The sequence below is a fragment of the Aulostomus chinensis genome, chromosome 20, assembly GCF_037954235.1.
Source record: "Aulostomus chinensis isolate RoL2024-O1b breed Wild chromosome 20, RoL_Achi_v1.0, whole genome shotgun sequence".
Taxonomy (NCBI): Eukaryota; Metazoa; Chordata; class Actinopteri; order Syngnathiformes; family Aulostomidae; genus Aulostomus; species Aulostomus chinensis.
This window is the reverse complement of record NC_141339.1, coordinates 25263891-25403366: the sequence shown is the minus strand read 5'-3', so window position 1 is coordinate 25403366 and position 139476 is coordinate 25263891. Positions and strand designations below refer to the sequence as shown.

Genomic DNA, 139476 nt, shown 5'->3' with positions numbered 1-139476 from the left:
AGGGAATAATTTACCGCTCATCATCTTCGGACGATAACGTCACGTGTTGTGTTAATGATTTTTTAATCTTCAAACCAATCAAACGCTTCAAATGATGGAGGCAAACATTAGCTAAACTCCTCCCAGTCAGAGGAGTCATCAGTGAGATCACAACTGTTTACACAGCCAACAGCAGTAGCTACCCTACAGGCTAACACAGGCTAAGCTCCTTATGTCAAGAGAACAACAGAATACAAATGAGAGGTTGGCGTGACATGTGTTTGTGCGACTTGGTAACCATGGTTACCATGTTAATGCATGGTAATGTACTTTGTGGCAAATCAGACACCATGACTGAGAACTGGAACCATGCAATTAGTGACATCACACAGAAATCGCTCACTCTCCTACACAAAAGAAATAATTCTGCCATTCATGTTGGATCAATTGATGATATCATAGCTGTTCCTAACACTGTGACCATGGACTGTAAGTGATGATGATGCTGTAACCCCAAAGTGTCCTTTCAGTGACCTTGTGTAACATATGTGGCGTCATGCAGAACTACTTCCAATTCCAGGATTAGTACCTGCATGCTGCTCCTCGTCCAGGGACGATGTGACACGCCCCCCCCCCTGGGCAGTAGTCGGGCTGCAGGACACACACGCTCTGACACGGCAGGCCATCCACTGAGAGGAAGCCCGGTTCACATTGACACTGAGCCTCCCTTGTCTGCCTGTCGACCTCGCAGCGAGAGAAGGCATCACATGCCAGGAACTTGCAGGGGTCGGCCTGATCAGCTGGATAGGAGACAAGATGGTCGACATTAGTCCTCATGAGCCTTTAATGAGATGGCATGGACAGTTTTCCTCCTGACAACGCCACTGGAGGGCTGGTGGATGGGGGTCTGCACATCATGCCAATGTGCAAGTGTGTGTGTGTGTGTGTGTGTGTGTGTGTGTGTGTGTGTGTGTGTGTGTGTGTGCGTGTGTATGTGCGCGCGCGCGCGTGTGTGTGTGTGTGTGCACGCGGTGTGTGTGTGAGTGACCTTACTGGCTTGTCATGTGTGATCATAACATGCAATTATCAGCTTTGCTTCTGGTCAGCTGACAGGCGCACATCGGAGTCACACCTAGGACCTCTTGACCTCCTAAAACCTATCATAACCAATGTGACGTCATATGTTACTGTATCTGGTGCTAGAACGTTAAAGTGATGTCTCTACTTTGGGGTTTTTCATTAAAAAAAAATTTTTGTTGTTTATTTAGTGATGGAGGACTTTGCATAGACAGAATCGGCTGCCTGACTGATTGTGGGGAAAAACAACATCCCAGTACATTGTTAAAAGGCCCCTTGTGAATAAATTAATGATGAATTAAGTTGTTATAATCTATGCATTACAGAGTACCGTTATGCTAATGCTGCATGCTAACTAGCTGCTAGCCACTGTGCAGCTCTACCAAAAAGTCAACTCAAATATTTAACAACAGAAATTTTATTGACACTGAGAGATGATCATTTGACACATCAGCTACTGCCACATGCTAGCCAGCTACTGCTGGAAACTAGCCAGTCACTGCTGCATGCTAGCCAGCTACTGCTGGAAACTCGCCAGTCACTACCGCATGCTAGCCAGCTACTGCTGTGTGCGAGACATCAAACTTTAAATATGGTAACCATAAAACAAACTCGTCTGTGAACCGAGTCAGTTGCCACTTCTAACAGGTTTAACTGCATTTGCAAACCTGCATGTGTTTTGCATGATGAACTTTTTAACTTGATTTTTTTGTTTCAATTCAACTAAATTGCAGCTTTTTGGCTCACATGGAGCTCAAGAGATTCTTCGTTTGGATTTCTGTTTTATAAAAATGATACTATCTCTTTTTTCATGTTTAGAACATCATTTCATGTCAATAAACTGTAAACAGGAAGAACAATAACAGGGAAAAAAATCCTGAGTTCATTAGTAAAGTATCATCTCCAGCAGCAACAACGATCTTACTGATCTCCACATGTTCCGCTATTCTAATGAATGACAGCAAACTCTGGAGAGACTCCAGTATAACATAAATCGGAATGTCTCAGGTAATCTTACCAAATATTTTCTATCATGTATCTGTGACACGCCCTTTGTGATGTCATCAGACAAGCAGTCATGTTTTGTACATCTGTAAACTGGAGGAGGACTGTGTTCACACCTGGTTCGATGTCCAGTGAGTGCATGTCAATCTGGATGTGCAGGTGCTCTGCGGCGGTGGAGCAAAACTCTTCCAGGACGCAGTGGACGGCCTCTGTGAGGTTGTACGGTACAGACCTGACAAACTTCATCTTGCTGTTGACTACCACACTGCCCCTCCTGAAATTGAGGATCTCCAGCTTCTTGAAGCCCGTCAGGTTGGCCTGAAGGTGCGGCAGCAGCTACGGAGACCAGAGTGCCCAGGTGAGTTATGCTAACAGTGCATGCTAAGTAGTTGCTTGCCACCAAGCAGCACAGACATTAAATAACAAAATACAGCAGGTGGCTGCAGCATCCCATCTAGAAATGAAGCATGTGATATATCTAAAAGTGGTAAACTGGGTTGGAATCATGTTATTTTACTATAAAGAATAAAGAACATGAGACATGATGCATTATCACTGTCTCTGATGTCTGCCTCACAGGACTGTTAGCAACACAGCTACAGCTAGGTGACCAAAGACGTCAATTTTGTATCAGTGACAACCAATGGTTTGTCCTCAGTAGTCAGAAACATCACAAAGTGCCAACTTATTCACAAATTAGTTTGTAAGTTTCTCAGAAAGAGGAAAGCTGCCGGTGACACAACTGTTGTCAGACAGAAGAAGAAATGATCCTGAATTATCCTTCATCTCCTCACTGAAATGTTGTCATGAAGCCTCAAAATGATGATGCAGTCAGACGAGATGCGATCAGAATGCAACAGTTTCCTAATATGTGTTTTACATTTATACATGTTACAGACTTGGGTGACTTCCTCGTGTTTTTTTTCTCACCAACAGGTAATTGAAGGTCAAACCCTGCTGGATCATCTTTAGGTCAGCATGGTGGCATAAATATTTCTGAAGAAACTAAGTGACAAAGTTTGTTCATGGCAAGGTTTCTTAGCTCTTTTTTAATCATATTTGAAATCAACTTCACCATTTGACAGTGACACCGATTGCTAGCTAGCCAGCTTTGGTTTGTGAAAACAAGTCTGATTACCATCCAGAAAGTTGTGTACTGCCTCCCAGTGTTCCAGAGGTGGACAACCTAGGATTGGTATAATAATTTGTCCTCGTTTGTTTACAACAACTACAGCAGTCGAATAAAATGTACAAATGGAGTAGTAACCATAGCAGCGACAGTAGCCTCAGCAGTTATCAGCATTGCAACTTTCCAAGTCTTCATGGTGTCTGCTTGACGAAATCTCAGGTAATTGCAACCTCAGGCGTGTCAATATTAAACCAGGAAGACTCACGGATCGATCTCACAAACCGGATCAATACATTTGTGATTGATTTTCAGTCTGAAACAGCTCGTCATTATTTGTTTTTAACATCTAGCAAGCACCAGGGTTGAGATTCATTAGGATTTTAAAGATTCCAAATCCTTACCAATTCCTTCCAAACAGTCTGAATCCTTACCAAATCCTCTTACCGAATCCTACGTTATATTCATTATACTTGCTATACTTAAACAAGTATATAATAAGCACAAATGCAATCATACCGATACAAAAACTTGATTCAAACTGTTGCACAGTACAACTGGATGAAAATACACATTTGTGTAAAGGATTGCGATTCGAACCTTAAGATGTTTGTTAACCTTCATCCAGGAAGTGGGTCATCATCATCATCACCACACAGGAGCAACAAAGGAATCAAAGGTCAGCTAACATCAAAAACCCATCTCACTCTGTTGACTTGGTGCATTATGGGTATCTCTCAAAGGAAAATGCCATTAAAGGCCAGCCTGGTGGAGCAGTGGTCCTCACTGTGGCCCCCCAGCAAGAAGGTTGTGGGTGGAGCCCCGGCTGGAGCACGGGGTCTTTCTGGGTGAGTCTCCATGTTCTCCCTGTTCCTGCTGGGTTCTCTCTGGTACTCCAGCTTCCTCCACAGTCCAAAGACATCAAGAGGGACCAGGTTAATCCAGACTCTAAATTGACCGTAGGCGTGGCTGGGAGAGCCAATGGTTGTCTACCAATTTTTTTTTTTTAAGTGCCACCGCTCTCACCATCACACCCGCAGGCTGTGCAGGATGAAGCCGCTTCAGGAGAGCCCACAGCCAGGGCCCCTCCATGCTACTGCTAACATTACAAACTCACTGGCAGGTTTGCCTGCGATGGGGAGAGTGGACCTATTCTCCCCCCACCACCTAGCAGGGTTAGGGTTAACCATAAGCTAACCCTAACCCATTTTTTTTATCAGTTATGGTAACAGTAACATAATTTTAGACAGGCAAGGAAACCTAGCGCTTTTCAAAAAGTAGTGTTGTGAACATTAGCACTTATTTTGTTTCAATTTCTCAAAGTACAACCAGGCTTTGGATGACTTCTGTCGCAAGTCGTCTTCTCTCTCTCTCTAACTTGAGGGATGCTACTCTCGAGATTAGTGGGCGGGTCCACTCGGCCCACCCATGGAGATGCACGTAAGTGACGTGATGTTACCACAGTCTTTTTTTTCACTTTTTTTTTTTTTTTTACAATGTAGGAACCGTTTGGAGGAACAGTTGCTCTAAATGTGACGGAACCGGTTCCGGAACTGGAAATTTGGACCCACTTCCAAAAAAGAAACGGATTCGGAACCCAACCCTATCCAGCACACAGTCCAAGTCAGTCATCTGTCTGTTATGTGCCCTGACGTTCTGTATATATTTGAACATGGAACCATGCCTCTCTGCCACAGTCTCAGAGCTGTTGTTTTGGTCCCAATCAGTGCCATGACAGGTTTCACAAGGATTTGTTTGTATTAGACTGAATACCAGGTTGTTCCAGAGTCATGAGAGCAGCCCTTCAAGTCAGGGTGATGACATGTAGCTGTAAACAGCATCCCGCCAGGTAAATACCTCTGTGGCCTGAGCAGGAAAATGCAAAACATACCTCCTCTCTAACACAAAGCGTCTCAACAAACATTTGTAGGTGAGCTCTGACGTGGGGTATTGCAGGAGTTCTATACTTCTGCACTGACAGGAGACAGGTCAGGGTGGCTGGTTCGTGCAAACTCCAGATGTTGCATCGAGAGGATGGGTGTTTGATTCCTATTTGTAATAATGAGTCGACACTGTGATGGTTAACAGTTTCTCTCATGTAAAAATTACTTTAACATACTAAACAAAGTATTAATGTTCTTGTTCAGGTCTGGCTGAGTTTAGTCCCAAAGGATCAAACCTAAACTGAACAGATCAGGTGACATGTAGAACAGGAACTAATTGATGGGAAGTTGCTCACCACATCCAGGAAGGTGTTCTCCAGGGATCGGTACTCAGACGATGTCCTGTTGAAGAGGTCCTCTGAGAAGTTCATGTTGGTGACGCGCAAGCTAAAGAACACCACCAGCTCCTTGCCGTGGCTTGCCATTGTCATAGCGGGTGTAGTCAGGTACATCATGGGTGGTGGAGTCGGGACATCGCCCAAAGAGTGTTCCCTGCCAGCCTGCATGTCTGTTTGGTCCAGGTCTTTGATGGTCTTGTTGGTGACATCGTCACTAGTAGTCAGAGGGTTGGTGTGGCTTGCTGCACTCTCCAATGCCTCTTCTGAAGCCTCACTGATGATGACAGCAATGGCAGGATCTGTTAGCTCGGCCGCTATGATTGGATCCTCAGAAGCAGCAGAAGCAATAGCAGAGGGCGCTGCCACCTCAAATAGTCCCAAGTCTGTTGTCAGCCAGGCTGAGGGTGGTTCAGACATGGTGACAGAGGACACCTGAGGTGTAGGCAAGGTGTCTGAGCCTGGTTCTGCTGTCATACTGATGTCACCTCCTAGGGATAAATCTGCTTCCTCTGTTTCCACCAATGATTCATCTTTGCCATCAACCATCTCTGTTGTGTCTGGGTGGTCTGAAGAAGTTGTCTCTTTCAAATGTCAAAAAAGATTCAGTTTAGTCTGGAGCTGTTACAATCATTAATAAAACAACTATCAATGTGGGTTTTTGTGCCCCCCAGAGGGCCTTCAGGGTCTTCTGGGGGTCCTCAGGAAAATCAGGGATAGTTAACAACATTCAGACATATTTCATCAGCATTCAAACACAGAAGAGCGACCAAGCATCACTCATCAGACCTTTGTTTACAACATTTCAACTAGAAACCAAAGCTTCCAGTGGAAAGTTGAGTGGGCCCGTGTCACACAGCATGCTTCCCATAGCATGCATCCCGCAGGGTGTGTCCCACAGGGCGCATCCCACAGGGCGCATCCCACAGGGTGCATCCCAGAGCCCATGTCCTGTCATGCACAGCCTGAAGGGTGTGTCCCGCTGGTGCAGCCTAGTTACAGACACTGGCTGTTACAAACATTGCCGAAGGCTACAAAGGTTTATTAAAACCAACGTCTGACATCAGTGAACAAGCTCGTAAAAATCATGCCAGATCGAGGTGGCTGTGTGTCTGTTAGCATATTTATCATGAAGGGGGTTCATATCCATAAATCCTGACAGTAATACAATGACGACAGCAGTAAGCATCAGCTGGTGTTTGCTCCATTTCAGAAGGTCAAACACAATTTAGAAGGTCAAGCATGTTTTTTGAGGATGGAGCACATTTCAGCCAAAAAACAGGATGTTGATTTAGTGTCCAGTGTCTGAGCTCAATTCTATGAGCATCTCTCTACCATCTCTCTCACCTGTGACACCAGATGGGGAGTCATTCTCGACTGCTTCTGGTGGAGGGATGTCACCAGGATCCACCTGGCTGTCTTCAACCCCTTGTGCGTTAAACTTGTCTGTGCCTGGATATTTGAGGACTGGTTCCTGGTAGTCAGATGGTATTACAGGTAAATTATCTTCCTCGTTAGCCCAGTGATCCGTTCTTACAACTTGAAGGAGCTCCAGGTCATCTATAATACTGGTGGTTTCTCCAAGGTGGAGATCCTTCTCACTGCCAGAGGGGCGGAGTTGATTTATGGATTCTGCTGGTGGCTCACTTACATCTTGAACTGTTTCCTGTTCTGAGTTTGGTTCTAGCACTATCTCCCCAATTGGTACAATTTCAACTGGCTCTGGTTCTGTGGGTATTTCGTCTACTGCTGTTAAAGTTGGGCCTTCCTCTGGCACTAATGGTTCTGATTCTGATGCTTTCTTTGGTTCTGATGATTCTTCTGATTCTGATGGTTCTGGATTTTCATCTACCTCAACAAAACCTGTCTCAGCCTCAGATTCAGGAGGAGATTGTGGCATTTCAGGTACTTCTGGTTCTGGTGTCAGCCCTGGGACCTCAACCATTACTTCATTAGGTTCTGAAACCCTTTCAGGGTTTTCCTCTGCTTCTTCAGCCTCAACTATCCCATCTCCAGATTCTGCCCCCTTTGTTATATGGTCCCAATCTTTTTCAGGTTCTGGTTCAAATTCTGGATCTAGTAGGTTAGCTACAGCTTCACTTGGTGCAGGTGATTCTATAATCTCAACTTCAGAAACCTCCAGTACTTCCTCCGATTCTACAGCTACATCCTTTGGTGCTGTTACCACAGTAACATCTGTATCGGGTTCCTCCTCAACCACGACAGACTCTGTTTCTGAAACATAAGGGACTGTTTTCCTCGAAACCTCAGGTACTGTTTCCTCAGAGTCTTCAGGTAACATTTCTTTTGAAGTGTCAGGTACCATTTCATCTGAAAGTTCAGGCACTGTTTGTTCTGAAACAACAGGTACTGTTCCTTCTAATACATCAGGGACAGTTTCCTTGGAAACTTCAGGTACTCTTTCTTCTAAAACATCATTGTCTGAAACAACTGATACCATTTCTCGAGAAGCATCAGTTAACGTTTCATCTGAAAATTCAGGTTCTGTATCTTCTGACACATACGGTAATGTTTCTTCTAAAACAGCAGACACTTTTTCCTGTGAAACATCCTGTACTGTTTCATCTGAAACATCAAGTTCTGTTTCCTCAGAAATATCAGTTACCATTTCCTCAAAAACAAGAGGTACTGTTTCTTCTAAAGCACTGGGAACTGTTTCATCCGAAACATCAGGAATTGTTTCCTCTGAAGCATCAGGTACCGATACTTGTGACACTTTAGGTTCTGTTTCCTCTGAGGCATCAGGTACCATTACCTCTGAAGCATCAGGTACCATTTCCTCTGAAGCATCACGTATATTTTCTTCTGTAACTTCAGATACCATTTCCTCTGAAGCATCAGGTACCATTTCCTCTGAAACGTCAGGTACAGTTTCTTCTGTAACTTCAGGTACAGTTTCCTCCAAAGCATGAGGTACCATTTCTTCCCAAGCATCAGGTACCGTTTCCTCTGAAGCATCAGCAACTTTTTTTTCTAAAACATCAGGTACCGATACTTGTGACACTTCAGGTACCATTTCCTCTGAGGCATCAGGTACCGTTTCCCCTGAAGCATCAGGCACTGTTTTTCCTAATACATCAGGTACTGGTACTTCTGAAACTTCAGGTACAGTTTCCTCTGAAATTTCAGACACCATTTCCTCTAAAGCCACTGGTATAGTTTCTTCTGAAACTTCAGGTACAGTTTTCTTGATAGCATCAGGTACTGTTTCCTCTGAAAATTCAGGTACTATTTCCTCTGGAGTATCTGGTACTGTTCCCTCTGAACCTACCGGTACTATTTCCTCTGGGGTATCTGGTACCATTTCCTCTGAAACTTCAGGTACTATTTCCTCTGGAGTATCTGGTACCGTTTCCTCTGAAACCTCAGGTACTATTTCCTCTGGAGTATCTGGTACCATTTCTTCTGTAACTTCAGGTACTATTTCCTCTGGAGTATCTGGTACCGTTTCTTCTGTAACTTCAGGTACCATTTCCCCTGAAGCATCAGGCACTGTTTTTTCTAATACATCAGGTACTGGTACTTCTGAAACTTCAGGTACAGTTTCCTCTGAAATTTCAGACATCATTTCCTCTAAAGCCACTGGTATAGTTTCTTCTGGAGTATTTGGTACCGTTTCCTCTGAAACTTCAGGTACCGTTTTCTTGATAGCATCAGGTACTGCTTCCTCTGAAACTTCATGTACTATTTCCTCTGGAGTATCTGGTACTGTTTCCTCTGAAACTTCAGGTACTGTTTTCTTGATAGCATCAAGTACTGTTTCTTCTGTAACTTCAGGTACTATTTCCTCTGGAGTATCTAGTACCGTTTCTTCTGTAACTGCAGGTGCTATTTCCTCTGGAGTATCTGGTACCGTTTCTTCTGTAACCTCAGATACCATTTCCTCTGGAGTATCTGGTACCGTTTCTTCTGTAACTTCAGGTACTATTTCCTCTGGAGTATCTGGTACCGTTTCTTCTGTAACTTCAGGTACTATTTCCTCAGGAGTATCTGGTACTGTTTCTTCTTTAACCTCAGGTACCATTTCCTCTGGAGTATCTGGTACCGTTTCTTCTGTAACTTCAGGTACCTTTTCCTCTGAAACTTCTAGTACTGTTTCCTCTGAAGAATCAGGTATGGTTTCTTCTGAAACATCCAGTTCTACCTTTTTAGATCCAGCAGTGATGACCTTCTCATCTTCCTCAGCCTGAGCCACATCTTGGTCTGGTTCTGATTCTGGATGTGGAACTTTAATAAAAACTTCTTCTGGTTTTTCTTCCTGTTTTTTGTCATCCAAAACCGCAACAACATCATCATCTGGTTCAAGCTCTAATCCAAATTCCTCTGACGCTGAAGGTTCCTCAGCCACAGTTCCTTCTGGTTCTGTAATGATGAACCCCTCCTCTGGCTCACGAGCTACAGTTGCTTTCATCTCTGTCTCTGGATCTTCAGGGTCAGGAACATCTGTTTGTTCAGGCATGAGTTCCAGAACCTCAAGTGTATCTACTTCACGTTCTACTCCGAACTCTCTATGACGTTCCAGCAGTTCATCATCGGTTTCTGTGTCTGAAGCTCCCAGCTCATCTGTGTCTGTCTGATCCTGAAGGTCTCGGAGGTCAGGAAGGTCACGGTCATCCAGGAGCACATTCAGGTCTTCATATATTGGTTGAGTGGGCAGCTGGCCTGTGATGGCGGTCAGAGTTGTGATCAGGAAGTGGGTCGGCTCCTCTCCAGGAGAGGGTGTCGTCAGTAGAATCTGGGAGGTAGTGCTTAGATGGACACCATCCACACTGGGATCCTCCGTGTCCTTGTCCACAGAAGAGAAGTCATCCTCAGGGATCAGGTTGGGAGACATATGAACGAGTGGCATGTCGGTTTCCAGCTCCAGAGTGATGGTGGGCGTGGGGATGTAGGCTCTCACCAGCTCACCAGTGTCTCGGTGATGAATGGTTTCAATCTCGTGTGAGATGATCAGCAGCTCTCCATCTGAAGGCTTCGGCTTGTTCTCATAAGCTGCCTCCCACTCGGAGGCCAGTGGCTGATCACTGCTGTCTGATGTCGCTGCCATTGCTGCCATCTCGTCATCAGGAACGGCAGCGGGATCCATCAGGGTCACCAGGGCATTCTCCTTCTCCAGTGGGGTGAGGGGGACCACCAGGCGGGGTTTGTCTACCGGGGGACTGTCTGTGGAGATGTCCAGCTCGTTGTGTGAGTCAGGTTCACTGGACTGGGGAGAGTTCAACATGTCAGAGAGGTGTGGAGGTTCACAGCATACAGCTCATCATTAATATGCCAATAAGCTCAGCTCATTCACCTCAAAATATTAAAAACTAGAAGTTACAGAATTATTTCCAGTAATTTAATCATTTTTACAAAATTATTGTCACAGTCAGAGATTTCAGTATTATCTGTCCGTTCAAAACGTTCACTGATCCAAGTCAATGTAATAAACAAGTCAAAATTTTGAAATGACAACGTCATGGTGCCGATTTGGAAAGAATATGATTTGTCAGATATGCTGCCATGATTTTCTGAAGTGAGTTCTGATGGACTGCATGAGCATCACCTGATGAAGAATTTGGATTTCCGTTTTTTTGTGTAACCTTGTTGACACAGAATTCCTGATCCGATCCCAACTTGAGGCACCGGTTGCATCCTCTCTATGGGCTCGTACATTGGTGCGTCTCTGATATAATTTAGCACAAACCATGTTGAAGTATTCTTGGGGATGTCTAAGTCACATCTTGTACCTCGTTGATGACTTCTACTGAAGAGGTTGACGTCAGCCCCGGCAGGAGGAAGGAATCTGTCACAAAACAAGCTGTTACTCATGTTTTCATCAGTCCACTAGAACCGATGATGCTTCTATTTGATTAAACTACCTGGTTCGAAGTTAAGAGAGTCCAGATCAACCGGTAGAGACGCCTCCTCTTGCAAAGCCATGATTACCATCTCCCTGAGCTTGGTGTCCGGGGAGGATGGAGGCTTGCTGGTGGCTGCCTCTACATGCGCTGAGTTGATTTTAGGAGAGTTGATCTCAAAGATGAGGGAGTAGTGGACGGAGATTCCTCCAGCCCTGACAAGATATTCAGAGTTTAAGGACCTGGTTCTCCATTGTCACTGTACTAATCATGTAAGATAGCGTCAAGACAACCTCAAGGCTGCTTGTCCTTCTAGCATGTACAAATTTTGCTGTGTGTTGCGTGAACAACTGTTGTTCCTCAAACTGTATTTGTCTCGATGTCCTGCCGATGTAGGAAGGTGACTTCGGTGTCTACATCAACAAGTCCTGGCACAAGGATGCTGCTGTCACTGTCAGCACTTGTGGAGTTCTTATTTCCTGATACATAAAAGATTGCAACCATTCCAACCTAGAAACTCTTTTGCCTGAGGTTTTACCGACAAACAAACTTTGCTACCAGGGGAAAGAACACACCAACTCAAAGCAAAGAACGATTTGTCTGAGGAGTTGAGGGACGAAACAGCAGCACCCCAGAAGGTCAATGACAACTTCACTAACAGCAGGGATGCAAGCCCTCTGTGGCGGGAAAGTCAGGCTATCGTGGAAGACAAAGCCCTCCCACAGGTCTGTGACAGTGACCCCCTGAATAACCGCACGATTCAAGACCAAATACAACCCACCTGCCCTGGAAGCCCTGCGACGACACAGTGAACAGGCTCTCCTGACCCAGATTAGCCCTGCAAGGCTGGATGGGTATTCAAGGACTGTTTGGAGCAGCCAATCATTTTTCCACAGCACCTCACATCTGCCATCATCATGCCTAAACAACTACCACCCCATAACACTGAGTCTCATAATATTTAAGTGTTTCCAGGGGCTGATCTTGCAGCCCTTAAGAGTTGATTGGTTGGTTGGTGATCCATTTGTCCGTCTCAGTGTGTCTTTGATCGAGTCGTGTCAGATTTGGCTGCTCATCAACCACAGCGGCTGATAACCTGCTGCACTCCAGCTGACAGGCGACATGTTTCATGGGACATGTGACATCAGAAATGAGCAGGAAACAAACATTTTCCTTCTTGGACACATGGGATGATGCTGATGACCACATCCTCAAGTCATAGATGACTACTCTCAATGTCTTATGAATGTGTTTTATTTTGGGGGGCCTGTCATCAATGTGTGAATCCCTCATCAGATTAGAGGATGAGCCCCCAACAAAGCCTTCCCAGAAACTAACAAGGGCCGGTTGGGGCGGAGGGATCAGAGGAGACAGTTATTTTGTTATAATGAGAGAAAAGACTGAATGTTCAACAAATAAGAACCAGATCGAGAACTGTCTCGGCAGGTCAGTTTTCATTTCTGGAAGAATCGCCTGTTGAGTTCAGGAGGTGCGGGCCACCACAGGAGCATCTGAGCACACATGAACCCAGCTAGGGAAGAATGTGACTGTGAAACTACTTGACATGTTTACAGAAGAAGGGACGACTGAAATCCCATCAGGAGTGCATCTGCAATTCATACTGGACCTTTAACAGGAACAAAACGTGTGGCACACTCACCCGTCAGTGTCCTGGGTCTCGCTGTTGTTGGGAGAAAGAGAGGAAGATATCAAGTAAAAAAATTACAAGATCACAATTAATCATCAACTTGAACGAAAAATCCTTTTTTACAAAACTGGCAGAAGTAAAATATGTGAAAAAGAGGAAGGCTCATTATGCATCATGCCGCTAGCATCGCATTTCCAGCTGCCATGTTTTTCTCAACCACAGGCAAACGGTAAAATGACGCTGTGAGGTTCCAGCTGTCTGCACTGGTGATGTCATCATCTCGCCCTTGCTGGATCAGAGCCCATCAGCTTGATGGTCAGTTCTGCTTGAAACCTGGGTGGCGGCCATGTTTTATTCACAATTTTACTGATATCATTACGTGTAGTTTTCTATTTCAGGCGGGTCTCCCATAAATCAGATGTCATCATCATCTCTGGTGCTTGAGTCGTCCTCATGTCTGTCTTTGATACAGGCTGAGGTGTTTCACATCTCAGCCTTTGATTTCAAGACAGTCTCAACTTGACTTGTGGAAATAAACAGGAAGTCAATTTCAGTTTAGTTCCTGGAGCCGTCAAACTTATCTCCACCGACGGCCTTCCTCGCCAACCAGATGGTCATTTGAAATTCAATAACATGATGGAGGCTCCCTGCATCTTGGAATCACCATGGAGATGGTTTAGATGCGCAGCTCCTCTGCTCACTCAAATGCTGTTTACATTGAGATGAACATTTCACGCTCCGGACTTACCTGATACGCAGCACATGCAGCTCTTTGAACCCTGGGAGTTTATCAAAGACGTGCTCCATCTGAGGAGACAAAACGCCATCAGCATGGTGGCACTGCAGAGGCTGATGTCATCATCTGGGAGGCTGGCTAATAAACTGTTGGAGTAAAGGACGCCATGAATGGCGAGGCCTCATTGATGTCTATCTTTGGGCCCTGGACTCTTACGACATAATCGCATTTACAGGCTCAATCAGGAAACAATCCTGTCTGTCGCGTGCGGTGCTGAACGAACCTGCTGGCTTCTGAGAGGAAGCGACAGTTGAAGTGTCCACACGATGACTCTTACTGGTAGAGAGAGAGAGGGAAAGACGCCTCTCCCTTCTGACCTTGCGACCCCATAAGCTTCTTTACTATGAAGCTGAGTGAAGACATGATGCCATAAAGGATACCCGGGTGGGCGGAGTCAGCAGAGGGACTAAGACGACTCAAGATTTGGACAGACGTAAAACTGTCCAGCACAGACCAACAACAGAAACACACAACTTGGACCATATTCACGTGTATGAGATGAAGATCACGGGGGGGAAGTTATGACAACACGCATGAAAAGTTTCTTTCAACTTCAAGGGACTCAAAGTAAAAACATCCCCAAACAGGTGGGAGCTTCATTTGTGAACTCTAGTTGTTGTGTAGAAATTGTTCTGCTCTACTCTTCACTCATAGGAAGACGTGAACAGTCACGTTCCTGCTGCTGAGTTCTTCATTCTATGGAACATCTTGAACCGGCAAAGTAAACTGTGTCTAGGAAGTAGGACATCACCTGGTCCTGCAGGTGGTGCGCCAAGTCGATGTACTGAGGGGAGTCAGGGTCATCCAGCAGCTCCCGGTAACCCGGGTCCACCAGATTGATACTGAAGTCCACAATCTGCTCTGCCGGACTCTCAGGAACGAGGTTCGGAAGCTCTGAGTCCTTTAGGACGACAAACAAGAGCTAAGATGAAGGAAGTACGGTGGGAGGGAAGGAGGGAAGGAAGCAGGGAGGGAAGGAAGGAACGAGGGAAGGAAGAAAGGAAGGAAGGAAAGAATTTGGAGGGAAGGAAGGAAGGAATCCATCATCCATCCATCCATTATTCATCCATCGTCCATCCATCATCATCATCCATCCATCCATTTTTCATTCATCCATCATCATCCATCCATCATCCATCCATCCATCCATCCATCATCCATCCATCATCATCATCCATCCATCCATCCATCCATCATCCATCCATCCATTTTTCATTCATCCATCATCTTCCATCCATCATCCATCCATCATGTTTGCAGAGAACTGTTTGTCTTTACTGAACTAAATATGACAAAATTCCCTGAAACACAGTTGAGGAGTGAAAGTGTGAGTACTGCTGCTCGTCCTCACACTTTCACTCCTCTGATGTGTAATTGAAGTAGAGCTGAAGTACTCGTCCTGCAGTGTGACCTCTTCTACTGTGTTGCTGTGGAGATGAATGTATATCGAATATGCGATAGTTGTTTTTAGTTGCTTTAGTTGTTTAGTTGTTTTAGTTTTTAGTTGCTCAGCCGATGGGTCACAGTCAGGGTGAAGCTTGGAGTTGCACTCACCAGGCTGAGAGGGACGGTGGTGCTTGTGATGACAGCTGGCGCCGCTGGTGAGGTGGCAGTCCAGATCTCTGGGGCTGAGAGAATAGAGAGACGTCAAACACAACAGACACAGTCAGTGGAGGATCAGGACAACAGAGGGGAAGATGCTCATTTTTCACTCCAATAATAATAATCAGAATAATTAATCAATTTTCTACCTGCAGTCTCAGGGAGCCTCTTCATTGGCGCTGCAGGCTCCGCCCCTCTAAACATGTAAAAAAAACCACATGTCGATCATCACAGAAGATCTCTCACAGTGTAGGGGGTTAAATTAGAAATAAAAGTTCACAAATAAAAAATGTTACAGATTGTTACATCGAGATTAGTGACACTACTTCCTGGTTCCTTCACTGACATCCATCCATTTTCTACCGCTTATCCTGTTGAGGGTGGTGGGGGTGGAGCCTATCCCAGCAGCCTTCCCCCTGGACAGGTCACCAGTCCATGGCAGGGCCAACACATAGAGACAGACAACCATTGGCTCTCCCAGCCACGCCTACGGTCAATTTAGAGTCTGGATTAACCTGGTCCCTCTTGATGTCTTTGGACTGTGGAGGAAGCTGGAGTACCAGAGAGAACCCAGCAGGAACAGGGAGAACATGGAGACTCACCCAGAAAGACCCCGTGCTGCAGCCGGGGCTCCACCCACAACCTTCTTGCTGGGGGGCCACGGTGAGGACCACTGCTCCACCGGGCCGCCCCTATGCTGACATAATTACATCAATAATTTGTTTCTTTGTTGGAAGGTAGTTAATGAACATTGATCCTGGACATGAATGCCACCTGACCCTCATGTCTTTGCTTTCACTGATCCTGAACTAAATGTTGATTGCTCTTAAAACGTCATCACCATGGAGCGATTCTGTCTGTGTGAAGCTTGATGTGTACGGCACAAAGTTAGCATCGTCTGGCTAATCGTTCGCTGGCTTCCTGGCGGTGGTTGGTGAATCATACCGTGATGGTGGCTTCTGCTCTCTCAGCCGGCTCATCCGCTGAAAACAATCAAAACACAACACAACTGTCACTCAACTTCTGCCACACATCAACATGACACTCTCGGTAGTGATGAAGATGATGATGTCATGGCAGTGTTTATTCTGAACTGCTGATTCATGTTGTTTATTTCCGCTTCCTGTAAATTCTTTGTCACCTTCTGACCATCAAACCATTAAAACTACATAAGCACTTGATTGACAGATGTTACTGAGAGAAACAGTGAAAAAATAAGTAATTTTACGAATAACGCATTCCGTGTGCAGATTGTAATCTGACAGTGTTTCTGACTGCCATCATGTGGCGTTGCTGCGGATGAATCTCAAAGCCCCGAGGGAGGTTTCCTGGATACATAATAGAGTTTATTGCAATTTCTTTTCACAAAATGAAACCAAGACCCACATAAACTGAATTAACGGTTCTTCCGGCCGCGGTAAACGAACGCGCTAATCCTAATCTGTGGAGGCTGGCGCTTTCTTGATTCCGCACAATGATTCATCTGTTTGCACTGACACATGACTTCCTTCTGGTGGTTTGATCCAGAATGGAACTGGAGTCCAAGTCATGTGACTGCAGTCAAATAGCTCTGTGAGTCACATTTCTTACCCTTTGAATCATGGTCACATGCTCCTCAGAGCTGCTGAAGTTCTTGGCGATGTCCGAGATGCAGAGCGACTCTTGCTGACATGCGTGAACCCACCTCTGGTACTCAGTGGTCCCAGGAATCCTGTCCAGGAAGATCCGGAATGCCTCCCACACTGCCTCCTGACACACTGAGCACAGAGACAGAAACCAGCTACAGTTGCAACCCAATCTACAGATGTTCGAAATGTCTCATGTGAAAAGCTGTTGGAAGTTCTGAGATCATGGACTCTGGGCTGGAGTGTTCCAGACCTGTTTGGACTCATCTCCAGTTCATGTTCAAGCTCCTTCTTCCGATATCAAAGCCCTAAAAAAACCCTGCACCTTCATCCCTGACAGAGCTCCTAATTCCCTACAATCCAGCTAGAACCCTTCACCTGCAGGATGCTGCTGGGCTCCTGTTGGTTCCTGGAGGCGCCAAAAATACAATGGGAGGCGGAGCCTTAAGTTATCAGACCCCTGTGGAACCGTCTCCCAGTTTCAGTCCAGGACCCAGACCCCCTCTCTAGGGTTAAGAGCAGACTTAAGACCTCCTTGTTGATCAGGCTTATAGTCAGGACTGCTTAGGCTGGCCCTTAGATCTGCTGCTATAGGCTCAGACTGCTGGGATCTCCCATGATGCACTGGGCTTCTGTCTCTTCCTCCTGTCCTCAGACGTGTTACTAACTCCTCTTCTTCTCCCCTCATCCCAGATCCTGGTGCTGCTGGAGGAGGCTCCAGACCTGAAGAGGCTCCTGCTGCCACCCGTAGCATCAGTATAAGTATCAGTGTTAGTAGTATTTATATCATACATTCTCTAAACTGCACTAGAATTAGCATCAGTATTCTGTTTGCTGGCACATAATTGCTCATATTATGCTGGAATTGAAGGCGGCCCGGTGGAGCAGTGGTCCTCCCTGTGGCCCCCCATCAAGAAGGTTGTGGGTGGAGCAGTGGTCCTCACGGTGGCCCCCCATTAAGAAGGTTGAGGGTGGAGCCCCGGCTGCAGCACGGGGTCTTTCTGGGTGAGTCTCCATGTTCTCCCTGTTCCTGCTGGGTTCTCTCTGGTACTCCAGCTTCCTCCACAGTCCAAAGACATCAAGAGGGACCAGGTTAATCCAGACTCTAAATTGACCGTAGGCGTGGCTGGGAGAGCCAATGGTTGTCTGTCTCTATGTGTTGGCCCTGCCATGGACTGGTGACCTGTCCAGGGGGAAGGCTGCTGGGATAGGCTCCACCCCCACCACCCTGAACAGGAGAAGAGGGAGAACATGGAGAGATGGATGATGGATGGATGATGGATGGATGGATGATGGAATCGATGCTTGAGTAACCTGGAGATGTGATTATTGGTAGCTAGTCGTTGTTTGCTGTCTTCCTCCTTCCTGCCTGCTCGCGTCCTGTCTGTCCATCATTCCCTCCCTCCTTTCTCTTTCCTTCTCGATATCCATCCTTGTCTCTGTTCCTGTCCTCCGTCTTTCTCTCCCTCCAGCAGGTCTAAGCAGACGTCCGTCCCCACTGATCCTGGATCTGCTTCAACTTCTTGCTGGTAAAGGAAGGTTTTCATCTCTGCTGTCTCAGACGTGCTGGTTCATAGAAGGAGGGAGGTTCTACACCTGCTTTACTAGTAGGGAGGTTCGACACCTGCTCTGCTAGGAGGGAGGTTCTCCACCCGCTCCTCTAGGAGGGAGGTTCTCCACCCGCTCTACTAGGAGGGAGGTTCTACACCTGCTCTACTTGGAGGGAGGTTCGACACCTGCTCTATTAGGAGGGAGGTTCTACTCCTGCTGTACTAGGAGGGAGGTTTGACACCCGCTCCGCGAAGAGGGAGGTTCTACACCTGCTCTACGAGGAGGGAGGTTCTACTCCTGCTCCACTAATAGGGAGGTTCTACTCCTGCTCTACTGGAGGGAGGTTCTACTCCTGCTCCACTGGGAGGGAGGTTCTACTCCTGCTTTACTGGAGGGAAGTTCTACTCCTGCTCTACTAGAGGGAGGTTCTACTCCTGCTCTACTAGTGGGAGGTTCTACACCCCCTCTACTAGGAGGGAGGTTCTACTCCTGCTCTACTGGGGGGAGGTTCTACACCTGCTCTACTAGGAGGGAGGTTCGACACCCGCTCCTCTAGGAGGGAGGTTCTACTCCTGCTCTACTAGAGGGAGGTTCTACTCCTGCTGTACTGGAAGGAGGTTCTTCTCCTGCTGTACTTGAGGGAGGTTCTACTCCTGCTCTACTAGAGGGAGGTTCTACTCCTAATCTACTAATGGGAGGTTACACACCCGCTCTACTAGGAGGGAGGTTCTACTCCTGCTCTACTGGGGGGAGGTTCTACACCTGCTCTACTAGGAGGGAGGTTCTACACCCGGTCTACTAGGAGGGAGGTTCTACACCTGCTCTACTTGTAGGGAGGTTCGACACCCGCTCCGCTAGGAGGGAGGTTCTACTCCTGCTCTACTAGGAGGGAGGTTTGACACCCGCTCCGCGAAGAGGGAGGTTCTACACCTGCTGTACTAGGAGGGAAGTTCTACTCCTGCTCCACTGGAGGGAGGTTCTACTGCTGCTCTACTAGTGGGAGGTTCTACTCCTGCTCTACTAGTGGGAGGTTCTACACCCACACTACTTGGAGGGAGGTTCTACTCCCACTCTCCTAGAGGGAGGTTCTACACCTGCTCTACTAGGAGGGAGGTTCTACTCCTGCTCCGCTAGGAGGGAGGTTCTACTCCTGCTCTACCGGACGGAGGTTCTATTCCTGCTCTACTTGGAGGGAGGTTCTACTCCTGCTCTACTGGGGGGAGGTACTACACCTGCTCTACTAGGAGGGTGGTTCGACACCCACTCCGCTAGGAGGGAGGTTCGACACCTGCTCTACTAGGAGGGAGGTTCTACTCCTGCTGTACTAGGAGGGAGGTTCTACACCTGCTCTACTAGGAGGGAGGTTCTACTCCTGCTCTACTAGGAGGGAGGTTCTATTCCTGCTCTACTAGGAGGGAGGTACTACACCTGCTCTACTAGGAGGGTGGTTCGACACCCACTCCGCTAGGAGGGAGGTTCGACACCTGCTCTACTAGGAGGGAGGTTCTACTCCTGCTCTACTAGGAGGGAGGTTCTACACCTGCTCTACTAGGAGGGAGGTTCTACTCCTGCTCTACTAGGAGGGAGGTTCTATTCCTGCTCTACTAGGAGGGAGGTTTGACACCCGCTCCGCTAGGAGGGAGGTTCTACACCTGCTCTACTAGGAGGGAGGTTCTACTCCTGCTCCACTGGGAGGGAGGTTCTACTCCTGCTCTACTAGTGGGAGGTTCTACACCCGCTCTACTTGGAGGGAAGTTCTACTCCTGCTCTCCTAGGAGGGAGGTTCTACACCTGCTCTACTAGGAGGGAGGTTCTGCTCCTGCTCTACTAGAGGGAGGTTCTACTCCTGCTCTACTAGAGGGAGGTTCTACACCTGCTCTACTAGGAGGGAGGTTCTACACCTGCTCTACTAGGAGGGAGGTTCTACTCCTGCTCTACTAGAGGGAGGTTCTACACCTGCTCTACTAGGAGGGAGGTTCTACACCTGCTCTACTAGGAGGGAGGTTCTACTCCTGCTCTACTAGGAGGGAGGTTTGACACCCGCTCCGCTAGGAGGGAGGTTCTACACCTGCTCTACTAGGAGGGAGGTTCTACTCCTGCTCCACTGGGAGGGAGGTTCTACTCCTGCTTTACTGGGAGGGAGGTTCTACTCCTGCTCTACTAGGAGGGAGGTTTGACACCCGCTCCGCTAGGAGGGAGGTTCTACACCCGCTCTACTTGGAGGGAAGTTCTACTCCTGCTCTCCTAGGAGGGAGGTTCTACACCTGCTCTACTAGGAGGGAGGTTCTGCTCCTGCTCTACTAGAGGGAGGTTCTACTCCTGCTCTACTAGGAGGGAGGTTCTACACCCGCTCTACTAGGAGGGAGGTTCTACACCCGCTCTACAAGGAGGGAGGTTCTACTCCTGCTCTGCTGGAGGGAGGTTCTTTTCCTGCTCCACTTGGAGGGAGGTTCTACTCCTGCTCTACTAGAGGGAAGTTCTACTCTTGCTCTACTAGTGGGAGGTTCTACACCTGCTCCTCTAGGAGGGAGGTTCTACACCCACTCTACTAGGAGGGAGGTTTGATTTAGTTTTTGTTGTGTACTTGGTTCTGTTTTATTTTAGTTTTGTGATATCCTTCCATATTTGTCAGATCAGGTTTTTGGATCACAGGTTTCTTAGCTCCACCCCCTTCCACATCAACCATTAACAGGCCTGTCAGATTCCGCCCTGTTTTTGAGAGACTTGGGAGGGACCACTTATTTGACGGATCCCGCTGAATGTGGATTTCAGTATTTTTGTCTCTATTGATCATTGTATCCCAAAAATCATGAAAAATGTGGGAAATCTGCTTTCAAACTTGGCATCTCCGACAAAACAAAGGCAGCAGACGACGACCTCGCTGCAAGGTTGAGTCACATGTTTCTGACAGTGAATTGAAGGCGGAACAAAACATTGTTTAGGTGTTTGTTCTGTGCAGTGGTGACTTACCTCGAAGCTGGTAGTATGCCTGGTGGCTGGCCAGAACCTCGCTGATGCTCTCCTGAGGACAGATCCTCACTCCTGAGTGCAAAAACACAGACCTGCGGGGTCTATGCCTGGTGAGTCCAAACGCTGAACCTCTGTCCAGTGGGAGTGTCTTCAGAAGCTCTGCCAAATGCCCAGAACTGATTCCTGCCTCCGTACTGAACTCTGAATTCAGCCGGGCGCTGCCCTCTGGAAGGGAAAAATGGAGAGGAGAGGAGGTTCATGTTAACCAAACAAGATTCATAATCAGACAGGTCACTGGCTTCAGCTCCAACTAACCTTAACCCAACCCTTCCTGCTCCAACTCGTGGGAGAAGTTTCATGTAGAACGAGCCTGGACCTCCTCGCTCCTCACACAGGTACAGGACAACCACAGTGTGGAGGGCCCAGGCTGAGGCTGGGCACTGTCTGCCTCCACTTACCTGGCTGTCATAAAACTGAGGAAAGGCCAGGCATTGGAGTGGTTCCCCTGAGACACTTGGGTTGCTCGGATACAGAATATTTGCAGAAGTAAACATATCTTGAGTTCTGGTGCTCTTCATGAGTACCAGAACTCCTCCATTGTTGTTCGTGAGCTCTGGTATGTGAAGTACATGAAGGTTAATTACTGTGGTATTTTTTCCATTCTGGTGGGACAGTTGGGTAGAACGTGGCAATGATATGTAGTATGTAGTGATATGTAGGCAGTGTTTGAGCCAAAGTTGATAACGAGCCCATGGGCCCATCTTCAATGTGGATGTGTATGGAACTACTGACGTTTCTCTACCCCCAGGATTGCCAGTCATACCTGAGCCAAATGTTGGTCATGTGACATCAAATGTGACCAACCAGGCTTTTGGGTTCCAAGGTTTGAGTTCTATCCATGTATTTAAATCCATGATCCATCAATAGAATCGTAAAACCCAAGAGATGTAATTAAGAACCGTCTCTGTGGAAACTGGGATTATCAACTCATTTTATTGAGTCAACAGTATGAGTCCTCTGCCTCTCGTCGTGATATTCATGTCCGAGTGCCATCAGTCCGGGTCCACTGTCCCATCTCAGCCCACTCCAAGGGAATATACAACCTTGGCAGAGAGAACGAGACCTCACCTCTGCCTCTAGGACAAGGATTGTCTATGTGGTACCTAGAGGAATTGCAGAAATATTTTTTTTTAAAAAAAAGAAACAGGTTAAAAAAAACCTCTTGAAACAAAGAAAGCTATTAAAACAGTGTTGAATTAATTAACTTAATGGAATCTTGATTCATGATAAGTTTTTTTCTATCTTGGACGCTACGTGATTGCATTTACTCATGTCGCACATAGTGGGAACACAAAGCACCTGCTGTTGCTAATGTTAGCAACTGTTAGCTGCTAGTGTTGGCTGCTAGTGTTAGCAACAAACGCTTCCAGAAGGGGAGGAGCTGTGACTCCAGTATCTCTAGTCTTGACTCAGGTGGACTGAGGAGGAACCGAGGCCCCGGTGTGTTAATGTGGTGAAGTTCTCAGTAGTGGATCATGGAACCAGAACCTCTGACAGAACCTTTGACCCAAACACCCAGAAGTGAGACACCAGCTGACCCACTGCAGCAGTCCAGGTCCACCAGTCCACCATGAGCTCCACCAGCAGCTCACTCGCAGGTGATCTGGCAAGAGGGAATTGTAGATCCCAACACTGGTGGTGGAAGAGAAGAAGATTCTGGTGGTGATCAGCCTGAATCCCTCTGGAAGAGATGGTGATGGAACTCCCCCCCTCCTGATTGTTCTTAGGACCAACACATGCTTCTTTTTCCCTGCTCACCTCCACGGCAGAACCAGAGCCAGTTCTTCATCTGATTGGTCAGATACATTCTGATGTGCCTGATTCTACAGCTTCCTGCTGCATCTCTGTTGCATAGCAACCGTGTGTGTTTCAGCAGTGCTCAGCGCCGTGGTGTCCTGCCTGAGCTGGACCACTGTGTCTGTGTAGGAGCCAGTACTAAGTGAGTACTGAGCAGGTACTGAGCGTGTACTGAGTGTTTACAAAGTGTGTACTGAGTCAGTACTGAGTAAGTACTGAGTAGGTACTCAGCGTATACTGAGTGTGTACTGAATGTTAACTGAGTGTGTACTGAGTCAGTACTGAACATGTACTGAGCGAGTACAGAGTGACTAATGACTGTGTACAACTTCTAATGGTACTCTAACAGAGGTTCCAGCTGTCTGCTAATGTCACAGATTCCTGCATCAGCTGGATGAGAGCACTGAGATCAGAGGCTCCACCCACTTACCTATTTTCATATATTTATAAGATAATTCAGTGTGTCTGATCAGTGATCACTACATCAACATACAGATCTGTAATTGGTACCAAGTGGATCTTTTCATTGTGACCTCAGAGTTCACCAGGCTGACTCATAGAACTTAATCAGTTCAGATTCATCAACATATTCCATCAGGTGTGTTTCATGCCTCCTTCTGATTGGCTGGAGTGTGGCCCCTCCCTCACTGACTATCCAGCCAGTGGGGCCCCCTGAGGAACCATGTTTGGCCCCTGCTGTAGCTGAGAAAAGTCATTGCACTGCTCCAGTTTAACATGTCACCATGTAGGTTCTTGGTTATGATCGTTCTAGAACTACTGGTGTAGAACAAACTCCCCCTCCTCATTCTTTGATTTCAGATCAGATGGTTCAGGTTCTGATCATATGGTTCCATAAATGCCCCTGAATGATCGAGCAGCTTTCGATAAAGCAGCATGTTCGTGTCTGCAGACATTTGTGGTCCCTCATGAGAGACATTCCGGATCTGGTCAACTCCACCAAGTCGTTGTGAATCACCAGAGTAAATCGGCGTACAACACCTCCTCGACTCCAGGTCTTATGCAATCTAAGAGGCTTTCCTCTGTGTGGGGACCAGCTTTAGTTCTGGAGTCATAGCACTCCTTAAGTCCTGAACCAAAATGATTTTATCTCTTGAGTCTGTTTCTAAAAGAATAGAAGCCTAAAAGCACGACTTCTATTTGAGACTAAAGGTTCTGTGAATAAACCCAGACTCACCTTTGATTCCTGTAGCTTGTGGAGCAATGACAAACAGCAGAAGCCCCAGTTCCCAAAGCATTGTGGGACAGGACTTCTGGAAATCTGGAAGATAGATGGTCCAGCAGGTGGGAGCAGGTGGGAGCAGGAGAGAGAGGGTCAAATTGTTGTGAGGAGACGGCGGCTCAGATGGCGTTTACAGCTGCCGTCAGTCAGGTCGTAGGGTTTCTGGGTCCGTGGTATGCAGCTGTGGGACTCTGAGATCTGGGTTCCAGTGAAACAGTCCTTGCAGACCCCGGGAGGATGGAGGAAGTGGCGCTGCTGGTCTGTTCTGGGAATTATGGGACGGAGCTGCTGGTGTGGCGATGAGTGACGAGGTTAAAAAAGAAGACACTGTTTCAGGAATAATCTGTTTATCTACTGCTCAGACTTAATCCGTCTTTACCCCGCGGCCCTGCAGTGCCGGCGTCATCCTGTTAGTGGCTTTCTGCTGGGGGCATCTGTCAACTGGCAACCAGTCCTTCCAGTATGGCCCCCCAACCTCCACCAGGACACCTTCTCTTCATAACAGGAGGGCCAGACTCACCTGTCTGACACAAACTGGTCTTGATGGAGTCCAGTTCACCAGTTAATCTGGAATTATCAAGTAATCTGCCCACTGTTTTGCACATGAGAGATGGCCCATTTGACCCATAAAATCGTCGTGGTACCACACTGGGCTGAGCCACACCGGCTTCAGACGCTCAACATTCACTTCTGTATCACTGACCCACATTCTCTTAGTGGCATCATCCCAAGGATTTGGTGGCGCGGGCCATGGACTAATGCCATCAGGGGCTGCCTCACCAGCATGGCCACCAGCTTCAGGATGAGGATGCAACATTCCCACCCACACGTGAGCTCTCTGAATCAAGGATATGGGGGAAAGTTGAAAGTATTAAGTTTCTGTGGGTCATCTGAGGCTCAAACTCTGTGAAATTGATCATAATTGGAGAGCCGAACAGATTAGAAATGCCAGTAAATCTCTAATCTTCGTCATCAACTGTGTTGTTGGTCCAGAGCAGCTGCAGCTCAACCCAAAACCTCTCTCAGTGGGAGGCGGCGAGTGTGGGACCCAAACTGAGGCTTCAGCTGCAACGGGGAACAAACGACATGTGAAGGAAAACAGATGATCAGCACACATGCTGTCACTTGTCATGGGTCAGGGTTTACCCAAGAACGACCTAGCGAGGTTCTTCACCCCTGGTGATGTCACAGTTCCAGTTTGGTCAGATGACCCATGTATTTGGTTCTGAAAAGCGAGACCACAATGCTCTTGTGGTGGTCATGTGATGTTGTTGTGAGGCAAAAATAGCAGGACAACAATTTTGACCAGCAGACGAGTGGCGAGCTGAAACACAGAAGGCAATGTACATAAAGCAGCCACATGGAATGATCCACTTCCTGTCAAACTTCATGTGTCATGCCAGTGTCCACCATGATGGGGACAGTCAGCTGGTGATGGACGGGTTATGATGAGGAGCTCAAATGGCCGAAACACCCCGGTGACGCCTCGCGGTGACGCCTCGCTTTGACGACTCCTTGAGTTGCCCCCCGGTGGCGCCTCAGATGTCTCTGGGGCCGTTTCCCCTCCTGTTCCATCAGTTTGATTCTAAAACTGTGTGAGTGCAGCAGGTTCTCTCACATCAGGGTGACATTCAGATGCCTCCAGAGCTCCCATGGCACCCCCTCCTTCATATAGAGACACGATTTGTTTCCCCTCATACAAAGTTACCCCTGGCTGTGGGCAGCGTGCTGAAGGGCGGCGTGCTGAAGGGCGGCATGCTGAAGGGCGGCGTGCTGAAGCTGCTTTTACTAGGAAACACTCATTCTCAACTTTATTGTGTGTGTCTTCATGTTTTGTTCGTGTTGCTGCCTGACAGAGGAGGAGAACACTCCAGTCCAGGCACATGCTGGGAATTCTTTCACCAGAGAAACAACAGATTAGCACTCGTTAGCATGGTAAAAAACTTGAGACTTTACTTGAGACTCAAGGTCCAAGACCTGTGAGCAATTCTGACGGTCCTGAGTAACGTAGACCAGGCCGAGCTGGGTCAGAAGGCAAAGCTCTGGATCCAGATGTCAGTTTTCATTCCTACCAAGAACATGATCGCAAACACAAGCAGCTGAAATGTGTTTCCTCAGGAGGGAGCCTGGTGAGTCCCTCAGGGACTCCAGCAGATTTGCCGCTACTTGGACAGGATTCAGTTGAGTCAGGATGCCACCGGGGTGTCTTCCTAGGGGTTGTTCCAGGTGCTCCAGTAGGCAGCAGGGCAGATCCAGGTGGAGGGATATAAATTACTGTAGTCCCAATGGGTCTGCCACGATCGCTGGGGGTCAGAGGTTATATATTACAGTGACATCGTCAATCAGTTTTTGATTCAAATCAATGATCAGGTGAGTAAGGTGAATTCTAACCTTCAAGAACCCTGAAGCATGTTCATGTCCTCATGAAGGAGGAGTTACAGCAAGATTGTAGGATGACATGAGTTAGTTCTGTGTGTGCGTGTATGCTTGCATGGAGACAGAAACGTGTCCTTCCTCTGTCTCATCCAGAACTCAGCATAAAAATCTGCTGACTTCTATCATCTGGACTTTTTTCTGATGGCAGCAGTGGCGGCTGTAGGATGTGACTTGGGTTCCAAGTGACTTCACCACACGGTGCTTCAGAATGTAGATGAGGAGATGAGACGCCTGCAGACCACTGATGAAAAGATGCTTCAGGTGGATGTTCAAGCTGCTAGGAAGTCGAGTCACAGACGTTGTGCGTGTGTACATATGCGGTCCGTCCCCTAGGCAACGGCTGCTGCGGAGAGCAACGTGTTGCATGACAATGACGCTGCTGTAACCAGCGTCGCTCCACAGCTCTGCCCACCTTAATCCAACTCTCCTCAGGCCGGTTCAAGGTCATGATGAGTCCTGGGACTGGAGACCATCTCTTGGACTATACATTTCTACAGCTCCATCTGTGCTGGCAGAGATGCTGGCCAGGTGACTGGGACCAGAGCAAAGCGCCCAGTGTTCTCATGAAGCGAATGTTCGAGTCTTTGAATCACACACATGCACACGTCTGTCTCAAAGTCATCAATTTATGTCGTTTACATTCAGGCCACGCGACGCCAGCCTGTGATGCAAACACTGGCGTGACAGACGGGAATTTGAATCAGTGCTGCTGGTTGGTTCCCTGAGGCCTTGAAGTGCTATCAAGAGGAGAAGAGGACAGACACTTTTTCTGCTTCTGAATGGATCAATGTGCAGCAAGGTTTCTCAACCTGGAGTCCGGGGACCTCCAGTGGTCTTCAGTATAGTTTTGCTTTGACTTAAATGGCAGTGTAGGGAACTGCAGAACATGGTTTTGTCTGTTAGTCATCATCCTCATCCTCATCATGCAGCTGGCAATGAAGTATGTCAGGACTGGACTGGCTGCTTCTAGAACCCAGAGTTAACTTAAGTTTAAATGTAGAGTCAAGCTGATCCAGATCCTGGTGACCTGTTGCTGATGTAATTTTCTGTGCAAGTCCAGCTCGATCGAGGGAATGACAGACGAGGTCGCACTCTGTGTAGGCTGTAAAGACCTCAAGGCTCATCATAAGTTTTGATTTGTTTTTCTTTTTTTAAATAAAACCTTATTGATCAGGACATCAGTCGGATAAATGTTCTTTGATCAATTCTGTGGCTTTCCTCCTGTTCACATTTCCACGTGCCAGGGCGACTCAGCTGCATCTTTGTGTGATGATGTCTCCTCTGGCGGTCCAGTGTCACGGTTCCTGACATCAGTGAAACATTTTCATGCTGGCTTGTGACTCATTCCATCAACATAAATCTTCATTTCATGGCTGATCAGAGGATGACGGCGCATGGCGAACAAAAGCCCGAGATGAGATTAGGAGGTAAATCCATATCAAAGCTCTGTTATAAATGAACATTCACAAACCTGAAGTCTGATTCAAACTGACTTTGATGGGAGGAAGAAGCTGCTGGTTCCACTCCTGCAGTCAGCTGTTGGTGTTCACTTCAGTGATTTGTGCTCAAATCTCAGTGCAGCAAATCAGTGAAACTGAACTGGTGCTGGACATTTGTCATTTGAACCCTCCTCTTACCTGTGCTTGTCCAGGTGTCAGTCATAGGTGTCAGAGTCAGATGTCCTGTTGGATGATCTTATAGAACTGAGTCCTTTGACGTGGTTGGCAGGTTCAGACAACTGCAGATGTGCATAAAGGAGATTCCAGTGATGAGTCACATTGAAACTACTGGGTTTAAAAAAAAAATCTGCATTCGACAAATAAATGGCTGAACCTTGTTTGTTGATTGGACTTTCAACCTCCAGTCCTCCTGAGAATTGTTCGTATAACTGGTAGGGTGATAAAAATGCATGAAACATCAGTGTGAATCAGGAAATCTTCAGCTGGAAGTTCTCACAAGATACTTAAACTCCTTCACTCTGGGTCAGGACTCGTGCCCTACCTTGAGTGGACAGTCCACCAGTTCCCTGCTGGGAACCATGGCCTCAAATTTAGAGGAGCTGATGCTCAACCCAGCAGCTTCACACTTGGCCATGAACCGCTCCAGTGAGAGCTGAAGGTCCCAGACCAATGATGTCGACAGGACCGCATCATCTACAACCCCCCATCACTTTGACTACGCCTAATTGCCAAGACCTTGACAATACCTCCTGCTTTGGGCGTACAGATATTGGATGGCCCTGAGAACGTCCCCCGCACCCCATACTGCCGCAGCACCTCCCACAATGTCCTTGGAGAAACCCGGTCATAAGCTTTCTCCAAATCCAAAAACCGATTGTGGACCAGATGAGCAAACTCCCAGAACCCCGCCAGGATCCTTCATAACTGAAAAGCTGGCCACTTGATCCAGGGCCAGGATGGAATCCGCATCGTTCCTCTTCAGTGAGAGGTTTGGAAATTGGCCGAATCCTCCCCCCTGCACCTTAGAGTGGATTTTCCAAGGAAGGCTGAGCAATGTGATGCCCATGTAACTGGCACAGACTTCCTGGTCCCTGCTTTTTTGGGAGGGGAACCACCAACCCGGCTTGCCACTCCTGTGTAGATCCCGGACAGCCCCTCACTGCCCAGAGCTTCAGCTTTTCAGGACGGTCATAGATTTGTCATATCTGTGTTGGCAGCATCGTCCTGGTATATTTTTGTAGAATATTTTGAGTTAGCAATGTTATTGTCATCAGGTACAAGTTTGATTTCATCCTCCTTTAAACTTGTAACAACAGAATTAACTTTTTGTTTCTTCAGCTTGTAGACTAAAATTTTTGACTGCTGATAGCTCCGATGAACCCGACGCCTTCAGCAGAACAGCCATTGGGGGCAGATGAGTCTGAAAGACGTGGACCCCTGGGGACCCTGAACACCTCAGGTGTGTTCAACAATATAATTAATTACAGGGTTATCACATTAATTAGAGCTGGATGAGGAAATATTCACCATGGGTGCTTCCTGCTGGACCTGAAGGTGCCGTGTCACCGTGTCTTTATCAGCCTTCATTTATTCCGACTTATCAAACAGCTGCTCTGTCTTTATTTGCTTTTAATCAAATTCACTCTGGGCAAACCTGCAACGATGTGAAGTCCCTGCCGCAGTGCGTGGTGTGCAGGGCAAGAACCAAACCATTGACATGGCTTTGACCTAAACAACAGTTCCTTCCTGTCATGGAAGATAGAGTGCAGATAGCAGTGTTAGACCAGGAAATAAGAGTTGAGACTTCAGCCTCCCAACGTGATTTTGAATGTTTAACATGGAGGAAATAAGCATGATCAGCGATGGTAACATCAGAAAAGAGAAGTAATGCAAAGCACAAGCACTTGAACTGGACAACTGAGAATACTGGCCAACAGATCCCAGGGGTCAATTTGTGTAGGGACAAAAACACACACTGTGTAGGGTGTGACACAAAGGAAGGTGCTTATCATAGCTTCTTGGCTGCTCCGTCCTCAGGCCATCAAAGAGGACACCGATGGGCTACATGCTGGAGGATCAGGATGTGCTGATGGTGGAAGAAGATGGATATATGAACAGGAATTATATATATAATTATAAGGAATATATATATATATATATTCTGCTGGCCGTCCCTGGAGCAGTGACAGCTCGCGGGCCCTCTCCTTCCAGGTGAAAACACCTACAGCTGTTTTTTGGTGTGGACACTAACTTAGAGGAACGTGACAACAGTGTTTTTATCTTCAGGTAACAATTCTGTCATCATCCGCCAGACTTGAGATCTTCAGACCAACACATGATGGGACAGCGACATTAACAAGTGAACATGTTTGGGGTTCTGCAGAGGAGGCTGTATTGTGGAGGAACAGGGTTGTTCTCAGAGCGCCATCTTTGTGGCCATCACTACAGGTGACACAATAATCTCTCCTGCGAGAAAAATATCCATCAGCTGTTTTTGAAAACAAATTTGTAGTCCAACAGGAAGTGGTCATTTCCTGGTTCTGCCACCAACAGGAAGTGGTCATCTCCTGGTTCTGCCACCAACAGGAAGTAGTCATCTCCTGGTTCCTTCACCAACAGGAAGTGGTCATCTCCTGGTTCCTCCCCCAGCAGCCAATAGGATCGCTCCATGTGATTGTGGTGATTGAACCAGTAAATCAGCTGTGGTGAACAAAAGTTGATGATCTTCCAGGTTCAGTTCATCAAGATCATCTTCACTAATGAACCCTCTGATGATGCTGGAAGCCTGGATGCTACGTTAGCAGTGCTAAGCTAACGGTAGCCTATGAAGGAGCTACTCCAGGGTCACATGACTTCAAGGTCACCACCACTGAGCTTCAGACTTCTTGTGTTTCCCTTATGACCTTTAATGACCTCCATGACCTCTGTAGGCTCCTCCAGACTCTTGTTAGCAACCCAGGTTTTTAAGACTCCACCACTCCACCATCCACCAGTCTGGTGTTACTGGTGGATCTGATGTAGAACTGAACCTCCACCAGTCTGGTGTTTACTGGTGGATCTGATGTAGAACTGAACCTCCACCATCCACCAGTCTGGTGTTTACTGGTGGATCTGATGTAGAACTGAACCTCCGACATCCACCGGTCTGGTGTTTACTGGCGGATCTGATGTAGAACTGAACCTCCACCATCCACCGGTCTGGTGTTTACTGGTGGATCTGATGTAGAACTGAACCTCCACCATCAACCGGTCTGGTGTTTACTGGTGGATCTGATGTAGAACTGAACCTCCGCCATCCACCAGTCTGGTGTTTACTGGTGGATCTGATGTAGAACTGAACCTCCAACATCCACCAGTCCGGTGTTTACTGGTGGATCTGATGTAGAACTGAACCTCCAACATCCACCAGTCCGGTGTTTACTGGTGGATCTGATGTAGAACTGAACCTCCACCATCCACCGGTCTGGTGTTTACTGGTGGATCTGATGTAGAACTGAACCTCCACCATCCACCGGTCTGGTGTTTACTGGTGGATCTGATGTAGAACTGAACCTCCAACATCCACCAGTCCGGTGTTTACTGGTGGATCTGATGTAGACCTGAACCTGCTGACATCTCCAGCTGCTGGGAACCACACACCTGATCTCAGGTGTCTTACCTGGAGACAATGCTCTGTTTATAGTAATATCCAGGGAGAGTGATATTTTCCTCATATTTACAGTTTTAACATGAAGATAAATGACGTTATCGGATCTCATCTGCAAGGCGTTTAGTCGTCACAACCTGACAATCAGCCGACTCTGTTTCTCTGAATCACATGACAACCGTAAACAAGAACATGTGATCAAACTGTCATAGGCCTTGTGATGTCATCAACCTTTTTATTGATACTTTCATGTTTAACAAGAGCAGCAGTGATTCCCAGCTGCAGGTGATGTCACCGTGGCACCATGAGAGCAGAAGCATTGTACAACAGGAGCAGACCTGGAGACGAAGAGCTGACGATGACTGTACACCAGGAGGCCGAGGGGACTCAGCTCAAGATGGCTTCCGAAAGAAACTCTCACAGCACGCCACCATGGCAGCCATCTTTAATTCAGTGATAGAATCGACCAGTGGGTTTTCACTCTCAGACTCATTCTGCACCAGCGGCCTGCACAAAAATGATTACATTGAGGGAACAAGTTATATCTCATGGCCACAAAATAATTAAACTGAGGGAACATGTGGTATTGTTTGTCCCCAGTGTGTGTATGTATATATTTATATTTTCTCTTCCCTCCAGTCCTCCAGGGACCCCACACGCACTTGCTAAATATGACTCTTAATGAGCTTAGCATCAGTCTGGCGGCAGACTGCAATGCTGCTGCATTGCATTGTGGGATTTACACAATTTACACTGAAATCATTCCTTCTCTCACACTCAGAGTAGCAGTTATAAAAAAGCTCATGTCCTTTGTTCGTGTATGTAATTCCATTGTTGGTGTTTCAGATGCAGCGCTGTCAGCAAACACGTGACAGGAAGCTTTGCCTAAAAAGGATTTGCATAGCAGTGAAAGCTGCGTTGGTGCAGTGGCTGAACCAGTTAGTGCTGGAGTCTCACTGGTAGGAAATGTTCAGATTCAAGATTCTGGATTTTACATGTCGGTCACCATCATTTAAAGGTGTTGGCAGGTGCTTTTTGGATTCTGCTGTCCATACGATGCTAAACGAAGCGAACCTGTCCCCGCTGCAGCCCAGTCAAACTCCCACTACACTAAACTGAGGACGATCGTTGTTACCAGGCGTTTCCTGCTCCGTCATCACGTGGGCGGCTCCTCCATCTGACGACCACAGAGGTGCGACTTGTGGAAATAGCAGTTTGTCTCATTTTCTTGAGAAAGATGCTTTTGTTAAATCTCATTTTCCAGAAATTTACGTTTTAAAATAATGACAAGTAAACTTCTCCGGGCCACCAGATCATTCACTGACCCGCAGAAGGAGCGTGAAAGTCTGACTGGCGACCAGCAGACGTCTGACTCAACTTTGACGATCTTCCACAACTCCCTCAGTATGAGACAGAGACCAGGAACTTGTTAGTTGTCCCGAACCTGCGAGCCTGAGACGTCGCATCAGAACTGAGCGTCCAAGGGTTTGAGCTCGTCACTGGCTGGCGGCATCAGACGTCACAGGAACACGAGGGAAAGGTCACATGGCGCAAATGACCAAAAGAAGAAGAAGAAGAAGCAGCAGCAGCAGCAGCAAGGGGGGCAGGTAATTGAGACGCAATGACAGAGGTCATGACTGTCCATCAGTCTGCGGCCCTGCAACAGCGGAAGCGCAGCAGCCTGTGGAATGCGCGCTGGAAGTCGTCATTGGCCATGGTGTAGATGACCGGGTTGACCAGCGAGTTCACGTAGCCCAGCCACGTGAAGGCGTCGAAGAGCTCCGGGCGCAGGCAGGCGGGGCAGGCGGGCACCAGCAGCGTGTAGATGAAGAAGGGCAGCCAGCACACGATGTAGGCGCCCAGGATGACGCCCAGCGTCTTGGTGGCCTTCTTCTCCCGCGCCGCCGAGATGCGCTTCTTCTCCAGCAGCGCGTCCGACACGGCGACCTGCACGTGGCTGGAAGAGGAGGCGTCGGTGGCGCCGTAGCTGAGGGAGGTGTTAGACGCCACGGAGCCGGGGGAACCGGAGATCAGGTGCGCCGACGTCAGCCTCTTCCCGGGTTTGCCGTGCGCCTGCTTCAGGATGCGTTTGCGCGCTTCCGCGTAGATGCGGCCGTAGAGCGCGAGCAGCAGCAGCGTGGGGATGTAGAAGGCGCCGAAGGTGGAGTAGACGGTGTAGAACACGTGGTCCGTGTTGACGTTGCAGCTGGTCACCTCCTCTGCCTTCACCTGGCGCCAGAAGAACGGCGGCAGCGAGATACAGACGGCGATGATCCAGGCGGAGGCCACCATCCCGGCGGCGCGCGCCGGCGTGCGCTTCCTGGAGTACTCCACGGCGTCCGTGACGGCCCAGTAGCGGTCCAGCGCGATGACACACAGGTGCAGGATGGAGGCGGTGCAGCAGGTGATGTCCGAGGACAGCCAGATGTCGCAGATCACCTGTCCGAGCGTCCAGGTCTGGCTGACGGTGTAGAGCGCGCTCACCGGCATCACCAGCACCGACACCAGCAGGTCCGTCACCGCCAGCGACGCGATCAGGAAGTTGGCGGGCGTGTGCAGCTTGCGAGACCGGTAGATGGTGGCGATGACAAAGGCGTTGGAGAGCGCGGTGGCGAGGGTGATGAGCGCGAGGGTGACGGCCAGAGCCGCGCGCAGGGCCGCGCTGCCGCCCCGTGGGTCCGCCGCCGGTTCTGTCACGTTGACATGGGAGTCGTTGGTGCTGTTTAGCAGCTCTCCGTAGATCAGCGGTCTGAGCTGCCCGCCAGGCTCCATCCCGCCACCGGCCCCGTCACAGCCCGCGGACATGGAGCTCGAGGGAGCGGACCCCCCTGACAGCGTCCTTGAGACGCACCTCCCGCCTCCCGCCAGCCCCGAGGGTCGACTCCACGCCCGGCAGACACCCGATCGCCCGCCCGCGACCGCTTCCTCTCACCATCTCCGCCGCTTCATCGAGTCACAGTGAGCAGCAACAGCGGGAGGAGGTGCGTGTCATCCGGCTGCTGCGCGCCAGCGCTCCAACATGATCCGCGACCGCGAGTTCGAGTCCCGGCAGAAGGTGCCTCTCTTCCCCCTCACCGCTGGTTTTATACCACCTCTCTCTCTCTCGCTCTCTCTCTCTCTCTCTCTCTCTCTCTCTCTCTCTCTCTCTCTCTCGACTGAAGATCAAAACTCACTAGAGCGCTCATGGTTCTGACCCGTCATGAACAGAACAAAGTCTGTGAGCTGGACCTCCTTGGGGAACACTTAAAAGGCCAACAAGGGTTAGCATTCAGATTCAGAAAACTTTATTTATCCTCATGGGGGGCTACATGGAGGAAGAAGAGTCTACAGGACTACAAGACAATAGGTATGCAGGTGTACGGGACTACAGGATTTCAGGTGTACAGGTTTACGGTAAATGGACTCAGTTTATAGAGCGCTTTTCTACCTCAGCGGCACTCCAAGCTCTTTACAGGTCGTCTCATTCACCCGTTCACTCACTCACTGATGGTGGAGCTGCCATGCAAGGCACCAACCTGCTCATCAGGAGCAATTATGGGTTCAGTATCTTGCTCAAGGACACTTGGACATGGTCACCGGAGTCGGGGATTGAACCAGCGACCTTTTGGTTGCCAGACAGCCACTCTACCCCTGAGCCACGCCAGCCATACAGGTATGCAGGTCAGGTGTACAGGACTACAGGTCTGCATTACTACAGGATTACAGGACTACAGGTATGCAGGTGTACTGGACTACAGTTCTGCATGACTACAGGATTACAGGACTACAGGTATATAGGACTAAAGGTCTACAGGACTACAGGTATATAGGACTAAAGGTCTACAGGACTACAGGTATATGACTAAAGGTCTACAGGACTACAGGTATATAGGACTAAAGGTCTACAGGACTACAGGTATATAGGACTAAAGGTCTACAGGACTACAGGTATATGACTAAAGGTCTACAGGACTACAGGTATATAGGACTAAAGGTCTACAGGACTACAGGTATATGACTAAAGGTCTACAGGACTACAGGTATATAGGACTAAAGGTCTACAGGACTACAGGTATATGACTAAAGGTCTACAGGACTACAGGTATATAGGACTAAAGGTCTACAGGACTACAGGTATGCAGGACTTTGCTCTGTTGTATTCATGTCATTATTTTGTCTAAATATGTCACTTCTTTTTTCCTCCGCGTTCCCACCAGGTCCAAAACCATGAAACATCTTTGTTTATTGTGGCGAAACGCCATCGCAGTTTAATGGTTACGACCAATCACTGAGTGGGCGTCGTTGTGTCCTGTGTGGAGGAGCAGCAGCTGGCAAAGGTCTGTATGTGGACTCACGGAGCAACGAATGTGAGTTCAAAACCAGATGTGTTTATTCTGTCACAAATGCCCTCATAGTCAGGTAAGAGTGCAGTGATGTCATCAGCCAAACTCAAGACTGATGAATAAACATCTGCACTCAGCTCGGCTTATGGGGATGCCGGAAGCGTCTCCTGAATACTGATGGTATTCCAGCACGATATTTTGACATGTATCCTCCGTCACGCTCTGCCTGGCGTGCAGCTGCAGCAGTGCTTGTATCGACTATGAAGGCGAACACAGCTGAGACATCAAACCAAATGAGTGTCTGCTGATGCTCACCTGGACACCTGCAGCCCTCGGCTGGAAAGGAGACAAACCTCTAATCATTTTAATGTTTTAATCCTTGTTCCAGTCATTGATATTCATCTGCTGTGATGTGATCCTGAGCTCAGCTCGCAGGAAACACTCCCACTTCAGCGAACGTCCCCGACATGGTCTGATGGACTTTCAGGAGCCGCTCGCTTTCAGGGAGTAACAAGTTGGCCGTCGTCCTCAAAGACAGACAGGAAGATAGAGGCCCTTCTCTCCTCAGATCAATGCTAGCTAACTTAGTAAGTAAGTAAAACTTCACTTGAATAGCACCTGTCATACAAGGGTTGGAGCTCAAAGTGCTCCAAACATGAACATTTACAGGATGAGCAAAGAATAGCAAGAGCAAAGGAGTCAATCATGTCAGAACCTAATGTTCCAACAGGCGTCTGACATTTCTATGACCTCATGACAAAATCACAAAATAAAACAACTAAAATGGCAGCATGGGAATTGAAGTTCAAAACGGAGTCCACTACAACACCAAGATTAAATCCAGGGGTTTCATCCCCTTAGATTATTAATCAGTATTTCTCTTTTTGTTTTAGGGCCAATAATAAGATCTCAGTTTTATCCTCATTTAGTTTTGAGAAATTACGGCTCCTCCATCAGTTTATTGCCCTCAGGCAGCTGGTGGTGGACGTTACGGCTACAGCGCCGTTTGGTTCTGCAGATACGTACAGGTGTGCGCTCTCTGATGATGTCACTAAACTAATGGCACCGAGTGGCAGCAGGTATAGTGAGAATAGTCATGGACCTCTAGGGGTGGCGTGGCTCAGAGATAGAGAGGCTGTCTAGCAACCGAAGGGTCGCTGATTCGATCCCCACTTCCCCCTGTGACCATGTCCAAATGTCCTTGAGCAAGACACTGAACCCGAATTGCTCCTGATGGCCCCGTGATGGCCTGGTGACCCGTCCAGGGTAAACCCCGCCTCACACCCTATGTCAGCTGGGATAGGCTCCACCCCCCCACCCACAACCCTTAACAGATAAGCAGTACAAAAACAAATGGATGGATGGATGGACTGAGGCTCCCTTGTGCAGCACCATAGCAATTGTCATGCTTCTCTGACACATGGTCTGCAAGACTGACACAGAACCCCTCCCTCTGACCTATGTTTTGAATCAATGTAGTATGTAGTCAGAGAAACCAACAATGCCACGGTCAGTCGTAGCAAACACTGCACCAAGGTCAAGAAGGATGAGCGCTGTCATGACCCTCTCTGATTCACTCACATCATTAGAGCTTAGCACAATGTGTGGCAGAGCCTGGGAAGCGGCAGAGCCTGGGAAGCGGCAGAGCCTGGGAAGCGGCAGAGCCTGGGAAGTGGCAGAGCCTGGCAGAGCCTGGGAAGTGGCAGAGCCTGGGAAGTGGCAGAGCCTGGCAGAGCCTGGGAAGTGGCAGAGCCTGGGAAGTGGCAGAGCCTGGGAAGTGGCAGAGCCTGGGAAGTGGCAGAGCCTGGCAGAGCCTGGGAAGTGGCAGAGCCTGGGAAGCGGCAGAGCCTGGGAAGTGGCAGAGCCTGGCAGAGCCTGGGAAGCGGCAGAGCCTGGGAAGTGGCAGAGCCTGGGAAGCGGCAGAGCCTAGCAGAGCCTAGCAGAGCCTAGCAGAGCCTGGGAAGCGGCAGAGCCTGGAAAGCGGCAGAGCCTGGCAGAGCCTGGGAAGTGGCAGAGCCTGGGAAGCGGCAGAGCCTAGCAGAGCCTAGCAGAGCCTAGCAGAGCCTGGGAAGCGGCAGAGCCTGTGAAGCGGCAGAGCCTGGCAGAGCCTGGCAGAGCCTGGCAGAGCCTGGCAGAGCCTGGCAGAGCCTGGCAGAGCCTGGCAGAGCCTGGCAGAGCCTGGCAGAGCCTGGCAGAGCCTGGCAGAGCCTCCAAGTTAAGACGTTAGAAGTTCCTCGTTTCTTAGATTTGAAGTGGACACTCACACCTGCTGGTTTGCAGTATGACATGAAGTGCTGCCTCAACATGTGTTACTGCTAGCAAGCTACCAAGTTGATTGTGAATTGTTCCCTTTCCTTTCATTAAAAACTACAGCACTGTATTAATCTTTATCTTCTTAAACTCTTCACACTTTACATTATTATTTATTATTATTATTATAATTATTATTATTTATATCTTTTTTAATATTTTTTGACCCTTCACCTCTGCACTTATATTAAATCCAATTTTGTGTGTGTTGTGTCAATATGTGAGGGGGAAAAAAGACGGTTGTGCTCAGGAGTTGGATTTAAAATAGAAAATCATAATCCTACATAAGAAATATAGACTAACTTCATAAACGTGGAAGACAAACAACAACCAAATAAATAAGCTATGTCTTAACCTTTCCATCGTCATCCTTTGTGGCAGCAGTTGAGAGTATTGTGATGCAAAACTTGCGAATGTAAAATCTACATGCAACTGCATCAGTCGGTTCCATTGTTTTGTAAATGATATACATGATACTTATGGAATAGAGTTCTTCTCACGTAGAAGAAAAAAGACTTTACATCATGTTTTGAGTGAGGTCTGTAATTTTTATTTCTTTACAGTAGTGAAAGCCTGATGCACTGAAAATGGTCAACCCAAACAATGTTCTCCCGGAACTCCATCGGAAAAAGATGGAAAAGGAGCCGATTCTTTGTTTTCTCGTTTACGTCTTCATGTATTCAGAGTTTTCTGGGTTCACACTGAAGAACGAGGGAATGTGACACTTTCGGCTGGAGACATTGGCTGAATTAAGCGTTTGGTTTTCTGATTAACAAGTTTAGAGTTGAAACCGTCGATGTCTGTGTAGGTTCTCGTTCATCCAGGTCATCGTAGATCGAAGCGAAGTAAAATCTGGTCAACTGGACGTAAGTTCAAGACTTAGGTCCAGTTGACCAGATTTTACTTCGCTTCGATCAGTTGAAACCGTCCTAAGGGGAGTTGGGCAGACGAGTTTAGCGGGAAATCCCTCCAAAACTGCGGTTGTCGAAGTGGAACCACTGCGCTGTCTACGAATCGTCATTTCACGTCTTTACTATCAAAGAGGGAAGGACCGGTGTGTCAGGCAGACACCGGCGGTGAGCTAGCACCTGTAGCTCCTGTCGCTAGCTACCTGTCGCTAGTACCTTTGGTTAGCTACCCATCGCTAGCACCTTTGGCTAGCACCTGTCGCTAGCATCGGATCAACAGGTCATGGCGGGCGAGGGGAGTCGACCAGGAGGTAACATACATGTCAGCGATGTCGAAGAATCAGTGGTCATGATCAATCAAGTATCAATGTTAATGATCAATCATTTTTTGGTCCATGAATGAAATGTAAACAGAAGCTTTAATGTTGCTCTTTGACGCTGTTAGCCAACGCTTTGTCGGTTACGTCACAAACGTTTGCCAGCAGGTGTGCTTCAGGCGGTCGGATCAGATTTTTCCAAAGAAAAATAACACAAACTTATAAAATGATAATTGAGCTTCTTTTCCTATGTTTGAACAAGCTGCGATGAAAGCTCTTCAGTTACTTCAGATGATGGAAAATGATCATCTGCAGGTGTTGGATTCATGGATCTTTCTGTGACAATACTTTGACGTCAGACATCAGCCTGGGATGAGATTTGACAACGTTAGATTTAAAGCCGTGAGTGTCCATACTGGCCCAGCTCAGCCTATCCGGGATGGATGGGCAGACTTGGTAGCAGGTGGGAACAGGCTTTTGACTGGCGCTGTGAGCGTGATGATGTGACACCTCCCAAGGGTAGGGGCCTGGTGACCCGTAACCAGGACCCCCCCCCCCCCCCTTCCTCTCCTTTGTGTCAGGAGCAGAGCCAGCCCAGTGGTTCGTCCTGAGATGCAAAGTTGCACTGGTCGTGGCGATCAGTAAGACCACACCCCCAGGAATGAGCGTTAGGGAGCATGCTGAGGCTCTGGCTGGCCGGCTGAAGGCGTGGAACGAAGGCTGGAGGACACGAGCGCAAGAGCTGCAGAGGGAGGTGCTGAGCCTGCGGCAGGAGGTGCTGGCTGCCAGGGCGACATCAGACAGGAATCATGCAGCAGGTAGGCCCCCCATCAGGTAATCAGGTAGCCCCCCCAGGAGGTGGCTCTCCCCAACCCACCGATCAGTCATTTAGTCTTATTGGATGTTCCAGTTCTGTGTTCTGCTGCCAGATGGTACTGAGGATCAGTTGTTGGCCAGAAACCTGCTGCGAGCTGCTCAGCTGTCTGTGTTTGGCTGTCAGGACTTGATTGACTCGCTCTCATCCTCAGTGAAGGGTGCTGTACCTCCGCATGCAGCATTAGTAGTCCTGCAGGAAGTGGTCATCCCCATGAGTCGGCCTCGAACACAAAGTGGTCATCTCCTGGTTCTGCCACCAACAGGAAGTGGTCATTTTCTTGTTCCTCCCCCAGCAGCCAATAGGATCGCTCCATGTGATTGTGGTGATTGAACCAGTAAATCAGCTGTGGTGAACAAAAGTTGATGATCTTCCAGGTTGAGTTCATCAAGATCATCTTCACTAATGAACCCTCTGATGATGCTGGAAGGCAACATGGTGTCTCTCTGACACACATCTTCACCAGGAGGTTCCAGGCAGCCAGAGACGACCTTGCTCAGCCAGACTGTGAAAAATATTCAGTTAGTTTTACTGCAGTGATGAGTGTTGTTTTGGCTGCTGCAATCTGGGCTCTGACAGCCGTGTGTGTGTGTGTGTTTGTAATAAAACAGTCATTGCTGGCCCATGAGCCATGTTCAGTGGTGGGGTATTTACTGATGGAAAGGATGTTGTAGCACCTTCGAACTTCCCGGCTAGAGTCCACCACAGACCTGATTTCGGCCACTGACTCAACCAACAATTAGAACTTGTTCCTGTACCTCTGTGTAGTTGTAAAGCTGTAAACTTTCAGAAGCTTCGGGACCTGTGATGGCCATCGTCATGTCTCTGCCTCAGGCTGCAGAGTGACATAGACAATGGCCCCATTCAGCCCGACCCGGCCCTTTCTTTGTAAACCCTTCTGTCTTGTGCATCAACATCCAGATGACGGCTACTTGGTGGACACTACTGTGCCGGGCTCATGTGGTCCAGGAAGTGATTCAGAAACTCCTGAGCTTCTGCGACCAGATGTGCAGCTGGATATGGCCCCCTGTCAGCCAGTGCTCCCCTCCTGTAACCATTGTGATCCTGTGGAGCACGTCACCCATCTTCAGATGCACTTCCTGCAGTTGCTGACTTCTCTACAGAGAGTGTCAGGAAGTGACGGACACCGAGAGTCGCTGCGGCTTGGTCTAGATGGTAGTGGCGTCTCAATGGTTGTGGAGTCAGTGTGCCATCTGCTTGACTCAGTTGTGACGGCGTGCAGGGACCCTCCTCCACCAGGACGCTGTGATGTCGTCTTGAAGGCGTGCCAGGTGGCGGCACAGGCCATAAACCTGCTCTGCTGTCAGTCGTTGCCATCGGCCGAATTAAGGAGGCATGTGGAGGAATCGCTGATGGAGCTGACGGCGATGCTGCTGCACAGCAACCAGCAAGCTGGCAGGGTTAGTCACGTGATCACAGGAGTACACAAGCAGCGAGTATTACTGCATGTGATAAATGGTGCCCACGCCAGCTGTAGTTAAAGACCAGTGCAGTATCAGTTACAGATTAGCAATTTGTAATTGTGTGACTTTAGGGTCCATTTGACAGGAAGTAGCGTTACTGAGTAGTATATGAATTTTTCTACAATTTTTCAACAGAAACATTGAGCTATGTGGACCGTATTAAGTTGTTTTTTTAGTTGAACACATCTTTTATGACCATTAGTTCATGAGACATGGAAGACCTGCCGGTTATCATGGCGTCTTCTCCTCTTCCTGCTCAGCTCCAGGCAGCAGAGACGCTGGCTCAGTGCCTGACCAGTCTGGGCAGCAGCAGCATGTCCACGTCCTTCCTGCTTTACCACATCCTCACTCAGATCAGTGTCGTGGCCGATCAGCTATGGCGGGCTTTCCAGGTAAACACAGCAGCTGCCTTGCCGCCCTCCTCTTCTCTCTCTTTTTCCTGTTTCCCATCAGGCATTTTTTTTGTTCATTAAGTAGACGCCATTTTTGAGCAGTTTACCATATCAAATTCTACCCATCATAACCGACTTGGCTTTCTTCCCGACCCTCTCTGTAACCCTGACGGCCACCCGATTTCCTCCACCCGTCTGGTTGGGAAACCAGAGTGGAGTGTGGAGCTGCGGGGGGCGGGCAAAAGGGGATTTTCCCTGCCTCCTATTGAACTGCCTGCCCCTTTTCCTGCTTTGACCTCTGAGCAGCCTCCTGAGCTGAGAAATGTCAAAGTTCAATTAAAAAAAAGTGTAATGGGGTTAAACAGTTTGATACAAGTGATGGACCACCATCTCCAGGCAACTCTAGATGTTTAGTGGCAGCAAGAAGTGGCATGTTGAGACGCCGTCTTCTCCTCATTGTACTGGCCGTTGGCCGGTTGCTCTTTTACAGTGTGCGACCTCTGACTTCAGCTGTAAGTTCCTGAAACAGAAGAACATTTGACCTCTTACCCTCACATTGTTTAGCTGTACGATGCTTGAGGGGCTCTGACTCACACTCACACACCATCTCCCACATTTCTTTTGTATCACTGGCGTGGTAGTGAAAGTGACCTCAGCAGGCCGTGGTGTGGGCGTGGAAACACTGGTCTGTTGTTGCCAGGCAGATTATAAACTCTACATCTTCCAAAAACTTTTCACGGGTTGCTGGCATTTCATAGACCAAATAAAGGATGGTCTCAAGGAAATGAGCATGCCTTCGTTACTGTCCCTGAAGCCCTCTGAGGACCCGAGCTGTCAGCACTCGTCAGCTCATTGTGCCTGCACTATTCCAAGGTCAGGCCTTTGAGAGTACCAGGGTGTGCGAGTATCAGGAGGATCTGCAGCCAATGTTTCTGCCTCCCAAACATCCGCAGAGATGCTGTACTCTGGAGCCACTGTCCTTGGAGCACCGCTGCATACAGATTAGCTGGGCCATCTGGGCACTTTGTCGCCCTGTCAGAGGGCGAGACAGTCAGTGGCGTGCACCAAGCAGCCCATCAGGACGAAGCCACTGTGACGTCCTGCAGTAACATTAAACCACTGGGCTGCATAAATGCCACTCCGCTGCCATTACTATGCAGCCTCAGTCACTGCCGCTGTAGTGTCTGCATTTACACAACCTGTAAGGGGGTCGCTGGCCTGCTGGCACTCCCACACTCCGCTGATGGCAAGCAGCTACAAGGACGCTGGAACAGGGATGCTTCTGTACAAGACTGGTGGCCCACTGTTTGACTTGCATCTAGAATTTTTGATCAGTCATTCTGCTCAAAGCCAAACAGCCACCATGCTGTGACAGGAAGCTCCTGGCTACATGATGAAAACAAGAGAATAAATGGCCAAGTGCCATTTGTATGAGCTCGTTCCTCATCAGTCACCACAAATGCCACCACGTTGGCTGACGTCCAATCCTCTCTGGGCTCTCTGACACATGCCTAGCCTGTTCATCAGGTGTTCTGCGTTCTCCACAGAACACGTCTCCTGGGAGGTTAGAACTTTCCAACTTGCTCATGAAGGCACCATTGCATGACACATAACCTCCATTGTCATACTATATTATGCTGGTCCTCGTCCTAGCTAATAAGATAAATGAGTATTAGCCTGTTAGCCCAGTGACTCTAAAAATAACAGACAGTACTTCCTGTCTGTAAGAGTACACCCAATATTTTCTATTACTATATTTGGGTGCTGATTCTATGAGTACTGTGACTTGTTTTCTTTTGAACAAAGCAATGCTGTGAGATAGCTGAGCTTAGATGAGTTTATCTTAGTCTAGTTTAACTAAGCTTAAGGTTTGATAAGATAAGATGAACTTTCATTCGTCCCTCAGTGGGGAAATTGTCCCGTTACAGCAGCAGAAAAAGAGAAGTAGCAGCAGAAAAATTACAAGCAATAAATAGAATAAACGACAATAAACTACAACAAAACTATAATACACATTAATAAACTACAATCAACTACAATAAATACTAGCTGCATAAGTGTTGGCTACTGCACAGTGCAGTGTTAAATATTGCACACTCATTGTGTCGTCTGACCAGTCCAGTTTGTTGTTCAGGTGAACACCCAGGTACCTATAAGATGTCACCATCTCCGTCTCCTTTTTCCTGGATCTTCACCGGCGTTGGGTGGGTCTGCGCCTGCCTGTGGAAGTCCACCTTGAGCTCCTTGGTTTTCCCCGCGTTGATCTGGAGGTGGTTCCTCAGGCACCAGTCTACAAAGTCCTGGGTCAGTTCTCCGTTCTCTCTGTGGTCCTCATTTGTGATGAGGCCGACAACTGCAGAGTTGTCAGAGAACTTCTGCAGGTGACAGGTGGGTGTGGTGGGAGAAGTCTGCAGGGTGAAGAGGAACGGAGCCAGGACCGCTCCCTGCGGGGCCCCTGTGCTGCAGATGACCGTGTCTGAAACACAGTTCCTGGACCTCACATACTGACGGCGGTTTGTGAGGTAGTCCAGTATCCAGGATGTGAGGTGGTGGTCCAGTCCTGTATGCTCCAGCTTGTCCCTCAGGAGCCCCGGCTGAATGGTACTGAAAGCACTGGAGAAGTCAAAAACCTGATTCTCACAGTGCTCCCGGGCTTCTCCAGGTGAGAGAGGGCTGAAACCCCAATGCCACGCTGGTAGGCGAACTGCAGTGGGTCCATGGATGAGCCCACCAGGGGGCGGAGATGTCCAAGGACCGGCCTCTCCAGGGTCTTCATTAGGTGGGGTGTAAGCGTCACTGGTCTGTAGCTGCTGTGGTCCTTGGGGTGCGGTGTCTTGGGCACAGGGACCATGCAGGATGTTTTCCACAGCTGTGGCACTCTCCCCAGCTTCAGGCTCAGGTTGAACATGGGTTCAGTTATCCCACAGCTGGTCTGCACAGGACATCAGGAGCCTGGAGCTGATTCCGTCAGGACCCTGTGCCTTCCTGCGCTGGGTCCTCCTGAGCTGGTTTCTCACCTGAAGTGTTGTAAGGGACAGGTTGGAGCAGGGGGGCTCTGTGGTCAGGAGTGGTGATGGTGAGTGGATGAAGAGAGCAGTGGGGGGTGGCTGGGAGCTGAGGGCTGTAGGCAGAGGTATGAAGGTGGGTGGGGGGATGAGGGTGTGAATCGATCCAAGATGGTGCCGCGTGAGTGACTGCCTGTTGCAGTAGCTCCTGCTTTTTGGTCTTTATTTAGCTTACATTAGCTAAACCATTAGCATAAGACAGACAATAGTTGGCATCATAACTTCAAGGATATGTGCGTTTTTGAATCTTAGTACTGTTATAAATTCTTTGGTTTTTATTAGCCATTTTAGCAGTTGACTCCTGATCAATAAGCAGTGAGGCTGATAACCTGCTTCACTTTTCCTTGTCTCATTGCTCCTCTGTCCAGTCAGGAAAGTAGTTCCGGCTACGTGTCTGATTCTACCACTACAACGTCTCCTCATGTTAAACTGGTATTCATCACCAAGGTGACACAACCCTCCTGATATTAATGCAGGCAGAGACGGAGCTACGCTAACACTTCCCTCCCACTACCAGTCACTGTGCTAAGCTTACACTTCCCACCCACTACCAGTCATTGTGCTAAGCTAACACTTCCCACCCACTACCAGTCATTGTGCTAAGCTAACATTTCCCACCCACTACCAGTCATTGTGCTAAGCTAACTAGCCTGGGTCTCAGCTCTCTAGAGGAGGGGCTCTACTTCTCATCTGGCTCTGGGGACAATGCTCAAGAGGGGGCTTGAAGTGGGCGTGTCCTGATTGCCAGCCTCTCATCACTTTTAAAATCCTCCACTGAGGTGCTGTTATGGTTGCTGGGTCTCGTACATACACGTCGACTTCACATCTGCAGAGAACCGCGGTGGCTTTAATAGACAGAAGCAGCTGCTGTCTTCGCTTTGACTCTCAACATGAATATGAATGAGTGCTTCCCTTGCGGACCGCTAATGTGAGTAATGGCTGTCAGCCTTTTACAGTCTCAGTCATCACATTGCTGGCATTTTGGGGTGAGATGGCATCTGAGTGGCCTACAAATGCGCTGTAGAGTTGAGTTGTGTTCCATTGCCCTCAGGTGTGAGGAGCCTCATGGTCACTGGCCGTCGCTGCAGCAGATACATGAATATTAAACTAATCATGGATTAATTGAGCTAATTTAGATCAATTGGAGCTGATGCCAGGAGCATTTACCCGGTGGAAATCAGGCCCAGAACACAATCTTTCCTGTGCACTGCAACCCAGAGACAGGCAATATATTCAGGGTAATTAACCACCTTAAATACATGCCAGACAGTAGATGACATAAATCAATCAATAAAAAATCCTGAAGGTCAGGACATGATGAATATCCCAGCAGCACCGAGCTGCATGTTGATCTTCACTGAGAATCATCACTCTCTCATTCAGACAAGAAAACTCACCAACAAGGTTCTCTCAGTATTCATTTCAGTTGCAAGCAATCAGAGGCTGTTAAATCGCATATTTGTAATTAGTCCTTTTTAGACACGTCAGTGGTATTTAATCTTGAGGAATAAATCCGTCACAATAATTGCAGTTATACAGACTGAAGTCGAGAGGCGCTTCTTTCCTTTAATGAAAGACCTTATGAGGTAAAACATGGTGGCCGTGTCCACGTTCTTCTTTCCTGCTGGTATGGCGAGTGGCGCTCTGTGCTGAGTGTTGGACGGAGTGGAAGGTTGACCGGATTAAGAGTGAAGGCAGACAAAGCTGTCCTCCCTTCTCAAAGAGCGGCGTTCTCATTAGCTGTCAAAGTGGCGAGCTGATCAGAGTCATCTTAGGGAAAAATGAACACAAGCGCTGACACACATGTTCGCACATGTGGGTGCTGTTCATATATGAACCAACACCAGCAGACCAGTAGAACCTCAACCTTCTATGTCTCTGTGAGAGAAAGTGGTCACCGTGATGTCAGAGAGCTGGTTGCAGAGGCTGTGATGTCATCACTGTCATATTTCCCCAGTTTCATAATTTCAGGTGTACTGAAATAATCTTACATAATCTTACTGTTTCTTCCTATAAATATCCAGCTGATGAGGAATGTCCACATTGCTAGCAGTTTATGCTGATAAAGATGCTAAGCTAACAGTGAAAAGAGCTCAGTTTTCTCCACTGGACACTTCAGCTAGTTGACGATACATCTGGAGCTGTTCGTGACGTTGTAAGCCCCTTGTGGACAGTTTCATCCACGGCGGAGCATACCTGTTGGTGGCAGATACAAGTGTGTGGCTAGCCCTAGCCGCATTAGCCAACCTTTTCCTCTGTTTTTTGTGGCATGTTATGACAAGTTTTGAAAAGTTCAAACACTGTGTCACGAAGAGCCCTTCGTTATGATAGTAATGTGTAAAGGTTGTTTTTAACAGTATTTCACAGTTAGCACAGCACTTTAATAATGGCACTTTATTGAAGTTTGCACAGGAAGCACAGATACCACAATTAGGTAGACGGCACTCCACTCTTCACTCATTCTCTATTATTAAGCACATGAACGCACCTTTAGTCATCAACAACGACTATAAATGTTGGTGTTCATCAGAATGGGAGACTGTTGGTGGCGCTAACTTGGCTTGAGGGTCCACAAGTTTTTAGGGGACGAAGAAGAAGTCCGCGGTGCATTGTGGGCCATAGGTTGATCCGTCGGATGCACCTGAACCGACCTCCAATGTGGGCGTGTTTAGGCTGGAATGTAGGTTGTGAAGTAGGTCGCTACTCACGCCAGTTGTGGTTTGGGACAGCCTCCGACCTGCTCTGAGACCTACCATCAGACCTGCTTGGCGATTCAGATGTAGCCCCAGTGTTTGGTAGTGCCACTCACCTGTCTCTTGTGTCCTCCGGGTGTCCGGGTCCAAAAGAATCTGGGCGGGTACCGTCAACGGATAAACGTTCCGGGAGAGACCACGGTCAGAATTGAGAGGGGGTTGTTGTTGCTCGAATGAACTATGCAAATTTATTATATTAGGGGTTTGGCCAATTTTTAATGAACTGTAGTAATAAATCATGGGTGAATTTTAGACTGTTGATTTCTGGGGGTTGTTGTTGTGGTGTTGGGAGCTAAGAGTTTTCTGTGGATCGAGGGAGATCCCTGCTCTTGGTAGGAGCTGGGGGGAATACCATCAAGCAGGTATATAAGGCACCAGTTTCCATCTGCCCGGGTTGATGGGTGGACCTCTGTCACGTCTTGTCTTGTCTTGTTTTACACCTGATTGCCTAGAATAAAAAGTCTTCTTGGGAAGAATTGCTGGACTGGCCTCTCTCTGTTTATTCCATGCCACCTCCACCGCAAAGAGATTCAACTGTTCACACACTGTTGAGGCTGATTTAGCTGGCCATCATCCTGACTGTCAGAGTGAAGTCACATTGTCTTGCTCTCTTTACTCTCGCCTATACTCTCAGGTACTGACATCAGCAGGAATTGTTTCCTCCGTGAAAACACGTGGATATGCTCAGTGGCAGGTAGTTGGAGGAGAGCTGTGGGAAAAGAACTTTCTGCTGGGAAATGAATTTCTTTTGTGGTGCTTGCAGTGTTGTGCTTTTGTCTCGACTTTGGTGTTGTGTCGTCTGTCTCCGGTGGACAGACGTTGCAGAAATGAACTGCAGTGTCCTCCTGAGACCATTTAAGAAGACAGCAAAATTCTGCTTTGCTGATGTGGATAAAGCTAGCAGAGGTTATAGTTATGCTGGGAGTGTGTGAAGAAGACAGGCCTTCCTCCTCCTCCTCCTCAGTGGCTAGTTAAGATGTGGAGATACAAGCTGAGGGGAAGTTGACATGGATGAGATGGAATTGATTTTCCTGTCAACTGAATCAGTGGACTGTTCTGAAAAAGCTGCTTGGGAGAAAATAAAACATCATAGGCAGATATGTGGACAAGACGAGGCGGAAAAAAAGATGGGATTAGTTGGGAGCATGGGGCTCTGATGGAAGAGGCAGTGTGGTCCTGGAGTGCGGCTGGAGACACACCACGCCCTGGCCAGGATGGCTGGTGGGCCAGTCATGCCATTATTTAACTCAATTACGTGCCTTTAGTGACCCTTAAATGCCGGCTTAGTTTAAACTTTGTTAAGTGCAGGAAAAGGCTGGATCAGTGCTGGAGGAGTGTTGCTGAATCTGATTGGAGGGATCAAGACTCACCCACCTGAGCATGGTGGACCAGCATCCCCATGGAATCATGGAATACACAACCTGATGCACCATGGTTCATGCTCTCCTGTAACCTTATCATGGGGATCTATCTCCTGTTCACCTCCACGCCACTGCTCATCTCTCCTTCTCTTCATGTCTCAAAATAGCTGTGCAGACACAGCAGCACCTTGTGCAAAGCTGGTGACATCACCGCCATCACCTTGGCCAGCTGACAGAAGAGTCATGGAAAGCTAACGAGTAGCATTTCTCAGCTATTAAAACATTCCAGCAACTGAAGACTGATATGACAGTTTTCACAGCAATGTGTGGAACTCCTGCAGCTTCAGAATTCAACTGTTGTGGAAAAACCAAACACCTGTAACTGTTTACCTGTAACTTAGTTTGACCAAAAGTGTTTGGCTGCTGCAGGTGTGTCCTGAAAACCTGGAGGTCTTCAGCTCTGGAAACACCAGAATGTTTCCCTGGTTTCACACACTGCTAAGCTAGCTAAGTTAAGCTAACTTGTGGCTCTAGCGGCAGCCATGTTGACCAGAGAACAACTTCAGTACTCGACCAGCGAGAAGATAAAGCTGCTTTTTAATTGAGCTTGTTGTTGTAGCCAATAGATTTGAAGAAACATCAATCATGAACAACTGCAGTCCCCTCAAATGATGTTGGCCAGAAATGATAAGTGATGCTTACGCAGTTGATTGGCTGATGTGAGCTGACCAAGTTGTGTCTATTCAAGTTAATTTACGAGATGCATCAGTGGTGAAGACAAGCTGCTCGTGTCTGAGGCGGTGGATCCTGGAACCTATGATTCATCATCAGTTATCAGTTGATTGATCTTGAGTTGTATTCAAGGGTTTTTAGTGACGGTACAGTTGTCAGGTTTCTCTCTGCTTCTGCTGATAGAACAGTAACAAGTTCTAATCAAACGAATCCTGTTTTCATCTCGGGGCAGCTGATTTTATCTCGGAGGCTCGCAGCTGCGTACAGACCCAGGAGCTGTCTCCTTCTGCCACTGGCCTCCTCCTCTTCCTCCTCACTTCTGTCCTTCTCCTCCTCTTCCTCCTCCTCACTTTTCTCCTCTTCCTCGTCACTGCCGTCCTCCTCCTCTTCCTCCTCCTCCTCGTTACAAACTCATGAATATGATATGGAAATGTTGCCTGCCAATGGAATACTCACAGATTTGACATGACATTGCATTTTCCAACTTCTTCGTTGGTGGACTTTGGGTACACAGGAAATGTTTAGATAGTAACTTGTACAGACTTCCTGGGGTTCAGGTCTTTACTGTCAGTGTAGTTGCAGCTCTATGAAGATCTCACACCTCATGATTCAAGGCTGATTTGAGATCTCAGATGTTCTGGTTTTTGTAAATGAAAACAACTTAATGCACAAAAACTACTGTACTTCAGATTATTTAAAAGGTTTTCATCCTGGCTTGAAGTAGTTTTTCTCTTTTTTGTAAAAGAATATATGAAACATGTAATTTAAATCAACTCTGACCGAGTTAATCTTTAAATCACGTGACTGACCCGCTGTTTCCGCCGCCATCGTCTTCCCGGTTATTGTTCAACTTTGTCTTTGTTTCCAGAGAAGCAGCATCATGTCCAGTACCAGCTGGCAACAGAGGACTACTAAAACTAGAACAATTGACATTCCCCCAGACGTCCCTCCATTTCACATCAGTGAACGTTTTCTTCATCTACGCTGCATGTTAAAGCAATGTAATGTTACCTGTACCTATAGCGCCATCCTCTGGTGGAAATATACACTATATGGCCTGGTTTATTCACTTCAAACTACTAGATGGAAACAGCTGAGGTTCACATTTCCTTTCTTGCTGCATTTCTAAAACTGGCTTTGAGGGAAACACAGCTAGAGACTTGCTGACGTGCTGTGGATCCTCAGATATCGAGTGGGATACAAATCTGGATCTACTGGTGTTGAGCCTTAGTTTGAGAACCAATGACAGTGAGACACAGCACGACGGGAAACCTGCTGGAGGGGTCAACTGTAATAGGAAGGGACATTTATGCATGTTTCTGCTGTGCAGCAATGTTGCGCCAACAGTGGACAGGAGTAGTGAACCCTCCAAACAAAACAATGAAAATGTCACAAATGGTCACTCACCATTTCCTCATCTTCGGAGGGCGAGTTTAAACCCTCAAATCAGGTCGTCTGTTTTCACGTGATCCGCAGTGTCCGAGAAGTTTTCATGATGTTTTTATGGTCCTGAGGTCTGGCGGACCCTTCTGCTCCTGGTCAATGATCTTTTCATGTAGAACTGATACCCCTGGCCACAAGAAAGCTGGACAGGTACCTCCCTTGGATTAGCCCTGAACTCGTCAGTCTGTTTCGACAAAGGGATGATGCATGATGGCAACTCCTCCAGACCAGGGATGGCGCTGATGGCAAGTTCTATCGTAATGAGAACCATAAGCAAGAGTAAAACTCAGAACACAAAAGCTAAGCTTTAGATCTAACCACTCCACGTCTATTGCACAACTTAAATTCACATGTGGTCTGTTTCCTGTGGATAAGAGTAAACTTATAGTGGTAATTTCCATCAATTTAACTCAAGCTTTTGATTTAGTTGATTGTTATCTGTTCTCAGACAAGAACTTAATGGTATTGGCTTTTTTAACAACGGAGACCTGCGGGTCAGTGCATATCTCCATCAAAGAAAAAGGAGTGTTATTTTGCAGTAGAACAACTCTGCCTTTGTGATTCAACAATGAGGTGTACCTCAAGGTTCTTCATTAGGTCCCCTTCTCCCCGCCATCGATGTCAACAGTCTTCTGTTGATTTTCAGTGGTTATGTTCAGCTTTATACAGACCGCACTGTCACATTCACATCAGAAACTGATCAACATTGAGTTCATGCTTCACTACAATTTGATTTCAGGGTTCTTATAGACTTATGGGTGGATTTTTGTCTGTTGTGTACCATCGAAATCTCATATGATTCACTTGAATGTGTCACTTCACAGTCGATTTGTTCTGGGCTGTGCTTTGCTCACTCATCATTGTGTAATTAACGACGCACTGAAATGGCTGTTTGTCAATGTAAGAAGAAACATTCACCGGCTTCAATGTTTCTAGAAATGTCTTCGTTCAGTTGCTGCCTCAGGTCATGACAGCAGTGGGTCAAAAACCTTTAATGTTTACGGCACCTTTGGATTGGAAGGGTTCCCCTGCTGATGTCATTTGCAAGCGTGTCGTGTCCTCTGCTGCTGCGACCAGTGGAGCTGTCATTGTTCCCATCGTAGCTTTATGATCTATATCTGAGGGAACTTTGAATGTATTTGTTTCAGCTTGCTCTCTTGCTCTGAGTTGCTGTCCAGTGGATTTGTCTGTCTTAGTCCATCATGGTTTGTGGTTTATTGATTGATTTACTGATTGTCTATACTTTTCTATAGTGCTTTCTGTACTTGTATTTCCCAGGAGTAGGAGGAGTCCAGGAGGTGCAGCAGGACAAAACTCTAACCTTGGCATTTTTCTCCAGGCGCCGGATGGTCTGGGGCTGGACGTGTTTCCTGTGGACCAATACCAGAACTGCTGCCACCTGTTCTGGATTGTGGAAGAGCTTTTGAGGAGGTTGAAGGTGGTGCACAGGGTGGAGGCGGGGTCAGAGCAAATGGACTTTCTGGGTCACCTGGAACGTGTCTTCCTGCTGTCAGACGAGTTCCCCCTGTTCTCCATCTACATGTGGAGGATTGGCGTCCTCCTCACGTCCTCCGTTACGTGAGACACCGCCAGCATTCTCACTCGCCTGTTTGGTGCCAGGCCAACGTTCTGTTGTTGCCTGGCAATGCACAACTCAACAAAACCATGAACCAAAGTGATGTGAGCAGATATATTCTTCCTCTGAGCCACACACACTCACACAGATATGTACACATGCTTGAACTTGTTCAAGGGTTTAATCCTAAAATGAAATGATATCTTTGTTGTGTTCAGCCCTGACAATCATATCAAAGGTTTACTTCATGAAATATTCAACCTCTTAAACAGAATGTCATCAAAGTCTGTAATAAAACACTGTTCATGTTATCGTGAAAACTGCCCTCGTTTATCTGAGCATCAGCTGGAACCATTCCCGCCACCGCCGCCATAAGCTCTACTTTGTCATCTATTTTAAAAGAATGTGTGGCTGCAGGTCGTCAGGCTGTCAGAATGGTGGGCCTTGATGGTAGCTTCCAGTCTCACTCACATCGATAGATGCTGGGTCGAGGATAGGAACGATTGTACCACCATGTGTGATAGTGTATACGTGCATTGAACGGAGCAGAATGGTGTCCTGCTGCATGGGCCTGCTGACAGGTGTTGCAGTCCCAGGCTCCACCTCCTGACTGAGTGGCAGTTCCTGTCATCACGTGTTCTGTTGATTCCTCCCTCCGAGTCCGACTAGGCTCTGCTTCCCAGGTCAGTGGCATTGGTGAGGCAAGTTCTTCATGAACAGGAATCATTTTTTCCTGAGATGTCGTGAATTAGCACAAGCTCAGAGGCGGCAGTGATGCTGGTAACGTCGCTCCAGCTTCACGAGCATCAAGCCAGGTACAAATCAAGTTCCTGTCTGCTTCCTGACCTTTGGAAGGTCACGTGGTGAACATGGAACGTCATAAAGCAAGCCTGAGAATTGAATTGCTGTCACTTCAGCTGCTCACTCACCTGCAGCTCAGGGCTCCTTCCCTTGGTGTCGTCTCCCCAGATTGGAGAAGAGAGGCGGAGTCATCTGTCAGTCAGACAGGGTTCGGACGAGGCCGACTGCATCAGTCTCATAACATAGATTACAGTTTCAAAACAGAACTTCAGATGATTAATTACAAAATGACATTAATTACTGCTGCTATTTCTGAAACAGTGAGAGGTGACAAGATTCTTGCTAAACTGAAGAAACCCGTGTCTTAAATTCATCAGCTTGTTGTCATAGCAACAGACCTGACGAATCATGACTTCATACTTTGTCCAAACCACCAGCATCGTTATGTTACTTCAGCATCACTTTATCAAATCTTAGGCGAGATTTCTTTCTGTTTCATGTTTATCTTGATCACAAACTCTTGATTTGCTGATCAGAGCAGGAGAGAAAACGTTGGACCCACAAGTGAGACTCAGAGTGCATCCTGGTGAGTTCGCTAACCAGGCTGCGAAGGGGGGCTGTCTAAGTCCCGCCTCCTTGGTCTGCCTCTGAAGCAGATATCTGAGGTTAAGCACAGTGACTGACATCATCTGCTGAGCTACTCTGAAATTGGAGCCAATCGATGGCGGATTCCTCGGAGGATGGCACTCGGAGCGCCGAGGCCAAAGGTTGAGGTTTCTGTCTGTCTCACAGAGGAGAAGCCGTCCTAATGATTTTCTTCTCTTCCGCCACTGCAGGCCAGACGATGACCTGTGGAGGCGGCATGGGATTGAGCCCAGACGTCCATCAGAAGAGTCATTGCAGCCTCCTTGCTAGAACGCCGCCTGAATACTCAATGACTTCCTCAGTTTGTCGGAAGGCTGACATGTGTGCAGGTGTTTGCTTGTTCTTGTGTAATGCCCTCATCAGGTGTTGGTGGAGACATGAGGGGATGCACACAGCATTTATGTATGCATGGAGGTCATGTGATGGACGTCTCTGCTGGGATGAATGATGACATCAGCAGTTGATGACTTCATGGGTCTGATCTTCTGACATGCCGTAATACCAGAACACCAAATGACTTAAAGTGGAGCCAACAGTTTCTGCTGAGGTAACCCTAAGATGGGTGGAGCTTTGAGGTGGACCGTCCCGGTGGAACCTCAAGTTCTACTGATTGTTTCAAACGTTTTTGAACGTATATTGAAATGTTTGTAGCTACAGATTTAGCCTTCGTTGAACTTAGCTTAGCATAGCATCATTCCCTGTGCTGGTTCACGCTCAAGTGAGAAAGGTCTGGGTGCTGCATATCAGTCACCAGTTTAAAACATGTTGGGTTCTTCTGGGACGTCCCTCCCTATGATGGCGGACCCTGCCACTAAGAGGACTACCTGGACCCAGACCAGGTCTGTTCACATGATAACAGGTAATGTAAGATGGACTGACTCGCCAGCTTATAGCACCAACAAGCCACCAATAAGGGACATGGTTGCGACTGGGATGGATGGAACTCAGAGAAGGAATGAATGCATTCTGACATCGTACTTATTTAGAAAACTGTTGGAGATTAAAAAAACAAAACAAAATGTTGCGACTAACAAATTCATGGTTTGTGTTTCTGGGTCCCTTCCTCTTTTCTTCGAGTTTCCTGTTCTTCCCGTCACAACCTGGCTCCGCCTCCTTTGGAGAGTTTCTGTGATGGTTCAGAGACAAAGTGAAGTGGAGGAAGTTCATTGAGACACGCTCAGCACCAAGCCCGCCACCAGGTTCCTAGAACTCTATAATTAAAGCAACTCCCCCTCCATCTCCTGTAATTTCTCCTGAGTGGCGGCTTATTAATCATGCGGAAGCTGAAGTACCTCTGTGGGTCTCTGGCAGTGGGAAGAAGTTTCTGCTGAGAAGCAAAATGCTGCTGCTGCCAGATGACTGGCTGCTGGGCATTTAGGTGTATTTCCTGTTGTTGTGTTGAGTGGCGAGCTGAGAGGTGTGGGTGGCGAGCAGCAAATCATTGCTTCACACCATCTGGACAGAACATGTGGCGAGCATTGTCTCATCCTCATATGTTCGTTAAGGCCTCTAGTGTGTGTGTGTGTGTGTGTGTGTGTTTGCAGTCCATCTGTAGCTGGAAGCATCACACACACACTTGATCAAGGACTTTTTGTTGTGAGGGAAACCCCTCCTTGTCAACCTCGATGATGCGTGGCACCTCAGTGAGACCTTTTCCCTGGTGTGGTCGCTCTGCGGGGGCTTGTAAGCTGACAGAGGCTGATGGATGTGATGATCTAACAACGTGGGTGGCGCTGGTTTGGAGTTTCACAAAATGTGGGACCCTTCCCCCAAGCTCATGGTCACGATTAATCCTGCAGCCCTGACCTTTGACCTCTGAGATCACATGGACAGACACTGCACCATCATCAGCAGGGTTCACGACATGTCTCATGGTAAAGTTTGTGCGATTGAACAGCCCCACGATCCTGCATTGTCTTCCAGTCCAGTCAGGTTTCTGTGTGAGTCTCTAAATCCCCGCATCCGTCCCTGCTGCTTCCCTCCTAGTAGAGCAGGTGTAGAACTCTCTCCTAGTAGAGCGGGTGTAGAACCTCCCTCCTGGTAGAGCAGGTGTAGAACCTCCCTCCTGGTAGAGCAGGTGTTGAACTCTCTCCTAGTAGAGCAGGTGTAGAACCTCCCTCCTGGTAGAGCAGGTGTAGAACTCTCTCCTAGTAGAGCAGGTGTAGAACTCTCTCCTAGTAGAGCGGGTGTAGAACCTCCCTCCTAGTAGAGCGGGTGTAGAACCTCCCTCCTGGTAGAGCAGGTGTAGAACCTCCCTTCTGGTAGAGCAGGTGTAGAACCTCCCTCCTAGTGGAGCAGGTGTAGAACCTCCCTCCTGGTAGAGCAGGTGTAGAACTCTCTCCTAGTAGAGCAGGTGTAGAACCTCCCTCCTAGTAGAGCGGGTGTAGAACTCTCTCCTAGTAGAGCGGGTGAAGAACTCTCTCCTAGTAGAGCGGGTGTAGAACCTCCCTCCTAGTAGAGCGGGTGTAGAACCTCCCTCCTGGTAGAGCGGGTGTAGAACCTCCCTCCTGGTAGAGCAGGTGTAGAACCTCCCTCCTGGTAGAGCAGGAGTAGAACCTCCCTCCTAGTAGAGCGGGTGTAGAACCTCCCTCCTGGTAGAGCAGGTGTAGAACCTCCCTCGTGGTAGAGCAGGTGTTGAACTCTCTCCTAGTAGAGCAGGTGTAGAACCTCCCTCCTGGTAGAGCAGGTGTTGAACTCTCTCCTAGTAGAGCGGGTGTAGAACCTCCCTCCTGGTAGAGCAGGTGTAGAACCTCCCTCGTGGTAGAGCAGGTGTTGAACTCTCTCCTAGTAGAGCAGGTGTAGAACCTCCCTCCTGGTAGAGCAGGTGTTGAACTCTCTCCTAGTAGAGCAGGTGTAGAACCTCCCTCCTGGTAGAGCAGGTGTAGAACTCTCTCCTAGTAGAGCAGGTGTAGAACTCTCTCCTAGTAGAGCGGGTGTAGAACCTCCCTCCTGGTAGAGCAGGTGTAGAACCTCCCTTCTGGTAGAGCAGGTGTAGAACCTCCCTCCTAGTGGAGCAGGTGTAGAACCTCCCTCCTGGTAGAGCAGGTGTAGAACTCTCTCCTGGTAGAGCAGGTGTAGAACTCTCTCCTAGTAGAGCAGGTGTAGAACCTCCCTCCTAGTAGAGCGGGTGTAGAACTCTCTCCTAGTAGAGCGGGTGAAGAACTCTCTCCTAGTAGAGCGGGTGTAGAACCTCCCTCCTAGTAGAGCGGGTGTAGAACCTCCCTCCTGGTAGAGCGGGTGTAGAACCTCCCTCCTGGTAGAGCAGGTGTAGAACCTCCCTCCTGGTAGAGCAGGAGTAGAACCTCCCTCCTAGTAGAGCGGGTGTAGAACCTCCCTCCTAGTAGAGCGGGTGTAGAACCTCCCTCCTAGTAGAGCAGGTGTAGAACCTCCCTCCTAGTAGAGCAGGTGTAGAACCTCCCTCCTAGTAGAGCGGGTGTAGAACCTCCCTCCTAGTAGAGCGGGTGTAGAACCTCCCTCCTAGTAGAGCGGGTGTAGAACCTCCCTCCTGGTAGAGCAGGTGTAGAACCTCCCTCCTGGTAGAGCGGGTGTAGAACCTCCCTCCTAGTAGAGCGGGTGTAGAATCTCCCTCCTGGTAGAGCGGGTGTAGAACCTCCCTCCTAGTAGAGCGGGTGTAGAACCTCCCTCCTAGTAAAGCAGGTGTAGAACCTCCCTCCTGGTAGAGCAGGAGTAGAACCTCCCTCCTAGTAAAGCAGGTGTAGAACCTCCCTCCTGGTAGAGCAGGTGTAGAACTCTCTCCTAGTAGAGCGGGTGTAGAACCTCCCTCCTAGTACAGCGGGTGTAGAACCTCCCTCCTAGTAGAGCAGGTGTAGAACCTCCCTCCTAGTAGAGCAGGTGTAGAACCTCCCTCCTAGTAGAGCGGGTGTAGAACCTCCCTCCTAGTAAAGCAGGTGTAGAACCTCCCTCCTGGTAGAGCAGGAGTAGAACCTCCCTCCTAGTAAAGCAGGTGTAGAACCTCCCTCCTGGTAGAGCAGGTGTAGAACTCTCTCCTAGTAGAGCGGGTGTAGAACCTCCCTCCTAGTACAGCGGGTGTAGAACCTCCCTCCTAGTAGAGCAGGTGTAGAACCTCCCTCCTAGTAGAGCAGGTGTAGAACCTCCCTCCTAGTAGAGCGGGTGTAGAACCTCCCTCCTGGTAGAGCGGGTGTAGAATCTCCCTCCTGGTAGAGCAGGTGTAGAACCTCCCTCCTAGTAGAGCAGGTGTAGAACCTCCCTCCTAGTAGAGCGGGTGTAGAACCTCCCTCCTGGTAGAGCAGGAGTAGAAGGTGGGTGATGGCTGGATGGACGTAGCTCGTGCAGCGCCCCTCTGCTGCATCTCCCTGATCTCGCCCCCTGACATCCAGGTGTTTCATGTGTACTCACGACCCACGATGTCCTGTGCAGGCTGATCAGCTGATACCTGTCAGGGTTCTGCTGTCAGTTCTCAGCTGTCTGCCTGAGAGGTTTGCTGGTTCTATAGGGCAGCACCAGTAAAAATCAGATCTCCATTTGAATCCTTGTGCAAGAATCTTTTCATGAAAAAAATGCTTTTCTTTCATTGGCTTCCATGTCATGTGACCTTGGGGCTTCAGTGCCAGACATTTGCACTGGCCACCAGAGGAGTGAGAGGTCTGTCATGTAAGTCGAGAAGGAGTGAGAGGTCTGTCATGTAAGTCGAGAAGGAGTGAGAGGTCTCAGGAGAGGAGTGAGAGGTCTCAGGAGAGGAGTGAGAGGTCTCAGGAGAGGAGTGAGAGGTCTTGTAGGCGGCAGCCGATCTCCGCGGGTTACTCAGGTGTGACACAGGAAACAGAGGAATGTGACGAGCCTCATTTTCACCTACGCGAGACAATCCGGGGAATCGAACATGTGAGCGAGTCTCCAGCGATCAGGCGTGAGTTCTTCTGACTGTGACTCTTTAGTTCGAGTCTCCAGGTGAGTCCGTCCGCCACCGGAACTGTTGAGCTCTATTCCGGGTATCGGACTGCTGGTCTTGGGCAACATGCCGGATCTGATCAGCGTGACGGAGTTCATCTCCGAAACTAATGAAGACTACAAAGCTCCGACCACGTCAAGCTTCACCACCCGGATGTCCCACTGCAGGAACACGGTCGCAGCCCTGGAGGAGGTTAGCGCGCGCGCGCACACACACACACTTTAATCTTTGTGAGGACCCTCATTGACATACTACATTCTCTAGCCTCCTCCCCTCATCTTGGCTCGCTCAAGCAATTCTTGACCTCCAAACAGCCATTTGAAGCTGTGAGGACCACCTAAAATGTCCCCCTGGTGTAGCGCCTGTTCTGGTCCTCACCAGTTTGCAAGTACAAGAACCCACGGTGGCGTGTTTGTGTCTGCATGTTCAGAAACTTTGTGGTACAGCTGAAGTTCTTCAGTTGAAAGAGGAAGAGAGAGGGACTTCCTCTTAGTTTGCCAGTTTGGAGTTTTGCAAGATGATGATGATGATGATGAAGCAAATATGTTAATGACTTTGGGAAGAGGAAGCAGCAGTGAGAAGGTTGAAGGTCACAGGGTTAACCTGACATTACAGAGATCATGTTGGTTTCCAAGATTCTTCAGTGAACGGTGGCCCATGATTGGCTTCCAGTCATGTGATCTCACCAGTCCTTGCAGTCTCCGCCTCCTAGAGCCAACAGAGCAACAGTGGACCTTCAAGTAGTTCTCCGAGAAGTTGAATATATTTTAGAAATACTTCATCCCTGACATTCTAACTTCCTGTTGGACTACAAATGTACCTCATTCTTACTAAACTGTGATCAGAGGGATGGACATCATGAGAACCCTTCCCATCAAGACAGGCCATGAAAAAGCTTCATGGCTTCCAAAGACCAGTTGCCTAGAAACGCACTGGTTTCACGTGAAGAACATGCAGTGGACCAGATCCAGCGCCGCTCCACACAAACGACCCCTAACCTTGTGTGTTGTTGGTAAATGGAACGCAGTTTGAGTTACTGAACACCTGATGGTACTCCAGAGCTGAAGAGAACTGAAGCCAAGAGCAGATCACAAGAATGTGCCCAGCGTGACCAAGAAGAGGGGCGGAGTCAAAGTGGTGTCACTAAGTTACTTGACAAGTGGCCACAAATTCATTTTTTCTCAGGTCTTCAGTTCAATATGGTGGTGTTTTAACTTGAACACCCATTTTGTTCCTATGCTGTTGCTGCTTGCTTAGCTGCTAGCTAGCGAACGAGTCTGGGCTGCATGTTGAAGATGGTGATGGCTGGATGTCAGGTGACTGACAGGATGGCGGTGTCTCCTGGAGGTGGACGAGGCTGAGGTAGAATGATGAGTGGAGAGGAAGCGTCTCCACCACTGACGCCTGTCTTCAGACACCTTTCCTAGTTACATATTTGTGCCTGATCTGTCCTGTTGAGTGAGGTTGATCTTCATGGAACGTCCCCCTCCTGTTGCATTCTGGGACGGTTTGAAGAGGCCTGAAGCCAGAGAGCAGCTTCACCCACCTGGTCGAGTCCCAACAAGTCCCGCGGTCTCTTCTGCACGGTCCCTCCTCGTTCTTCGCTTCCCTCCGGCTTCTTTTCTTTCCTCACCTCCGAGTCTCCTGAGGTGTATTAAGAGGGGCGGCGACCTGCTGTGGTACGGACCAAGATGGCCGTCCGTGTCTGCTTACAGATGATGGTTCTGCAGTCAAGTTACATAATTTGCATCACAACTGTCACCATGTGCAGTTCTACTCTCCTGTACAACCTGATATTTGAATCTGGAAGTTTTTTAAAACTATTGCAGGAATGACTGCATTTTTGTAGAGATGAACGCTTGTTCTGCTGTAGGACCGCAACGCCAGCGTAGGAGTTGCTGGTTCAGGTTTGTATACGTGAGGCAATATGACCAGCAGTTTCTCTGGCGAATGTCGAGTCACGAAACCGCAATAATGGAAGTACGTCAGTGAATCCTGCAGCCGCTAAACTCTCCTCCTGCTTTAACCTCCGTCACTCTCCCGGCAGATGCTCTGCATCACCATCATCACCTTCCCTTATGAGTTCTTCTGGATGTTTGGGCTGTTAAAGATTCTGAAACTGGCGAGCGAGTTGATCCTGACATTGAAAGAAACAGAAAGTGTCGTGAAAGTTGAACAGGTTCTCAGGGTATTTCTGACGTGAACCAACCAGGAAACCCTTCAGTCGTCAAGTGTCTTCAAACTAAACGGTGCACGGTGATGCTTTCAAAGACACAACATGATCCAAACCAGAAGAATGCTTCCTGTTCTGGAGCAGAACATATGGAGTGCAGACCGTGACCGTGTGTGTGTGTGTGTGTGTGTGTGTGTGTGTGTGTGCGTGTGTGTGTGTACACCCGCCCATGTGCTCCTCAGGTCCTGGATGTTGACCGATTGGTTCTGTTCAAGATCAAGAAGTCTGTGAAGGCCATCCACACTTCGGGCCTAGGTGAGACACTCACCTGCACCTCCACCAACTCACTTCCTGTCAGTTGGTTCATGTCCAGAAAAGCTACAAGTCCGATGCTGGTTTGGTCCTAAACTGCCATTTACTGTCGGTCTGACCAAAAACCCAGTATTCTAACAGTCGTTGGCTTGTTGTCATGGCACCAGACCTCTGGAAGTCATGAATTCATACTTTGTCCAAATCACCATCATGATGATGTTATGACAATTAAATCAGTCAAAAATTCGTCAATGATGTCATGACACAGACACAGTTCCTGTCTGACACATCTCACATCACCTTCTTGTCAATCAACTGCTATGAACAATCATTTATGAGCTGATAGTGATTGACAGGTTGGTAACAGCTGAGATCAAAGCATCAAAGACCAGTGAAAGTGTGTCTTCCTTTTCTGAAGATTAATTACATTTGACAACATTTTGATCACAATTTCAGACATGAATTTCCAACATGAAAATTGATTTGGATTCTAAGAACACTAATAATGTTAATCAATGTTTTGTTTCTGATCAAAATAAATTTCAGTACATTAAAAAAAAAAAAAGCTAATTAGATCAAGTCAAGTCAGGTTTATTAGTGTGTCACCAAACCCCAACCAAAGTTCTGTCCTGACTCTGTCCAAGTAGAGCAGGTCCAGCACCTCCCTCCTTCAATGAACCTCCACCCAACAATTCTCCATCAGCAGCACATCCTGCAACAGCAGCCACCAGAACCTTCCTTTACCAGCAGGAAGGTGGAGCAGATCCAGGATCAGTGGGGACGGAGAGAGAGCAGGAGAGCAGGACAGAGACAAAGACAGAGAATGGAGGAGGACAGAGAGACAGAAGGAAAGAGAGGGACAGAGATAAAGAGAGAGAGAAAGGAGGAGAGACTGATGGACAGAGACAAAGACAGAGAATGGAGGAGGACAGAGAGACAGAAGGAGAGAGAGGGACAGAGATAAAGAGGGAGAGAAAGGAGGAGAGACTGATGGACAGAGACAAAGACAGAGAATGGAGGAAGACAGAGAGACAGAAGGAGAGAGAGGGACAGAGATAAAGAGATAGAGAAAGGAGGAGAGACTGATGGACAGAGACAAAGACAGAGAATGGAGGAAGACAGAGAGACAGAAGGAAAGAGAGGGACAGAGATAAAGAGGGAGAGAAAGGAGGAGAGACTGATGGACAGAGACAAAGACAGAGAATGGAGGAAGACAGAGACAGAGGGAAAGAGAGGGACAGAGAGAAAGAGAGAGAAAGGAGGGGAGACTGATGGACAGAGACAAAGACAGAGAATGGAGGAAGACAGAGAGACAGAAGGAAAGAGAGGGACAGAGATAAAGAGAGAGAGAAAGGAGGGGAGACTGATGGACAGAGACAAAGACAGAGAATGGAGGAAGACAGAGAGACAGAAGGAGAGAGAGAGACAGAGATAAAGAGGGAGAGAAAGGAGGAGAGACTGATGGACAGAGACAAAGACAGAGAATGGAGGAGGACAGAGAGACAGAAGGAGAGAGAGAGACAGAGATAAAGAGGGAGAGAAAGGAAGAGAGACTGATGGACAGAGACAAAGACAGAGAATGGAGGAAGACAGAGGGAAAGAGAGGGACAGAGATAAAGAGGGAAAGAAAGGAGGAGAGACTGATGGACAGAGACAAAGACAGAGAATGGAGGAAGACAGAGGGAAAGAGAGGGACAGAGATAAAGAGGGAGAGAAAGGAGGAGAGACTGATGGACAGAGACAAAGACAGAGAATGGAGGAAGACAGAGAGACAGAAGGAGAGAGAGGGACAGAGAGAAAGAGAGAGAGAAAGGAGGAGAGACTGATGGACAGAGACAAAGACAGAGAATGGAGGAAGACAGAGAGACAGAAGGAGAGAGAGGGACAGAGAGAAAGAGAGAGAAAGGAGGGGAGACTGATGGACAGAGACAAAGACAGAGAATGGAGGAAGACAGAGAGACAGAAGGAAAGAGAGGGACAGAGATAAAGAGAGAGAGAAAGGAGGGGAGACTGATGGACAGAGACAAAGACAGAGAATGGAGGAAGACAGAGAGACAGAAGGAGAGAGAGGGACAAAGAGAAATAGAGAGAAAGGAGGGGAGACTGATGGACAGAGACAAAGACAGAGAATGGAGGAAGACAGAGAGACAAGGAAAGAGAGGGACAGAGATAAAGAGAGAGAGAAAGGAGGGGAGACTGATGGACAGAGACAAAGACAGAGAATGGAGGAAGACAGAGAGACAGAAGGAGAGAGAGGGACGGAGATAAAGAGGGAGAGAAAGGAGGAGAGACTGATGGACAGAGACAAAGACAGAGAATGGAGGAAGACAGACAGAAGGAAAGAGAGGGACAGAGATAAAGAGAGAGAAAGGAGGAGACTGATGGACAGAGACAAAGACAGAGAATGGAGGAGGACAGAGGGACAGAGATAAAGAGAGAGAGAAAAAGGTGGAGAGACTGATGGACAGAGACAAAGACAGAATGGAGGGAGACAGAGAGAGAGGGACAGAGAGAAAGGAGGAGAGACTGATGGACAGACGGGGACGTGAGCAGGTGGAGCTACGGGTGGCAGCTGGAGCCTCTTCAGGTCTGGAGCCTCCTCCAGCAGCACCAGGATCTGGGATGAGGGGAGAAGAAGAGGAGTTAGTAACACGTCTGAGGACAGGAGGAGGAGAGAGAAGCCCAGTGCATCATGGGAGATCCCAGCAGTCTGAGCCTATAGCAGCAGATCTAAGGGCCAGCCTAAGCAGTCCTGACTATAAGCCTCATCAACAAGGAGGTCTTAAGTCTGCTCTTAAACATAGAGAGGGGTCTGGGTCCTGGACTGAAACTGGGAGGCGGTTCCACAGGAGGGGAGCCTGATAGCTGAAGGCTCTGGCTCCATTCTACTGTTAGAACTCTAGGAACCAGCAGGAACCCTGCATCCTGGGAGTGAAGGGTTCTAGCTGGATCATAGGGGACTAGGAGCTCTGTCAGGGATGAAGGAGCCTGACTGTTGAGGACTTTGATGGTAGAAGGAGAATTTTAAATTCTGTTCTGAATCTGACAGGGAGCCATGCAGAGAAGCAGTCCAGGAGAGACCTGGTCTCTGCTACCAGTTCTAGTCAACACGCGGCAGCAGCGTTCTGGACCAGCTGGGGAGTCTTTAGGGACTTATTAGTCCAGCCTGGGAGGAGGGAGGTGCAGTAATCCAGCCTGGAAGTGACAAAAGCAGGGACTAGTTTTTCTGCATCTTCTTGAGCCAGGATGTGTCTGATCTTAGCGATGTTACGTAGATGGAAGAAGGCGTCCTGGAGGTTTGTTGAATGTGGGAGTTACAGGGTCCTGGTCAAAGAGAACTCCTAGGTTCCTTACGGTGGTGCTGGGGGCCAGGGTGGTGCCATCCAGGGTACCTGTCTCATCAGGTCAGGTGGTCCTCAGGTGTTTGGGCCCAGCACAAGAACTTCAGTTTATCAGAGTTTAATAAAGGAAATGATGGTCCTCCATGTTTCCTGTCCTTCAGACAGGCCTCCAGTTCAGTCAGCTGGTTTGTTCCATGTGGATCATTGATGAGTTCAGCTGAGTGTCGTCTGCATAGCAGTGAACATTAATGGAGTGTTTCCTGATCATGTGACCTAGAGGAAGCAGGGACAGGGTGAAGAGGACTGGTCCAAGCACAGACCCGTGTGGAACACCAGAACTGACTGTAGTGGTCTCAGAGGAACCATCATTAACTGGTACCACCTGAGATGACCTAGTAAATATGACCTGAACCAGTTTTGTGTGGTTCCTTTAATACCAGTGACAGGTTCCAGTCTCTGTTGAAGGATATGGTGGTCAGTGGTACCAAAGCTGCACTGAGATCTAATCAGACCAGCACAGAGACCAGTCCCTCATCTGGTACCAGTAGGAGGTCACTGGTACCTTTGACTAGTTCTGTTTCTGTGCTAGGATGAACCTGGAACCTGACTGAATCCTCCAATCAGCTGTTGCTGTGGAGAAGTCACAGAGCTGTTTAGCAACTGCTTTCTCCAGAACCTTGGAGAGAAAAGGAAGATGTGAAGTTGGTCTGTAGTTGGTAGAACTTCTGGATCCAGGCTTGTTTTTGAGGAGGGTTTAATTCCTGCTACTTTAAAGGAATGAGGGACGGAACCAGATACCAGCGCCACATTGATCATATCTAAGAGGGAGGGGCTAACGAGGGGAGAGAGTCTTGGAGCAGCTTAGTTGGGATGGGGTCTAGGAGACAGCTGGAGGTTTAGAGGAGGACATTATTGAACTGAGCTCATGAAGGCTGATGGGAGAAAAACTATCCAAGTGTGTGTCTGGTCCTCCAGCTGCCTCTAAGGTTCTGGGTTCTAGGAGCCATGTTGTCAGCTGATGGCAGCAGGAGAAGAAGTTTCTCTCTAATCAGGAGAATTTTGTCATGAAAGAAGTCCATGAACTCTTCGCTGCCCAGAGAAACAGGACTACTTGGTTCAGTAGAGCTGTGGCTCTCTTTCAGTCTGGCTCCAGGACTGAAGAGGAACCTGGGTTGTTCTTGTGTTCCTCTGTTAGTGCTGAGTAGTCGGCTGCTCTGGTTCTATTCGAAATTATGGGCGGTTCCGATTAAATCAAGTGGCACATGTAAACAGTTGACCCGAAGTCTTCAATCGGAATGAAGAAAAAGTCTGTATGGAAACGTGGGCAGCCTCTGTTACAGTGGGACATGACACTGAATTTAGCACCAATGGAACCACTTCCTTAAATCCAGGTGTGGCCTGATCAGACAAACATCTGGAAACTACAGTTTTCCTGAGTGGAGTGTAGCTGATCAGTCCAAATTCCAAAGTGATTGATTGGTGGTCTGATAAAAGCGTTCTGTGGAAACACAACCAGATGTTCAGCTTCAGTTCCACATGTTAGGAGGAGGTGGAGGTGTGGTTGTGACAGTGAGAGGTTCATGGACAGACTGATGGACACCAGTTGAGTCTAGGAGAGAGAGAAATGCAGGACCAGACTGTGGTTATCAACATCCTCATGAATACTGAAGTCTCCTCCAATCATGACTTGATCTGATTTAGAACTAAACTGATAGAAACTCTGAGGATTCAGATCAGAATCCAGAGTCAGGACCAGGAGGACGGTCCTCAATCATCAATCAGAGAGGCTCATGTGGGCTTTATCATCATCATTTTTTCCTCCAAACAATGAGTCAGTAAACCAATCGGTGATCATTACTGACGAGTGAACAAAGCCAGCAGATTCAGCCCCTGGGATGTTTCTAGCAGAGGGGGCGGAGCCAGCTGGAGGAGTAGAGAGTTTGAGTTCAGCCAGGTGGAGTCCAACATTCCTGTCATACTGGTCCTGTCCCAGCATGCCGAGGGAGAGGCGCCGCCGCCCCAAGTGGTTGTTAAACAAGCTGGCAAGTGTAAGGCAGGAAGGAGAATTCTGTGTCTCTTCATTCATTGATCTTTGACCCTGTTCAAGAAAATGTGGTCTCAAAAACCTGGTCCAGCTTACCGGGTGGACTAGAACCGTCCCTTTTTCATTCTCATAATGATCTTGTGTGCAGGTGTTATCATCTTATCATCAAACATGAACACACATCAGATTTATGGAACCAGAACCAGAACACTGGACACACTTGTTCTCGTCTCTGCTGGAGCGCTAAATAAATCACGTTTAGATTTACTCAGTCGTCCTACATAAGCTTTTGTGTGTGTGTGTGTGTGTGTGTGTGTGTGTGTGTGTGTGTGTGTGTGTGTGTGTGTGTGTGTGTGTGTGTGTGTTCTTGCTACATAGTGAGGACTAGAATACATATTTAACCAACAGAGTGAGGACATTTTAGCCGGTCCTCACATCTTCAAAGGGCCGTTTTAAGGTCAATACTTGGTTTTAGGGTCGAGGTTAGAATCAGGTTCTGGTTAGGTTTAGGGTCAAGGTTAGAATCAGGTTCTGGTTAGGTTTAGGGTCAAGGTTAGGGTCAGGCAGTCAGTTGAGAATGTTAGGGGGAGGGGCTAAGGGAATGAATTACATCAATGAAAGTCCTGACAAAGATAAGTACAAGGATGTGTGTGTGTGTGTGCAGTGTTGACTTTGGAGAACTTAAACTATAACAAATTTTTAAAGAAAAACTTGATGAAAAACATGAAATTTAATAAAGAAGCAAAAATCTCAATGGTCAAATTAATAAGTGCAGACAACTTAAGCAGCTATTTTTGTCAATCAAACTTTATTTATATTGCACTTTTCGTACAACTGAGTTGTAGCACGAAATGTTTCACAATAATCAACCAGAGAGAAAGAGTCAGACCCTCACCATGGATGCAAGTATCAGTCCAGGAACCAGCAGGGGCCAGCAGCAGTGGGGACTATGTGCTCTGACAGGTATGAAGGAGGGCTTTGATGCTAGAAGAAGAATCTAGAATCCTGTAGAGGATCTGACAGGGATCCAGTGCAGAGAAACCAGTACAGGGGAGATCTGGTCTCTCTCCTGGTTCTGGTCGGTCCACTAGCAGCTGGAGGGTCTTGAGAGATTAGTGGTGCAGCCTGATCTAGGAACCCCAGTTTCCAGCCTGGACGTGACAAACGTCTGGTCAGTTCCTCTGCGTCTTCCTGAGCCAGGATGTGTCTGATCTTAGCGATGTTCCGTAGATGGACGATGAGTGAGCGATGAACTGATACTACAAGTTTGTACATGAATATATTTGTATACTCTGAACATGTACTGCAGCTCATGTGGAGAATGAGGAGCAGTACATCCAGTCCATGGAGAAGTTTGGTGACAAGTGTGTGTGCAGAGATGATGCAGAAGTTGGCTCCGCCTTCCTCAAGTTCGCCGTGTTCACCAAAGAGCTGACGGCGCTCTTCAAAAACCTGGTGAGGGGCTTTTCGTCTGTGAAAGCACCGCCACCCCCAGGCTCTGAGACTGTCTCATCTTTTGCTTTTGCAGCTGCAGAACATGAACAACATCATCAGCTTCCCTCTGGACAGCCTGCTGAAGGGAGACCTGAAGGGCGTTAAGGGGGTGCGTCCTCTTCTTCTTCGTTTTCATCAGCAGACACATTTCACTCTTTTCCTCCTGTCTGGCGAGGGAGACCAGGATCTGGCCTCTGGTGCGCGAGGTGAATCAGCCTGAGTGCTGGTGGATGTAAAGACTCAGCCGCTGGACAAACAGCACAGACCTTTGAGTTGTCGGGGGGAGGAGGCTCCACATGGTCAGTGCCGCCACATTTACGATGCAGCGGTTCAGACAGATGTTTGCGGCGTCCATCCCACCACGATTGTCCATAAACGCCTCATATTTGACAGCTCAGTCTCTTATTCAAATTCAGATGTGAATTTATGCGCAGGTCCAACTTCACCTACCATGGGTTTGTTGTCATGACTCAGTGCTGCGCTGCAATTGGTCGATCTGCTGAGTGACATCTGTGTCTCCTTCAGGATCTGAAGAAACCGTTTGACAAATCCTGGAAAGATTACGAGACCAAACTGTAAGAACCAGTAAAACCTGAGAACGTGACAAAGCTATGAATGAATCCTGTAAACGTCATGAAATAATTGTCTCTGACATCAGGTTTGGACATTTGATTTATCCAATATTCAGGAGTGACCAGCAGCCCTGTCTAAAACTTTTTTGAATTTCTTTTATTTTGATAAATGATTGCTGTCTTAACGTGACCTTTTACCTCCCAGTGCGAAGATTGAGAAGGAGAAGAAAGAGCACGCCAAGCAGCACGGCATGATCCGCACAGAGTTCAGCGGAGGAGAGATCGCCGAGGAGATGGAGAAGGAACGCCGACTCTTCCAGCTGCAGATGTGTGAGGTAAGGTCACCAGGGGTCACAGGTCAGCTGGGGGTCAAATGTGTCACACTTGACCCGTGACATTCATGCGATTATACATCAAACATCCAAGCATCATTGTGTAAGTGAACAGTAATGTAAGAACTCGGGGACTCGTTCTAGTCTCTCCGCTCTCTCTGCAGTATCTCCTGAAGGTCAACGAGATCAAAGTGAAGAAAGGTGTCGACTTCCTCCAGAACCTCATCAAATATTTCCACGCCCAGTGCAAGTACGTCCATACATACACAGAGACAAGCGCTTCCGATTTCTGCCTCCAACCCAGCAGGGGGCAGCATGCGGCCAGGAAGTTGGGGACGAAAGTTGTACTCGAGTTTACCTATCGACGCTCACCTTGTCACAATCTTTGAGGGCACGCATGACTCCTTGTTAGAAAATGTTGAACATTGTAAATTATTGATTCAAAAAATTTCTGTTTGTGTTTTCTGAAGTAGACATTTATTTTGGTGCTGCATTTTCTTTCTTTCTTTGTGTGTCCAGTTTTTTCCAGGATGGACTGAAGGCAGTGGAGAGCCTGAAACCATCTGTTGAAAAACTGGCGTCAGACCTGACAGTGGTGAGGAAACCTTTAGCTTGACTAGCATGAACAGTTACTTTAGTAATGACTCCTCGTATCGATGGAAGGTGAGGAGTGAAAATCCACATCATCGTTCTAATGTCTTACGTCTGCTCGGACTCAACAGAAGAGATTTTGGTGGTCAGACGTCATTACAACCTCACAAATAACATTTTTTTGGCCAAAAGGGTTCACAAACGGAAAGCTAACATGACGAGGGAGTCAAATGTGTTTTATCAGATCAAACAGACGCAGGACAGCGAGAGGAAGCAGCTGACTCAGCTCCGAGACGTGCTGAAGGCGTCGCTGCAGTCGGAGCAGAAAGAGGTGCTGAACTGCAGTTGACAACATCTTTGTTCTGACTTGGCTAACATGCTGCATTTGTCCTGAGGGTGGCGCTTGTGCGAAGGTGGTTGAGAGATGCCACTGATCATCAGATGTTTGCTGGCGCTGTGATAGTCAACTTCCTGTCTGTGGTTTAATGTAGCGTGCAACTTTTCTCAGGATGCTCAGGCCAAACAGAACGCCGGCTACAGCCTCCATCAGCTGCAGGGCAACAAGGCTCATGGTACCGAACGCTCCGGCGTGCTCTACAAGAGGAGCGAGGGGTGAGGGAACTCCACCTCCCAGAATCCTGCAGGACAATCAGTCTGCAATCAACAATGAAAATAAATGATTCTTTGTCAATGTCAGACTTAGGAAGGTATGGCAGAAGAGGAAGTGCGCAGTGAAGAATGGCTTCCTGACCATCTGCCACGGCACGGTAAGCCCATGAGGAGCCCCCCCCACCCGACGTGCATGTCCAGGTGGGAAAAGTCTCCTGATATCAGCTGGGAAAATTCCTCTCCTTTATTTAGCTGCTTCTTATTTTTCTTTTTTTATATTGAAGTTTTTACACGACGAGTCAAATGGCCAATCAGGACAGAGCAAGCAGCAGAGAAAGAGGAGGAGGAGGAGGAGGAGGAGGAGCATAAGGAACAGGATGACAGAGAGAAGGGTGGGATGCTACTGGGGGGCGGGGCTAACACAAACGCAGCTGCTTCAGTCAATTAAAACACATTATTAGAAATAATCAGGGTTCAACTCAGGTTCACGTCCATCGTACACTCGCGTCTGTGACAGCCGAACACCGTCACAGATGATGAAAAACACAGCGGGACAGAAAAGCTGAGCATTTATGATGTTGATGCTGAACTTCATATTTGTACAGAAATCTTCACACGTACACCACCTTTGTGATATGAATCCCTCAGTCCAGGTATTCATGGCCCCCAGGAGGAGTCGATGTTGCCTAGTCTCACCGTCACCGTCCGATTCCCATGAAATGCGTACATGAATGAACAGAAACCTGCGAGTCTCCAGTTGATGCCAACTCTTCTGTCCGTCATCAACCGCAGCAGAAATAACCATCACGCTGTGTCACACTGGTGGAGGCCAAGATGTCATGGCAACATCACAGCCCTGGTGACATCATCAGTGTACATCTGAAATTCTCACTTGAGGTTCTGTACGTTTGCTCCAAAATAAAAGGTCAACACATTTGCAGCACGTTAACGGCAACGTGCGCTCTGTCTTTCATCCTCTGATGTTGGACAGCAGACATCAGACGCTGATCTTCTTGGTCCCCTGAGCGAGGGCCCTGATGATCACATGAGAGTAGGCAGCGACACAACCCTCACGGTTGAGGTCCGTTCTGGGGCGCTTGGGATCGGAACTCATAACAACATGCCCATGTGTTTTTGACTGGACGTGGTTGTGTGTGTCAACAGATGTGTTTTTTACAAGCAGAATGATCAGTCATGCTAAGAGCATACTACATGTACATGTAAACACATGTACACATCAAAGTTACGACTACTCATCCTCGGGTGAACATGAACGTCTGAATAAAATTTGTGTTCATCCAACCCTTGCTGAGACGTCAGTCAGAACCACCTGGTGGTGGCGCTAGAATCTGTAATCGCTACAGGAGATGTAGAGAGTGCAGGTGACACTTCAGGGTTCATCTTCTGAGGAACATGACCATGAGACTTTTGGACTGAAGTTGAAGCCTCCATGTTTGTTCGAGGGTTAAAGGAACTTCCGTGTCTTCCTGCCATCAACCCTTCCCCTCCTCCGATTGTCTCTCAGGCCAACCGACCGCCGGCCAAACTCAACCTGCTTACCTGCCAGGTGAAGAGGAACCCTGACGAAAAGAAGAGCTTCGATCTGTTCTCACGTAAGCTGCTCGGCTGGTGGCGTGGTGCATTCACTTGACCAGCCTGATTTCACTTTGTCCTGTTTGTCTCCTTCAGATGACCGAACGTATCACTTCCAAGCAGAGGACGAGGCCGAGTGTCAAATGTGAGTAGTTTGACCCATACCTGTCTGACCTCTGACCTTCTGTCACCTAACATGCCTGTGGCGTGTGTTGTGTCAGCTGGATGTCGGTGTTGCAGAACAGCAAAGAGGAGGCTTTGAACCAGGCATTCAAAGGCGACCAGAACGAAGGAGACAACATCGTCCAGGAGCTGACCAAAGCCATCGTGGTGGAAGTGAAGAGGATGAGCGGGAACAATGGCTGCTGCGACTGTGGTGCCCCGGGTCAGTAGTACTACTACTACTACAACTACTGGGACTACGACTAAAACTGCAAGTTGTGACACTGCTCCATTCAGGAGTTTTTATTGGTGAAAATTCAACAGTTGACGAATCAATGAAATGACTGAAAAAGTCGTCATCATCCTCTTCATGCCCTCTAAACCGCCATTTCATCCCCTAAGGTCCCACCTGGCTGTCCACCAACCTTGGCGTGCTGATCTGCATCGAGTGCTCGGGGATCCACCGGGAGATGGGGGTCCACTACTCCAGGATCCAGAGTCTTGACCTGGACGTCCTTGGAACCTCTGAGCTGCTGGTGAGACCACCGCGACGCCCGAGACCATTTGATTTAAAAGCGGTCAAGAATAAACCTGTGCTGCCAGCGTCGTAGTCATAGTTACCTTAACGTAGCGGTACGTGACGGAACCTCCTGACCTGCCCTGTTTCAGTTGGCTAAGAATGTGGGAAACGCCAGCTTCAATGAGATCATGGAGGCGGAGCTGTCACCACAGGATGTCACCAAGCCTGAGCCGAGCAGTGACATGTGAGTGACCTCGTAATCAGGTGAAGGATGAGTGTCGATGATAAAATAATGATCCCATTCTCTCTCTTTCTCTCTCTCTCCCTCTCTCTCTCTCTCTCTCTCTCTCTCTCTCTCTGGCGGCATGCTGGTTGCCCCTCCAGGCAGACCAGGAAGGATTACATCACCGCCAAATACACAGAGAAGCGGTTCGTCCGGCGGTTGTGTGCCGACAGTGCGTCCAGGCTACCGGTATTGTACGAGGCTGTTCGTAACAGAGACATCCTGTCCCTCATCCAGGTGTTTGCTGAGGGTGTGGACCTGATGGAGGCGGTCCCACAGAGCAGCGAGCACGTATGACAAAACCGACACCAACACGGGGTCACACAGATTAGAGCTGTAACAGCCTCAGATATCAGACTCTAGCGGGCTTCAGGGGCCGGGCCAAATGATTCCAAGATTTCATGCTCATCCCAAACTTTTCAGGCATTTCAGATCTTTAAGTGTCAAAAATCATTGGGGAAATCAAGAAACAACTTTCTGGACAAATTCCATTTTGCTCCATCAAAGCATCAACTGACAAAAAGTTGGAAAATTACTGACTTCTTATCAGCCAGTAATTACTTAAATGGACCCAATGTCCAGCTGAGTTCTGATATAAAAAATAGTGTCATAAATAGACAGTGATCATAAATCATGATTATTATTCTGTGTGTGTGTGTGTGTGTGTGTGTGTGTGTGTGTGTGTGTGTGTGTGTGTGTGTGTGTGTGTGTGTATCAGGAACCTGGAGAGACGGTGCTCCACCTGGCTGTCCGTATGGTTGACAGAAACTCCCTCCACATAGTTGACTTTCTTGCACAAAACAGGTAACCAGTCATTCCACATATGTCACATGTCATGTGACAACAGGACATCAGAGGGATGAGGGGTGTTAGTAATAGAACAGGAAGTGGTCATCTCCCGGTTCCTCCCCAGCAGCCAATAGGATCGCTCCATGTGATTGTGGTGATTGAATCAGTAAATCAGCTCTGGTGAACAAAAGTTGATGATCTTCCAGGTTCAGTTCATCAAGATCATCTTCACTAATGAACCCTCTGATGATGCTGGAAGCCTGGATGCTACGTTAGCAGTGCTAAGCTAACGTTAGCCTGGGAAGGAACGACACCAGGGTCACATGACTTCAAGGTCACCACCACTGAGCTTCAGACTTCTTGTGTTTCCTCTGATGACCTTTAATGACCTCCATGACCTCTGTAGGCTCCTCTAGACTCTTGTTAGCAACCCAGGTTTTTAAGACTCCACCACTCCAACATCCACCGGTCTGGGGTTTACTGGTGGATCTGATGTAGAACTGAACCTCCAACATCCACCAGTCTGGTGTTTACTGGTGGATCTGATGTAGAACTGAACCTCCACCATCCACCAGTCTGGTGTTTACTGGTGGATCTGATGTAGAACTGAACCTCCACCATCCACCGGTCTGGTGTTTACTGGTGGATCTGATGTAGAACTGAACCTCCACCATCCACCGGTCTGGTGTTTACTGGTGGATCTGATCTAGACCTGAACCTCCACCATCCACCAGTCTGGTGTTTACTGGTGGATCTGATGTAGAACTGAACCTCCACCATCCACCAGTCTGGTGTTTACTGGTGGATCTGATGTAGAACTGAACCTCCACCATCCACCGGTCTGGTGTTTACTGGTGGATCTGATGTAGAACTGAACCTCCACCATCCACCAGTCTGGTGTTTACTGGTGGATCTGATGTAGAACTGAACCTCCACCATCCACCGGTCTGGTGTTTACTGGTGGATCTGATGTAGAACTGAACCTCCAACATCCACCAGTCTGGTGTTTACTGGTGGATCTGATGTAGAACTGAACCTCCAACATCCACCAGTCTGGTGTTTACTGGTGGATCTGATGTAGAACTGAACCTCCAACATCCACCGGTCTGGTGTTACTGGTGGATCTGATGTAGAACTGAACCTCCAACATCCACCGGTCTGGTGTTACTGGTGGATCTGATGTAGAACTGAACCTCCAACATCCACCGGTCTGGTGTTTGGATTCTCCAAACATTGTCGGACCAAATGGATTAAAGCGTGACAGTAAAGGTCACTCAAATGTCTGTACTAAACCGTCTGTAGCCACAGCAGTGGAGGAGGAACCTTTGATGTAAATACATGTCAGTTGTAATAACTTTTACTGCCAGCAGATGTTGCATGGTAACTTTAACATTCATCATCCTAAAGTGTGTGTGTGTGTGTGTGTGTGTGTGTGTGTGTGTGTCAGTGTGAACCTGGACAAGCAGACGTCCAAAGGCAGCACGGCGCTGCACTACTGCTGTCTGACGGACAACAGCGAGTGTCTGAAGCTGCTGCTGAGAGGAAAGGCGTCCGTGTCCATCAGTAAGAAAGCACATCTTCCTGACAGAGCAGGAGGACGCCAGAATGCACGCCATTGCGGCTTGGGAAGCTGAACTAGTCGCACATTGATTCATGTGACATCAGCTTCACTTTGTTGGCAGCTCAGTGTCCACTGTTGCCAACGCCTCCATTTTCACTGACTGTTGATTTGTCCCCACAGTGAATGAAGCTGGCGAGACAGCGCTGGACATCGCCAGGCGTCTCCACCACACTCGCTGTGAAGAACTGGTGAGACTGTGTTTCATCTCTAGTAGTTTCACCTCCAAACTTGATATATGGTGTAAAATTGGAAATGAGATCAAATTGGATTGAGCTGAATTGCAGATGATTAAAGGGACAGGGTTTAGTCTGAGCGAGCTGGCGCCGTCTGGAGGGGCTGCCATCTCTCCCTTCCCTCTCTCACCAAAGATTGTTCAGGTGTGTGTTGGAATGTAGTCTGGCAGGCGAATGAGCTTCACCATAGTAGTAGACTGTCAATGTCCTCCTCGTCGGATTGCAGTGTTCACGTGGCTGCCATATTGGTGTGACCCAGCCACGACCCCTAGTGCATTTATGTTGTAGAGCACAGGAGGTCCGTGTGTTAGGGCGGTGGATGGTGTGTTTATTGTAATAAACACTTCAATAAAAGAATATCCGGAGTGTGTAAAGCTTCCAACAATGAACGTCAGTCATCTGATAAAACCTAATTCAGTGCTTGACTGAAATGAAGTAATTAATGATAATGATCAGATAGTTTGCTCATAACTTCCTGGTGGGCGGGGCCACACGTTCACCCAGGCCAACCTAGGTTGTTTCCTTGTTCCACAGTCAGAGGAGAACAACTGCTATGCTTGGCTTCTGTGGACAACATTCTACCCATCATGCAATTCACTTAGCAAGCTGGTGATTGAACCTGCACAGGCGTCGCTCATCTCAAACCGGCCAGACGTCGATAGAGTTTTCAGCCTGAACTCATGCTAAGGAAGTTCGCAGTTCCTTGTTTCTGATTTGCAGTGCTGTGGTGGTTTGCTGCCCCCTGCTGGTTGGGAGGGGAAATGTGAAGCACCAGCTTCAACACTTCAAACTCCAAGTGACATGCAAAGTGTCCTAAACTTCAGGAAACTATATTAAATTAAATTCACTGAAAGGAGCACCAGGCTCCCAGATTTATTTGTACTCTTTGTCATAATCCCTGAATCTGTCACGATGTCTCGATGATAATCAATAAACTATGATGTTTAAAAAAGGAAGCATCAAAATCCATAACACATAAGGAATGCAGGGCCAAATTTACCTCCAACCAATCAACAACTGCTACCAGCTAGATTGGTTGGCCTGTTCAGCTGTCAATCAACGGCTAAAACCAGACTGCACCTGATTGGGCAGCTTAGCTCTCTGTCAAAAGGCTGAGACCAGGAAGCCTAAAGCGGGTATGAGGGCCTTGTTGGATCGGTGTCAGGTGAGCAGCGTCCAGGAGGACGAGCACGGATCCAAAAGAAACCACAGCCAAAAGAAAAAGGTCTTTTTATAGAACGAGCAACAGATGAGCGGAGAATGATAAAAGGCTCGGTGCAGTCCAAGGATTCCTGGGTTCATTTGCTCTCTGGAGGAATCGTAAAGAACCTAAAGGCTGAGCTACGGACGCACAAGTAGCAGCCTCTCTGTTGGACAGGTGAGAAACCTGTTTGCTGACTCAGCTAGCGAGCCGTAGAGACTGCATTCGCGCTAGTTTACTGTCAATGCAGGCTGTGAGGAGCGGAGAGGGAGGGTTCATGATCAGAGTACGATTCAAAAAAACGATATAGACAGATTTATGCCACATTGTTTAAATATCGTATTTATTTTATTATATTAAAAAAAAGAAAATTAAAAAACCCAATCAGGCGGCGCCTGCCCCTCCTTTAACAAAATAATCTCTCACATATCCAGCACCCTCAGGAAAACGGATGGTAGAGATGAAAACAACAACAACAACAGACGTCGTGATTGTCATTCACTGTGTCTGATGGCTGATTCTGACTCTGTCTCAGTTGACGCAGGCTCAGACAGGGAAGTTTAACGTCCATGTCCACGTGGAGTACGAATGGCGCCTCCAAAACGAGGACTTGGATGAGAGCGAGGACGAGATGGAGGACAAGGTGAACAATTTGCAGCTCGTCAGCTGAACACCTGTCAGGACGCTGTTTAACACTCTATCGTCCGGCAGCCGATCCCCAACCGGCGGGAAGAACGTCCAGTCAGCTGCTTCGTGGCGGGCAGCGGCCCCCTGCAGCCCAACCTAGCATCGTTGGCGAGGGAGGCCACCTGCCTGGTGCGGGACAAGCAGCGGACACAGGTTCCCAGCATGATGATCAGCAACGAGACTTACGGCACCATGCTGGACTTCCAACTGTCACCGCCAGGACCCACGCCGCCGCTGCCGCCCCGAATACCCACCAGAGGTCTGCCATGCCCACCACTCCTCAGGCTGTTAGATCAGAGCTGCCGCCGTCAGATCAGCAAACATTCAGTGGCTGCAGCCTCAGTTTGGTGTTGCAGTCTTGCATGCTAGCAGGGCAGCGCTCATCCATCACATGGATACATGATATTGAAACAGATGATCGCTGACATGTGACTGATCACAAGTCACTTTATCATGTTTTGTCATCAACACGGCTGCCATGTTGGATTGCAACACCACACCCAGAAGAGTGATTGACATGTTGATATCGTTCTCATCTTCAGGGAGTGGGCAGAGCTTGGCAACATGGATTTCCTAGAATAGACGCAAACAAAGCTGTGGATGGGGCACCAGTCAGTTGATCCAACCTCATGTACGTCTTTCCTGAATAAAAAAATGTCATGTCTCACCTACATCCAGGATCAGGACCAGCTGCCATGGAAGCAGTGGGAAGACAGCGGTCATCCTCCGACCCCCCCAACCCGCACAACCCGGAGAGAAACGCCTCCATGTATGGTGAGTGTCACTTCCTGTCATGTGTTTGATGTGTTCACCTAAAGAAGGCGGAGACACTCAAGCTGATTTGATCAGTGCAGGTTACATCCTCCCACCTGCTGTAAGAGCTTCCACATAACAGGAGTTCACTGTTTTGATTCAAAATGGTCATGTTCTGGTACTGAGGGCCGTTTGCAGGGGCATAGTCCTCCTCCTCCAACATGGTGGGCGTGTCTTACAGACCTCAGCAAGATACATTACTGACTATTCCTGAATTTGGGGAGCCGTGCTTCCATGGCAAGTTTTAATTGCATCAGGCAGCAACAGGGAGCAGACCCCCCCATGTGTGACTGTTAGTTTATTATCATTTTACAGTATTTGTTTCAGTTTTGATAATAACACTAACAATATCAGTACCAATCACATGGCCTGTCTTGTCCCAGTGCTCCCAGCAGTTCCTCCCCCTCCTCCAGTCAGCAAGAGGTCCAGCATGTTGGACACCAAGACTCTGTCAGCCAGGAACATCCCCCTCCCACCTCTGCCGCCTCCCCCCACTGCTGGACTCCCCTCTGTCCCCCCGGTCATCCCAGCACCTCCAGTCCCACCCCCCATCCCACCACCACCCCACCACAAGGCTCCACCACTCCCACAGCCCCTCCCCAGCCACCAGCCGAGCAGGGCACCGAATCCCAAGTCACCCAAATCATCCAGTGGGTACGTAATGATCAGTCCTGGTCTGTACTGGGTATTTCCCATCTGTACTGGTTGGCTCTGATATGTACTGTCTGTTTGGGTCTCTACTGTCAGTCTTAGTCATTTCTGGTCTGTACTGGAGTTTACTGGTCTGTACTGGAGTTTACTGGTCTGTACTGGTCGGTCTGGTCTGTACTAGTGTTGTTAATCTTGTGACTTTATTTTTGTCTGATTCAGGTCAGAGAAACGTCCTCGAGAGAGTCGAACTGGATTGAAGGCCAAACAAGGTACACAAACACACACGCAATGCTGGTCCCCAACGTGTTGTGGTCAAAGAAACCACAACTCCCAGCATGCCTATGGTGACAATGTCCCAACCCAGAGTTCCAGATTGGTTTCTTCAGTTAAACCTGAATCTTAGAATCTTAGGCTGCTGTGTGAGGCATGGCACCAGTGACCAACTGGTTCTGATGAAGGACTGACGGTTATGATCCATCCATCATCCCTCCATCCATCCCTCCATGTTCTCCTTCTTCTCCTGTTCAGGGTGGTGGGGGTGGAGCCTATCCCAGCAGCCTTCCCCCTGGACAGGTCACCAGTCCATGGCAGGGCCAACACATAGAGACAGACAACCATTGGCTCTCCCAGCCACGCTTACGGTCATTTTAGAGTCTGGATTAACCTGGTCCCCTCTTGATGTCTTTGGACTGTGGGAGGAAGCCGGAGTACCGGAGAGAACCCACGCAGGCACAGGGAGAACATGCAGACTCACCCACAACCTTCTTGCTGGGGGGCCACAGCGATGACCACTGCACCACCATGCTGCCTGGGTCTGATTCAGTTGACCATTTTGGAAAATGCTGAAATGGCCTCTGACTGGCCTACCAGGTCTGTGCGGCGTCTTCCCCTGTCACCTGATCAAACTCACCACCAGATGGTGATCAGTTGACAGCTCAGCTCCTCTCCTCACCCCAGTGTCCAGAACATGCGGTTGCAGGTCAGATGATAAGACTATAAAATCGATCATAGACCTAGGATGTCCTGGTGCCACGTGCACCGGTGGACATCCATATGTTCAAACATGGTGTTAGTTATGGACAAACTGCGACTTGCACACAAGTCCAACAACTGAACACCACTCGGGTTCAAGTCAGGCTTGCCGTTCCTCCCAATCACGCCCCTCCAGGTCACACTTTCATTGCCAGCATTAGCGTTGAAATCCTCCAGTGGGACAATGGAGTCCCCAGTTGGGCCACCATCCAGCACAATTCCCGAGGACTCCAAAAAGGGTGTGTATTCTGAACTGCTGTTCGGCGCACAAGCGCAGACAACAGTCAGGACCTGTTCCCCGACCCGAAGGGAAGCATCCCTTTCACCCACCAGGGTAAACCCCAACATACAGGCAGAGAGCCTGGGGGCTATCAGAAAGCCCACCCCGGACCTCTGCCTCTCACCCGGAGCAACTTCAGCAAAGGAGAGGGTCGAGCTATGTGTCAAGGTGAGGCCAACTATATCTAGCCAGTAACGCTCAACCTCTTCCACCAGCTCCAGCTCCTTTCAAAAGCCAGCTTCCATGCCTGGGGATCAGACAGCCAAGGCCCCCGCCTTGGTCTGCTGCCCAAACCACAAAGCACTGGACCCTTGCTGCTGTGGACCCACACGAGGAAAAATCCATGTATCCCTTTCGGGCTGGGCCCGGCCAGACCCCATGGACTAAGGCCTGACCACCAGGTGCTTGCCATCCGGCCCCTATCCTGTGCAGACCTGATTGTCCCAAACGAGAAGTGAGGGTTTGGTGGGAATGCCTGGCAGAAGAACCTGTCAGAATGATCTTCAACTCCCACTTCTGGCACAGCTTTGACCACATCCCGGGGGCAGTGGGGGACTTTGAGTCAGAATGGACCATGTTCCGCTCTGCTAATGTCGAGGCGGCTGTTGTGAGCTGTGGCCGTAAGGCTGCTGGGGCCGGTGGCGGCGGTAATCTCCAAACCTGCTGGTGGACACAAGAGTTGAGGGGAGCCGTCAGGAAGAAGGAGGCTTACAGGGCGTGGCTGGTCTGTGGGTCTCCAGAGGCAGCCGACTGGTACTGGTAGGCCAAGCGGTGTTCAGCCATGGCAGTGGCCAAGCCAAAAACTGGAGCGTGGGAAGAGATCGGTGAGGCCATGGAGAATGACCATTGGTCAGCTCTGATAAGGTTCTGGCAAACCATTCGTTGCCACAGGGGGGGAAGGCAGCAACTTGCTTCACAGTTTACAGTGGGGACGGGAGGGTGCTGACGTCAACTGGGGAAATAATTAGAGTTCGGGGAGTGCTTGGGGGGGGGGGGGGGAGTCATACAATCTCCAGGGTAGAAGTCGCTGAGGCAATTAAACAACTCTGCAGTGGCAGTGCTCCGGGGGTGGATGAGATCCTCCCTGGGTATCTCAAGACTCTGGATGTTGTGGGGCTGTCCTGGTTGACACGTCTTTGCAATGTTGCGTGGACATTGGGGCGGTGCCTTTGGAGTGGCAGACCAGGGTGGTGATCCCCGTCTTTAAGAGAGGGGACCAGAGGGTGTGTTCCAACTATCGGGGGATCACACTCCTTAGCCTCCCTGGAAAGGTCTATGCTAGGGTACTGGAGAGTAGGGTCAGGGCGATAGTCGAACAGCAGTGTGGTTGGTGTCCCGGCCGTGGAACCGTAGATCAGCTCTTCACCTTCACAAGGGTGCTGGAGGGGTAATGGGAGTTTGGCCAACCAGTCCACGTGTGCTTTGTGGACCTGGAGAAGGCTTATGACCGTGTTCCCAGGAGCACCCTGTGGGGGGTACTCCGGGAGTATGGGGTGGATGGTGCCTTACAAAGGGCCGTTCAGTCTCTCTACCGCAGGAGTGAGAGTCTGGTCCGCGTTGCCGGCAGTAAGTCAGACTTGTTAATAATAATAAATAATAATAATACATTTTATTTATAAGGCGCCTTTCAAGGCACTCAAGGTCGCCGTACAACAGTTTTAAAAACAATAAAACATGCACAATTTAAAAGAAAAACAACAACACAAGTCTCTAGCAGAGCACAGAAGAGGGCATTCAGCCATACGCCTGTCTAAAAAGGTGAGTTTTGAGATGTTTTTTGAAGGTATCAACGGAGTCAGTGTTTCTGATGTCAGGAGAGGGTTGGACTCTGCCAAGGCTGCCCTTTGTCAACGGTTCTGTTCATAACTTTTATGGACAGAATTTCTAGGCGCAGCCGGGTGGTGGAGGGTATCGAGTTTGGTGGTGGGAGGATGTCATTTCTGCTTTTTGCGGATAAGGTGGTCCTCTTAGCTTCATCAGGCCACGACCTCCAGCTCTTGCTGGGACAGTTCGCAACCGAATGTGAAGGAGCAGGGATGAGAATCAGCACCTCCAAGTCTGAGGTCATGGTTCTCAGCCGAAAAAGGGTGGCCTGCCCACTCTGGGTTGGGGGGGGGGGGGGGTCCTGCCTCAGGTGGAGGAGTTTAAGTATCAAGTATCTTGGTGTCTTGTTCACGAGTGAGGGTCGGATGGAGCGGGAGATTGTCAGACAGATTGGGGCGGCATCCGCAGTGATGTGGATGCTAAACCAGTCCGTTGTGGTGAAGAGGGAGCTTAGCCAAAAGGCGAGACTCTCGATTTACCGGTCAATCTACGTTCCAACCTGTGGTCATGAGCTCTGGGTAATGACCAAAAGAACAAGATCATGAATCTTAGCGGCCAAGATGAGTTTCCTCCTCAGGGAGGCTGGGCTCTCCCTTAGAGACAGGGTGAGAAGCTCAGTCCTTCAGGAGGGACTCAGAGTAGAGCTGCTGCTCCTCCAGGTAGAGGAGTCAGTGGAGGTGGTTCAGGTATCTGGTGAGGACGCCTCCCTCAGGAGGTGTTCCAGGCATGTCCGACCACAGGGCCGACCCAGGACACGCTGGAGGGATTATATCTCTCCGCTGGCCTGGGAACGCCTCGGGATTCCCCTGGAAGAGCTGGGGGAAGTGGCTGGCAGAGGACAGTCTGTGCTTCCTTGCTGAGGCTGCTGCCCCCACGACCCGGACCAACCGGACGCCCTCCGACTGCAGCTTGTGACCGCCTTTGTCTCCATAGCAACTGCAAGTTAAGACAATTGCAAAGCTTGAAGGCTTCTCATGGTTCTGTGATGTCATGTGTGATTCCTGCAGATTCTCAGCCCAAATCCCCGCATGGCTCATCTCCTCCGACTCCGCAACCCAGAACCACCTTCAGTGTAAGAACACCGCAGCAGTCACATGACCAACAGAGACGACGCTGGACAAACGTGTCCAAAGAGGACAAACACATTTAAACTGGCAAAGCCTTAAAAATCCTCAGATTCTGATTCTGAGTGTGTGTGTGTGTGTGTGTGTGTGTGTGTGTGTGTGTGTGTGTGTGTGTGTGTGTGTGTGTTGGGCGCACAGAAACAGAAGCCCAAGCGAGTGAAGGCCATCTACAGCTGTTCAGCTGACAACCCTGATGAGCTCACGTTTGTGGAGGGTGAGGTGATCGTGGTGGAGGGCGCGGAGGACGCCGAGTGGTGGGTGAGTGTTGTGTAATCAACCTGCAAACATACTGAGGTCCGTTAACTTTACTTGTATTGTCCAATTTTCCCGTGTCACATTCAAACCAGCTTTATTGCCGTTTAGTTCCAAAAAATTCATCAAAGCATCAAAATAACAAAAACTCAACAAACATCACCTAAGTTCATCATGTTTAAGCTTTTTGTCAGATATCATCAATTACTTTCTATCTGCTTGTTTTCAGTTCTGATAACAGTTTTAGTGGAATGCATCCTGTGGAGAAACATTCCAAGGAGGAAGAACTTGGAGGGCGTGGGGTTGTGGTTTGTGTGTGTGACCCAATGCTCCAATGTTTCAGATCGGCCACATTGAAGGAGAACCGAGCCGGCGTGGCGTTTTTCCTGTCACGTTTGTCCACTTTATCACAGAGTGACTGGGGACAGTTCCCACCCTGGGGACCAGCAGAAAACAGGTGGACTGGAACCACAAAATTTTTGGGGACGCCCAAGACATTAACAGCATGTTCAGACAAAACGAGGCAGACCTGAAACCTCCAGACCAAAACCGGCCATCAAGTGCTGTTATATGACCTTAATAAATAATTCTACAATCACAGTTTTACTTCAATTCTTGTTTCGCTCATCATTACTCCTTCTTTTGCTCATGTTTTTTTTCCATAGAAATTCATATAATTTATTTCAGAACTTTAAAAAAAGGCCATTTACCCTGACATTTGTTTTTTTCACAACGCTGCAAAACTCACTTAACCTTCATTTTCCAACTCCCCTAAAGCTGTTGAGGCTAATTTGGCACACAAGGGTTTTACAGTGTGGATGAAAAGTTATCAAAAGAAGAGTGATAACTTAAAGAATGCAAAAGTTGTGAATAAATAATGCTTCAGTCAAAAGAGGAAGTTTCCTTGGCAACAGTTGGATGAATTAATTTAATTGATTCACCTCTGTACCACTTGTGGTGCCAATCTGTCGAGAGGGGGCGTTGTGGCACACAATGAAAAGCGTAGTTGTCCGGGCTCGTCTGAGCCCGTTGGTCTGCTTTGGGCCAGACTGTTGAGAAGCTGCGTGGAGAAACTGCAAGGTAAGAAGCTTCCCAGAGACGTCGTTTCTGGAACAGACGGTATTGAGTACTTCAACAAGCTCAACGTACCAGCTCAGTTTGTATTGAATACTTCAAACTAAACTGAATTGATGAACTGTTATATTAATATCTTTAAATTAATTTTCGCATGTCAGATAAGTTGTATTTGTGCTCTTTTAAACGCATTAAATTAGTCAAAGGAACAACACTATGACTTTAACTGACTGTATTTTGCCAATAGTACTTTACTAGTAGTACTTCATACGGGCGTTGTATTTGTAGTCAGTAGTTTTACTTTCTTCCACACGGAACCAAAGTTCGACAACTTGTGCAGTACGGACATTTCCAGCATCAACCGGAAGTCACCGGAGCAAAACTTGCGATGGACACGCGCGTCGCAGAGTAGCGAAGGAAGCCGGAGCGATCAGCTGCTGTGACTTCGAACAAGATTGATCAGCTTATCGGAGGAAACATGGCCGCCAAACGTAAATGTGACGTCAGCGTCCCGGCGGAGGAAAGTGACCAGCTGCTCATCTGCCCGCTGTGAGTTCCAACAATTCTCGGCCAACGGTTCCCATGAACACATCACAAACAAACCAGTTCGTGGTCCCTGGCCAGTTCCGGCTGGTGAGCGGTTCCCGGCCGGTTCGTGGTACCTGGCTCACCCAATAGTAACTCGGAGCCACGTGCTTCGTGTGTAGCGAATTATCACTGCACGCGAGTGTTGGGTTTCAGTCAAGACTCCATTTGATGTTTACGTGGTTGTGAAGCACGTGGCTCCTTTTTTATGCCCATGAACGTGGAACAAAATTTACGAAGGAGAGTTGAGCTTGTTGTCAGAGTGAACCTGAGTGAGGCTATCGCCTGAGCGGATATGTGTGTGTGTGTCCAGGGGGGCAGGTCAGGAGGTCGGGCGGTCCTGCATCATCCTGGAGTTTAAGGGTAGAAAGATCATGGTAAGGGCGTTTTTGTTCCATCATTACATGTGACATGCTGTTACCGTGGCTACGTGTGTGGTGATGCGGGGTGCGTGTGTGTGTGTGCAGCTGGACTGTGGAATCCATCCGGGCCTGGAGGGGATGGACGCGCTGCCCTACATCGACCTGATCGACCCGGCAGAGATCGACCTGCTGCTCATCAGCCAGTCGGTTCATTTCTCATTAACTTGGTTCACACACGACTTGAAGGGTGAAGTCAGTCAATCTGAACAACCCACATCATAACACGTTTGCTCACAGGGTTGTGATTTTTAATAGCTTTGCTGTAGCTCCTGTTACTGATTCAAACACGCAAACGCCGTAACCTTTGGACAGACTGCAGCTCCGCCCTCCTCCCTCAGCTTCCACCTGGACCACTGTGGAGCTCTTCCTTGGTTCCTGCAGAAGACCAGCTTCAAGGGACGCACCTTCATGACCCATGCCACCAAGGCCATATACCGCTGGCTGCTGTCGGACTATGTCAAAGTCAGGTAGGGCCACATCCGTGTCAGGTAGGGCCACATCCCAGTCAGGTAGGGCCACATCCGTGTCAGGTAGGGCCACATCCCAGTCAGGTAGGGCCACATCCCAGTCAGGTAGGGCCACATCCCAGTCAGGTAGGAGCCACATCCGTGTCAGGTAGGGCCACATCCCAGTCAGGTAGGGCCACATCCCAGTCAGGTAGGAGCCACATCCGTGTCAGGTAGGGCCACATCCCAGTCAGGTAGGGCCACATCCCAGTCAGGTAGGGCCACATCCCAGTCAGGTAGGAGCCACATCCGTGTCAGGTAGGGCCACATCCCAGTCAGGTAGGGCCACATCCGTGTCAGGTAGGGCCACATCCCAGTCAGGTAGGGCCACATCCCAGTCAGGTAGGGCCACATCCGTGTCAGGTAGGGCCACATCCCAGTCAGGTAGGGCCACATCCCAGTCAGGTAGGGCCACATCCGTGTCAGGTAGGGCCACATCCCAGTCAGGTAGGGCCACATCCCAGTCAGGTAGGGCCACATCCCAGTCAGGTAGGGCCACATCCCAGTCAGGTAGGGCCACATCCCAGTCAGGTAGGGCCACATCCGTGTCAGGTAGGGCCACATCCGTGTCAGGTAGGGCCACATCCCAGTCAGGTAGGGCCACATCCGTGTCAGGTAGGGCCACATCCCAGTCAGGTAGGGCCACATCCCAGTCAGGTAGGAGCCACATCCGTGTCAGGTAGGGCCACATCCCAGTCAGGTAGGAGCCACATCCGTGTCAGGTAGGGCCACATCCCAGTCAGGTAGGGCCACATCCCAGTCAGGTAGGGCCACATCCCAGTCAGGTAGGGCCACATCCCAGTCAGGTAGGAGCCACATCCGTGTCAGGTAGGGCCACATCCCAGTCAGGTAGGGCCACATCCCAGTCAGGTAGGAGCCACATCCGTGTCAGGTAGGGCCACATCCCAGTCAGGTAGGGCCACATCCCAGTCAGGTAGGAGCCACATCCGTGTCAGGTAGGGCCACATCCCAGTCAGGTAGGGCCACATCCGTGTCAGGTAGGGCCACATCCGTGTCAGGTAGGGCCACATCCCAGTCAGGTAGGGCCACATCCCAGTCAGGTAGGAGCCACATCCCAGTCAGGTAGGGCCACATCCCAGTCAGGTAGGGCCACATCCCAGTCAGGTAGGAGCCACATCCCAGTCAGGTAGGAGCCACATCCCAGTCAGGTAGGAGCCACATCCGTGTCAGGTAGGGCCACATCCGTGTCAGGTAGGAGCCACATCCCAGTCAGGTAGGAGCCACATCCGTGTCAGGTAGGGCCACATCCGTGTCAGGTAGGGCCACATCCCAGTCAGGTAGGGCCACATCCCAGTCAGGTAGGGCCACATCCCAGTCAGGTAGGAGCCACATCCCAGTCAGGTAGGGCCACATCCCAGTCAGGTAGGGCCACATCCCAGTCAGGTAGGAGCCACATCCCAGTCAGGTAGGAGCCACATCCGTGTCAGGTAGGGCCACATCCCAGTCAGGTAGGGCCACATCCGTGTCAGGTAGGAGCCACATCCCAGTCAGGTAGGGCCACATCCGTGTCAGGTAGGGCCACATCCCAGTCAGGTAGGGCCACATCCCAGTCAGGTAGGGGTGCTATCAGATGACCCTCCAACCACGTGCTTCTGTTGCCGTAGTAACATCTCGGCCGACGACATGCTGTACACGGAGACGGACCTGGAGGAGAGCATGGAGAAGATCGAGACCATCAACTTCCACGAGGTGAAGGAAGTTGCCGGCATCAAGTTTTGGTGTTACCATGCTGGCCACGTCCTGGGGGCGGCCATGTTCATGATTGAGATCGCCGGAGTCAAGGTGAGCCTCTGGGGCCTGTGATGATGTTAATTTGTGTATTCATGTCCTGTGGGTCGTTGTGTGTAAGGATCCGTGTGTGTGTGTAGTTGTTGTACACAGGAGATTTCTCTCGCCAGGAGGACAGACACCTGATGGCGGCGGAGATCCCCAGCGTCAAACCTGACATCCTCATCACCGTCAGTATTCTGTCTTTCTCCCCCTCACAGCACAACACGTATTTGTCATCATGACATTGTTTCAGATGACATCACTAGTTAGTAGATCAGCTGATAGGAGCCTTGAAGTGACCATGAATCTGCGTCTGTGGCTCCATCAGGAGTCGACCTACGGGACTCACATCCACGAGAAGAGGGAGGAGAGGGAAGCTCGCTTCTGCAACACCGTCCACGACATTGTGAACCGCGAGGGCCGCTGCCTGATCCCCGTCTTCGCTCTGGGGCGAGCGCAGGAGCTGCTGCTCATCCTGGGTGAGACAACTCACGACGCACTTGTGACATCACAATGGGAGTCCTTTCATCAGACCCAAGTTGTCACGGAGACGACAGCTTAGTTTAGTTACAAGAAATTTTGTAATGTGGAGCATGATGACATCAGGATGGAAAAGATGCACAAAACTCAAGTGAAGTGCGTGTGCGTGTGCGTGTGCGACTCAGATGAGTACTGGCAGAACCACCCAGAGCTCCACGACATCCCCATCTACTACGCCTCGTCTCTGGCCAGGAAGTGCATGGCCGTCTACCAGACCTACATCAACGCCATGAATGACAAGATCCGCAAGGCCATCAACGTCAACAACCCCTTCGTCTTCAAGCACATCAGCAACCTGAAGGTCAGTTGGCTCCGCCCCTCCCATTGAACATGTCTGCCACATTCTTGTCATATTCCTTCACATTTGGTAAAAATGTTCACTTGGACTCAGAGAACTGATGAGGTCAGAGGTCAACCTACGGTAGATGAAACGCTGTCGTGACTAGTCGGCGGTGTGGTGCATCTGGGTAGAGCCGAAAATGTCTCATAGTTTGAATGTGCGTGTCAGAGCATGGACCACTTTGATGACATCGGCCCCAGCGTGGTGATGGCGTCCCCTGGGATGATGCAGAGCGGCTTGTCCCGGGAGTTGTTCGAGAGCTGGTGCACAGACAAGAGGAATGGCGTCATCATCGCTGGGTACTGTGTGGAGGGAACTCTTGCCAAGGTGACCGCCGCTCCTCCATCTGTGACTCACACCGACTCATGATGATGCTGAAGTAACAATATTGAGATGGCAATTTGTACAAAGTATGAAGTCATGATTTGTCAGGTCTGTTGCCATGACAACAAGCTAATAACATTTGACAATTACCAGATCAAACAGAAAGTTCGATCAGACTTGGTTGGGTGGGGTTCTTAGTGAGTGTGTGTGTGTGTGTGTGTGTGTGTGTGTGTGTGTGTGTGTGTGTGTGTGTGTGTGTGTGTGTCAGCACATCATGACAGAGCCTGATGAGATCACCACCATGTCGGGTCAGAAGCTTCCTCTCAAGATGTCGGTGGACTACATCTCCTTCTCAGCGCACACTGACTACCAGCAGACCAGCGAGTTCATCCGAGCGCTCAAACCTCCTCACGTGGTAATCACATGACCCCACCGCTGCCTATCACGTCCTACTCGACCTCCATTGGCAGACATATATTAGCACTCACGATCAGGGCGTAGCATCTCACGCAGAGATGATGTCATGACCGTAAAACAGGCAGCTGGTTCCTTTGGCACGTTGAGGGTTTTATGCAGCAAATTGTCAAACAAATGTTAGCATTAGCATTAGTTTCTACCTGTTGGTCTACTGCTTCATGACGTGGTCTCTGTCCTGTGCCCAGATCCTGGTCCACGGCGAGCAGAACGAAATGGCCCGCCTGAAGGCGGCGCTGATCCGTGAGTATGAAGACAACGATGAGGTTCACATCGAAGTCCACAACCCACGAAACACCGAGGCTGTCACGCTCAACTTCAGAGGAGAGAAACTGGCCAAGGTTCTACTCAGTTCTTCCTTGTTATTGTATGAACGCAAGTGTCTCCATGAGGGAGAAAGAGCAGGAACGTTCAGTGAGATTTGAGCAAACACGTCTGACACAAACATTGGTGCCTGGATCGACATGTTGGCCCTTAACTCCCAGCATGCTTTGCTGCAGGTGATGGGTTCCCTGGCAGACAGGAAGTGTGCTCAGGGTCAGCGGGTCTCTGGGATCCTTGTGAAACGGAACTTCAACTATCACATTCTGACGCCCTCTGACCTCTCCGGTCAGTGTCTGTGTGTGTGTCTGTGTGTGTGCGCATGTCTGTTTCTGTGAGGACATGAGCCTGAGAAGAGTGACATCATCTGATGACCTTAAATGTCTGTCAGTCTCAGAGCAGGGAATCTGGACAATTGGGAGCGGTGCTCATAGGGTGTTGATCTGAGACCTCAGGTGAAACCGTTTCATTCATCCATTCATCTGGTTACCGTGGTAACGCCTCTCTCTTCCTAGCAGAGCTGAGCATTGAAGCATAGCAGCATGTTAGTAGGTGATCAGAGATCAACATGTCCATAATCTTTATGTATGTAGTAAACGTGTGCAGCAGCAGGAGTCAAGTCAGGTTTATCAGTGTGGCTCCAAGTCCCAACCAAAGTTCTGTCCTGACTCTGTCCAAGTAGAGCAGGTCCAGCACCTCCCTCCTTCAATGAACCTCCACCCAACAATTCTCCATCAGCAGCACATCCTGCAACAGCAGCCACCAGAACCTTCCTTTACCAGCAGGAAGGTGGAGCAGATCCAGGATCAGTGGGGACGGAGAGAGAGCAGGAGAGCAGGACAGAGACAAAGACAGAGAATGGAGGAGGACAGAGAGATAGAAGGAAAGAGAGGGACAGAGATAAAGAGAGAGAGAAAGGAGGAGGGACTGATGGACAGAGACAAAGACAGAGAATGGAGGAGGACAGAGAGACAGAAGGAAAGAGAGGGACAGAGAGAAAGAGAGAGAGAAAGGAGGAGAGACTGATGGACAGAGACAAAGACAGAGAATGGAGGAAGACAGAGAGACAGAAGGAGAGAGAGGGACAGAGATAAAGAGGGAGAGAAAGGAGGGGAGACTGATGGACAGAGACAAAGACAGAGAGTGGAGGAAGACAGAGAGACAGAAGGAAAGAGAGAGAGAAAGGAGGGGAGACTGATGGACAGAGACAAAGACAGAGAATGGAGGAAGACAGAGAGACAGAAGGAAAGAGAGGGACAGAGATAAAGAGGGAGAGAAAGGAGGGGAGACTGATGGACAGAGACAAAAACAGAGAATGGAGGAAGACAGAGAGACAGAAGGAAAGAGAGAGAAAGGAGGAGAGACTGATGGACAGAGACAAAGACAGAGAATGGAGGAAGACAGAGAGACAGAAGGAGAGAGAGGGACAGAGATAAAGAGGGAGAGAAAGGAGGGGAGACTGATGGACAGAGACAAAGACAGAGAGTGGAGGAAGACAGAGAGACAGAAGGAAAGAGAGGGACAGAAGGAAAGAGAGAGAAAGGAGGGGAGACTGATGGACAGAGACAAAGACAGAGAATGGAGGAAGACAGAGAGACAGAAGGAAAGAGAGGGACAGAGATAAAAGGGAGAGAAAGGAGGGGAGACTGATGGACAGAGACAAAGACAGAGAATGGAGGAAGACAGAGAGACAGAAGGAAAGAGAGGGACAGAGATAAAGACAGAGAGAAAGGAGGAGAGACTGATGGACAGACGGGGACGTGAGCAGCTGGAGCCTCTCCAGGTCTGGAGCCTCCAGCAGCAGCAGTAGCTGCTCATCTTGGAGCTGCTGACTTAAATCAATCAAGCTGTTTATTTGGAGTTGGTTTTCCTGACACCTGCTGCTTCTTCACCTGAGGTCTGGGACCTGATGGCGCCCTAAGATGAGCACCGTACACTCAACACCGCCATTTTGTAAATGATGGAGTCATTAGAGCTCATTTTCTTGAGGTTGATGATGTCACAGATTTAGATTTTTCTCCTCCGTTTATTGACGTTACTAATGTTAAGTTTTCACCTTTCCATGCTAAATGCTAACATTGACGTTAGCTCGTGACGGCTTCATTTCTGCTCTTAAACAGACCTGGGTTGCTGAAAGTGACGCACATGTTCACTTCCTGAACTCTTCCTGACTTCCTGCGTGTGATTTCAGAATACACAGATCTGTGTATGGGCACGGTGACACAGACTCAGGCGCTCCCCTACACCGGACCCATCTCGCTACTGGTCAGTCAGCTGCGCAGCCTTGCTGGTGAGTCAAAGTGCCTCATACGTCCCTGCACTTTGGACAGCAGAAAACGTGACCTCTGACCCTTCTTCGGCGTCTTAGCGACAAATGACATACTGGCGTTGCAGCGTCAGAAAACCGTCAAATTCCAGATTAACCTTGTGTGTGTGTCTGTGTGTTCAGGGGATGTGGAGCAGGTGGAAGCTGAGAAGATCACAATTAGGGTCTTTAAGAGCATCACGCTGGTTCACGAGGCCGGGATGGTGCTGCTGGAGGTCTCTCTCTCTCTCTCTCTCTCTCTCTCTCTCTCTCTCTCTCCCCCCCCCCCTCCCCCATGTGCAGCTTCCACAGGCTGCAATAGGAGGATTTCTTGGCCTCCACAGGAACTAAATCACATTTCCATGCAGTGAATAATGGTTTTGTCCCAACCTGTGATTTCCTCTGAACCTCTGGGAACCCAAAGTAACGCCACATGATGCTTTTAAAATTATCAGGCGTGTAAATTTGGACCTCCTTGCCTGGGGCTGCACAAAATTCAAAATAGGCGCTAACTGCGACGCTAACGTTGCCTGCCGAAGCCCACATGACCACAACAGCCTTGCTGATGAGCTCGCCACTCAAGACTTCACCAGTTGTGAAAAAGCCTTGGAATCTGAATTGAAAACAACATTCAAGCAAACGCATTTACACATAACGACTTTGAATATTCATTTGAGTGGTAGTTGTTTGATATTTGAATTGTATTCATATGATGAAGTTGGTAGTCAAAGCTCTAACCCTCAGGTTTGTGAGTCATGAACGCTCACGTCAGTGTCCTCCAGAGCTCGTGGCGCCTCTGAGGTCACCAGCGTCAGAGCACAGGAGGGTTACGGAGGTTCTAAATACGGAAGAGGGAGGGTTTCACAAAATAGAAAGAAAACGAGGCTAAAATGAGTGCATGGGCAAGATGAGCAGCTGAACTGTGAGCTCATTGACCGGAGCACGTCGCTGTCACAGGTGTGATGTCATACATGATGGTAACCAGTGTTTTTACTGTAGCCTAGCTTGTTGCCTGCAAGGTGCCTCACCGACATCAAAGTAACTGACGGTAACAGGTGATATGATGTCCGGAGGCGTCTCAGGCTACAGGAAGCACACGTGTGTGACGCCATGTCTGACGTCCTCTCGAGACAACATCCATGTCAACAATGAGACAAATAATCAACTGAAATGTTTAAATGTCTCCTCAGTGGACGGCTAACCCGCTCAACGACATGTACGCCGACGCTATCACCACGGTGGTGCTGGAGGTCCAGTCAAACCCAAACGCCCAGAAGTGTCAGTCAACACAACACACGCCACCGTTCGATTGTTGACCAAAACTGAACAGTCCAACTAACATTCGTCTGTTTCAGTCGTTGAAGGCAGAAGAGAAACGTTTGAGATGGAGGTGTTCATGGAGCGGCTGGAGCTGATGCTGCAGTCAGTCCACACACACACACACACACACACACACACACACGGTCTTAATTTATTCCACAGGCTCCACCCACATGGCGTTGCCCACAAAATAAACCAACCTTCAGCAGAGCAACTGAAACAATCTGACAGTCTGTTTCAAATGGCGAATCGTTGGCATGATGCAGACTTTCACAACAACCACAATGTTTGTGCGTGTGTGTGTGCACGCAGCGACATGTTCGGAGGCGACTGTGTGAACTTCAGCGACAGTAAGAACCTGATGGTGACGGTGGACGGTGCCTCTGTGTCAGTGGACCCGGAGACCAGAGTGAGTACATCCTCCTCCAGTGGACTCCGTGACATCGTCATGCTACGCTAACTCTGTATTTTAGGTAGTAAGCTGGCAATCACAGGGGGCGGAGCTCCGTAGTTCAATATAAAACTCTACCTGCATGGTGACCTCTGACCTTGTTGGCAGGCTGTCATGTGTGCGGAGGACGAGTCTCTGAGGGAAATGGTTGAGGTCGCTGTCCATCGTCTGTATGATGCCCTGACGCCTGCCTTCTGATTGGCTGCTGCCACTCTGTCATTTGTTGCCTTTTTAACAAAGATGACTGTTGGAAATGGGATCCCCGAGGGATCTCAGTGGATCACTTTCATACTTGAATCATTTTGAAAAATGTTTACAGATCAGAATAAACATTTAACGTCTGACTTCCTGTTTCTTTAGAGATCAACTGACAAGTGTAAGGACAAATGTTCATCACGGGACATTAAGAATCATAACTTTATTGCTCAGCAGCGTTTGGACAGAATGACATGAACGCGGTTGGTAAGTCATTGACCTTTGACGGTTGAATCATCAGACTGAAACCAGAAGAGCGCCAATAAAAACAGGGACACCCAACAGATGCTGAAATAAAGACATTCAAGACAAAACATTTAGTCTGAGGAAACGCCCTCCTGCTCCAGCCATGCTCTCACCACTGATTGGTTACCACAGCCAAGGAGGTCATGTGATCAACAGCGGGATTAGGCCATAACTAACAGATGGTGATAAAAGTTGAGTCATGTGACCACGAAGGAAAGAAGAGCGTGAAGGAAGATGCCTGATTTTTTTGGGGGGGGGGGTGCACGCATCGGAACCACTAACATCAGGTGGTCTGGCACCTCCTGCTGGCCAGAAGACAGAATGCAGCTCTAAGGCACGAATGGCTTCACTGCTCTGAAGCTACGCCCACTTTCTCAAAGTTCATGGTAGATGAAATATAACATCTACAACCTGAAGTGTGCGCAGCTGCGTACACACACACACACACACAGCAATGCTCAGCACTGCGTCTCCTTGCTGTCAATCTGATGCTGCCGCTGCAGTCGGAGCAGCAACGCCTTCTCGCAGTGACCCGCCCTGCTTTTCTCTGTCAGGTCTTCAAAGGAGCGTGATGCTGAGCCCCTGGGCCGGCTGAACGCCTCCTGCAGCACCTCCTCATTCAGGTGAGAGTCAAAGCTGGGATCTTCTTCAATGGTTGCCATGCGGGGGCTGTCCATATGGGTGTGGCCAGTGGTAAGGGTGGGGTCAGAGTTTGAGACCAGAGATGCGATGGTCTGTTGGGGGTCGGATGGCTGGAAACGTGGGGTGGTGGATGTGGCAGAGAAGTTCGGAGGTTTGAAGATGCGAACGGATGCAGATTCCAGGCTGCTCAGGAGCTCGGCATTCTGGGAGAAAACACAAGAAACAACATCAAACAGCGAAGCAGACGCCATATTGATGGTCATTAACTGGAACAGTGTTTCAGCTGCTGACACAGAAGGCAATCACTGCCCCCGAGGCTCAGGACTGTGGAATGGCAACAACAAACCTACTGAGCTAAGTCGACATGGACTTCCTGATGACATCAGTGGCTGACGTCTGCGGCGTCGTGACATTGGTGTGAACTCAGCCGCTGTCTGAGGGAGGAGCATAAACATCCACTGACACAGGAGGAGAGGGGTACTCACGCTGGGGAAGAAGAGCGACTTGGTGGTCTGTTCGTACTGTTGGTCCAGCTTCTTGTCCTGAAACAGACAAAACCAGAAGAACTCAACATGAAAACAAAGGTGTGACCCTGCACCGATGGGGGCGTCGCCTCGGCGAGTAGCTTGTGGCCTTCATGTGTATGGTTGTGACATGAACGGTTCTTCTGTTCAGAGTGCGATAATGGCAGGTGAGACTCACCACGCAGTGGACCAGGATGCTGAAGGGAACCCAGAAGAGCAGTGAGAACGCCACCACCGAGCCCACGATGTTGTCAGCCAGGAACTTCCCAAAAGTGTTGATGTCCAGCTTGTCGATGAAGTCCCACAGACGCTCGACCACGTCCTGCACCTGCTTCATGCACTTCCCCTGCCAAGAGGTGCACATTAACCTTCCTGACCATAACCTGAACTCCTGCACGCAACACTGGACTCCGCCATCTTACCGCTCCGTCACAAAAGCCCACCGTGCAGGGCTTGCCTTTACGTAGGAACAGGAAGTGGCCTCTTGCATCCTGGTAGGGCGCACAAACACCACCACTGCTGCGGCAGCAGACTTTACACGACGAGTTGGTTTCTAGGAGACGAAAATGGACGGAAGGTAAAAAACAAAACAAAACAAGGATTCCAAATGCACCCCGATGACATTTAGTTTCCCGCCTCTGTCAGCAGTCGCTTACCGTTGCAGGCGCACGGCTGCAGCTTCAGCACAGCCTGGCAGAAGGGAATACACTCACCGTCCCGGCACTCGCCACGGTCCAGACAAACTGTTTTATCTGGCGCGTTCTCTGGCGGCGGGCACTCCTTACTGCTGCCTGATGAAACAAGTAGACTAAGTCACTTTTCAGGCCCGACGCCTTTCTGCTGTCCGGTCAATCAGAATTCCATTCAGAAAACTAGCATTGAGCAGCACTTTTGCCCCGACGACAGACCTGACAAATCCTGAACGGCTGTGACCTGTGCTGACCTGTGCAGTAGGAGCGTCCTTTACAGGTGGCGTTGATGGGCTCCTGGCACACCTCCCCTTTGGCCTCGAACTGGCAGTTTTTACAGCAGGCACTGTTCCTGTCACTGGACACAGCCAAGACGCCATCACCCACCACATCTACCACAACCGCCAGTATCCTCATTATTACCCGCTGCCTGTTAGTAGGGTAGCATCAAGCTAGCACATTAACACATCTGACTGTAAATAGCTGAGGTCATGTGACGCAAGGTTCTCTAACCCCGCCTCCAGGTGACCACCCAATATTCTGTACACATGTCTATAAAACCCTCCATCTGATAATTCAACCGTGACACCACGCCAGCGTGGAATATTGTCATGATGGAAATAATGGCGGAATGTTGGCGTGCATGTGAGCGTAGCTGCTGCTGCTACACAAGTGAAGAAGAAGAAATCGTCTAATTTAGAAAAGTGAGCGTGACAGGAAATGACCTCACAGCCTCACATGGTACCTGCTACACGCCAACATCCGTCCACGGATTCACTCCGTGTGAGCAAATCAAAGCAACACATGAGAAGATCAGGAATCTCAAGATGTCTAGTGGGTGGAGCTTAGAAAGCAGCTGACATGTAGCATTCCCCGATGCCGCTATTGTTCACCAGCATCCACTAACTTCACCAAGGTTCCAGACGGGCGGCGTACTTCCTGTCGGCTCAGTGGCGCCTGAGTGTTGGTGTAGTCTCTGACCTGCACTGAGCGTCCAGTCTAAGCCTGCAGTTGGCGGTGCAGCAGTGGTCTGAGTTGATGTGCAGCAGTCCGGGGTCACACTCCTCGCCCTCCTCTACCCGTGAGTTCCCGCACACATTGATGTTGCGCTCCTTGAAGCAGGACGCCGCCTTGAACCTCAGTCGCTTCACGATGGAGCGTTTACTGCAGTTGGAGAAGACCTGGACACACAGGAAGTACCATCGTGGCCGTCACGCCAGGATTCTCCCCGCCCTCTAAACACTGCGCTCATCTGATCGACATGAACAACATTCAAATAAACACATATTCAGCCAATCAGGATGCAGCACCTTGTTGTTGACGTGGTCTCCACTCACGGCGATGGGGTACATGACATACTTGCCCCCCTGGTCCTCTCTGGGGGCGCAGTACGGGATGTTGTCCGGGTCATGTTCAGCCCCGAAGTTGTGGCCAAGCTCATGAGTTGTCACAAGGTCGGCTTCCTGTCGTCACAAACACACAATTGCTTGAAACGCCGTCGTTAACTTCAGTGGAAAAGAAATGTGAATCAAAAATGCATCAGTTTCTCATCAAAAGTGTTTTGGCGCCAGTGCAGGATTGTGTCAACACGCCCTGGTGAGGCGGGACAAACACCAACGTCTGCAGCATCCACAGTGACTCGTGGATTGAGCGCCACACTCCTCGCCGCCCGTAAGCTCGTGTCATACTCACATTGTTTTCTTAACAAAAGAGTAAACTAAATGTGATGTGATTTGTCAGCTCCAGCACGCCGCATGCATTTACACTCCGCCCACCACGGGTGTGTTAACCTAATACTTTCCGACATTGGCTGAATGGGTGTGATGGCTAGTGACCGTCAGAGGCGAGGGCACAACCTTGGTGAGGATGGTCTTGCCGTAGTTCTTTGTGCTGGTCAGACCCGTGTTGAGGTAGATGAGGCGCTCGCTGGAGGACGGGCAGCCTGAAACAGGAAGATGTCCCAATTAAAAGTGACCTGCGAGTGTGACAGGACGCGATGAGGCAGGCAGACTCACCTTTAGAGCAGAGGCCGCCGGGGATGTCCGGCTTGGACGGAGCGACGTAAGCGAGGCCCAACGTGCCCTCGTCAAAGTCCTGGTAGGTGAAGAGGTGAGCCAGGCACACGTTGGACGCTTTCTCAGCGATGTCCACGCTGAACTGCTGTGAGGACGCCAGGAAGCAGAGGTCAGCACACAGGACATCAGGCGCGCTCGTTGATGAAAGCTTCAGACGCCAATGAACCTTTTGACAACAAAATACTTGCTGGGTGGATTTAACGATTCACGTCTTTAAGAGGAACCAAAGGCCCTGCAGGCAGCCACGGACATGAACACGTAACCAGCAACGAGCAGACGTGACCCCGGTTCTTGCTGCCACCAATAAACACAGATGTCCCAGCATGCTAGCTACCTCCAGCAGCCTCTTTACGTCCCAGACGTCTCTGCCCTCCACTGGACTTCCCTCCATGTTGAAGTGGCTTTTCCCTGGAGCGATGGGGGTGGGGCTCTTCTCAATGATGATCTGATGGCAGAACCACAGGAGCGCTGACAGAGGGCCGGTGGACACGTTTGACACTGATTTGCTGCTTCGCTTCTAAAATCTGAACCCTCAGCTGAAGAAAATGATTCGCACATTTAGGCAGAGACAACTTTGTAGCCCAAGACTCGTCGAGTGTGCTGAGACCCAGGATAGTTAGCTTAGCACGATGAAGGGTGGTGGGTAGGAAGTGTTAGCATCCAGTCACCCATTGTTGCAGCGTCCTCCTTTACCTGCTGGATTTGAACGCCGTAACCTGAGAACTCCTCGTCCCACGACGTGTTTCTGTAGATGTCGTCCACGCGATCAATCAGCTCGATCTGGAAAAACAGTCAGGAATGTCAGCGTCATACTCCGAGAACCCATCACACTCCTAGTTTATCATCGGCAGCAAACTCTGAGTGTGAGGAGCATCAGTGTGATGTCAGAGCGACACTGTGATGTCAGAGCGACACTGTGATGTCAGAGCGACACTGTGATGTCAGACACCAGGTAGTTGAGGGTTGTGCTCTCCTCCTCGCGGCCCATGTGCTTGAAGAAGCGATGGTCAGCCACCAGCAGTAGAGGACACGTGTTCTTCCTGTGATCGTGGAGCTGACGCTTCCTCCTCCCTGTTACGCCTGGCCACAACACACACACACACACAGACACACACACACACAGACGCACACACACACACACAGACGCACACACATACACAGACGCACACACATACACAGACACACACACATACACACAGACGCACACACATACACAGACACACACACACACAGACGCACACACACACAGACGCACACACACACAGACGCACACACACACAGACGCACACACATACACAGACACACACACACACAGACGCACACACACACAGACGCACACACATACACAGACACACACACAATCAGACGCACACACACACAGACGCACACACATACACACAGACGCACACACATACACAGACACACACACACACAGACGCACACACATACACAGACACACACACACACAGACACACACACACAGACGCACACACACACAGACGCACACACACACACAGACGCACACACACACAGACGCACACACACACAGACACACAGACGCACACACACACACAGACGCACACACACACAGACGCACACACACACAGACACACAGACGCACACACACACACAGACACACACACACACAGACGCACACACACACAGACGCACACACACACAGACGCACACACACACCTGGCTGTTAAAACAAACTTCCAGCTCCACCAATCATGATGCTTTTCTCGACTGGTGAACAGGCTGACCTTCAACCTCCCGCTCCTCCAACATGGCTCCCCTGACTCTGTCAGGGAGGAGGTGGTTCGGGTCAGAGGTCACGTAGCCACAGACGGATGGCTGGTGCAGGCGGCTGAGGTTCCTGATGTCCTCTGAACGATAGATCAGCAAACGACCATCTGGGGGCGCCGCTGTGAACCTCCAGAGAGGCTGAACAGAGGATAGCTGACGTTAGGTGAGTTTATTATCAATGCATCTGACACGTGACGATGGCGTTGCCGTTTCACCTCGATGATGTACTCCGCCTCATCTGTCAGGATGTGAGCAGAGAACTCGTGGTCGTCTAGATGAGCTTGCACACGAGAGTGCTCCTCCCCTGAGGGACCAACCGCAGCGTTAGAGGATCCACCCGCTCACGGAAAGCGAAACATCCGTCAGAAGCAGTGCTCTAAACCCTGACCCCTGACCCCGCCCCAGCGCTCAGAGTGACACCAGCTGCATTCACCCAACTCACAGGAAGTAGAAACATCCTGACACTTCCTGCTCCATCACGACAGCTCCTGGCTGCTGCTGATCTTACCGACCACGTGTCCGCTGAAGTAATTGTGTCTGTTGATGGGGACGCTCCGCTCGCTGCCATCCTGGTCCACCGCCACGGCCCTGAAGTCCTCAGTGAACAGCTGGTCATTGGTCCTCAGGTAGAGTCGGAAGTGCCTGCACACGCACGCACCAGGGGTGAAAACTCTTTTTTTCCACTACCGCCCCAGAAACGTCCCGAATTTTCCCAAAAATCTTTTTCTCATTTTGAGTTGTTACTTCCTGATAATTTGCTAAAACCACCAAACGTTCGGTTGATCAAATAATAAATGACACGACTCATAAAACAGCGCTCTTATTTCCCTCAATCATGAGGACTCGGGTCCGGTCTGGTCCACTGCAGCTCTGACGGGATCTCAGTCCTCCTCCCTTCTAGGGGTCTCAGACCCTTAACTGCTTTGCATTGTTGGGACTGTAGTTTTTACCTGGAACAAAATGACTACAACATGGAAAATGAATGCAACTAACTAACTAACTAACTAACTAACTAACCAGACAAGATTTGTTTAGCTTCAACTTGACAACCAACACCCCATCACAGCACAGTGACAGCAGAGAGAACATGAAGAATCTTTGGTGGCAGCAACGCTCTCGGCTCCAGCGACAAGCGGAGGCTGCGGCGTCGTTGTCCCTGCGTCTCACTCAGCAACACAAACGCGGGCGCGCAGCCACGTGAGCGAAGCTCAGTGCTTTTTCCATTCACCTTTTCACACAAGTCGTTCCCACCGACCCAGAAGTCGCTCGCGAACTGTTCTGGTTCGCAGAAAGCGTAGAAAACGTAGACAGGAAAACGAAGTCAGTGCCCACAAAATTCCCCTCATGCCGAGGGCGAGAGAGAGTATTGATCCTCCCGATGACAATTAATAACGTCCCCGGGACGACGGGACGTCATTCGCTTGAATCCTTGACACGCACGCGAGGAGGACTTTGAGTGTGAACAAGATGGCCTGGCAGGAGATGAGGGTGGAATGGTGTCTGACCTCTGCAGGGCGTTGAAGCTGAGCAGTTTCTCCACGTGCGTCTGAGAGTGGACGTCACGGCGGTGGACCGAGTGCGTCTGCAGGCTGGACAGTGGCAGCACGTCAAAGTCATCTAGGAGTGACCTGAGAGACGCTGGAGAAGGAGAGATGAGCGCCTCGTCAGCTGCCTGATCACCTTTCATTCACACTAATTCTTATTTTCGGCTCCTCTATCTTTGACCTTCCAGATGTCAGGTTGGCAAACGTGGTGGGAGGAGCCACACTTTGAGAGAGATTTACATTTGGACTCACTTTCATGTCACATGACCCAGTGCGACGTCTGGGTTGGAGAGTTGACTGAATGTGGCAATCAGACAGACGTCACGAGGGGGTGTTACGTCAACAAATCAGAAAGCAGCACGTTGATCTAAATTATTGTCATTGATTATTGACTGATGACGTAGCTGTTACTATTGTTAAAACAACCACACCACATAATGGTATCAGTGACATCATACTGGGCTCCGTCTGTGCTCACGACGTCGTGAGTCTGGGGTTAGTCGGTCCCGACTCTGACTCGGGTAAACACGCTTCTGATGGACAAAAATCACAGGTCGAAGTATCGCGAGACCCAGCTCTCCTCGCCTAAAGTCGAATTTGGACGTGAACCTACTTCAGTCCCTCGCTTCTCCTCAGATTGGCAGCAGTCGGCTTCCATCCTTCCCTGGGGCTCCTAATTTTAGTTTCTGTCAGTCACTCAGGAGCGATCGTGTTAGCAGCACTTACAGTACTCCTGGTGCTCCTCCGTGTCCGCGCGGACACCGACGGCCGCCTCCGTTAAAAGGGTGAACACAGCGAGGAGCGCGAGCTCGTGTCTCATGTTGCACGCATGCGTCGCCGCTTGTTGCTAATTTCAGTTTTTAGGACTTTAACGTCAGTTTGACTGAGAATCTGCGTATGAAGGACATTGGTGCTTCTGGCCGCGTTAATCCTGGCTGGTAGAAGTCCCGGTAGCGTTTTGCCTCCCGTCATTAAACCAGGAAGACGCGCAGCTGTCGCATCAAGCTAGCTAGAACCGGGACAGTCTGGGAGGAAATGTGTCATTCTGCCTTCAAAATGAAAGCTTCAATTCATACCTTTACGTAAAATAAAATACTAAGTGATTATTAACACGTGAAAATATAAACCAGGCATCATTACAACATGTAAAAATGTTGTAACTATAATCGTAGCACAAAAAATGAAAATGAACTTGAACATAGCGTTGTTGCCCAGAAAACTCACGGACATCAAATACACTGATAAATACACCACGAACAAAAACCGCAAACATAGACACAAGAACATAGTAAATTACAAAAATAATTAATTGTGACATTTCAAATGTTCCACTAATGGGAATACAGACATTTAAAACAGATGCAACTCTATACATGAAACGGTTAGATCTGTAAAGAACAGCTTTGTTTTGAAACTCTGTCGCGATGTTTCCGTCGCTGTTTGTGAGATTGGTGTCAGTCCCACCGGAGACTGCTGCTGCGTCCGAATTGCCAAGCAGGTCTGATGGTAGGTCTCAGAGCAGGTCGGAGGCTGTCCCAAACCACAACTGGCGCGAGTAGCGACCTACTTCTCAACCTAAATTCCAGCCTAAACACGCCCACATTGTAGGTCGGTTCAGGTGCATCCTACGGATCAACCTATGGCCCACAATGCACCGCGGACTTCTTCTTCGTCCCCTAAAAACTTGTGTACGCGTTTATGGATCAATGAGTCTCCAACAGTCCAGACCAGCAGTCTCCCATTCTGATGAACACCAACATTGAGAGTTGTTGATGACTAAAGGTGCGTTCAGTGCTTAATAATAGAGGATGAGTGAAAGGAGCTCAGAGTGGAGTGCAGTACCACAGCCAGGTCAGCAGATGGGGCATTCGTTGGTGCAGTCTACCTGATTGTGGTGTCTGTGCTCTGCCAGCAGAGGTCGTGCTTCACCACCAAAGGGTGTCTGAACGGTGCCGCTGTGTTTAGATTGTAGCAGGAGGACGTCGGTTGCTACATGTGGACAGGCTAGTTTAACCTCTGACGTCAAATCCGCTTCCACTGTCAAACACCATGGACGCGACTCTTGCTGCCTGTGGCCCACGTGACATTCAGGCTCATTGATCGATATACTTATTACATAAAGTCTCGTCGTGATTTGCCTTTTTTTTGGAATGCGTTCAGATGCCAACACCAAGGATTATTGAATAAGTGTTTGCCTATGTAGACACTGTGTCGGTATTCAAATATCGACAAATCCTATATATTGACAGACAGTTTTGAATACAACCTGTTTTAAATTTTACCCACAGACGCGAAAGTTAGCCAAAGTTTCAGATTCCCGCCGCTGTGCTCATTAACATGCTACGCTACCGTTTACCGGTCTGGAACGCGGGGGGCAGCACACTCCGGCGCTGCGTTCATCTCAGTCCCCGAAGTGGTACAAGAAGAAGAAGAAGAATTCAAGCCTGCTAGCCGCGTGTGAATGTTTTGAGCGGTGGAAAAAGTTGTAGAAAACAGTTGAAAATGGACGAAGAGCAAACGGTAATTAACGCTGCGCATTTCTTCCACTCCGCCAATGTGTAGCTAACGGTTATTAATGTGTGTGTTAGCACCAAATATTTCAGACTTGTAATTTATACTTTAAATTTACTTGTGTAGCTCAAGTTGTACAATATCGATAAGTTAAATGAGCCAATCTAACATTCAGCGCGTTTGAAGTATGTCGTTAAACAGACTAAAAAATATGTAAAGCTGCAGTGTTCACCACCTCCTGGCCAGCAGGTGTCTCCCTCGCCCCTGCTGCACTAATCTGGTTTCCAGGTTGACTCAACCTGTCGATCCCGTTACCATGGTGATGATGGCACACTAACAATAATACCATGAAACTGTCAGAGGCTAAAGTTGCTAACTTGAGCTACTGGAACTGTTGATTAGCAACCGTTAGCTTAGCTGTCCATCAGAAATGGCTGCTCAGCCCTGCTGGTCCTCCAGCTCAGACCAGCCTAGAGCTGCACCTTTTGTAAAAGTTATGTGATTGTCTTTTTTCTTTTAGAATTCCCCTCTAACAGGATTGGTTCTTAACTGATTTATGCTAAGGTCTGTTAGACAAGTCTGTTGGGAGATATTATAAATACTACTTGAATGTTTTACCTTGTAATAAGTCTCTTTGTTTATTGCATTATTTATGAATCTTTGAGTTCATCACCTCATAAGTCTGCCCATTTTCCAAGCTACCTGTGATCGTGTGGTGACCTATTCCTACTGTAGCTATCACTCAAGTTGTTCTTGATTTGAATGATCCGTGTGCGTGTGCGGTTGTGCGTGCATGATTGCTCTCACAGGCTGGATACAGTGAGCCTTGTGTTCAGTGTTCTGCCGTTGATTGGGGTGTTTCAGACGAAGGGCGGTTCTACTGCCGGACCTGCCACAACGTCATTGAGGTAAACGCCACAAACTGAGAGTTTCCTGCCTCATCATGCTGGTCATCAGCTGATTGACTTAAACCTGCAGGCAGCCAGATGTCATTTGAACTTTCACGGTTTAGGTTCATGTTTTGTTTAGAGGCTTCGTTAATTTGGAAGTGTTTGCTGTAATGTGGCAGGGCACCAACAAGGCTCCTCACTGCTGAGCTTCATGTTTGGAGTTTAAAGGCTGATGTAGTTAAAGAGTTGACTGTTGCACCCTGTGATGTTGCAGTACCATTTTGTGTCAGCAGTTGTCAGCATTGAGCTTCACTTCCATAGAAGTTTGATTTTTGTTTGGTGCTAATGGTGCTTTGGTCCTTAGCGAACCAGAGAGGTGGTCGACTCCACGTTCATGCCCGGATCCACCCGCATCTCCACCATTGGTAGAGGACCCCGAACAAAGAGGCCTGGTCAGCATCTCGGAGCAGCGAGCCCAGACACAAACTTGACCTGCTTATGAAAGTGAACTGTTTAAAATCAGGTGGTCTGAAGTGTTGTCTGGTTGTTCCAGAGCAAGGAAGCCAGTGGATGATCTGTGAGGCGTTCCAGTTCATCCTGAGAAACCAGGCTGTTGCTCTGCTACGACTCGGAGTCTCCACCCACTTCAAGGTCAGAGTTGATAAAACCTGGAGGGACGATGACAGAAACCCAAGCATCACTTCTAGAGCAGCGTGTTGTGTCGTTTCAGGATGGCGTGCTTTGTCAGCTATGGCGTCTCTACCTTCAGAGGACTCGGCAGGCGTACACGAGCAAACCAGTCAGGAGCTCCGTGTTCAAGCTGGTGAGCTCAGCAACGCCACGCAGTTTATATCTCAGGTGACATCAGTCAAGTCAAGGATTCAAGCGAATGACGTCCCGTCGTCCCGGGGACGTTATTAATTGTCATCGGGAGGATCAATACTCTCTCTCGCCCTCGGCATGAGGGGAATTTTGTGGGCACTGACTTCGTTTTCCTGTCTACGTTTTCTACGCTTTCTGCGAACCAGAACAGTTCGCGAGCGACTTCTGGGTCGGTGGGAACGACTTGTGTGAAAAGGTGAATGGAAAAAGCACTGAGCTTCGCTCACGTGGCTGCGCGCCCGCGTTTGTGTTGCTGAGTGAGACGCAGGGACAACGACGCCGCAGCCTCCGCTTGTCGCTGGAGCCGAGAGCGTTGCTGCCACCAAAGATTCTTCATGTTCTCTCTGCTGTCACTGTGCTGTGATGGGGTGTTGGTTGTCAAGTTGAAGCTAAACAAATCTTGTCTGGTTAGTTAGTTAGTTAGTTAGTTAGTTAGTTGCATTCATTTTCCATGTTGTAGTCATTTTGTTCCAGGTAAAAACTACAGTCCCAACAATGCAAAGCAGTTAAGGGTCTGAGACCCCTAGAAGGGAGGAGGACTGAGATCCCGTCAGAGCTGCAGTGGACCAGACCGGACCCGAGTCCTCATGATTGAGGGAAATAAGAGCGCTGTTTTATGAGTCGTGTCATTTATTATTTGATCAACCGAACGTTTGGTGGTTTTAGCAAATTATCAGGAAGTAACAACTCAAAATGAGAAAAAGATTTTTGGGAAAATTCGGGACGTTTCTGGGGCGGTAGTGGGAAAAAAAGAGTTTTCACCCCTGAGTCCAGTCATTGATGGGTTTGTCTTTGGTGTCAGGGAGACTCAGACTCGGACAGCGCGGCCGAGCCCTCCGTCATGTCTGCCAGTGCTACAGACGACGAGATGAACGTGTCGAGTTGCACCCGAACCCAAGCAGGTACTTCCTGTTTACTTTTGCAGAATCAAATTGAAACTGTTTGAATCTTTGTTGTTGTTCATGCGTTGTTCTCTTATTAATCTGTTAAACCTGCTGCTGTGTTGCCATGGGGATCCAGGCTCGTCCTTCAATGTGTTCTGTCTTAAGCTCGTGTGCTGGGTCACATGGTTCCTTCCTCTTTTTAAGGACTTTCAATCAGTGAGAATCATTTCCTCATTCGCCGTGATTGTCCTTCACCTCATGGTCATATTTACTGTCCGCTGCTCTCCTGCTGCGTTGTGTGAATTGTTCTTCTGTTAATGATATAAGGACCACAAACGACGTGAGCTGCCTCCCACGTCCGGTTCACGCGTCTTTACATTTGAAGCTACTCATTAATATTCAGGTGGACACTGTTCTAATTCTTATCAGAACATTCTGGTAATTATCATATTTCATCTATAAAGGTCTTAAAAATATCAAAGATATTTAATGCACCTTCAACCCCACCCCCTGGCCGACAGAGAGTTCCAGTGATTGGTCAACGTGTTCTGGTTCTACGGACGCCATTGCCTACCTCTCATTGCGGCACAAGCGCAGCGGCGGTCTGATGAGCATGAGGAAGACTCTGGCACTGATCCACCTGGCTCTGGTCTGGAGCCGTGAGGCACTGACGCTCAGTGACCTGCTCAGGTAACCTCCCACCTGCTGCTGCCACAACCCCATCTGAGAGTGTTCTGAGTGTTGATGTTGGTTTCAGGTTGGTTGATGAAGGGCACGTCCCATATGTGAACGCCTACGAAGACCTTCCTGAGGAAATGAGGCTGTACGGCAGAGACACGCTGATCTTCACAGTCCAGGTCCGAACTGACCTTTGGCTCAGGTTTTAATGAAGTATAAGTTTTTGCTCCAGTTTTCAAATGTTCATCAACTTTAACATAGAGTTTGTTTCCATATGAGAAACAAGTGTTTGTAAAAGGCCAGTTGTCCCCCTCAGAGCACTCCGTCCCACCGGGAGGTCCACAAGGAGGCTCAGGTGCTGCTTCACCTCTTGGAGCTTCCTACTTTTCCTCCAATCACCAGCCAGAATTTGCTGCACCCGGCTCTGCTCAGCCTGCGCTACCTGACCGAGGCCAACCTGCCCGGTAACACCCCAGCTAATAGGCTAACACAGAATGTAACAACAGTAGGAAATTAGTCCCAGAAAACTGAAAAAAGAATTAAATTTTTAATATTTCCCAAGAAAAGTTCATGAAAAGAAAATTAGAGAGATTTAGATCGATCTAGATCTCTCTAATTTTATCTATAGATCGATCCATCTATAGATAGATAGATCGATCGATGTCTATAAATATTATAATGTATTTATAGACATCGATAGATCTATCTCTAGAGACAGATAGATCTATCTATATCGATAGATCTATATCGATAGATCTATCAATCGATATAGATCTATCAATCGATATAGATCTATATCGATAGATCTATCGATCGATATGAGATCTATATCGATAGATCTATCGATATGAGATCTATATCGATAGATAGATCTATCGATATGAGATCTATATCGATAGATCTATCGATATGAGATCTATATCGATAGATCTATCGATATGAGATCTATATCGATAGATCTATCGATATGAGATCTATATCGATAGATCTATCGATATGAGATCTATATCGATAGATCTATCGATATGAGATCTATATCGATAGATCTATCGATATGAGATCTATATCGATAGATCTATCGATATGAGATCTATCGATATAGATAGATCGATCGATGTCTATAAATATAATATTAAATGCCCTTATCACCTTCCCGTCCAGACGAGCTCCACCCCTGGGTCTGCAGACTGATGGAGCATGCTGGCATGGCGGACCAGAAGCTCCACACATGGGACCACGTGTGCTGTCGTGTCCTGCCGCGGTACGACCTCCAGGCTGCTGCTCTCATCATCGTCACTGTGAAGGTCCTCTTTGGACTGGACGACCACAGCGAATGGTACCTGAGCTGCTTCCTACTTGTGTCTCGAGGGTGGGCGAGTCGTTGGGTTGAGCGGATCAATCGAACTCTCATTGGTCGTCTTCATCCTCTGAAGAGTCAGAGGTTGTGCTGCTGATGATCGTCCCTGGACCACTGAACCATTTCCTCCTGTTTACTGAAAACGCTCATAAACAGAATTTCATTTCAAATATATTTAATGAAAAATGTATTATTACATATGATTACATAAGATTACTCATATTTTTATGTAAAAAAAAAAAAAAAAAAAAAGTTCTCTAAAGCAAAGCGTGTCTTGTCAGGGCTTTATCCAACAAGGCGGGGCAGCAGGACGGCGACCCCGGTGAGTGAGCACCTGTTTTTATGGATCAGCATCTGTAAATGTTCCCTGGCTGTGTCAGCACATCCTGTCGTGTCTGTGTCATGTGACAGGAAGTGCCTTCAGCCTGAGGAGATGGTACCGGCTTCTGCAGGCTGCTCTGCTCCGAGCCCAGCAGAAGCAGGATCAGCTCGCCGCCCGGTGACAAACTGCCATGACGCACACACAGACAAAAACACACAGTAACACACAATTCAGCACAAACATACAATAACTAACATGCACATACTCATACAAATACCCCCCCCCCCCCACACACACACACACACACACACACAGTGAAGAGGGGTGGAAGCTTGCAGGCGAGTGAGTGGTGGTGTGTATTTCAGGAAGCAGTGGACAGCCAAGAATCCTCTTCAACCTCAAGGAAGAAACAACAGTGTCCTGAAGAAGAAGAAAAGTAAGGAGCGTTTGAACAGAAGAGAGGAACAACTGACGTGATGCCTAGAAGGGACCAGGGAATAAAAAACAGCAAATATTAGTTAAGACAGATTTGAAAATAATGTCAAAAACTGAGGTAAATTAGTTGTAAAGAAACAGAATGAAAGAAAAAAGATAAAACCAGTAGAAAAAAGTAGAAAGTATTAAAACACATTTCACTTTTGGAGACTAACAGAAGTTGAAGGGAAAAGAGTTTAAAAGTAAAAAAGAAATTGACATGGATAAGTAATAAAGACAATTCGCCACAGTGGAGGTCAATGCCCCTCCGACCAGCGGCGGACTGAGATGATTGTGGCGTTTGGCACTGAACGCCTCCCTGTGTGTGCAGGAGTAGCCCAGCAGGTGCAGAGCTGCTTTGAGAAGCTGTCATCTCTGCCTGCCGGCGTCCGGCCCGCCGCCCCATCCAGCTTCAGGTTCTGCTGGGGGGATCAGGAGGGAGCCGACGGTCCCAGCCTGCATCATCAGACGTTGAGTGGCATTGTGACCCTGAAGCATGACATTCTGACTCCCTCCAACACATCATACTGGCACCCGCCGCTTCGCCGCTGTTACCCTAGGTAACCTTTCACTCTCACTCCCTGCATGGTGACACATGGTGTCATTGTTGTAGCAGGAGGTGAAATACATGTTGTCCCTTGGACATGGCGGCGGTCTGAACTCTGTCTCCTCCCCCTCCTCTACAGTGTGTGCCGGAGTCATTACCCGGAGGTGGAGCCGAGCTTGCCGAGGTCGTTTGTCTGGCTGCTGAAGTTCTTCTCCTTCCTGCTGCAGGTGAAGTCAGAGCAGATGTATGAGGAGGTGTTGAGTGTGGAGAGGCGGGTCTTCACCAATAAAACACCAAAAAGCCATCCCACAAAGACTCCCAGCCCCGGGGCCAGGACTCCGCGCTGAGAGGACGTCCACTTCTCATCTCCTCCAACTTAAAAAAGGCGTCCATTGGTTTGTGCCTCTCCATGAAACTCAAGTGAACACCTGGATACACACACACACACACACACACACACCTGGATACACACACCTGAATACACACACACACCTGGATACACACACCTGAATACACACACACACCTGGATACACACACACACCTGCAGATGACACTCAGCTATCGGGCTCTTCTGCTGTAAGGACGGGTCCCCATGGCTGCTTGTCTCCAGAGTCAACCTGCAGCAGTGCTGGACATTTGTCACATGATCACTGGAGAGTGAAGGAGCTGAAAAATAAAGTAGAGGTGTTTACTGGTGGATCTGATGTAGAACTGAACCTCCACCATCCACCAGTCTGGTGTTTACTGGTGGATCTGATGTAGAACTGAACCTCCACCATCCACCAGTCTGGTGTTTACTGGTGGATCTGATGTAGAACTGAACCTCCACCATCCACCAGTCTGGTGTTTACTGGTGGATCTGATGTAGAACTGAACCTCCACCATCCACCGGTCTGGTGTTTACTGGTGGATCTGATGTAGAACTGAACCTCCACCATCCACCGGTCTGGTGTTTACTGGTGGATCTGATGTAGAACTGAACCTCCATTATCAACCGGTCTGGTGTTTACTGGTGGATCTGATGTAGAACTGAACCTCCACCATCCACCGGTCTGGTGTTAACTGGTGGATCTGATGTAGACCTGAACCTCCACCATCCACCAGTCTGGTGTTTACTGGTGGATCTGATGGAGAACTGAACCTGCTGATATAATTTGTAGTTCATGACCTCACACGTGGTTGTTTACTGGTTTCTTGACTCATTCCTGCTGCTCTGTGGTCATGAAACCCCTTCCAAGATGGCAGCCTCTGTCTCTGTGCTGTGTTTGTATCTGTGAGAATTATTTGTCTTGATAGTTTTTTACGTGCCTCGTGGTCTTTTAAAGCCTTAAAACTGCTCCTCGTTATCCTTGCATCTTTGACTAAGTTCGTCAATTGATCAAACTACGGGATTCCTCTGCTGATCTCTCCCTGCCTCCTGGTTCAAGCGCGGTGCTCACCTGCTGCTCGGCGTCTCTCCTCGTCCGTCCTGACCTGCCCACTTTCTGCCTGCCTGCCTGCTAGTCTCCCTGCTTGCTGGTGTTTGGACCAGGTACCCTCCTTCCCCCTCTTCGCTCCCCCATTTGCTGCCTGCCCATAGCCCTCTCCCCTTTGCCTCTGCTTTCTCTTTCGCTGCACGTGAGCATGCGCGCGCGCACACACACACACACCACATTAACTTTTCGTTTTCCTGGACACGTCGCTGGACTGTGGAACGTGGATGATGCAGTTCCCTGTTGCGCTGCTTATTACTCTGAGTTTGTGGAGCTGTGGGTTGACCAGCTGTCGTAGGATGAGTGTGTCCGAGGAGGCGCACTCCCCTTCGGTCGTCCCTGGTCCACAAACTGGCGTCTTGCGTGGCGTCACGCGAGCTCCAAATCGACTTGTGACTGTTCCCACAGCGCAACTGTCTGCTGTCGTAATATGTCAGTGTGCACTAACTTCATATTTCACTGCGTCCACGGACTGCCTGCTCTACTCCATGCTACGCTCTGACGTTCATTCAAAATGTGTCTCTCCTAAAGTGGCTAAAGTACGTAGCTCGCTGGTGTTGATGCTGTTGTTCTCTGGTCACGTTCTACCGAACCCTGGTCCCGACCGGTTCAGACACCTTCTGATTTCAATGCGACATCTGGCTTTGGTGTCATTCACTTCAATGTCCGTAGTCTTTTGCCCAAAATAGATTTTGTTTTCTCCAAAGTAGCTGACAGTGACTTGGTCTTCGTTGGTGACCTTAACTGGGATTGGTTAACTGGGATCTCCAGCCTCAGACGAAGTCAAATCATATTGAAAATCAATGAACTTGACACAATTATTAAACTCCCCTACTCGTCCAAACCCAAAATGACCTCAGAAATCCACACTAATTGATCTGTTTTTAACAAATAAGCCACACAAATACACCATGACTGGCATTTTTGCAAATGACGTGAGCGACCATTGCATTATTGCGGTTGTCAGGGATACAAAAATTCCTAAATCTAAACCTCGTTATATTACTAAACGTGACACTTTTGCGCCCAGGGATTTTGACTTGTATCTAAGTGACTGGAGCAGGGTCTCCCTAGTGCCTGACGTTGAATTAGCTTGGAGTCTCTTTCAGGAAGTGTTCCTGTCGATCGTAAACACGCTCCCTACAGGAAATATAGAGTCAAGGGTAGGGACAATCTGTGGTTTTCTCAAGAGTTGTCAAGTCTTACACGTGAAAGAAATACAACTTGGGCTAAAGCAAGGAAGATTAATTCTGACGCTCTATGGGCCAGATTCCCATGTCTAAGGAATAAATGTACTGCCTTAGTAAAAAAGGCCACATCTAGTTATTATCTCGCTCCCACAACAGAAAATTTAAAGAATCCACGGAAATTTTGGCAGACTATCAAATCTCTAAATCCTAAAAATTCTTCTGGTGTCCCTCCCTGCATTCTCTCTGGTGTGCCTCCTGGGTAGGACAAAGCTGGGATGCTTTGCTGGGATGCATCGACTGTCACGCACGTTCACTAGAATCAGAGCCCCCGTCCTCCACGGAATTTAAGTTCCAGCTTTTCTCGATTGATGATGTGCATGAAGCACTTAGAAATCTAAATCCTGATAAAACGGCAGGGCCCGATCAAATGGATCCTAATTGTTTAAAACTCTCTGCTGATTTCTTAGCCGAACCCCTGACTCACAGTTTCAATCCGACCTTGACTTGCAGAGAAATCCCCACAATCTGGAAAAAGGCCCACCTTCTTCCCCTGTTAAAAGGTGGTGAACCCTCCACCCTCAACAATTATAGACCAGTGTCTATCCTGTCAGCACCAGCCAAGATATTGGAATCACTGGTAAGCAACCAGTTGAGGGAATGTCTCCATTGTAATAATATTTTTTCCTGTAACCAATCCGGCTTTAGAAAACCCCACAGCCCAGTCTCAGCCACCATGAAGGTAGTCAACGATGGAATCGGAGCTCTAGAGAGGAGAGAACATCGTTGACTACCTTCATGGTGATGCTGATGGTTTCTATTCTGATGTTTTATCTGTCCACAAGGGGGTGCCGCAAGGCTCAGTTTTAGGTCCACAGTTGTTCACGCTCTATATTAATAACCTTGGCAAACATGTTTCTGATGCAAGCTTCCATTGTTATGCTGACGAGACTGTCATTATTGTTGTGCTGCTACCTCGTCTAGGACTCTGGAACTTTTACAAATTGCTTTTAAGGAAACTGAAACCCAGCGACTGCGATTCAAGCTTGTCCTAATCCAGAGAAAACTAAATTCATGATCTTCACTTAATCCACCATAAAACTACATGCCGCCTCTCTTCACACCTCACAAGGAGTGCAAATTGAAGAAAATAGGTTTTATATTCGACGATCAACTTAATTTTAAACTCCATGCCGAGAATTTGTCAAGAAAACTAAAAGTGTTGCTGGGTTTCTATTTCAGAATTCAGTCCTGTTTCTCTTTTATTTCAAAAAGAGACTTGTCGCTGCTACGTTTTTCCCAGTTCTTGATTCTGGTGATGTTTTATCTCCGTCTGCTGGTTCCACCACGTTGCAGTGCTGGAGACGGTGCTCCTAGATTCATGACTGGCTGGAGAGCATGAACCCATCACTGCACTCTGTCCACAAAGGGAAGCTGGACTTCTCTCTCTGCCCGTAGACTGCATCATTGGTACACCTTCATTTACAAAGCCATCCCTGGTAACCTTCCGTTCTGTCTGTCCTCACACATCACATTCACACCAAACATCCTCCAGCTCACAGGATCCTTTACATGCCTCAGGACCCAGAACTCACACTGAGTTTGGGAAAAGGGCTTCTTCTTTTTCTGCTCCGGTTGCCTGGAATGGACTTCAAAAAACTCTCAAACTGCAGGCTCTCACCACCACGTCTGATTTTAAAGACTGAAATGGGACAGTGTAACTGTTGAGCTGCACAATGTGTCACACTTCCATGAACCTGACCTTCTGTCCTCAGTGACCCTTTGTAAAGCCCTGCCTCCCCCTGCCTCCTTGCTTCGACTTTTATCAGCGTCTGGCTTTGTTTCACTGTTGGTTTGTTCTCTGTACCACGTCGCTTTGTTTGTTCTGGTCTGATTTTGTGTTATTTTGTTGGTTTTAGATGTTGCCATTTTGGCCAGGTCTCGCTCGGAAAAGAGATCACCTGATCTCAAGTGACTACCTGGTAAAATAAAGGTAAAAAAACCCACTCAAGTCAGGTTTATTAGTGTGTCACTAAACTCCAACCAAAGTTCTGTCCTGACTCTGTCCAAGTAGAGCAGGTCCAGCACCTCCCTCCTTCAATGAACCTCCACCCAACAATTCTCCATCAGCAGCACATCCTGCAACAGCAGCCACCAGAACCTTCCTTTACCAGCAGGAAGGTGGAGCAGATCCAGGATCAGTGGGGACGGAGAGAGAGCAGGAGAGCAGGACAGAGACAAAGACAGAGAATGGAGGAAGACAGAGAGACAGAAGGAGAGAGAGGGACAGAGATAAAGAGAGAGAGAAAGGAGGAGAGACTGAGAGGTTTGTTGAATGTGGGAGTTAAAGGGTCCTGGTCAAAGAGAACTCCTAGGTTCCTACGGTGGTGCTGGGGGCCAGGGTGGTGCCATCCAGGGTACCTGTCTCATCAGGTCAGGTGGTCCTCAGGTGTTTGGGCCCAGCACAAGAACTTCAGTTTATCAGAGTTTAATAAAGGAAATGATGGTCCTCCATGTTTCCTGTCCTTCAGACAGGCCTCCAGTTCAGTCAGCTGGTTTGTTCCATGTGGATCATTGATGAGTTCAGCTGAGTGTCGTCTGCATAGCAGTGAACATTAATGGAGTGTTTCCTGATCATGTGACCTAGAGGAAGCAGGTACAGGGTGAAGAGGACTGGTCCGAGCACAGACCCTTGTGGAACACCAGAACTGACTGTAGTGGTCTCAGAGGAACCATCATTAACTGGTACCAACTGAGATGACCTAGTAAATATGACCTGAACCAGTTTAGTGTGGTTCCTTTAATACCAGTGACAGGTTCCAGTCTCTGTAGAAGGATATGGTGGTCAATGGTATCAAAGCTTTACTGAGATCTAATCAGACCAGCACAGAGACCAGTTCCTCATCTGGTACCAGTAGGAGGTCACTGGTACCTTTGACTAGTTCTGTTTCTGTGCTAGGATGAACCTGGAACCTGACTGAATCCTCCAATCAGCTGTTGCTGTGGAGAAGTCACAGAGCTGTTTAGCAGCTGCTTTCTCCAGAACCTTGGAGAGAAAAGGAAGATGTGATGTTGGTCTGTAGTTGGTAGAACTTCTGGATCCAGGCTTGTTTTTGAGGAGGGTTTAATTCCTGCTACTTTAAAGGACTGAGGGACGGAACCAGATACCAGCGCCACATTGATCATATCTAAGAGGGAGGGGCTAACGAGGGTAGAGAGTCTTGGAGCAGCTTAGTTGGGATGGGGTCTAGGAGACAGGTGGAGGTTTAGAGGAGGACATTATTGAACTGAGCTCATGAAGGCTGATGGGAGAAAAACTATCCAAGTGTGTGTCTGGTCCTCCAGCTGCCTCTAAGGTTCTGGGTTCTAGGGGCCATGTTGTCAGCTGATGGCAGCAGGAGAAGAAGTTTCTCTCTAATCAGGAGAATTTTGTCATTAAAGAAGTCCATGAACTCTTTGCTGCCCAGGGAAACAGGACTACTTGGTTCAGTAGAGCTGTGGCTCTCTTTCAGTCTGGCTCCAGGACTGAAGAGGAACCTGGGTTGTTCTTGGTTCCTCTATTAGTGCTGAGTAGTCGGCTGCTCTGGTTCTACCAAGGGCTTTCTTCTAGGTTCTAAGGCCATCTTGCCAGACTCCATGTGACTCCTCCAGTTTGGAGCAGCACCATCTTCTCTCCAGTTTCTGGTTTCTTGTTGAAGCTGTCAGGTTCCAGAACCGTACCAAGGTGCTTGTTTCCTTGGATTCATAGTTTTCTGTTTTAGTGGGCCAGCAGAGTCCAGAGTTGTTGCTAAGGTGCTGCTGCTCTATCGATAAAATGATCAGTTTGGGAGGGACTAAGGTGGACAACAGCGCCCTCTGTTACAGTGGGACATGACACTGAATTTAGCACCAATGGAACCACTTCCTTAAATCCAGGTGTGGCCTGATCAGACAAACATCTGGAAACTACAGTTTTCCTGAGTGGAGAGTAGTTGATTGATAAACTCTGAGAATTCAGATCAGAATCCAGAGTCAGGACCAGGAGGACGGTCCTCAATCATCAATCAGAGAGGCTGGAGAGTTTCCAGGCTGGAGGAGACAAACTGAGAATCAGGCTTTCAGAGGAATGGAAACTTCTTCTGTTTTGGGATTTATTACTAAACTGGTGTCAACAATGGCAGCAGCGCCACCTCCTGGGCCAGAGCCTGGAGGAATGTGAGTGTTCCTGTGACTGGAGGAGTGGATTCATTCAGACTAGCATCCTCATCGTCACCAGCCAGGTTTCAGTGAGACCCAGCAGGTCAACACAACTGTCAGGTATCACTTCATTCACTGGTTCAGTTTTCAGCCTCAGAGGTCTGATATTTAATAGTCCTCTAATTCTGATATTCTGTTGAGTTAATTTAGTGGTTGTGTTAATTTTGATTAGGTTTTTCCGATTGACTCCTCTACAGTAGAACTGGAGTGAATAAACTGATGTGGTCGGGGGACAGACAGTCTCTATGGGGTTTGGGCGGGTGACTGCCCCCTAGTGGAAGTGTAGAGAAGCGTGTAAGATGGCAGCTCTGCTTCCTGGTCTGAACTCTGGGTTCTCAGGGTTCTGGCTCTATTATAAACTGGGTCATATTTCTAGAGATGAATGCCGTCCCTCCTAATCAGACCAGGTCTCCCCCAGAAAGTTTTCCATTTATCGATGAAGCCCACTTGGTTTGCTGGACGCCACCTCGACAGCCAGCAGTTGAACGACGACATGCAACTAAACATGTGGTTGCTGGTCTGGTTAGGCAGGGGTCCAGAGACACTACGGAGTCTGACATTGTCTTCACAAGTGTACACACGACTCAATATTGATTTTCGTCAGATGGTGGGTCCTTCACCCTCCAGCTGCCACGCTCTTTTACTGCGTGTTTGTCATCAATTGTATTTGGTGTTAAAAGTCCAGTGAAGAGTGAGTTGCATCCTGGGAGAGGGAACCCACCGAAATCATGGGAAATGTTAGCAGTTTCATGCAAAAGAGACACTCTTTATCTTGTGCTTAAGCGATTCATCAAAGTGTTTTGTTATCATTCCTACAGCCTGTAGAGGGCGCTGTCACCTTAGTGCAACATGTCTCCCATCAGCAGGAGAGAGACCAACTCTGTCCGTCTCACATCGACAGTCTTATTACTTCAAACCTGCTGCCGGTGACGGGAGGACGCCGCTCAGCAGCAGAGTCTGTCTCTATGTTTGTGCCTCAGTTCTGAAGGCGTGTGAGGTGAAATATGATGGTTTCTGAGGACATGAGTCATCTGAGGACACGAGTCATCTGAGGACACGAGTCATCTGAGGACACGGTAAAAATAATCTGGATGTTGGACTCAGCCAGCCGGATGTGAATAAAGCACGAAGCCACTTCCCTCAACTGAGGTTATGAGAGGTAATGCTGCTCTCCATAGTATCACCATGGCAACATGCCCAACACTGAAGTCTCCTAGCAACAGCCGCAGCTCATAACGGTGGGATGAACATGGCAGACACTGGAACGCCCAGCACGTCAGTGGGAAGCTGGAGATGATACGAGGCGGATTAATCATGAGATGTTTGAGGACTTAGTTCAACAAATGTATTTCTGTTCAAAAGTTTGTTTTACTTTTGAATAAAAAAAAAGTCACTTGAAATGTAAGTTGTCATCCTTCGCATTTACCAATTGTCAGAGGATTTGAACAAGACCACTGAGACACAGAATTCTATTATAGAAAAACTACTTTATTTCATTTAAAGTCATCATGATGGGGCACGGGGACCAGGCAATTTTCAGACAGCCAGTGGGTAGATGGCTAAGAGAGGAGCCACAATGCAGCAGTAGACTAGCTCTAATACACCGCAATCTTCTGTAAATCACAGCACGACACTGCACCCTAAACAGCACAGCTACTTGCTTACTTAAACAACACACCACTGCAACTGGACTTAGCTCCTGCATACAGGTCACTCCTCCCCCCAAGCTTTCATAGCCCTCCCAGCTGCTGAACGCGTCCCTCCCCGCGCATTTTAAAAATGAGTACACAAACAATAACACTTAACATGCACGAAAACTATAATAATGAAACAAAGAAAACAAAATGTTAATGTGTACTCAACTCGCCCATTGGCGAGGACCCCCCCAGGGTCTTGATTTGAATTGATGCGCCATCAGACCCCACAGGGGAACAGCATTTTGCCAGGCGGCGCGTCCAAAGAAGTCTCAGCTCAGGAGCCACAACAGCACCGGTAGTGAAGTGCCGCGGGAAAGACGGCTGTAGAGGGCGGCAGCCGGCAACCCCATTAATGCCCCAGCCCTGGCTATCTACAGGAGGCAACCAGCCTCCGCTCCTCACCCCACACACAGCTCCCCTGCCATGCTGTCTTCACACCGGCAGTCCTAACCAGCTGCAAATGCACCCACCCAGCCCCAAGGGGTCCCAGCCACCAGACAGACCAGATGTCCTTCAGCCGAGCAGACTCCCACTGATTGTCCTCTATTAGCTCCTCACCTCTCCTCTTACGTCCACCAGGTGTCCACTCAGCCCAATTAGCCTCTCTCTTGCCAGAAGACAGCTCTACCCACTGTCTCACTACTCCACCCCCCCCCCCCCCCCCCCCCATGGCAGAGAGGAATTGTCCTCAAGTCACTTTAATGATCCAAATAATTATGGGACCACACTGGGGGTCTCCGCTGGCGCTGCAATCTTCTTACTTCAGGTCCCGACTCCTCCTGAGGCCTTGATCCATCTCTGGGAGTCTCTGCAGTAATGTCTTGCTGCCTCTGTGAAGGAGGGGCATCACTCACCCCCACACCAACTTGTGCACTTCCTTCCACAGTCCCAGGACATTGCCACTGCACAGGCGCTGGCCCCCTCTGGTGCTGCTCCTGCCCTGCGGATCTTCGTGCACAGGCTATGCTGGTCCTTCCGCTGGATGTCCCTGCTGAATCCTGCCGCCTCCGGTAGACCCAGCTCGACCCCCACTGGACATCAACGCTGACTGGATGGTACCCTGGCTGGCTGCCCTGGCAGATGTGTCACACCATGATCGACCACTGTTTCTGGGCAAGGGGAGAGATAGGGTTTGAGCCGATTAAAGTCCAACACAATCTCTGCCCCTCCCTGCACAGGCCTCACTCTGAATAATACTTCAGTAATCTTCTGCAGGATCCTGTATGGGCCCTGAAAACGTCTCTGCAGTTTAGGGCAAAGCCCCCGTTTCCTTGCTTTATTGCGGACCCATGCCAACTCTCCCTCTGAGTAATACTGAAAGTTTATCTTCATATCAAAAGCACTTTTCTGCTGACCTGACACTCTTGCATGATGTTTTTGCACAGCCCTCACTACTGTAGACAAGATCCCTGCTAAATGTCTTATATATTGACTGACGAGGAAAACTCCCCCCCCCCCCAGGTTCAGCATAATGTCAACTGGAAGCACTATCTCCTGACCAAAAAGCACCTTGTAAGGAGTAAAGTCTGTGCTGGTGTTTACACTGCTACGATACGCCATCATAACATACGGCAGCAGTGCATCCCAGTTTGCCTGGTTGTCCTCCACAAACAGGGATAGCATGGACAACAGTGTGCAATGGAAGCGTTCAATTAACCCAACAACAGTGTACACAACTCCTGAAACAGTCTGGATTCAAAGTTACGACCCTGATCGCTGTGAATACTGCGTGTAACAACCGATTGTAACGGGGCACAGGGAGGTGGTCCTTGCATTTTTCGTGAGGCACAATCTACACACTCTGTACACCACTGTTTCACATCTTTAAACCACCCAGGCCAATAAAACCGGTCTTTTACTTTTGCCTGCAGTTTCTGTACACCCAGATGCCCTCCAGTTATAGAATTGTGTAACTGAGCTAATACTTTAGGGCCCAACACACGAGGCAAGATCACCTGCACTTTTGAGGCAGCATCAGAGTTAGCAGGGGGTATCCTCACCAACCACAAACCCCGGATTTCTAACTGTGACCATACAGGTGCATACTTCTGCAGAACTGGCTCATCAGGCAGTTTCACACATTGACCACTCCCTCCCTTCTTTAAACTGATTAACTGTCTTATTTCCTCATCCTCCACCTGTGCTGCAGCTATTTCATCTCCCTCTATACTCTGGACAGGATTACCCACCTGCCCAAGCTAATGAGTGTCATATATCCCTGCACTGAAAACAGGTTTTACATCAACACAACTCCCCACATTCTCAGAAGCCTGACACAGCTCCATAAAACCTGGAAGCCTGGACATAGCATCAGCATTGGCATGTGATTTTCCTGGCCTATGAACTATTTTATACTGGAAGTTGGCCAGCTGCTCTATCCACCGGGCTATTTGACCTTCCACCCCATGAAAATTATGCAGCCACCATAAAGAATTATGATCAGTGCACAAGAGGAACTCTTTACCAAGAAGATAATGTTTAAACTGTTCGGTAAAGGTTACAAGGCTCGCAGCTCCTTTTTTGTTGTTGCATATTTGCGTTCTGACTTAGTCAATGCCCAGCTAGCATATGCCACAACCCGTTCTACACCACCTTCCTCTTGTGACAACACTGCACCAATGCCTGTATCACTTGCATCTGTGTCCAAGATGAAGGGTTTACTAGGGTCGGGATATGCCAATACAGGTGCAGACATCAACCTACGCTTCAACTGTTCAAATGCAGTTTGACATGCATCTGTCCACTTGAAGCACCTTCCCTTCTCCGTCAACTGGTGCAAAGGCCAAGCTATTTCAGCAAAACCTTGCACAAAGCGCCAGCAGTAGGATGCTAGGCCCACAAAACTCCTCACTTCTGTCTGGTTCTTGGGGACCGGCCACTCCCGTACAGCCTCTACTTTTGCCGGGTCTGCCCTAACCCACTCTGTCGAAATGATGTGGCCAAGATATTGCACCTGGGTGGGAAAGAGATCACATTTCGAGGGCTTGACTTTTAAATTGGCTTCATGCAACTTTGACAACACTTCATCCAGGCGCAGCAAATGCTCCTCAAAAGAGCGACCAAATACAATAATGTCATCGAGATAAACCAGACAAGTATTCCACTGCAAGTCAGCCAGCACAATGTCCATGAGCCTCTGAAACGTGCTGGGTGCATTACATAATCCAAAGCTCAGCACGTTAAATTCAAAGAGCCCCTGTCGTGTAATAAAGGCTGTCTTGTGCCTATCCTCTGCGTCAATCTACACCTGCCAATACCCACTGGCCAGATCTAGGGTTGAAAACCAGCAAGCATTGCACAGGCTGTCTAGCGCATCGTCTATTCTCGGCAAAGGGTAAGCATCCTTTTTCGTCAGGTCATTTAGCTTACGGTAATCAACGCAAAAACGGAGACTGCCATCACGCTTTCGAACCAGAACAACAGGGGCAGCCTGTGGACTACATGAAGGATGGACGATGTCATTCTCCTGCATCTGTTTTACATGTTCAGCTACCTCCTGTTGTAAATGGAGCGGGACATGGCAAGGTGGCAGTTTAACAGGGATGGCCTTGCCTGTGTCAATACGATGCAACGCTCGATGGGTTCTGCCCTAGTCAGACTCCCCAGTACTAAAGACAGCTTTGTGGCGTGATAACAACTTTGATACAGTGTCCACGTCCACTGGATCCAGTCCTTTTTGGTAAATGTGAAACTGTGACAAAAGCCGCTCAACAGACCAGGATGGATCAAATCTTGTCTGGTCACTGGTTTTCAATGTAAGCTCATCACCAGTGACATTGATCACCCCAATGGGGAGGGTCCCGTTTTACCCGACAAACTACACAAGCTACCATAACCTCACAGTGGTTGGACAATGAAGCAGAGGGCTCCAACATACCCTCTAACCCATCCCCAAAACCATTGGCAACTCTACCAGGTATGATAACCTCACTGCGAGGTGGAATTACGGTGTCAGATTGGACAGCTACAACTTGAGGACGATCCTCCTCCTGAGGAACCCACAAAGGTAGTGTTTTTCCCATTATACGGCAAGTTCGCTCTTTAAAATCAATTACAGCACCATATTTAGAGAGGATGTCAAAACCTAAGAGTATCTCTTGAGAAGAAATGTCGGCAACTAGAAATTCTGCCACTCAAGCTAAAGTCAAATTGACACACTGTCTGCCATTGTCCCCTTATTCTCATCCCCCCCCCCCCCATCATCAGCAGACACCTCTGTATTATATTGTGTCAACTCCATATCACCCTTAGTTATGGTTGACCAAATCTGATTAGGAATAATGGACCGATTATCCCCGCGATCTGCCAGTACCATGCATTCCAACTCACCTAACTTTGGCAGCCAAATAGGCGGATCCACCGGCATCATCTATAGAGGCCACAGTTTGAGAAGATGAGGGGGTGGGCATTTGGCCCTCTGTGCTCGCCCCCTCTAGTTTCCCTGCAAATAAGGGTAGTTGCGGCGTATGTGGCGGTCACAACCACATTCCCAACAACCACCCTCACGTCCGCGCCTGACCCTATCGGGGGGCCACTATCTCAGGATTAGCACAGCCAGTGGGGCCCAAGGTAGCGGGGGCCACATGCAAGGTTTGAAATGAGTGCTGCAATGATTTAACTTCCTGTCGCAGGCCCTCTACCACCCCCAGCAAAGCATCAATCCGATCATCACTTTTTATTTTATGCTCTGAAACTTCACTCACTGTAACATCGGAGGAGGAAGCCTGAGTTTGTTCTAAACTTCTTAAAAGTTCCATTTCGGCGGCTAAGTTAATGGCAGTCTCATGCGTATCAGGCTTGGCGCTACGCAGGCTGATTCGAAAATCCCCCGCAGCGAAGTGGGTGATAAAGTGGTCCCTTGCCAACAGATCACGGGTATTTTGGTCAGCTGTTGGATACGCTCTAGCAGCTAACCGACGCAACGCATTGCAAAATTCGCGGGCAGTTTCATTAAGGAGCCTTCTTCTACCTGAAAAAGCAGCTTTACTCTAATCATCACTGTCTCCAAACACCTTGTCATGGCAGCTTTTAATAAAGCATAATTACTTTTGGCTGATGCCGGTATACCACTGTAAATGTGACGTGCATGACCCGACAGGAGCAGAGACTTAAACTTCAGTTTGAGGGAGTCATCCCAACTATTTACGTCGGCGGTCAAATCAAATTGTTCTGCCCAATCAGACCACTGGCGTCCCACCCCAGTGAAAGTTTCTGGCATAAATACCGGGCGGGGGGTTAAACTGAGGTTAGGCGTGATACTATCCATTTTATTTGGTCCTGCCGGACCCACGTGGGTTATTCTCCTCCTCTGACATTTTGATAAGGAATCACACCGCTGCCACCAGTGTAGTAACCCTTACTAAGAGAGCTCCACCCACTGTCTCACTACATGTAACTGGCTCCTTGACCTCTCCCATAGGCCCCAGCAAAATAACTTCATCATCCCCCTGAGCAGTGGTTCCCCTCAAGACCGCCGTAGCTCGCCAGGGCCACTACAAACCACGTCAGCAAATAGCTCAGACCAGGTAGAGCACCGGTGCTGAGCCTCATCCTGCTCCTCTGCTGGTCCAACAGGGCTTAAGATGATAACAGAACCAAGCCTCATGTTCTTCTCTCCACTCCATCATTCCATCACTATCTCTCCATCACTCTAGTCATCTGCCTCAAGTGTGAACAGGTTTTCCTGGCATTCCACTTTGCTCTCCAGAACCTTCCTGATGAGTGCTGATGACACATTAGTTGAGGGAAACACAGACGACACACAGGAAGTGTTTGTTGACATTTGATGGTTGAACTGGGTCACCAGACTTGGCACTAAAATCCATCCATCTATCCCAGCAGCCTTCACGTGAGAGGCGGGGTTCACCCTGGACAGGTCACCAGTCCATGGCAGGGCCAACACATAGAGACAGACAACCATTGGCTCTCCCAGCCACGCCTACGGTCAATTTAGAGTCTGGATTAACCTGGTCCCTCTTGATGTCTTTGGACTGTGGAGGAAGCTGGAGTACCAGAGAGAACCCAGCAGGAACAGGGAGAACATGGAGACTCACCCAGAAAGACCCCGTGCTTCAGCCGGGGCTCCACCCACAACCTTCTTGATGGGGGGCCACCGTGAGGACCACTGCTCCACCGGGCCGCCTGCACTAAAATCCCATCATGGATTTCACTGCGGTCAGCAGCACAGATGTATTGTGAGAGGCTTTAGATGACGTAATCATCTGCCAGCCAATGATCTTTGATGATCTTTCCATCATAGCTGCAGGAGCGTTTGTGGAGCTGCAGCTGTTGTCATTTTCAGAAGAAAGTTTCATGTGGTGGTGCTCTGACCTACATTCAAGTGACCCCACCCACCCTGGATACCCAGTCTCTCCTGGTGAGGGCGGTGAGGTTGTTGGTGTTGTCAATGGAGGGAAGTGACATCTGCTCTGGTCTCACGAGTCCCTGCAGCTGCAGTCATACTTGGCCTTGAACCTGCTGCTCAACATCTGGCAGCTGAACTCTGCTACAATCCTGGTGCAGCTGCATGTCAGTCTAGAAGGTGGCACGTTTCCACTGAGGTGTGATGTTAATACACAATCTCAGGTGTAATACTGCAATCATACAAAAGTTACCAGCAAAAAAAAAAAAAAAATACTATTGAAATGCCTTTGTATTTTGGCAAATTAATACATTTAAAAAAAATAGTGACAACTTCATCCTACGCCAGGAATCCTGAGGCTCTGACCATCCGGTCTTGTCACAGGGGGGCAGTTAAGGTGTACTATAGCACCAACTTGTGACATGTTGATGAGCGCGAAAAACTGAATCTGGTGAAGCAAGTTCATCTGATTCCACCACTATGATGTGAGGCTACTTGAAGGAGCTTCAGTCAGCCTTACTGACAGAGGCTCCAGTAGAGGGGGGCAGGGTTTACCTGAGTCCCCCTAATTGTTAGCTTTATCAACAAGGAAGGCCTCAAGTCTGCTCTTAAACCCAGAGAGGGGGTCTGAGTCCTGAACCAGGATTCACAAGGGAGGAGCCTGATAACCAGAGGCATTCTACTTTTGGAGCCTCCAGGAACCATCAGGAGCCCAGCAACATCCTGGGAGTGAAGGGTTCTAGCTGGGTAGAAGGGAACTAGGAGCTCTAACAGATATGAAGGTTCCTGGTTGTTGAGGACTTTGATGTTAGAAGAATCTAGAATTCTAGTGTGAATGTGACAGGGATACAATACACACACACGCACACACGCACGCATGCATTCACGCACGCACGCACACACACACACACACACACAAAACCCCCTGTTCTTCCTAGGATGTCCTCATGAAGTCTATCTCATCACTTTAAAATATTTCCCTCACAGAAAAATATCTTGACTTACAGAAGTTATTTTCAAAAAGGTCTTGTGCCAAAGATGCTCTAGAAGGATGTCTTGCTTTTTATTACATCTAAAAAAGATACAATTCAAAAATACAAACTTTTTTTTGAAACTGAGCGTGAAGCGGCTGGGATGTAAGCCGGCACCTCCAAGTCTGAGTCCATGTGTCTTGTCCTGAAAAGGGTGGAGTGCCACCTCTGGGTCAGGAATGAGACCCCAGGTGAGGAGTTCAAGTACCTTGGGGTGGTTGGGGTGTTGGCAGGTGCTAGGAGGTGCTGGCAGCTGTTGGCAGGTGCTAGGAGGTGTTGGCAGCTGTTGGCAGGTGCTAGGAGGTTTGGCAGCTGTTAGGAGGTGTTGGCAGGTGCTAGGAGGTGTTGGCAGGTGCTAGGAGGTGTTGGCAGCTCTTAGGAGGTGTTGGCAGGTGCTAGGAGGTGTTGGCAGCTCTTAGGAGGTGTTGGCAGATGCGAGGAGGTGTTGGCAGCTCTTAGGAGGTGTTGGCAGCTCTTAGGAGGTGTTGGCAGGTGCTAGGAGGTGTTGGCAGGTGCTAGGAGGTGTTGGCAGCTGTTACGAGGTGTTGGCAGGTACCAGGAGGTGTTGGCAGGTGCTAGGAGGTGTTGGCAGGTGCGAGGAGGTGTTGCCAGGTGTTAGGAAGTGTTGGCAGGTGCTAGGAGGTGTTGGCAGGTGCTAGGAGGTGTTGGCAGGTGCGAGGAGGTGTTGGCAGGTGCTTGGAGGTGTTGGCAGCTGTTAGTAACTGTTGCCAGGTGTTAGGAAGTGTTGGCAGGTGCGAGGAGGTGTTGCCAGGTGTTAGGAAGTGTTGGCAGGTGCTAGGAGGTGTTGCCAGGTGTTAGGAAGTGTTGGCAGGTGCTAGGAGGTGTTGGCAGGTGCTAGGAGGTGTTGGCAGCTCTTAGGAGGTGTTGGCAGCTCTTAGGAGGTGTTGGCAGGTGCTAGGAGGTGTTGGCAGGTGCTAGGAGGTGTTGGCAGCTGTTACGAGGTGTTGGCAGGTACCAGGAGGTGTTGGCAGGTGCTAGGAGGTGTTGGCAGGTGCGAGGAGGTGTTGCCAGGTGTTAGGAAGTGTTGGCAGGTGCTAGGAGGTGTTGGCAGGTGCTAGGAGGTGTTGGCAGGTGCGAGGAGGTGTTGGCAGGTGCTTGGAGGTGTTGGCAGCTGTTAGTAACTGTTGCCAGGTGTTAGGAAGTGTTGGCAGGTGCGAGGAGGTGTTGCCAGGTGTTAGGAAGTGTTGGCAGGTGCTAGGAGGTGTTGCCAGGTGTTAGGAAGTGTTGGCAGGTGCTAGGAGGTGTTGGCAGGTGCTAGGAGGTGTTGGCAGGTACTAGGAGGTGTTGGCAGGTGCTGGGAGGTGTTGGCAGCTCTTAGGAGGTGTTGGCAGGTGCTAGGAGGTGTTGGCAGGTGCTAGGAGGTGTTGGCAGCTGTTACGAGGTGTTGGCAGGTGCTAGGAGGTGTTGGCAGGTGCTAGGAGGTGTTGGCAGGTGCTAGGAGGTGTTGGCAGGTGCTAGGAGGTGTTGGCAGGTACTAGGAGGTGTTGGCAGGTGCTAGGAGGTGTTGGCAGGTGCTAGGAGGTGTTGGCAGCTGTTAGTAGCTGTTGCCAGGTGTTAGGAAGTGTTGGCAGGTGCGAGGAGGTGTTGCCAGGTGTTAGGAAGTGTTGGCAGGTGCTAGGAAGTGTTGGCAGGTGCGAGGAGGTGTTGCCAGGTGTTAGGAAGTGTTGGCAGGTGCTAGGAGGTGTTGGCAGGTGCTAGGAGGTGTTGCCAGGTGTTAGGAAGTGTTGGCAGGTGCTAGGAGGTGTTGGCTGGTACTAGGAGGTGTTGGCAGGTGCTGGGAAGTGTTGGCAGGTGCTAGGAGGTGTTGGCAGGTGTTAGGAAGTGTTGGCAGGTACTAGGAGGTGTTAGCAGCTGTTAGTAGCTGTTGGCAGGTGCTAGGAGGTGTTGGCAGGTGCTAGGAGGTGTTGGCAGGTGCTCAGGGGTTTTACCAAGTGTCTGTGTGGTGTTCATGTGTGTAAGCAGGTACTGCAAGCTTTTTTGCGATGTTGTGGAAGTGGAAGATGCAATCATGTCTGTATCTTCAGGTGGAAGCAGGGACAAAGGAGGCTGCCGTCCTGACAGGCGCAGGTTTGTGGAACAGCTGCTGCTCTGCTCTGGGAGGGTTTTCTGCCTGGAAACCGCCTGTTTTTCTTTCTTTTTCCTTTTTTTGATTTCCCAACCTCGCTGAACTTGGAGATGAATATGAACTCACGTCACCCCGGCCGGCTGCCAGATCTGCTTTTGTCCCAGTTTTCCCGTCTCTCCCTGTTCATGTCCAACACAACTCAAGCGGTTTATCTGCTTGTGTACGAGGTGTTTTAAGGCGAGTGGGTGAGCTGAGTTCGACCACCGTCTCCTGTCAATCACTCTGATAGACAGCTACTGTGGAGGGAGCGAGCGGCGCCCTGCTCCAGCCGCCACGGGATACAAAATGTCTCTTTGTCTGCCTCCATGTCAGACAGGCTGACGCATTACAACCATTACCTCCCCTCCACCATGAGCTCAAGTCCCAGTGACGATGAGGATGGTGGCAGCGACTCACAGCAGATGAAGGGGTTAACATGCCGCCACAACAAAGGAGCTGCGCCGGGCTGGCATGTGCGGGGGGGGGGGGGGCGCTGCTTCCTAGCCCCGCCCTGGAATTCTTTATTGGAGAGGCTGTTTACAACCTCGACACACAGGAGTCCCTGGGTTCATTGGCCTGAGAGGGGAGGGGGATGGGGATGGGGAGGGGTGGGGGTGGGGGGGGCCGAGACAGGAAGAAAACAATAAGCAGTAACGTTCAGGGCCTCTGAGCTGCAGCAGCACAGCTTTGTTCCAGGATGCTTCTCGCTTCTCGCTCTTATTTCTTCTTTTGTTTGTGTGTCTAACAGGTCGATGGCGCACATGTCCGAGTTGGTGCAGCACGTGAAGACGACATGGTGACCCCCACCCCCACCCCCTGTCTTCCTTCAACCCTCTGCAGCTTCATGTGACTTCCAAGGACCTGAAGCTTCCAGTTCAGTGCTGAACAAGAAGGAATACTCCACCTGCCAATCATGTGTTGTCTCTCCGATGTGTCTGAGACTTTTCAAAACACAATTGACATTTATTTATAATCTCTGTCTCTCGCTTTCTCACACACACACACACACACACACACACACACACACACACACACACACCTGTGTACGACAGTCAGATGTACACAGTAAAAGTGGAATAAAAAGCTGATTCTTTCGTCAGCTCTGATCAAAGCGTCTCACCTCTCATTCCGTAATATCTATCATTTTAGCATTTTAATTTCATCTCGAAAACAATTTATTTGATTCTGTATCAGTTTTATTCAAATAATGAAACAATTATTCAAATGTCTGCTTTCTTCCTCCGTCATTTGTCCTGCTTTCATTCATTTGTATTCCTTTTTTTTACTAATTTATTGCATTTTGACATACAGGACACTTCCAAGAACCGACGTCCAAAGCGCCAGTGAACGCTGCATCAGTGGACTGCACAGAACCCTAACATCGTAATGCAAATAACCCCGCGGTACCAGGAGTGAGCAACACAACAGGCAGCAGCGATGACGTCCAACTTCCTGTCACCTCCTCATCCGCAGCCTTCGCAGCTTCCGTTCTTTGGGGAATCAAGAAAACGACGTTGCGGTTTCCTTCATTCGTTGATATTTCTGATCGTTTTCCTTCATTCGTGGGAGGCATCGTTAATAACAGTTTTACTTCTTGTCTTCATGTTATTATGGGATGTCCTGTCACCGCTGCAGTTCCTCCGTCCGCGCCCGCTGCGCGTGTCCTCGCGCTCCCGCCTCGCGCCTGTCTGCTTCCCAACCTTTCCCCCAGTAAGCGCGCGCCGCCGGGTTCACCGGGTTCACCGGGTTTACTCTGACACCGCTGACTCCTCGGCCCCGCCCCCCGACAGCCACGCACCCCGCCTCGGGCCAATGGCGTGGCGGCCACGTACCGATCACGCACCGCCTCGCCGCCCATTGGCCGGCGCGCGCTACACCTTTGCGCGTGATTGGCTGCGTGTTACCACCCGCCAGACGGCTCTCCAGTTTGTTTCTGTTTTTTTTTTTTCTTTTCTCTCGTTACCTCGTTTTTGGCTCCTCGGCTGAAGCAGTCTGCTGCTGGCGGAGGCTCCGCTCCGCTCGCCATCACGTCTCTGTTCCTCGCTGCCGCCGCCGACTCCCGATGCTCCGCTCCTGCCAGGTGAGTCGCGACAACCCAGGTCCGTCCGTCAAGTCCCGTCCCGGCAAGTTAGAGGACCGGTACCCCGGTCCTCTAACTGGGGCTCTGAGGCTCCTGTAACCGCGCTGGTGTCCGGTCAGCAGCTCCGGTGGCGGGGCGCCGCAGGTCCGCCTACCGGTGCCGCTGCTGCCGCTGACGGGGTTCGGTTCTCCGACCTGCCGGTTTATCTGAGGTCACAATGAGCGGGGACTCAGCAGAGCAACACACACACACACAACACACACACACACACACACACTTGAACACGCGCAGGACTGCGGGTTGTGTTGACTTTGTGGTTGTGCGTCTCTGATCTCTGGGCTTTGATGTCAACACTTAAGTTGAGCTGAAGGTGCGTTCAGGGACGTGACCACTGGTCAGACACTTAAGCAGCAGTGTTGACTGAGTGACGTTTCACACACACGTGACCACTGCTGAGGCTGGAGAGGGTTTGTTGTGAGTTGTTGATGCTGCAGCTGATCACAACAACACTCGGAGGATGAACACGTGATGCTGGTATTGATTATAGATCAAGGTTCAGCGACTGCTGGTACTGGTGTGTTTGGGGTGTGTGGGAAATCTGATTGCTTGTTTGTGTTATTTGCAACAGATTTACTTTGCTTTCTCCAACTGGACTTCCTGTTGGGAGCTTCCTCTCTTTCTCTCTCTCCCCCTCTCCTCCTGTCTTTCTCTCTCGCCCTCATTCTCTCTTTCTCCCTCCCTCTGGCAAGTCTGTGCATGTCAATGGGAGGAGGAGGAGGGGGCGGGGCTTGGTGGTGTTTTTAAGGAGGGGTGTAATATCTGACTTTCTCCATCATCCATTCCTTCTGGGTGAGGTTCCCCTGCACCCCCCCCCCCCCCCCCCCATTGCCGGCTGGCGGTGCACCCCGACCCCCTTTCCCCCGCCACCTCCCACTCACTCTTCTGGGTGTCATTTTTCAGCCCGGCTCCTCGTGAATGACCTCTCGTTCATGTCTGTTGTGTTTTGTTTTTTCCTGACGTGGCGACAGCGACTCCACTCGCAGCAGGAAGTGGAAGACAGTGACATCATTGGTAGTCGGCTGGGTGTGCGCTTTTGTTCCCAGAGGAAGAAGAAGACAGGGACGTCCAGTGGTCCACTGATAATGTCCTGCCTCCCGCTGTTGGTCCTCTGAAAATGTCAAATTCTCCAGTACAACATCAGCATTTTAAATGAATGAGTTTTACATTTGTGAAACAAATTCATCTCTCCTGACCTTTGTGGCAGAGTGGCAGGACATCTGGGACATTAGTAATATATATGATACAAGTCATATATATCTATATCTATACCTATATAGGTAGATCTATATGTGTATAAAGATCTACCTATATATATATACATATATAGATCTATATATATATATATAGGTAGATCTATATATGTGTATAAAGATCTACCTATATATATATATACATATATAGATCTATATATATATATATAGGTAGATCTATATATGTATATATACATATATAGATCTATCTATATATATGTATATATATATAGATAGATCTATATATATATACATATATAGATCTATCTATATATATGTATATATATATAGATAGATCTATATATATGTGTATATATAGATAGATCTATCTATGTATATATATATATAGATAGATCTATATATGTATATATATAGATAGATAGATCTATATATGTATATATATAGATAGATAGATCTATATATGTATATATATATAGATAGATCTATCTATATATACACATATATAGATCTATATATATGTATAGATATAGATTTAGATAGGTAGATCTAGATATATCCTAACATTTATTCATTTATATATGTTTACATACACACATATTTACGTGTATATATATTATATTATGTATATGTATATCTGTGTGTATGTATGTGTGTGTGTGTATGGATGTGTGTGTATGGATGTGTGTGAATGAATGTGTGTATGTTACAGCTCAGTGCCCCCTAGTGGCTGGTTGCAGTGTAGGTCATAAAGTCCACACTTCTTCCTGTTGGACAGATGGATCAAGAATGGTAGGAAATCAGCTGATATCATCACAAAACAATGGAAGGACCTGTGGACATGAAGTGGGACAGGGGAATGTAAGACGGGTAGTGGGACAGGGGAATGTAAGACAGGTTCTTCTTCTCAGTTTGAGAGGATGAGGTACCACAGCTTGCTCAGCCATGAAAAACAACTGTGACAACAGCGGCTGCTTGACACTGATTGGCTGTCTACTAAACAACGGTTGCAGGTTTTGGCTGGCAGCGCCTGGTAGGCACGTTCATCAATGACTGACAGTCACCCCGTCACCTGTCACTCATTGCATGGACCAACGCCCACAGTGGGCCACATGCTCGAATGTCACCATTCACAGTCTTAGTTGAAAAGCACAGGGGAACTGGTCAGGATATTTGAGTGCACGACAAAGAGGTGCGGAACAGTGGGCGATTTTAAACAACTCTGATTCTGTCGTTCTTTAAAATATCGTCCCAAAGCTACGCAGCAAGAATGACCTTTGACCTCCTGTCTTCTGCAGGCTGACCATAGCAGCGGCTGGCCGGCAGCCATCATGGAGCAGAAGCCATGCATCGAGTACCACGACCTTGAGGCCGCTGAGGCACTCGTCAGCATGAGCTTCTTGGGTCAAAGGTCGCACAGGGCTCGCCCCTTGACCCCCACTTCTGACTCCTGCGACTCGATCCAGCTGCACATGGAGGGGCGTGACACACCGAAGGACCTGATTGCCCTGTCCTCGCTGGTGAGAAATGCTACAGGGACAGTAAATGGCGAGCTGAAGATGCGATTATTGATCATGGATGAATTCGAAATGGTTGATGGAGGTGTTAAATAATTGTGTTTCATTTGGCTCTCGTTTCCTCCCAGTGTATGACGCCTCCTCACAGTCCAAGCTTCACCGAGGCCTCCACCACCACCACCGCAACTCAAAGCCCTGCCTCTCGACCTTCCTTGCTCCGCCCCCTCTGCAGTGGCCCTTCCTTCCCCGGTGACTCCCCTGCTGGCATTTCCCTCCCCTCCTACTCTGAGACCTCAGCACCTGCATCTCAGACAGAACTAGTGGCACTGGGCAGCAGAGCAATGGCCACCAGCGTCATCCGCCACACCGCTGACAGCCTCAGCAGCCCCCCATTCCCCCCTCACACCACTCAGCCCACAGAAACCGTCACGCCGGCTCAGCCGGACACTCCAGAGATGCTTCCGGATGACAGGCGGGAGAAAGACAGCCCTCCGTGTCCCGAAAGCACACCCTGTCTGCTCCCATCGACATGTCATCCTCATGCCTCCCCCGCGTCTTCCTCCCCGCCCCCCCCAGTGTCCCCACTCCTGTGCCAGGTCATCCCGGTGAGCGGTCGCACAGGGATGATCTCCGCCTTCGTCCAGGCTCCAGTTCAGGTGCAGGCAGGGCCCAAGCCCCTCCTGTCCCCACCTCCTTCCAGCTTCACTCAGCCTCTGCTGGTGGGCTCTGCCATGCCGCAGGGGACCGTCATGTTCGTGGTGCCACAGACGCCTGTGTCACAGGCATCTCAGGGTCCACAGACTGTCATGACCCTGGGCAACACTAAGCTCCTCCCCTTGGCCCCAGCCCCTGTTTACATGCCATCAGGAGCGAGTGGCGGCGCCTCGCAGGTGGATTTCTCCCGCAGACGGAACTATGTCTGCAATTTCCCCGGCTGCAAGAAGACGTACTTCAAGAGCTCCCACCTGAAGGCTCACCTGCGCACACACACAGGTAAGAAACCACCAACCACACAACGTGATGCGACACGGTTTCACAAGCAGACACGTAATGGTACCATCAAACAAGCAGACATTTTGAGATTGAGAGCAAAGAGGACGTGAAATGTGAAACATTTTACCAAAAATTAGTACAACCCTCTAGAGGTAGCTCTCTAATTGCTCCGTCATCATGTGACATGGTTTTCTTCCTGTGTGCTTACACGCCATCTTCGTCTGCAGGGGAGAAGCCATTCAGCTGCCACTGGGAAGGCTGCGACAAAAAGTTTGCTCGCTCTGATGAGCTTTCCCGCCACCGCCGAACACACACGGGTGAGAAGAAGTTTGTCTGTAATGTGTGTGACAGGCGTTTTATGCGCAGCGACCACTTGACCAAACACACCCGGCGGCACATGACCACCAAGAGGGCGTCCCCATGGCCTGCTGACACCCGGGACCTCAATAAAGTGGCCCTGCTGAAAGGTCAAACCAGAGGCTCCACACTTCCTGTCGGCGTGCTGGTCCCCACAACCAACTAACAGACTCATCAGGAGCCCAACGGGCAACTCAGGACTTCAGGAACCACAACTGCTGCCCAGTGAGCCGCTGTGATGCTCCAAATGGTGCCGCCATCCTCACCGGGAGGCACTCTTCTACTCTACCAATCAAATCCAGCCGGAGGACGGCTCTTCTCCGGCTACATTGACAGAGACACGCCCCTGGAGGCTGATACAGCCCTCACACGCCAAGAGACCAAATGTTCTTGATTGCTAAGCAAATCTAGTTACAGAAAGTTTGTGCTGATTAAAGGTCGTGTCTTAAGCAACGGATGCATGGCGGCTGTTTTAGGACTCGTCATGAGATGACATCGATGACACAAATAAACGTACGTCCTTTGAAGGTGACATGTAGAGACCAACAACTGCCATCAGTAACAAGCAAATATCCACATGGCTGCTTCCTTCCCAGACAAGACCAGAGGCAAACCCCCACTGTGACATCATCAGACTGGTTTTCCGAATGGAATTCTGATCCAGACTTTTTTAAGCACATAATTTTCAACTTGTGTGAACGTGAATGACCAACACAAATGAGCATCTATTCACGTCTTCACTCTGCTCAAAAAAAACAAATATTTCCATCCCAGAAAGAAATGGCCGCTATGATCTGACCCCACTGTTGTATTCTGACACGTGTGCAGCGTGTGTCTAACATGTTTCCAGCGTGTTATATCCCTATTTGAAACAAAACAAGTCGAGCTTGGTGGAGGATTCCCTCCTCTTTAAAGCTCCTCTCTCTCTCTAAAGTGACCCTTCCTGATCACAAAATGTCTGGCCAGTAAACGCTCCCAACGGAGAGAATCAAGAGGACGCGCGGCCGCACTCAGCACAGGCAGCATTTGTCAGGCATGCTAGCATGTTAGCATCAGCTAGATTAATCTGCTAACATTTTAAACGATGGTGGTCTGAGACAGTGGGCGTGTCCTGTAGATGTAGCAGTGAGTGTCCCCCGGAGGACAGAGCGAGTTCCCGCCCTGCTCAGGACAGTTTCTTCACACAACCACAAACTCATGGAGGACGCCAAGGCGACAGGCTGCTATTGTTCCATGGACAGAAAACAACAACAACCTGACATTGCACTAGATTTTTTAAACCTGGCTTGTTTTTTATTCTCTCTCTCTCTCCGTGATCATGATCATGTTTACTTCATGTGTACATCACGTTAGCGAATGGATGCACTCTTTATTTTTGCCAAAGCCTCTGTACCGTGCTTCTGTTATTAGCTCAATTCTATTTGTCAGTGTCTGTAAATATTGTATAAAAATTGATATCTATATGAATGTTCTGTGTATTACAATCTGCATTTATTGACAGTACGAGTTATTGATATTTTAAAATGTCAGTGGACAGTATTCCTCACTGTGATACTACCTACGCTTTTTGCTTTACACATTATAATAATAATATTATTATTTAATAAACATTTGTTGAGGAACAAGTGACGTTTTGATAGCTTGATTTGGCCCATTGTGTAGCCAGTAAGAAAATACCTCATGTTATTAAATGTTATTCTTAATAATAACGGCTTATATCAGAATAATCCCATTTCTGAACATTTAGCTGTACACGATGGTGAATATGGCTTTGATAATAAAACCTCCCATGAAAACATGTTTCGTTTTTCACTGAGAAACACGCGGTCCGTGACTACAACAGCTGCTGGGTCAGCTTTCTAACTCGGCTAAGATGGACTCCATTTGTGGAAAGGGACCGTTAGCCTTTGCTGCTCTCAGGGAAGGTTACGTCATCCCTAGCATTCGCGCTGACCTGGGGTCAGCCTAGCTTAGCAAAATGACCTGCATAGGAGCAGTTCTAAGCTCAGTTTGGCAAAAAACAACACCGATACAAAAACTTGTTTTAGTGCCAAGATGAATCAAAAGTCTGCCAGGGTTTTGTTGTGTGATCAGAAGAAAAGAAGCTCCCTGGATTCAGGCACGAACTTTGGGATGTGGTACAACTTGTTCCCTCAAAATAACTTTGAGGGAACAAGTTGTACCTGGTGGTCGTGGGACTCACTGTATAACTTATTCATATTAATAAAGATAGACTGATATAGATAGATGGATGGATGGATAGATAGATAGATAGATAGATGATAGATAGATAGATGATAGATACATTGATGGATAGATAGATAGATAGATACATTGATGGATAGATAGATGATAGATAGATACATGGATAGATAGATGGATGATGGACAGATAGATACATGGATGGATGGATAGATAGAAAGATAGATGATAGATAGATAGATGATCGATAGATAAATAGATAGATACATGGATGGATGGATAGATGATAGATAGATAGATAGATAGATGATAGATACATTGATGGATAGACAGATAGATGATAGATAGATAGATAGATGATAGATAGATAGATAGATAGATAGATAGATGATAGATACATTGATGGATAGATAGATAGATAGATAGATGGATAGATGATAGATAGATAGATAGATACATTGATGGATTGATAGATAGATAGATAGATAGATAGATGGATAGATAGAGAGATAGATAGATTGATGATAGATAGAGAGATAGATGATAGATAGAAAGATAGATAGATGATAGATAGAAAGAAAGATAGATGATAGATAGATGATAGATGACAGATAGATAGATGATAGATAGATAGATAGATAGATAGATGATAGATAGATGATAGATAGATGATAGAAAGAAAGATAGATATATAGATAGATAGATAGATAGATGATAGATAGATAGATGATAGATAGATGATACATACATAGATGATAGAAAGATAGATAGATAGATAGATAGATAGATAGATAGATGATAGATGACAGATAGATAGATGATAGATAGATTGATAGATAGATAGATGATAGATAGATGATAGATAGATGATAGAAAGAAAGATAGATATATAGATAGATAGATAGATGATAGATAGATAGATGATAGATAGATGATACGTACATAGATGATAGATAGATAGATAGATAGATAGATGATCGATAGATAAATAGATAGATACATGCATGGATGGATAGATGATAGATAGATAGATAGATAGATGAATAGATAGACAGATAGATGATAGATAGATGAATAGATAGACAGATAGATAGATAGATGATAGATAGATGAATAGATAGATAGATAGATAGATAGATGACAGATACATTGATGGATAGATAGATAGATAGATGATAGATAGATAGATGATAGATAGATTATAGATAGATAGATAGAAAGATGGATAGATGATAGATGGATAGATAGATAGATGAATAGATAGACAGATAGATAGATAGATGATAGATAGATGAATAGATAGATAGATAGATAGATAGATGACAGATACATTGATGGATAGATAGATAGATAGATGGATAGATAGATAGATAGATAGATAGATTATAGATAGATAGATAGAAAGATGGATAGATGATAGATGGATAGATAGATAGATGATAGATAGATGATAGATAGATAGATGATAGATAGATGGATAGATAGATAGATAGATAGATAGATAGATAGATAGATTATAGATAGATAGATAGAAAGATGGATAGATGATAGATGGATAGATAGATAGATG

General features: G+C 48.7%; 8 protein-coding genes across 29 annotated transcripts in view; 5 read left to right on the top strand and 3 right to left on the bottom strand.

The window, feature by feature from the left end:
* LOC147243471 (uncharacterized) overlaps positions 1–24913 on the bottom strand; it is a 30791-nt gene extending 5878 nt beyond the window's left edge. For both annotated transcript variants that reach the window (XM_086189977.1, XM_086189976.1), the window contains exons 1-15: positions 24571–24913; positions 21519–21743; positions 16963–17129; positions 16318–16355; positions 15522–15568; positions 15325–15398; positions 14522–14671; positions 13723–13781; positions 12987–13007; positions 11348–11541; positions 11216–11271; positions 6813–10692; positions 5427–6049; positions 2178–2397; positions 569–779 (exon numbers count right to left, since the gene is read on the bottom strand). In XM_086189977.1, the coding sequence (XP_086046103.1) occupies positions 569–779; positions 2178–2397; positions 5427–6049; positions 6813–10692; positions 11216–11271; positions 11348–11541; positions 12987–13007; positions 13723–13781; positions 14522–14671; positions 15325–15398; positions 15522–15568; positions 16318–16355; positions 16963–17129; positions 21519–21743; positions 24571–24631 (6026 nt within the window). In that variant the 5' untranslated portion in view covers positions 24632–24913. The remainder of the gene's footprint in view (positions 1–568; positions 780–2177; positions 2398–5426; positions 6050–6812; positions 10693–11215; positions 11272–11347; positions 11542–12986; positions 13008–13722; positions 13782–14521; positions 14672–15324; positions 15399–15521; positions 15569–16317; positions 16356–16962; positions 17130–21518; positions 21744–24570) is intronic.
* A 7469-nt stretch (positions 24914–32382) lies between these two features.
* Positions 32383–35192, bottom strand: LOC147243470 (5-hydroxytryptamine receptor 1B-like). Its single transcript, XM_086189966.1, has 2 exons — positions 33293–35192; positions 32383–32664 (listed from the first exon to the last, which is right to left on the bottom strand). The coding sequence occupies exon 1, from the start codon at positions 34960–34962 to the stop codon at positions 33802–33804; it is 1161 nt and encodes a 386-aa protein (XP_086046092.1). The 5' UTR covers positions 34963–35192; the 3' UTR covers positions 32383–32664; positions 33293–33801.
* Positions 35193–39265: 4073 nt separating this feature from the next.
* Positions 39266–53849, top strand: mei4 (meiosis-specific, MEI4 homolog (S. cerevisiae)). Of its 6 annotated transcripts, XM_086189377.1 has the most exons (7): positions 39532–39613; positions 39687–40008; positions 40330–40477; positions 40596–40832; positions 41810–42309; positions 42633–42764; positions 53458–53849. In XM_086189377.1, the coding sequence occupies exons 3-7, from the start codon at positions 40387–40389 to the stop codon at positions 53698–53700; spliced, it is 1203 nt and encodes a 400-aa protein (XP_086045503.1). In that variant the 5' UTR covers positions 39532–39613; positions 39687–40008; positions 40330–40386; the 3' UTR covers positions 53701–53849. The 6 variants fall into 6 exon arrangements, with proteins under 6 accessions (XP_086045508.1, XP_086045504.1, XP_086045502.1 ...); XM_086189378.1 differs by having other exon boundaries at positions 39495–40008; positions 40602–40832; XM_086189376.1 differs by having other exon boundaries at positions 39495–40008.
* A 5895-nt stretch (positions 53850–59744) lies between these two features.
* Positions 59745–85206, top strand: asap2b (ArfGAP with SH3 domain, ankyrin repeat and PH domain 2b). Its single transcript, XM_086188737.1, has 28 exons — positions 59745–60259; positions 62483–62555; positions 69247–69392; positions 69466–69540; positions 69957–70006; positions 70209–70338; positions 70500–70585; positions 70855–70930; positions 71171–71257; positions 71435–71538; positions 71624–71693; positions 73061–73148; positions 73225–73273; positions 73350–73513; positions 73693–73826; positions 73960–74054; positions 74195–74384; positions 74812–74897; positions 76330–76445; positions 76624–76691; positions 78473–78580; positions 78649–78883; positions 79303–79398; positions 79821–80091; positions 80308–80357; positions 84232–84296; positions 84487–84606; positions 84944–85206. The coding sequence occupies exons 1-28, from the start codon at positions 60134–60136 to the stop codon at positions 85016–85018; spliced, it is 3033 nt and encodes a 1010-aa protein (XP_086044863.1). The 5' UTR covers positions 59745–60133; the 3' UTR covers positions 85019–85206.
* Positions 85207–85580: 374 nt separating this feature from the next.
* Positions 85581–95391, top strand: LOC147243467 (cleavage and polyadenylation specificity factor subunit 3-like). 2 transcript variants are annotated; one of them, XM_086190301.1, is made up of 19 exons: positions 85581–85680; positions 85998–86223; positions 86573–86636; positions 86727–86824; positions 87020–87148; positions 88813–88990; positions 89077–89166; positions 89307–89457; positions 89644–89819; positions 90027–90185; positions 90451–90597; positions 90845–90997; positions 91157–91265; positions 93169–93267; positions 93427–93518; positions 94473–94560; positions 94638–94704; positions 94915–95011; positions 95162–95391. In XM_086190301.1, exons 2-19 carry the CDS (start codon positions 86153–86155, stop codon positions 95249–95251), a joined length of 2058 nt encoding a protein of 685 aa, XP_086046427.1. In that variant the 5' UTR covers positions 85581–85680; positions 85998–86152; the 3' UTR covers positions 95252–95391. The 2 variants fall into 2 exon arrangements, with proteins under 2 accessions (XP_086046427.1, XP_086046428.1); XM_086190302.1 differs by having other exon boundaries at positions 85665–85680; positions 86015–86223.
* Positions 94794–104240, bottom strand: adam17b (ADAM metallopeptidase domain 17b). Of its 2 annotated transcripts, none has more exons than XM_086190299.1 (18): positions 103561–104237; positions 102796–102928; positions 101799–101932; positions 101506–101594; positions 101248–101428; positions 100434–100564; positions 100178–100264; positions 99819–99929; positions 99425–99569; positions 99266–99351; positions 98720–98872; positions 98391–98590; positions 97664–97767; positions 97377–97511; positions 97143–97273; positions 96899–97066; positions 96682–96738; positions 94794–96399 (listed from the first exon to the last, which is right to left on the bottom strand). In XM_086190299.1, exons 1-18 carry the CDS (start codon positions 103652–103654, stop codon positions 96013–96015), a joined length of 2526 nt encoding a protein of 841 aa, XP_086046425.1. In that variant the 5' UTR covers positions 103655–104237; the 3' UTR covers positions 94794–96012. The 2 variants fall into 2 exon arrangements, with proteins under 2 accessions (XP_086046425.1, XP_086046426.1); XM_086190300.1 differs by having other exon boundaries at positions 96124–96399; positions 96543–96738; positions 103561–104240.
* taf1b (TATA box binding protein (Tbp)-associated factor, RNA polymerase I, B) lies at positions 104060–119659 on the top strand. Of its 14 annotated transcripts, XR_015110725.1 has the most exons (18): positions 104648–105354; positions 106155–106253; positions 106600–106687; positions 106789–106886; positions 106966–107058; positions 107920–108019; positions 108523–108691; positions 108759–108858; positions 108996–109143; positions 109841–110015; positions 110318–110358; positions 110448–110535; positions 110724–110794; positions 111164–111392; positions 111519–111606; positions 112808–112911; positions 115959–116032; positions 116114–119659. XR_015110725.1 is itself a non-coding variant. In XM_086190305.1 (17 exons), exons 1-16 carry the CDS (start codon positions 105337–105339, stop codon positions 116028–116030), a joined length of 1677 nt encoding a protein of 558 aa, XP_086046431.1. In that variant the 5' UTR covers positions 104648–105336; the 3' UTR covers positions 116031–116032; positions 116114–119659. The 14 variants fall into 14 exon arrangements, 9 of the variants coding, with proteins under 9 accessions (XP_086046437.1, XP_086046435.1, XP_086046431.1 ...); XR_015110724.1 differs by lacking the exon at positions 112808–112911 and having other exon boundaries at positions 111519–111774; XR_015110722.1 differs by having other exon boundaries at positions 111519–112911.
* Positions 119660–130122: 10463 nt separating this feature from the next.
* Positions 130123–137491, top strand: LOC147243464 (Krueppel-like factor 11). The gene is made up of 4 exons (XM_086189904.1): positions 130123–131569; positions 134136–134357; positions 134483–135347; positions 135575–137491. The coding sequence occupies exons 1-4, from the start codon at positions 131552–131554 to the stop codon at positions 135868–135870; spliced, it is 1401 nt and encodes a 466-aa protein (XP_086046030.1). The 5' UTR covers positions 130123–131551; the 3' UTR covers positions 135871–137491.
* Positions 137492–139476: the final 1985 nt, after the last annotated feature.

Coding starts and splice junctions, on each gene's coding strand:
- taf1b (XM_086190303.1), top strand. Junction 106,887..106,965: donor GAGTCTCCACCCACTTCAAG/GTCAGAGTTGAT, acceptor GTGTCGTTTCAG/GATGGCGTGCTTTGTCAGCT. Junction 110,016..110,317: donor CTGGACGACCACAGCGAATG/GTACCTGAGCTG, acceptor GTGTCTTGTCAG/GGCTTTATCCAACAAGGCGG.
- LOC147243467 (XM_086190301.1), top strand. CDS start 86,153: ATGGCCGCCAAACGTAAATGTGACGTCAGCGTCCCGGCGGAGGAAAGT. Junction 88,991..89,076: donor TTGAGATCGCCGGAGTCAAG/GTGAGCCTCTGG, acceptor GTGTGTGTGTAG/TTGTTGTACACAGGAGATTT. Junction 93,519..94,472: donor CCGGGATGGTGCTGCTGGAG/GTCTCTCTCTCT, acceptor ATGTCTCCTCAG/TGGACGGCTAACCCGCTCAA.
- LOC147243470 (XM_086189966.1), bottom strand. CDS start 34,962: ATGTCCGCGGGCTGTGACGGGGCCGGTGGCGGGATGGAGCCTGGCGGG.
- adam17b (XM_086190299.1), bottom strand. CDS start 103,654: ATGAGACACGAGCTCGCGCTCCTCGCTGTGTTCACCCTTTTAACGGAG. Junction 102,929..103,560: donor GGAGGAGCACCAGGAGTACT/GTAAGTGCTGCT, acceptor CTCCTTCTCCAG/CGTCTCTCAGGTCACTCCTA. Junction 101,595..101,798: donor CTTCAGCGGACACGTGGTCG/GTAAGATCAGCA, acceptor TTGGTCCCTCAG/GGGAGGAGCACTCTCGTGTG.
- asap2b (XM_086188737.1), top strand. CDS start 60,134: ATGCCGGATCTGATCAGCGTGACGGAGTTCATCTCCGAAACTAATGAA. Junction 69,541..69,956: donor ACCTGAAGGGCGTTAAGGGG/GTGCGTCCTCTT, acceptor TGTCTCCTTCAG/GATCTGAAGAAACCGTTTGA. Junction 71,539..71,623: donor CTCTACAAGAGGAGCGAGGG/GTGAGGGAACTC, acceptor TGTCAATGTCAG/ACTTAGGAAGGTATGGCAGA.
- LOC147243464 (XM_086189904.1), top strand. Junction 134,358..134,482: donor TGATTGCCCTGTCCTCGCTG/GTGAGAAATGCT, acceptor GTTTCCTCCCAG/TGTATGACGCCTCCTCACAG. Junction 135,348..135,574: donor TCACCTGCGCACACACACAG/GTAAGAAACCAC, acceptor CTTCGTCTGCAG/GGGAGAAGCCATTCAGCTGC.
- mei4 (XM_086189376.1), top strand. CDS start 40,387: ATGAGATTTGACAACGTTAGATTTAAAGCCGTGAGTGTCCATACTGGC. Junction 42,310..42,632: donor GCAACCAGCAAGCTGGCAGG/GTTAGTCACGTG, acceptor CTTCCTGCTCAG/CTCCAGGCAGCAGAGACGCT. Junction 42,765..53,457: donor AGCTATGGCGGGCTTTCCAG/GTAAACACAGCA, acceptor ATTTTTCTCCAG/GCGCCGGATGGTCTGGGGCT.